This window comes from Triticum urartu, chromosome 1, assembly GCF_003073215.2.
Source record: "Triticum urartu cultivar G1812 chromosome 1, Tu2.1, whole genome shotgun sequence".
Lineage (NCBI taxonomy): Eukaryota > Viridiplantae > Streptophyta > Magnoliopsida > Poales > Poaceae > Triticum > Triticum urartu.
The window spans coordinates 576577368-576721546 of NC_053022.1; the positions used below are offsets into that span (position 1 = coordinate 576577368).

General features: G+C 45.6%; 3 protein-coding genes and 1 long non-coding RNA gene across 5 annotated transcripts in view; 2 read left to right on the forward strand and 2 right to left on the reverse strand.

Annotated features, from left to right (window-relative positions):
* The first annotated feature begins 43006 nt into the window (after positions 1-43006).
* LOC125533229 lies at positions 43007-57152 on the forward strand. Its single transcript, XM_048696952.1, has 7 exons — positions 43007-43644; positions 43878-44426; positions 44988-45112; positions 56215-56384; positions 56464-56506; positions 56632-56768; positions 56851-57152. Exons 2-7 carry the CDS (start codon positions 44409-44411, stop codon positions 57150-57152), a joined length of 795 nt encoding a protein of 264 aa, XP_048552909.1. The 5' UTR covers positions 43007-43644; positions 43878-44408.
* Positions 57153-59404: 2252 nt separating this feature from the next.
* On the reverse strand, positions 59405-118238 carry LOC125532166. 2 transcript variants are annotated; one of them, XM_048696323.1, is made up of 3 exons: positions 118011-118237; positions 59898-60049; positions 59405-59811 (listed from the first exon to the last, which is right to left on the reverse strand). In XM_048696323.1, exons 1-3 carry the CDS (start codon positions 118128-118130, stop codon positions 59637-59639), a joined length of 447 nt encoding a protein of 148 aa, XP_048552280.1. In that variant the 5' UTR covers positions 118131-118237; the 3' UTR covers positions 59405-59636. The 2 variants fall into 2 exon arrangements, with proteins under 2 accessions (XP_048552280.1, XP_048552274.1); XM_048696317.1 differs by lacking the exons at positions 59405-59811; positions 59898-60049 and adding exons at positions 115756-116167; positions 116254-116405 and having other exon boundaries at positions 118011-118238.
* A 19464-nt stretch (positions 118239-137702) lies between these two features.
* LOC125540475 lies at positions 137703-139098 on the reverse strand. Its single transcript, XR_007297327.1, has 3 exons — positions 138691-139098; positions 138529-138608; positions 137703-138333 (listed from the first exon to the last, which is right to left on the reverse strand). It is a non-coding gene; the product is annotated as an uncharacterized LOC125540475 (long non-coding RNA).
* Positions 139099-142191: 3093 nt separating this feature from the next.
* The window catches only part of LOC125532177, a 2783-nt gene continuing 795 nt past the window's right edge, over positions 142192-144179 (forward strand). The window contains exons 1-4 of the mRNA XM_048696331.1: positions 142192-142437; positions 143323-143391; positions 143473-143585; positions 143653-143716. Coding sequence (XP_048552288.1) covers positions 142318-142437; positions 143323-143391; positions 143473-143585; positions 143653-143716 — 366 coding nt within the window. The 5' untranslated portion in view covers positions 142192-142317. The remainder of the gene's footprint in view (positions 142438-143322; positions 143392-143472; positions 143586-143652; positions 143717-144179) is intronic.

Sequence of the window (144179 nt, forward strand, 5' to 3'; positions counted from 1 at the left end):
TATAAATCAATCCAAAGCTTAAGAAAGATGTTTGCTGCTTCTGTTTTAAGAAGTATAGCAAGTGATCATTCGTTCTCACAATTTTCTCGAGGAGATGCTGGTGGTGCTCTTAGGATTCTCATCTCATTTGATTTTGTGTTTATTCTGCACCTAATGGAAAAAATCATGAAGATCACTGATGTGTTGTGTGTAAGACTGCAAACTAAATCTTTGGATATTTTGAATGCTTTGGATTGTGTGTCCAACACAAAGGTGCTGCTTGATGACTTGAGAGAAAATGGTTGGGAATCTCTTTTTGAAGAGGTTAATTCTTTTTGCCTGAAGCACGAGATTGATATTCCGGATTTTAATCGCAAGTATGCACCTTTTCCCAACTCTGTACTTATGATTATGTTACATATTTATTACCTAGTGAAACTAATTCTTATGTATATTATTATTAGGTATGTTGATGTGACCAAATCTAGAAACAAGCATGACAACACCACAACACTCCATCACTACAAAATGGATGTATTTAATGTTGCCATAGACCAACAATTGACAGAGTTAGATGGCCGTTTCAGTCTTCAAGCGACAGAGCTTTTAAGCCTTTGTGCATCATTGGATCCAAGACGTGACACATTTGATAGATCAAGAATATGCACGCTAGTTGAAAAATTATATCCTGCAGATTTTTATTCTCAAGAAAGAGCTCAGTTGGAGTGTCAGCTACCACATTTTCAACTTGACACATGCAACCATCAAGAACTGAAAATTTACCATCACTTGCAGCTTTGGCACATGGTCTGGTCAAAACAGGTAAATAATCTATGTATCCAATGGTCGGCAGGTTATTACGATTAGTAATAACTCTCCCCGTGTCGACTGCAACAGCAGAGAGAGCATTTTCAGCTATGAAACTTGCCAATACTCGTCTTCGAAGTACAATGGGTGATGATTTTCTTCGACATTGTATGATAATCTACATCGAGAAGGATATAGCGTCAAAGTTTAGTTCTGATGAAATTATAGACATATTTGATCTTCTTGGTTGTCGCAAAGCCGATTTCAAACTAATAGAGATGTAACTTCTTTGCATTGTTTGATTGACCGTATGGTCTGTACCGAACCATGAAAAATTAGTATCATCTTTGCAATGCTAGATTTTTTTTGCTTGTGTCTTGCCAGTTGCCCCCCCCCCAACCTCAAATCCTGGCTCCGCCCCTCTGTGCAGCAATGAGGATAATCCTCAAGTTACGGACCCAGTAAGTGTAGTTGCTACCATCATCTTTCAACTTAGCTTTCTCTAGGAACGCATTAAAATTCAACGGAACAACAGCACGGGCCATCTATCTACAACAACATAGACATGCAAAATACTATCAGGTACTAAGTTCATGATAAAATTAAAGTTCAATTAATCAAATTACATAAGAACTCCCACTTAGATAAACATCTCTCTAATCATCTAAGTGATCACGTGATCCATATCAACTAAACCATGTCTGATCATCACGTGAGATGGAGTAGTTTTCAGTGGTGAACATCACTATGTTGATCATATCTACTATATGATTCACGCTCGACCTTTCGGTCTCAGTGTTCCGACGCCATATCTGCATATGCTAGGCTCGTCAAGTTTAACCCGAGTATTCCACATGTCCAAAACTGGCTTGCACCCGTTGTATGTGAACGTAGAGCTTATCACACCTGATCATCACGTGGTGTCTCGGCACGACGAACTGTAGAAACGGTGCATACTCAGGGAGAACACTTATACCTTGAAATTTAGTGAGAGATCATCTTATAATGCTACCGCCGAACTAAGCAAAATAAGATGCATAAAGGATAAACATCACATGCAATCAATATATGTGATATGATATGGCCATCATCAACTTGTGCCTTTGATCTCCATCTCCAAAGCACCGTCATGATAACCATCGTCACCGGCTTGACACCTTGATCTCCATCGAAGCATCATTGTCGTCTCGCCAACTATTGCTTCTACGACTACCGCTACCGCTTAGTGATAAAGTAAAGCAATTACATAGCGATTGCATTTCATACAATAAAGCGACAACCATATGGCTCCTGCCAGTTGCCGATAACTGTGTCACAAAACATGATCATCTCATACAATAAAATTTAGCATCATGTCTTGACCATATCACATCACAACATGCCCTGCAAAAACAAGTTAGACACCATCTACTTTGTTGTTGCAAGTTTTACGTGGCTGATATGGGCTGAGCAAGAACCGTTCTTACCTACGCATTAAAAACCACAACGCGGTATGGTGATTTGTTTTTGATCTTCAGAAAGAACCCTGTTCATTGAATCTGATTCAACTAAAGTTGGAGAAACTGACACCCACCAGCCACCTGTGTCCGAAGCATGTCGGTAGAACCAGCCTCGCGCACGCGTACGCGTAATGTCGGTCTGGGCTGCTTCATCGAACAATACCGCCGAATCAAGAATCAACTAGTGACGGTAAGCAATATGTATATACCCACGCCCACAACTCATTTGTGTTCTACTCGTGCATATAACATCTACGCATAAACCTGGCTTGGATGCCACTGTTGGGAAACGTAGTAATTAAAAAAAATCATACGCACACGCAAGATCATGGTGATGCAAAGAAACGAGAGGGAAGAGTGTTGTCTACGTACCCTCGTAGACCGTAAACGGAAGCGTTATGACAACGCAGTTGATGTAGTCATATGTCTTCCCGATCGACCGATCCGAGCACCGAAGGTACGGCACCTTCGTGATCTGCACACGTTCGGCTCGGTGACGTCCCACAAACTCACGATCAAGTAGAGCTTCGTCAGCACGACGGCATGATGACGGTGATGATGTTGCTACCGGAACAGGGCTTCGCCTAAGCACCGCTACGATATGACCGAGGTGGATTCTGGTGGAGGGGGCACCGCACACGGCTTGCAACAATCAACTTGTGTGTTCTAGGGTACCCCCTGCCCCGGTATATAAAGGAGCAAGGGGGGAGGCCGGCCGGCCCTAGTGGCACCCAAGGAGAGGAGGAATCCTCCTCCTAGTAGGACTAGGATTCATCCTTTACTAGTCCTACTAGGAAGGAGGAAGGGGGAAGGAAAGAGAGGGAGAGGGAGAGGGAAAGAGGGGTCACGCCCCCTCCCCTAGTCCTATTCGGACTCCCCTTGGGGGGCACCTCCTGGGCTGCTGCCCTCTCTCTCCCCTAAGGCCCAATACTTCCCCGGGGGGTTCCGGTAACCCCTCCGACACTCCGGTTTTCTCCGAAATCACCCGGAACACTTCCGGTGTCCGAATATAGCCGTCCAATGTATCGATCTTTACGTCTCGACCATTTTGAGACTCCTCGTCATGTCCGTGATCATATCCGGGACTCCGAACTACCTTCTGTACATCAAAACAGATAAACTCATAATACCGGTCGTCACCAAACGTTAAGCGTGCGGACCCTACGGGTTCGAGAACTATATAGACATGACCGAGACTCATCTCCAGTCAATAACCAATAGCGGAACCTGGGTGCTCATATTGGTTCCTACATATTCTACGAAGATCTTTATCGGTCAAACTGCATAACAACATACGTTGTTCCCTTTGTCATCGGTATGTTACTTGCCCGATATTCGATCGTCGGTATCTCAATACCTAGTTCAATATCATTACAGGCAAGTCTCTTTACTCGTTCTGTAATGCTACATCCCGTAACTAACTCATTAGCTACATTGCTTGCAAGGCGTATTGTGATGTATATTACCGAGAGGACCCAGAGATACCTCTCCGACAATCGGAGTGACAAATCCTAATCTTGATCCATGCCAACTCAACAAACACCATCGGAGACACCTGTAGAGCACCTTTATAATCACCCGGTTACGTTGTGACGTTTGGTAGCACACAAAGTGTTCCTTCGGTATTCGGGAGTTGCATGATCTCATAGTCATAGGAACATGTATAGTTATGGAGAAAGCAATAGCAACAAACTAAATGATCATCGTGCTAAGCTAACGGATGGGTCAAGTCAATCACATCATTCTCTAATGATGTGATCCCGTTAATCAAATGACAACTCACGTCTATGGTTAGGAAACATAACCATCATTGATTCAACGAGCTAGTCAAGTAGAGGCAAACTAATGCCGAACGTGTTCTCCGCACCCTCAATGAGAGTGTTCGTGCTTTGCTCTTTCATGCACACAGGCCCGCCCATTTTTGGCCGGATGCTCTCGCCACCGCCACTCACCTTCTTAACATCCGGCCTTGCAAACCACGGTGGAGCTATACACCTCATCATCTTCTGTTCGGGTCTCCTCCATCCTATGATGATCTTCACGTCATTGGTTGCTTGTGTTACCCCAACATCACCGCTACTGCGCCACATAAACTTGCACCGCAGTCTCTCGCTTGTGTCTTCCTTGGCTATCAACCCAACACCAAAGGATTTCGCTACTTCAACCCGGTCTCTCGTCGTGTGTTCGTCTCACGGCATGTTTACTTTGATGAGGCTGTTTTTCCCTTTCATCAGGTTTCACCGATGGCAGCCCCGTCCTCGGACGCTCCCACCCGGCGGTCTCGGGGAGCCCTTTCGCTTCCCTCGCCGCGCCCGCATGGCACTTCAGTGGGCCCTTCGGGTCTCTCGATGGGACCTCCCTTTGCCGGCTTAGGCGGAGCCGGCCTCGCCTCGGCAGGTTTCCGCACCAGCACCTGCTGGCCCACTGGCACCTCCCTCTGCAGCCTCAGGAGGTCTCTCAGTTGGTTCCTCGGCTGCCTCTCCTGTCGCGACCCCGCCCACGTTGGTTGCGGCCCTGCCCGCCCCAACATTAGTTGCGGCCTCGCCCGCCGACTCGGCGTCCTCGCCACCCGCGGCCTCGCCCGCGGCACTGTTGCCGTCGCCTGCGGCCTCCCCCGCGGTTCCACCCGCGGACCCGTTCGCGGCCTTCTCGCCGTCCTCGCCACCTGGGGCCTCGCCCACGGTCATGACACCGTCATCAGCGGTCTCGTCTACGGCCTTGACCGCCGCCTCATCGCCCGCGGTTGCTTCTGCGGCCCCTTCATCGCCAGAGGTTGCGGCTCCTCCTCGACGTCGAGCTCGGCCCCCGCCTCCGCCGCCTCATCACTCTATGGTGATGCGCGCCAAAGACGAGATCCATCAACCGAACCCTCGCTATCATAACCTCAGCGTCACGATCATCTTTCCCATACCGCGCTTGGTGCGCTCTGCATTGAGTGATCCGCATTGGCTCGCAGCTATGCGTTCTGAGTATGATGCTCTCGTCACCAACCGGACTTGGACGTTTGTCCCTCGTCCCCTGGTGCTAACATCATCACCGGCGAGTGGGTATTCCGGCATAAATTTCTGTGGGATGGCTCTTTGGACAGGTACAAGGCTCATTGGGTTGTTTGCGGTTTTGCACAACGTGCCGGTGTTGACTTCTCGGAGACCTTCTCCCCGGTCGTCAAACCCGCCACGATTCGTGTTGTTCTTCAGCTCGCTGCATCTCGTCACTGGCTTGTTCATCAGCTCGACATCAACAACGCCATCCTTTATGGTCATCTCTAGGAGCGTCTCCTCTGTCAGCAGCCTACTGGTTTTGTTGATCCCACTCGGCCTGGTGATGTCTGCTTGCTATTACAGTCTCTATATGGTCTGAAATAGGCGCCTCGTGCTTGGTATCAATGCATTGCAGCATTCCTCATTGCTCTTGGGTTTCGCAGCACCACCTCCGACATTTGTGCTTCATCGAGCTGATCATGTATGCTATCGCTATCTGTGCGAGCTGATCATGTCGCCATGCTTCTTTTGCATGTTGAAGATATTGTCATCACCGCCTCTCGCGCGGATCTACTTCGCGACATCATTGGCTGTCTTGGTTCTGAGTTTCGGCTGAAGGACTTGGGCGCATTGCACTTCTTCCTCGGCATTAATGTGAGACGTGATGCCTCCGGATTTTTTCTTCATCAAGGACAGTATGCTCTTGATCTCTTGGATCGTGCTGGTATGACCGACTGCAAGCCTGCTGCTACTCCTGCCGAGGCCAAGCCGAAGCTCTCTGCTACTGCCGGGCAGCCTGCCACTGATGCCGCTCTCTACCGCAGTATTGTTGGTGCTCTTCAGTACCTCACGCTCACCAGACCCGACATTCAGTTTGCGGCGCAGTAAGTTTGCTTGCATATGCACTCGCCCCGTGATGTTCACTGGTCTCTGGTCAAGCGCATTCTTCGGTACATTCGCGGCACACCGACCTTTGGACTTCGTCTTCGCGCATGCGCCTCCACCGAGTTGTTTGCTTACACTGATGCGGATTGGGCCGGTTGTCCTGACACTCGACGATCCACGTCGGGATATTGTGTCTTCTTCGGTGACTCTCTCATCTCATGGTCCTCTAAGCGGCAGCCCACCGTCTCCCGCTCGAGTGCTGAGGCTGAGTACCGTGCCATTGCCAACGTTGTTGCCGAGACATGTTGGCTTCGTCAACTACTTGGCGAACTTCGGATTTCAGTCCCGAAAGCTACGGTGGTTTTTTGTGATAATGTTTTGGCTACCTATCTCGCGGCCAATCCGGTGCAGCACAAGCGCACCAAGCACATTGAACTTGATGTTCACTTTTTCTGCGAGAAGGTTTAGTTGGGTCAGCTTCGTGTTCTTCATGTACCGACCACCCAGCAGTTCGCTGACATTATGTCCAAGGGGCTTCCAACCGCTGCATTTCAGGAGTTCCGTTCCAGTCTTTGCATCGCCGATGCCGACGCTTCGACTGCGCGGGGGGGGGGGGGGGGGGGGTGATGAATGTGACATATTTGTATTGCTATTCCTATCTTCTCTAGCCTTATATAGTTGACTCCTAGAGATATGGTAGGATTAGTTTCCTTGTCACGTAAGACATCCTGCGTATATATTGTAACCGACTCCATGGAATACAATGAGTTGCATCCTACATCTTTCTACACTGCCTTGCTCTCCATCGCCGCCGGCATTTTCGACAAAGGCGGAAAGAGAGTTGGGGATGACCAGCAGGAGGAACCACGGGAAGAGCGGGTCGCAGACAGCAACCTTGATGAACGCCGTGCAGCCGGCAGGGCGCAGCGCGGTCGAGGAAGACGCGGCCGTCGCGGCGGTCGTGGACGAGCCAGGTACGCACCGGCGGCTGGAGGAAGGCGATCAAAGGAGATGTATAGGGTCATGGAGGAGATATGCATGGCGAGATAAGCGGCTAATTCAGGCACTGCATGCCGGCGAGGCGTTGCCGGCGTCGACGTAGTTCGCCGTGACGATACTCCTCGATTCGAGTATGCAGTTACGCCGCACCGAGTTATGAGTTTTTACAAAAATGACTATTAGTTGTTTTTTTTCTAAAAACTGGCTTTTTTGGGTTTTTACATAACTCATTTATACGTATCCACGTTTTAGACGTATAACCCGAACAAGGTTTTAGGTTGTTAAAACTGATATCACATTTTTAGGAATCTATTCCCTCTGTCCCATAATGTAATAACGTTTTTGACACTAGAGATAGTAGTTTTCTATAATCCTCATATCCAAACAATGCATGCACTCCTCGAAATTAAAAAAGGACATAATGATGTCATCTGAAGTTATGCATGCGTCGCACGCACTATGCATGTTACCCTGGAATAATATACACTGTGCAACTGACTTGAAACAGAGTGAATGGCTTATCTATATGAATCAGTCACAAGGCAAATGAAGAAAATGACAAAAAGTCTAAATCTAAACAGAGAAAAAAAAGAAGAAGCATGAAAAAAAGGAGACAACAGTCGCACCTTACCTTACCGTGCCGGCCCATCAGCGGAACCGCTTTTATTTTTTTTAGGGGTGAGCGGAACCGCTTTTATTTTTTTTATTTTTTCCATTAATGAACCGCTTTTATTAATAATCGTGATAAACTCTGCTACCTCCTCCCGGGCGGATTGTGATATTTAATACGGCGCAGCGCAGGCCGTCGCTTCCTCCCTGAGCGCCAAGAACCCTAGCCGCACCAACAATCACAAGACAAGATCCGTTGTTGCCGTTGACCGAAGATGGCAATGGCGGCTCTCAGATGCAGGGCTGGTCCAATATATTTTTGGGCCCGGGGCGATGTAAAATAATTGTTTTTCATATTAAACTTTTATACTTATTTTAAACTAAGTATATCATATTACAATTGTAATTAATGTTTTTTATTACTTAGCCACATAAAATGTTTTCAAATAACATTTATATTATTATTTGGTATGCATCTGTAATGTATATAATTGAAAATTTTAATTTTACAAAATGAAAAATTTATGATGTACCAAAACTTTTCTTTATTGTTAAGACAATCTTTCATATTTATTTTTCTAATATTGCATAAACGGTGTAGTGTATACACATTTGCATATACATGTGTGTGTTCATATATCTTTTCATGTTATATTGAATATTATGATAGAGATTTATAAATTATAGACATACCAACAAATATTTTTATAGCAATTTCTAGTGTATATTAGGTGGTCATATTCATGGAAACTTCTAGGGCATAGAAAATGTGGCCTGCATGATAGGTTCAGTAATTCGAAGAACCAAAAATGTTGTTGATTATACTTTTACGCATGATTTGATTACCTAATGTGCTCGTCCAGATTCACTTGGTTTAGTTTGGTGCAAATGAGATGCCTAGGCGTTTATCAAATTAAAATTTGTGCATTGGTTTAAACATTGAAATCGATATATCATAATTTTCATTATGATACTAAGACATGCATTGTAAAAGAGACTAATGTATTTGAACTCAACTCCGCAGTCGGATTGGTTTGCCTAAGCGTGGTATAACTTATCAGTATGTGGTGTGAACTTATGCTTATGCTAATTGAGGCTCTATTTTATCCATTGAATAATATTCCAGATGTAATGTATACTCTTTTTTTGGAGAGATCTCGCAAGCTTTATTGATTCAGAGACATGTTCATAGGTATAATAGTTAGGTTATGAGGATTGCCCAACCACACATCTCTACCTATGCCTAGATTATATGCATACTTTGCGAGATTGTGAGCCTCCAAATTGAAGTTTCTACACTAAAAAATAAACTTGCAAGAAGAAAAAACAGAACTACAAGCTATTATTTCATGTGTGATTGCTGCGTTCGGTCCACTTGTTCCCCAGTTGATGTCATTAACTACTCCTTCGCAATCGGAAGCCAGAACCACATCATGAACATCCAGATCTTCTGCCAAAGCTAGTCCCTCTCTGCAAGAAAAGGTTTCTAAGACCGTTGGATCAATGACACCTTCGTAGAACACTGCCAAAGACCCCAGGTAGTTGCCATTCTCATCTCGACATAGTGCAGCCACAGCTTTGCCCTTCTGCTCCGAGCTACTGCTCCATCAACGTTCACTTTGACAGTGTCGGTTCCCGAAGCGAGCCAGCGTTGAGTCCTGGCCGCCCGTGCTGACATGCTCACCGTCATGTTCACCTTAGGAATATGTTGCAAGTCCGCAAGGAAGTTGTTCACAAAAGAAATAGTTTGGTGCGGCGCTTGAAAGATTGCCTCATACACAGCTTTTCGCCAAGCATACCAAATCGCTCAAAGTGTGACAACCATTGTTGTAAACTTGGAGTGATCCATCCTGCTGTATAATTCAAACAGCCATCTCTTTGCACTTGGTTCTTCTAGTTCTGCCATCGCTAGCTAGCAGTACATCTGCATCCAATAGTGCCCACACACACCTCGACATCGTATAGGAGATCAAAGCGTGCCGCCACGAGTCTTGGCATCCACACAAAGGACATGTGCCCTGGGTTGCCATATTCCTGTGGTGTAACACATCCGTGGTATGCAGCAAATGCCGTGCCAAACGCCAGATGAATAGTTTGATCTTCGAGAGTATAGGTATATTCCAAAGTGCCGACCAGGCTTTTCCTTCCTCCTGGCTGCAGATGATCCCGATCTGCCCTCTAGCCACTCCTCTCGCTACAGTTTTGTGCTTACCAAAAATCTTACTAGTGTAAGTTTTAGTTGGGCCCCTCCCCTCTTGGGGCCCGGGGCGGTCGCCCCTTTTGCCCGGCCTATGGGCCGGCCCTATGTGGCCGCCCCCCGGCCTAGCCCCGCTGCTCCCGGCTTGGGCCGCCCGAATCTCACCCAGGTGGTAATTCGATCTCGAAATCCCTAGTTATCCAGTCTTCTTGTTTTAATAAATAATATGCATCTGTGCCAAAGGGCATCTTTGATGGCAACCAGCAAAAAGACCTCCCGCATCCGCCCGTGCCCAGTCCGTGGACATGGATATGGAAGGTCGCTATCTAACGCTAGTCGTCTATATTTCAAACTATTTTTCAACAAATTAAATAAAATTCATGCAAACACGCCCGGATTTCATACAAACACAACGGATTTAATTACTTTCGAACAAAAAAAAGACCCGCCCCGCATTGTAGATGACACGCTGCTCCATGACGAAATTTGGGTTCGTCGCGATCATGACCGCCAGGGCCTCCTCACTCGTGCGCTCGCCGTAGATCTGGCCCTTCGCCAGCCTATGTTGCTCCAGGAGGAATAGCGCTACAACGAGACAAAGGCGCTGGCACAGGCTGCACGTTTGTAATGGCGTCGTTGAACAACGACTGTGTCTGCTCCATGGTAAAGCCAGCGTGCACAGGAGGCTTGGGAGCAGGGGCGGAGTCATCGGAACCCGTCTCCATTGTGGTGTCATTGTCGTCGCAGACCTCGGGCGAGCTGGCCGGCAAGTCGGCCTCGGTCCGCCTGGCACGACAGTTGTGCCAGGCGGCAGCAAGGGCGGCCACCGTGTGCTTTATCTCCAACGATATACTGTCTCACAATGCTTTCACGCTGGCGGTCATAGCAGATGCAGTGCAAGGGAGGAGGATGTGGAGGGGATGATGTTGTGGTGTGGAGTTAGTCAGGTGTGGCCGCCTTTAAATAGTGGATTCCGGTGAGGCCAGACGTCCGTTGCATCAATGCGCTGTGCCGGAGTGGGTTTCTCGGCAGTGAGGCTGCTTAATGGTGGCAGACGGACGGACAGCAGCAGACGGATGAACAACAACATTGAACGGGCGCGGTAGGCATCCGTCCCGTCCCGTCCAGCACGTGTCTCCAGCATTGAATAGAAGCTGACACCGGCGGGCAGCGCACTCGGCCGGCGCCTCGCTTCAATGGCGGAAGCAGTGAGAGGTCGCGTCCGTCCTAAGCCGTCTTCAATGTTGAACGACGCGCTCTACAGCGGCATGAATGCGGACAGTTGACGCCTGGTGGGAGCGCGCTCAGGAGTGGGGTGGGTTTTTTGGTGGGCCAGGACGATTAGAAAACGGGCTTGGGATCGGTCCGAGCAACCCTTCTCACGTTTGTCTCTGGTTTGTGAAAGTAATCGTGTTCAAACCGCTGCACCGACCAATACAAATAGGCGTTGAATGGCTTCTACGGTCCGGACAGCACGGCCTAAACGGTTGCGGGAGGTTTACGGATCCGCCTTAAAGACGCCCTAACTAACTAACTACACAAATGCTGCAGGCCTTTTCATCGCACGGGAAAGAAGAAGCCGGGAGGGAGGTCCTGGAGCAGATCCAAGAGAAGAAGAAGAAGCTGTACGACCTCATCCTGCGCCACGGCTATAAGCGCAACGACAGCTCCATGTGCTACGCAAACGTCCAGCTCATGCATCATCTCTCCGCGCACATCAAACCTAGGCCCGAAAGCATCGCGTGGTACATATTTTCTTCCAACATACACCCTTTTTTATTAATTTATCTTTAATATTTCTATTATTAAATAGATGAATTAATAAATGTTTGTTGCATCTCACCTGGATGATATTTAGGCGTTACCTTCGGAAAGTACATAGCTTCTATATTCTGTGGATGTGCTTAAGCCCTGGCGTAAGCGCCTACGCAATCTGGAATATCTATAAAGCGGGGGGCAGCGGAAAGAACTTGGGTGCTGTTCAACAGGGAGGAGATGAGTTGAGGAAGAAGAATTGCATCGGTCAGGGGGAAGAAGTAGTTGTTTGCTGAAGGTGAAGAACTCAAGATTGTCAATGGACTGATGGAGGTGTTGAATATTGGCTGTGAAGTTGTCGGATAATCGGTTGGTAGTGATGTCTTGGAGAATTGGCCGGTCGCCTGAGGTTCCAAAGTCTTGTGGAGAATCGGCCTGAGGAATAGTAGCCCTGTCCGTTTCCTGTGACTGTTCTCTGACGTTGTTTGATGATGCTTAACTGATATTCCCTCCGTTCGGAATTAGTTGTCTCTGAAATGGATGTATCTAGACGGTTGTTTTGTGAGATTTGCTTGTCCATTTGGTTGTTGTGGTCTCTGCATCAATTTTTTTAGTGTAATAGAAATATTTATATGATTTATATTATATCAGTATAGTATGTAAATAAAATATAAGAAGGTACAAAACAAACAAACTTTTTATTTTCACTTACATTGAGCCAACTAAGTTCTCAATGAACATTAGAGCCGATATCATTACTTCAAAACCCTGTCAAAGTAATCCATCGAAAAAAACACTTACCACTCTACAATTTGTAAGGCTGCTTTTACCATTGTAAAAGATCACTTTTGTTGAAGAAGCTATTTGAGCTATATCTGTAATATGGAAGTTCGACAATGTCTTCACTTGTCCGTCTAACGGTGCCCTCACCGACTGGGCCATGAATGAGTAATGCCTCTGGACGATATGTCTGCCATGCAGGTTTCTTTCGCATCAGTGAGCGATTTATTAGCTCGCCCCATGATAGCATATTGTTGATCTGATCCTTGTAAACCTCTCCAAAATCATGACTGGGTGCACCTACAATGCATTGGATGGTTCGTCCTGCCTGATAGGAAACAAGTAGATAATTAAAAAGTAAATTCTCAACTGGATGGCATCTCCACTCTGCTTTTGATGCGTTCCTACATCATAGTTTGGCATTCTGTATAATCCTAGATTGTCATGAAGGGTTGCACATATCCGTCCAGGTTACTCGGTGTTACAATTTGACGCTGAGTGCCAACATTTGCGAAAGCTCTGTATAAGTACATGATTGGTTTTGTCTTCAGAATTGGAGACAAATAAAAATTTACCACTCTAGAAAAGATGACTTCGGTTGGAGAAGCTACTTGGATCTATCTATAATCGACCTGATGGGGAAAAGGTTGATAATAAGACTTTTAAGAGGAGGTTGATGTTTCATTAAAGTAAAGACAACTAAGCAAAAGATCAGATATATGCATGATATTACCAAGAAATGTTGGGTTTCTCCTTAATCAGAAACGCACAAAGATTGCTGCTAGGTGAGAGTAGCTGCAGGTCTGCAATCCGATACGGCTGGATTGGGACACGCATTATTATACTGTCATACTGACCGATGATTAAATGTTTGTCGCTTGCAAGCAAAGCAAGCATAACACTAGTGTAGCTCTCCATCATAGTGAGTGGAAATATGTGCTTTGGGAAAGATTTCTTTTTCATGAAATCATGATTGTCAGCCTACGGGTAAGGACGGGCGCAAAGGTGGCTCGCATCTCGGCTTCGCGCCCGACAGCGATATCACCAACTTGGCCATGAGCGAGTATCGCCTCCATGACGATATGACCACCATGCAGGCACCTTTCGACCGATTTATTAGCTTGCTTCGAGTAAAATGCACAGAATCACCACTTGTTTCATAGCTCTCAGAAAACTACCACTTTACAAAACGTGACACTGTACACCACAACGAAATTTTGACAGTGGCAAAACACAGAGAACTGAATAATGAACCCGTTTTGACGTGGCCAATCACGCGCTGGCTATGGTTGTGCTAAGCAGGTAATAATTGATGAGCTTATTGTTTATTGAAGCATTAGTGTTAACTGAATGTGGTACTATTAACTGAATTTTCTTGTGTTAATTGAATGTGCTAGTGTTAACTCAATGTGCTCGTGTTTACTGAATGTGGTCTTGTTAAACTGAATCTGCTACTGTCAACTGAATGTGCTTGTGTTAATTGAATTAGGTACTATGTTAGCTGATTTTACTTGTGTTAATTGAATGTGGTACTGTTAAACAGAATCTGCCACTGTTAATTAAATATGCTACTGTTAACTGAATTTGCTTGTGTTGAATGTGCCAGTGCTTACTGGATGTGTTGATGTTTACTGAATATGTTGGTGTTTACTGAATTTGATATTGTTAACTGAATTGCTATTGTTAACTTAATTTAATAGTGTTAGCAGTGATTTGCTATTGTTAACTGAATTGCTGCTGACTTAATTTGATAGTGTTAGTAGTGATTTTCTATTGTTAACTGAATTGCTGCTGACTTAATTTGATAGTGTTAGTAGTGATTTTCTATTGTTAACTGAATTGCTACTTTCAACTGTATCGTAGTTTGAACTGAATTTGGTAGTTTTAACTACAGTTACTGCTGACAACTGAATTTGCATGGAGGTATTGACAGTGGAATGATTCGGTGGGTTGATGGTCACTGGCTTGTCATATTTCAGAGGTGCCTAACAAAATTGTGGGAGATGTTTCGTGACCAGAACTATGGCAGGGTGATGGATAGGCAGGCTTACAACAAACAAATAGCCAAACTAGAGAAGCAAAATGAATTCCTGGCCAAGAAATTCAGTGACATGGTTGAGGAAATTGGCCAGCTTTTTGATTGGCAAGATGGAAACGTGCAGAATATGGAACATGAGAATGCAGCAAGGCATGTTGAAGATGTCAAGACAAAGCTTGTAGAGTTAGAGGAGGAGTGCAAACTGGAGCTGAAGATGGAGAAGATGGGGCTAGCCAAGGAGCAGAGGTGCATCCTAATTTCTCATGCAGCTATAATCGAGAACACTAGGAAGGCCATGAAGGAGGTGTTGGAAATATGCCCTAGAGGCAATAATAAATTAGTTATTATTATATTTCCTTGTTCATGATAATCGTTTATTATCCATGCTATAATTGTATTGATAGGAAACTCAGATACATGTGTGGATACATAGACAACACCATGTCCCTAGTAAGCCTCTAATTGACTAGCTCGTTGATCAATAGATGGTTACGGTTTCCTGACCATGGACATTGGATGTCGTTGATAACGGGATCACATCATTAGGAGAATGATGTGATGGACAAGACCCAATCCTAAGCATAGCACTAGATCGTATAGTTCGTATGCTGAAGCTTTTCTAATGTCAAGTATCATTTCCTTAGACCATGAGATTGTGCAACTCCCGGATACCGTAGGAGTGCTTTGGGTGTGCCAAACGTCACAACGTAACTGGGTGGCTATAAAGGTACACTACGGGTATCTCCGAAAGTGTCTGTTGGGTTGGCACAAATCAAGACTGGGATTTGTCACTCCGTGTAAACGGAGAGGTATCTCTGGGCCCACTCGGTAGGACATCATCATAATGTGCACAGTGTGATCAAGGAGTTGATCACGGGATGATGTGTTACGGAACGAGTAAAGAGACTTGCCGGTAACGAGATTGAACAAGGTATCAGGATACCGACGATCGAATCTCGGGCAAGTATCGTACCGCTAGACAAAGGGAATTGAATACGGGATTGATTAAGTCCTTGACATCGTGGTTCATCCGATGAGATCATCGTGGAACATGTGGGAGCCAACATGGGTATCCAGATCCCGCTGTTGGTTATTGACCGGAGAACGTCTCGGTCATGTCTGCATGTCTCCCGAACCCGTAGGGTCTACACACTTAAGGTTCGATGACGCTAGGGTTATAAAGGAAGCTTGTATGTGGTTACCGAATGTTGTTCGGAGTCTCGGATGAGATCCCGGACGTCACGAGGAGTTCCGGAATGGTCCGGAGGTAAAGATTTATATATGGGAAGTCCTGTTTTGGTCACCGGAAGAGTTTCGGGGTTTATCGGTAACGTACCGGGACCACCGGGAGGGTCCCGGGGGTCCACAAAGTGGGGACACCTGCCCCGGGGGGGGCACATGGGCTGTAGGGAGTGTTCCTTGGCCTACATGGGCCAAGGGCACCAGCCCCACTAAGGCCCATGCGCCTAAGAGGTGGAAAGGGGGCAAACCCTAGGGGATATGGGCCTTAGGGCCCATATTGGTGCGCCTCCCTCTCCTCTCCCCCTCTTGGCCGCCACCCTTGATCCCCATCTAGGGCTGCCGCCCCCCCTAGGGGTGGGAACCCTAGAAGGGGCGCAGCCCCTCCCCTTCCCTATATATATGAGGCCTAGGGCTGCCCATAACACACGTGATTCGATCTCTCGTTGGTGCAGCCCTGCATCTCTCTCTCCCTCCTCTTCTGTGGTGCTTGGCGAAGCCCTGCAGGATTGCCATGCTCCTCCACCACCACCACGCCGTTGTGCTGCTGTTGGATGGAGTCTTCCTCAACCTCTCCCTCTCTCCTTGCTGGATCAAGGCGTGGGAGACGTCACTGGGCTGTACGTGTGTTGAACGCGGAGGTGCCGTGCGTTCGGCACTTGGTCATCGGTGATTTGAATCACGACGAGTACGACTCCATCAACCCCGTTCACTTGAACGCTTCCGCTTAGCGACCTACAAGGGTATGTAGATGCACTCTCCTTCCCCTCATTGCTAGTCTCTCCATAGATAGATCTTGGTGACACGTAGGAAAAATTTTGAATTTTTGCTACGTTCCCCAACAGTGGCATCATGAGCTAGGTCTATGTATAGTTTCTATGCACGAGTAGAACACAAAGTAGTTGTGGGCGTTGATTCTGTTCAATATGCTTGCCGTTACTAGTCTTATCTTGATTCGGCGGCATCGTGGGATGAAGCGGCCCGGACCGACCTTACACGTACTCTTACGTGAGACTGGTTCCACCGACGAACATGCACTAGTTGCATAAGGTGGCTAGCGGGTGTCTGTCTCTCCCACTTTAGTCGGATCGGATTCGATGAAAAGGGTCCTTATGAAGGGTAAATAGCAATTGGCATATCACGTTGTGGTTTTGCGTAGGTAAGAAACGTTCTTGCTAGAAACCCATAGCAGCCACGTAAAACATGCAAACAACAATTAGAGGACGTCTAACTTGTTTTTGCAGGGTATGCTATGTGATGTGATATGGCCAAAGGATGTGATGAATGATATATGTGATGTATGAGATTGATCATGTTCTTGTAATAGGAATCACGACTTGCATGTCGATGAGTATGACAACCGGCAGGAGCCATAGGAGTTGTCTTTATTTATTTATGACCTGCGTGTCAACTTAAACGTCATGTAATTACTTTACTTTATTGCTAACCGTTAGCTGTAGTAGTAGAAGTAATAGATGACGTGACAACTTCATGGAGACACGATGATGGAGATCATGATGATGGAGATCATGGTGTCATGCCGGTGACGATGATGATCATGGAGCCCCAAGATGGAGATCAAAGGAGCTATATGATATTGGCCATATCATGTCACTATTATTTGATTGCATGTGATGTTTATCATGTTTATACATCTTATTTGCTTAGAACGACGGTAGTAAATAAGATGATCCCTCATTAAAATTTCAAGAAGTGTTCTCCCCTAACTGTGCACCGTTCCTAAAGTTCGTCGTTTCTAAGCACGCCGTGATGATCGGGTGTGATGGATCCTTACGTTCACATACAACGGGTGTTGACGAGCCTAGCATGTACAGACATGGCCTCGGAACACATGCAAAACACTTAGGGTTAACTTGACGAGCCTAGCATGTACAGACATGGCCTCGGAACACAGAAGACCGAAAGGTCGAGCATGAGTCGTATAGAAGATACGATCAACATGAAGATGTTCACCGACGTTGGCTAGTCCGTCTCACGTGATGATCGGACACGGCCTAGTTGACTCGGATCATGTAATCACTTAGATGACTAGAGGGATGTCTATCTGAGTGGGAGTTCACAAGATGAACTTAAATTATCCTGAACATAGTCAAAAGGATTTTGCAAATTATGTCGTAGCTCGCGCTTTAGTTCTACTGTTTAGATATGTTCCTAGAGAAAAATTAGTTGAAAGTTGAAAGTAGCAATTATGCGGACTAGGTCCGTAAACTGAGGATTGTCCTCACTACTTCATAGAAGGCTTATGTCCATAATGCACCGCTCAGTGTGCTGAACCTCGAACGTCGTCTGTGGATGTTGCGAACATCTGACATAACACGTTTTGATAACTACGTAATAGTTCTGTTAAATGGTTTAGGATTTAGGCACCAAAGATGTTTTTGAAATGTCGCGAAACATATGAGATGTTTCGAGGGCTGAAATTGGGATTTCAGGCTCGTGCCCACGTCAAGAGGTATAAGACCTCCGACGATTTTCTTAGCCTGCAAACTAAGGGAGAAAAGCTCAATTGTTGAACTTGTGCTCAGATTGTCTGAGTACAACAATCATTTGAATCGAGTGGGAGTTAATCTTCCAGATGAGACAGTGATGTTTTTCCAAAGTCATTGCCACCAAGCTGCTAGAGCTTCGTGATGAACTATGATATATCAGGGACATATATGATGATCCTTGAGATATTCGCGATGTTTGACACCACGAAGTAGAAATCAAGAAGGAGCATCAATTGTTGATGGTTGGTGAAACCACTAGTTTCAAGAAGGGCAAGGGAACAAAGGAATACTTCATGAAACGGCAATTCAGCTGCTGCTCTAGTGAAGAAACCCAAGGTTGAACCCAAACCCGAGACTAAGTGCTTCTGTAATAAGGGGAACAACCACTGGAGCAGAATTACCCTAGATACTTGGTAGATTAGAAGGCTGGCAAGGTCGATAGAAGTATATTGGATATACATTGTGTTGATGTGTACTTTACTAGTACTCCTAGTAGCACCAGGGTATTAGATACCGGTTCGGTTGCTAAGTGTTAGTAACTCGAAATAAAAGCTACGGAATAAACGGAGACTAGCTAAAGGTGAGCTGACGATATGTGTTGAAGTGTTTCCAATGTTGATATGATCAAGCGTTGCACGCTCCCTCTACCATCGAGATTGGTGTTTGCGTTGAGCTTAGACATGATTGGATTATGTCTATCGCAATACGGTTATTCATTTAAGAAGAATAACGGTTACTCTGTTTATTTGAATAATACCTTCAATGGTCTTACACCTAAAATGAATGGTTTATTGAATCTCGATCGTAGTGATACACATGTTCATGCCAAAAGATAGTAATGATAGTACCACCTACTTGTGGCACAGCCACGTAAGTCATATCGGTATAAAACGCATGAAGAAGCCCCATGTTGATGGATCTTTGGACTCACTCATTTTGAAAAGTTTGAGACATGCGAACCATGTCTATTGGTGTGTATGCATGAAGAAACTCCATGCAAATGGACCGTTTGGACTCACTTGATTTTGAATCACTTGAGACATGCAAATCATACCACATGGGCAAGATGACTGAAAGCCTCGGTTTCAGTAAAATGGAACTAGAAAGCAACTTGTTGGAAGTAATACATTTTGATGTGTGCAGTCCAATGAGTGCTGAGGCATGTAGTGGATATCGTTATGTTCTTACTTCACAGATGATTTGAGTAGATGTTGAGTATATTTACTTGATGAATCACGAGTCTGAATTATTGAAAGGTTCAAGTAATTTCAGGGTGAAGTTGAAAGATCGTCGTGACAAGAGGATAAAATATCTATGATATGATCATAGAGATGAATATCTGAATTACGAGTTTGGCACAGAATTAAGACATTGTGGAAATTGTTTCACAACTAATACAGCCTGGAACACCATAGTGTGATGGTGTGTCCGAACATCATAACTGCACCCTATTGGATATGATGCATACCATGATGTCTCTTATCGAATTACCACGATAGTTTATGGGTTAGGCATTAAAGACAACCACATTCACTTTAAATAGGGCACCACGTAATTCTGATGAGATGACACCGTATGAACTATGGTTTAGAGAAACCTAAGCTGTCATTTCTTAAAGGTTTGGGGCTGCAACGCTTATGTGAAAAAGTTTCAGGCTGATAAGCTCGAACCCAAAGCGGATAAATGCATCTTCATAGGACACCCAAAATAGTTGGGTATACCTCCTGTCTCAGATCCGAAAGCAATAAGGGATTGTTTCTAGAATCGGGTCCTTTCTCGAGAAAAAGTTTCTCTCGAAAGAATTGAGTGGGAGGATGGTGGAGACTTGATGAGGTTATTGAACCGTCACTTCAACTGGTGTATAGCAGGGCACAAAGAGTTGTTCCTGTGGCACCTACACCAATTGAAGTGGAAGCTTATGATATTGATCATGAGACTTCGGATCAAGTCACTCCCAAACCTCGTGGGATGACAAGGATGCGTACTACTTCAGAGTGGTACGTAATCCTGTCTTGGAAATCATGTTGCTAGACAACAATGAACCTACGAGCTATGGAGAAGCGATGGTGGGCCTAGATTCCGATAAATGGCTTGAGGCCATATAATCCGAGAGAGGATCCATGTATGAAAAACAAAGTGTAGACTTTGGAAGAACTACTTGATGGTCGTAAGGCTGTTGAGTGTAGATGGATTTTTAAAAGGAAGACGGACAATGATGGTAAATGTCACCATTAAGAAAGCTCGACTTGTCGTTAAGATGTTTTCTGACAAGTTCAAGGAGTTGACTACGGTGAGATTTTCTCACTCGTAGCGATGCTAAGAGTCTGTTGGAATTATATTAGCGATTACTGCATTATTTATGAAATCTTGCAGATAGGATGTCAAAACATTGTTTCCTCGACGATTTTCTTGAGGAAAGGTTGTATGTGATACAACCGGAAGGTTTTGTCAATCCTGAAAGATGCTAATAAGTATGCAAAGCTCCAACAATCCTTCTAAGGACTGGAGTAAGCATCTCGGAGTTGGAATGTATGCTTTGATGATGATCAAAGATTTTGGGTGTACACAAAGTTTATGAGAAACTTGTATTTCCAAAAGGGTGAGTGGGAGCACTATAGAATTTCTGATGAATATATGTTGTTGACATATTGTTGATCAGAAATGACGTAGAATTTCTGGGAAGCATATAGGGTTATTTGGAAAGTGTTTTCAATGGAGAGCCTGGATTAAGCTACTTGAACATTGAACATCAAGATCTATAAGGATAGATCAAAACGCTTAATGGTACTTTCAAATGAGCACATACTTTTACATGATCTTGAAGGTGTTCAAGATGGATCAGTCAAAGAAGGAGTTCTTGCCTGAGTTGTAAGGTATGAAGTTAAGACTTAAAGCTCGACCACGGCAGAATAGAGAGATAGGACGAAGGTCGTCCCCTATGCTTAAGACGTAGGCTCTACAGTATGCTATGCTGTGTACCGCACCTGAAGTGTGCCTTGCCATGAGTCAGTCAAGGGGTACAAGAGTGATCCAAGAACGGATCACAGGACAGTGGTCAAAGTTATCCTTAGTAACTAGTGGACTAAGGAATTTTCTCGATTATGGAGGTGGGAAAAGAGTTCGTCGTAAAGGGTTACGTCGATGCAAGCTTAACAACTATCTGGATAGCTCTGAGTAGAGATACCGGATACGTATAATGGAGCAACAATTTAGAATAGCTCCAAGTAGAACAGTTATTTGGAATAGCTCCAAATAGAGCGTGGTAGCTACATCTAGGAGATGACATAAAGATTTGTAAAGAACACACGGATCTGAAAGGTTCAGACCCGTTGACTAAAACCTCTCTCACAAGCAACATGATCAAACCCAGAACTCATTGAGTGTTGATCACATAGTGATGTGAACTAGATTATTGACTCTAGTAAACTCTTTGGATGTTAGTCACATGGGGATGCGACCTTGAGTGTTAATCACATATCGATGTGAACTAGATTATTGACTCTAGTGCAAGTGGGAGACTGTTGGAAATATGCCCTAGAGGCAATAATAAATTGATTATTATTATATTTCCTTGTTCATGATAATCGTTTATTATCCATGCTATAATTGTATTGATAGGAAACTCAGATACATGTGTGGATACATAGACAACACCATGTCCCTAGTAAGCCTCTAGTTGACTAGCTCGTTGATCAATAGATGGTTACGGTTTCCTGACCATGGACATTGGATGTCGTTGATAACGGGATCACATCATTAGGAGAATGATGTGATGGACAAGACCCAATCCTAAGCATAGCACTAGATCGTATAGTTCGTATGCTGAAGCTTTTCTAATGTCAAGTATCATTTCCTTAGACCATGAGATTGTGCAACTCCCGGATACCGTAGGAGTGCTTTGGGTGTGCCAAACGTCACAACGTAACTGGGTGGCTATAAAGGTACACTACAGGTATCTCCGAAAGTGTCTGTTGGGTTGGCACAAATCAAGACTGGGATTTGTCACTCCGTGTAAACGGAGAGGTATCTCTGGGCCCACTCGGTAGGACATCATCATAATGTGCACAATGTGATCAAGGAGTTGATCACGGGATGATGTGTTACGGAACGAGTAAAGAGACTTGCCGGTAACGAGATTGAACAAGGTATCGGGATACCGACGATCGAATCTCGGGCAAGTATCGTACCGCTAGACAAAGGGAATTGTATACGGGATTGATTAAGTCCTTGACATCGTGGTTCATCCGATGAGATCATCGTGGAACATGTGGGAGCCAACATGGGTATCCAGATCCCGCTGTTGGTTATTGACCGGAGAACGTCTCGGTCATGTCTGCATGTCTCCCGAACCCGTAGGGTCTACACACTTAAGGTTCGATGACGCTAGGGTTATAAAGGAAGTTTGTATGTGGTTACCGAATGTTGTTCGGAGTCCCGGATGAGATCCCGGACGTCACGAGGAGTTCCGGAATGGTCCGGAGGTAAAGATTTATATATGGGAAGTCCTGTTTTGGTCACCGGAAGAGTTTCGGGGTTTATCGGTAACGTACCGGGACCACCGGGAGGGTCCCGGGGGTCCACCAAGTGGGGCCACCTGCCCGGGGGGCACATGGGCTGTAGGGAGTGTTCCTTGGCCTACATGGGCCAAGGGCACCAGCCCCACTAAGGCCCATGCGCCTAAAGGTGGAAAGGGGGCAAACCCTAAGGGATATGGGCCTTAAGGCCCATATTGGTGCGCCTCCCTCTCCTCTCCCCCTCTTGGCCGCCATCCTTGATCCCCATCTAGGGCTGCCGCCCCCCTAGGGGTGGGAACCCTAGAGGGGGCGCAGCCCCTCCCCTTCCCTATATATATGAGGCCTAGGGCTGCCCATAACACACGTTCGATCTCTCGTTGGTGCAGCCCTGCATCTCTCTCTCCCTCCTCTTCTGTGGTGCTTGGCGAAGCCCTGCAGGATTGCCACGCTCCTCCACCACCACCACGCCGTTGTGCTGCTGCTGGATGGAGTCTTCCTCAACCTCTCCCTCTCTCCTTGCTGGATCAAGGCGTGGGAGACGTCACCGGGCTGTACGTGTGTTGAACGCGGAGGTGCCGTGCGTTCGGCACTTGGTCATCGGTGATTTGAATCACGACGAGTACGACTCCATCAACCCCGTTCACTTGAACGCTTCCGCTTAGCGATCTACAAGGGTATGTAGATGCACTCTCCTTCCCCTCGTTGCTAGTCTCTCCATAGATAGATCTTGGTGACACGTAGGAAAATTTTGAATTTCTGCTACGTTCCCCAACAAAGGAGGTCAAGGAGGACAGGGATGTTCTTCAAGAGGAGAAGAAGAACCTTGAGAGTGTGATTGTTCGAATTGCTTAAGGGTAGGCATGATAGCAAGGAGAAGCTTCAGAAGATCAAGTCCATCCTGAAGGAGCGAGGTGGGTGCATGGAGACTAAGTACATATTAGGTTAATATATAATAGGCCATGGAACACCAAGAAGCTGAAGAAGTTGGTGGTATATTTTGTAGATCTACAGATCTTAGGTTGTAATGCCTAATGCAAACAATGTGGTCAGCTGTTATGCTAGCTAGCAAGCAATCATATGGGTCTTTGTTGTGATCCTTTATGGTCCCTACTGTGTTACCTCTATTATGAATCAGTTGTATTAATTGTTTCTTTTTATGCACTTATGCAAGACAGCAAGAGTATGGAACCTGTTATACTCCAGGTGCATGTTATGGGTCTAGGTTGTGTTGTTTGTTTCAATTTGTATATCACAAGTGTTGTGCAATGATGTGCTACTTCTATGTGCATTCTGAGCATGCAACCTATTGTGTTATTTATCATCCATCTTGGAGTACTCTCCATCTTGGCAACCAAGTCTTGTGGTCATCCATCCATCTTGGCAACATCATGATAGATAAGTGGAGTACTCTCCATAAATAGTACACACAAACAATTATCTTGATAGGTAGCATAGTGCATACAACAATAGATAGCACCCAGATTAAACCTGATACATAGTTTATACCGTTGCAACACCAGCAATTTAGATAGTTATCATAGTGCTTAAAACGATTCTCACACATAAGTAGGTATCATAGTGCTTACAACAGCAGGAATAAAAGTAGATAGATAGCATAGTGCATACAACAGCATTAGATTCGACTAAGTCTCAGCCACTAAGCTCGATGACATAGTCTTCATCACAAATTTCCTTGATCTTCTTCAGCTTGCCCTCATGAATTTCTCCAACTCTGGTAAGCTCAGCAATAGCTATCTCCAGCCTCTTCTTCTCCATCTGCAGCCCATCCATCTCATGCATCACCTCAATCTTGTCCTTCATAAGTTGTTTCTTTTCCTTCTTGTGGTCTTGGAGTTCAGCCTTGAGCACACACATCTCCTTCTTGAGTCCCTGGATATCCCTATCCTTCTTTAGCTCATGCAGCTCAGTCCTCGGGTTCCTAGTCAGTTCTCCTTGTGCTTTCTGAATGGCCTTCATATCCTCAATGACATACTACTTCTGGTCCAGCTGCTTCTACAAGCCTTCATTGTCCTTTGACACTATTTTCTTGTAAGTTTGTTGACGATTCTTTTCCACTTGTTGCTTGAGCATTTTTTTTCACTTTAGTAAGAAGGTTCTTGTACTGCAGGGTATCATTATTAACCTCCTCTTCAAGCTTAAAGCACTATTTGTGCATGATCAGCCCCTTCCTTGGTTCTAGCAGCACAACAATCTTCATATCTTATCCAAAGCTTCTGAAGAGCTTTTTTAGTAGCTTTAGGATACTCCATATCAACCCATTAAACATAGCCACAATTGCCAATCTGCAAGGAAAAGAAGTTACTTACAAATGGTGAAATGATTAGGCTAAAGAGAAACATAGTACCTAAGCTACAGAGAAGCACATCAGTTAAGCTTCAGAGAAACAAGAAAGTGTATGTATCAGTTAAGCTTCAGAGGACTTTGATAAGCCTTCGTCGTATCTATAATTTTTGATTGTCCATGCCAATATATACTTTTGGCAACGTTTATATTATTTTGGAGACTAACATATTGATCCAGTGCCCAGTACCAGTTTCTGTTTGTTGCATATTTTTTGTTTCGCATAATATCCATATCAAACAAAGTCCAAACTCGATAAAAATTGACACATCCGTAATAGTTTTAGGACGTCCGGAATATATCATTTCATACATTTAAGACATATGATGAATTTTACTCTATCAATGATGTCAATACAACGATCTTACTCGTATGATACGCAGTTATTGGTGGGGAGGGGAGAATGGAAGGCATAAGACTCACTAGATTGCATGGGAACAATGATACGCCCAAAGAATCAGAGGGGGTCTTGGCTTTCGGGACTTGAGGATGTTTAATCAAGCTCTCCTAGCATGGCAAGCTTGGAGATTGCTAGAAAGACCGGATAGTCTATGTGCGAGATTGATGAAAGCAAAGTACTATCGACGGGGTAACTTACTTGACACCGTATTCCCAGGTAATGTGTCTCTTGTGTGGAGGGGGATAGAACATGGCCTAGAGCTTTTGAAGAAAGGTATGATATGGAGAATTTGCAATGGAAAAATGTAAGGGTGTGGCGGGATCCGTGGATACCGCAAGGTGGGTCACGGCGTCCGTCGACCGAGAGAGGAACTTGCAGGCTCACTAGGGTAGTGCAGTTCCTATTAGCGGATGGGTCCTGGAATGAGGAGAGGCTGAATGAGAACTTCATTGAGGCGGACATTAATGAGATTCTGAAGATAAAGGTGCCGCCAAGACTAACAGAAGATTTTCCGGCATGGCATCCAGAAAAGAATGGTTGTTTTACTGTTCGTAGTGCATACCACCTAGCAGTCTCACATCACATCCAAGAACAAGGTGGCGCTGTGACAAGCACAAGGCTTAATGAGGAGCGACCTGTATGGCGCATGTTTTGGAAAATCAACGTGCCGCAAAAGGTGAAAAATTGTACATGGAAATTGTTATGGGAAGGTTTACCTACACACCAAGTTAAGAAGCATAGGCACTTGGAGATTGTTGACCAGTGCCAACGATGTAGGTGCACTACCGAGGACAGTTTTCATGCCATTGTTGCGTGTCCGGCGGCGAGGGCTGTGTGGGATGCCATGGGTGAGGTTTGGAAGGTCCCAGTGGAGGAGACAATTTTGAACACTGGAGTTGAGTGGTCCCAGGGAGGAAGAACGTACAAGGGTCCGTACAAGGGTCCTCATGATCATATGGAGAAATTGGCAGATAAGGAACGACACTCTGCATGATAAAGTCCTCGCTCCTGTTGAGGCAACACATAAGTTTATGCTCAGTTACATGTCGTCTTTGGAGCAGATTAAGTTGAACGATGGGAGATACTTGGTGAAGGAAAAAGGTCATGCACTATAAGAGGGCGCCATGATCAGAAAACCGCGCATTCATCAGGTGAAGGAGCAAATGCCATGGCCGCCACCACCGGCGGACTGGGTAGCGGTTTCCATGGATGGATCCTTTGGAACATGTGACAATGATGCTGGAGCAGCCATGGTAGTAAGAGATAACAATGGGGGGCATTTACTATCTAGATGCTGGTATATTCCCCATTGTTAGATGCATTTAAAGCTGAACTAGTGGCGGTCAGAGAAGGAGTTAAAGCGGTATTCATGCATATACCTCTTTGTTGTTCATTGTTCAGACTGATTGTGCTGCAGTTGTGAAGGTGCTGAATGAAGCGGGACTTAACAGATTATACATGGGCCATATGATAGAGGAGATTAAGGAGTTGTTAGAAGATATGGAGCATATTCTTACGTGTATTGTCTGTTTGTAGAATAGGGCTGCAGATCGACTAGCTTTTTTGTCGAAAGTGGAGCAACGAACCGAGTTGTGGTTGCAGATCGCCCCAGATGCTCTCATTACCTTACTGGCTACAAATTATAATCCTATTACTTTATATATAAAGCTCCCTTTTCTACCAAAAAAAATACAATACCTTCTAAAAAAAACAATACAATGTATCATTGTTCATACCCAATCTAATTTTTTCTCAAATTGTTTTTTACAGTGTTATCAAAAGGGAAAAAAGGTGCACTAAGAGCAACTCTAATGGGGCGACCCAAACGGACGGCGATTTCGTTCGTTTTTTGTCCGTTTGAGTCGGCCGCCCGCCCGGCGTCCGCCCTATTTTTGATATGGGTCGGCAGCGCGCCCAACGCGCCGACCCCTATGTGCCGACGTGGCCGGCTGGCCGACCAATTTTACATTGATTTGCATTCAAACATATTGCCAAATAACATAGTTTACCGAATAAAAATATTATAGTTTTACAAGCCGAATACAAATAAAAATGTTTCACATAGTTTTGGAAACAAGTAAAAGAACATACATCTATTAGTTGCCAACATGAGCCCACATATGCTCAACCAAATCATTTTGCAGTTGCACGTGAGTTTCCCAAGCACGCATGTCTTGATGTAATTGGGTGAACTGTTCAAACGTGTCGCTCCTCCATGCTCAGGCACAACATTCTCACTCTGAAACTAAAACCCTTGATCGTACGGACGTTCCGGGCGCTCGTCTTCTACAATCATATTGTGCATGATCACACAAGCAGTTATCACCTCCCACAGTTTCTGCGTGCTCCAGATATTAGTAGGATACCGAACGATGCCCCATCGAGATTGCAAAACACCCAAGGCACGCTCAACATCTTTCCTAGCACTCTCTTGTTCTTGGGCGAATCTTTTCCTCTTCTCTCCGACAGGGTTGGGTATTGTCTTGACAATAGTGGTCCACTGAGGATAGATACCGTCACCCAGGCACTACTAGAAAAAGGGCTATAGATGGGATTGACACTAATGGCGCACCAGACAAGCGGTGCGCCATTAGTATATACTAATGGCGCACCACCTTCTGATACGCCATTAGAGTTGAAACTACTAATGGCGCACCTGGCCCAGGGTGCGCCATTAGTATCAAAAAAAATTGAACTAGTGCGCCTGTCCAAACATACTAATGGCGCATCCAGACACAGTGCGCCATTACTAGTTGTAACTAGTAATGGCGCACCTGTCGGAAAGTGCGCCACTAATGTTGTTTTTTTATTATATTTTTTATTCCTTTTTTTGCAAAACTACTAATGGCGCATTGGTCCACCGTGCGCCATTACTAGTTTAAACTAGTAATGGCGCACTGTGGGACAGTGCGCCATTAGTATGTTCTTTTTTGCAAAACTACTAATGGCGTACCACCAGAAGATGTGCCATTAGTAACTTGGATTACTAATGGCGCATTTAGAGTTGGTGCGCCATTAGTAAGTGGGCAGCAACAAGATATTTTGGACAGCCTCTCCTACCCACACTCACTTTCTCCCCACTTCATTCTCTCCACCTCCTCCTTGTCTCGGTGCCTCCTCTTTTTCACCTCATTTCCACCATAGATTTATTCAAATTAAGTGGTTAAATTACCTTGTTTTGATAGGTAAGTAAGGGGGGAAGCTATATTTACGTTGTTCTCCCTACAACAATGTGCACATGCACTTTTTATGGCCTAGCTAGATCTATGTATGTTCGTGGTGTTGCATATGTTTGTGGTGTTGCATATGTGTTTGTGTTTGGAGGTGTACCGGTATTTGAAATGCGATAGTTGCCAATATTTTGCCGGAATGTTGATTCATTTCCGTTTCGGCGAGAATTTTGGCATTAAGCATTCTTTTTGGTCCTATTTTTAGGGAAAGTCATGCCAAATTTTTCTTGGTTCTAAAATATCGTTTTGCTCTACCCCGCGGGCGACCATGGTCCGCACGATAACCGAAGGCATCGTGAATAGGTTTTTGAGGTCCGCGAAGGCCGAGATGCTTCAAAAGAACGAGACGGAGATAAGATGTCCGTGTCGAAGATGCAAGCTGAAGAGCCTTATTGCGGACCCGGATTCTGGGCAGGTGCGGGACCACCTGCTCTTGCGTGGTTTCATGGATGGCTATCGGTGGCAAGGTGATGAAGATGACTACGAAGTCGTCCATGGGGGGCGGGCAAGAAATGAGGAAGGGCAGCAAGACAACCACCGCGGCTCGGGCGGGCGAGAAGACGAAGAATCCCCAGGAGATGATCACGACGGTGATGCTGTACACAGTCATCATGTAGAAGATGCAGGACATGATGATGAGGAAGATGCCGGAGCAGACGACGGGCATGATCATGAAGATGATGACGCCGGCGGAGCAGACGACGCTGGACCATCGATGGGCTGGGTGCAGGACCCTCATATTCAAGAGCTGTTTCTCAAGCAGACGGATAACGCAAGAGCTGCCGCCCGAGAGAAAGCCAAGATGGATCAACTTGAGTTAGACGCGGTTACTCCATTGTATGAAGGATGCAGGCCCGAGGATACCCGCCTGAAAGTAACGCTCATGGCTCTGGAGATGAAGGTAAAACACAAAATGACCGACGCATGCTTCGACGAGAACATGTCATTCTGGCACGAACGTCTTCCCAAGGGGAACAAGTGCCCAACCAGTTTGGAGGAGGCGAAGAAAATCGTGTGTCCTCTGGATTTACCGCACTTGAAATACCATGTGTGCATGAACAATTGCATCATTTATCGAGATGAGCACGCGGAGTCTACCATATGTCAGGTCTGCGGCGTCACTCGATACAAGAAGAGGAAGAAAACTCCTCGAAAAGTGGTGTGGTACTTTCCGATCACTCCTCGTCTGCAGCGGTATTTCGCGGACCCTAAGGTAGCAAAGCTCCTGTGTTGGCACGCGGATAGGGAGGAGAAGAAGCGAGAAGATGACGTAAATGATCCGAAGATAGATAAAAAAGACAAGATGCTGAGTCACCCTAAGGATGCGAGCCAATGGCAAGCGTTGAACTTCGAAGACCCAGAATTTGGGAACGATCCAAGGAACATCGTGCTGGGCGCGAGCACCGATGGAGTCAATCCGTTTGGCAGCCAGAGAAGCACACATAGCACCTGGCCTGTGTTTGTGTGGATGTACAACCTTCCCCCCTGGTTGTGCATGAAGAGGAAGTACATTCACATGAGTATGCTAATTGAAGGACCGAAACAACCAGGGAACGACATCAATCTGTATCTGGGGCTGCTGAAAGAGGAGCTTGACACGCTGTGGAAAACGCCAGCCAATACGTGGGATGCCGCAGAGATAGAATATTTCCCTATGAGAGCCGCGCTGCTCACGACGGTGCACGACTATCTCGGTTACGGATATGTCGCGGGGCAGGTGGTCCACAGATTTTCTGGATGCGTCAGGTGCATGGATGACACAACGTATCGCCAGCTAGATAGAGATCCCGGGTCTTCGAAAACCGTGTTCATGGGACATCGAAGGTGGCTTCGCGACGATGACCTGTGGAGAAAACGCAAGGATCTGTTCGATGGTGAAACCAAATCCCGAGGACGCCCACGTACGAGGAGCGGCGAGGAAATAGACGAGTTGTTGAAAAATTGGAAAGACTGCCCACTGCCGGCAAAGAAGCAAAAGGCGCCAGAGCCGGGAAAGAAGCGAAAGGCGCCAGAGCCGCTACTGAAGGTATGGAAAACGAGGTCTATTTTCTGGGACTTGCCGTACTGGAAGATCCACCGTGTGCCTCACAGCCTTGATGTAATGCATATCACGAAGAACGTGTGCGAGAGTCTGCTTGGTACCCTGCTCAACATGCCAGAGAGGACCAAAGATGGGCCGAAAGCAAGGGCAGACTTGAAATCAATGGGCATCAGGCAGGAGCTTCACGCTATATATGATGATGATGATGAGGCGAAGCAGGACACGGAAAGTCGTCGCAAAGGCAAAAAGGCCAAGAAGACCGGAAATGACTACCCTCCCGCGTGCTTCACTCTAAGTCAGGAGGAGATCGAGCAGTTTTTCACCTGCCTCGTAGGAGTAAAACTTCCTTATGGTTACGCGGGGAAGATAAGCAGATACCTAGACCCAGCGAAGCTGAAGTTCAGCAGGATGAAGTCTCACGACTGTCACGTGCTGATGACGCAGATACTTCCAGTTGCAATCCGTGGGATCATGGACGCGCACGTCCGTGAAACCCTATTTGGCCTATGCAACTTTTCCGACGTCATCTCTCGGAAGTCTGTTGGCGTGAGGCAACTCAGAAGGCTACAGGAAGAGATCGTGATGATACTATGCGAGCTTGAGATGTACTTCCCACCCGCATTCTTCGACGTTATGGTGCATCTGCTGGTCCATATCATGGACGATATCATCCAACTCGGGCCGACGTTCCTGCACAGCATGATGCCGTTCGAAAGGATGAATGGTGTTATCAAAGGATACATTCGCAACATGTCACGTCCAGAGGGAAGCATAGCCAGGGGCTTTCTGACCGAAGAGTGCATCTCCTACTGCACGAATTATCTAGGCATCGAGAACCCCGTTGGTCTGCCCGTCAACAGGCACCTCGGCAGGCTCGCTGGATGGGGTCACCATGAGGGTCGCCGCGAAATGCATGTCGACTTCGAGAGTCGACTCGCCGACTTTGAAAGAGCAAACCTAGTCGCGCTACAACACATAGACATGGTCGATCCTTGGGTGGTAGAGCACAAAACCTTTATTAAGAAGACGTACAATGACCGAGGCCAACAGAGGACGGACGGAGATATACTCAAAGAGCACAACTCATGTTTCACGCATTGGTTCAAGCAGAAGCTTCTGTCGTACCCTTTACATGAGGATTCTTCCGCGGAAGAATAACTCATATTCGCCTTTTCACAGGGCGCCGAGCACAACCTGATGACCTATGAGGCGTACGATATCAACGGCTACACATTCTACACCGAGGCCAAGGACATGAAGAGCGATGGTTATCAGAACTCCGGGGTAACGATGGAATCCTACACCGGTAACGACAAGGACAGATACTACGGAAGGATCGAGGAGATCTGGGAGCTGAGCTACGCTGGAGAGAAGGTCCCGATGTTCCGTGTTAGATGGGCGAAGAGCGTCCTAAAAGAAGACCGGTATTTCACCACCATGGTTATACCCGAAGCCAAATCCAAGACCGCGGGCGCAAACGTCACCGCGAAAAATGAGCCATGGGTACTGGCTTCCCAAGTGGACCAATGCTTCTTCATTACCGACCCGTCAAAGCCCAGTCGTGTTGTCGTGAGGAGAGGCAAAAGGAAGATCATCGGAATGGATGGAGTAGCCAATGAGCAAGACTTCGACAAGTATGGCGACCCGAGGATCGAACATGACGACGATGATGAAGTAGCAGCATACACCACAAGAAGAAGCAGGACCACCCTACCTAAAGGACGTCCGTTCCACAGAAGAACTCCATTTGCGAAAAAGAAGGGCAAGAAGATTGTGAACAGATAGCTAGCTAAGATCGATTTTATTTAAATTGTAGCCTTCATTTCTCGATTGTATTTCATGGGCACTTTTTGAACTATCATGAATATTTTTAAATTTCATGGACACTCGATCTCGATCCCCCTCCATCTCGATCGCTATCCCACCTCGCCAGATCCGGTCCCCCTCGCCGCCGAGCACCCCCCGGTCCATCGGCCGCCGCCGCCGATCCCCCGCACCCTCGATTCCCCTACTCAACCGCCGCCGCCGACCCCCCGCACCCCTCCCCTACTCAAGCGCCGCCGCCGACCCCCCGCACCCCGCGCACCCTCCCCCGCTCCACCGGTATTACTGTTTGATGATATTTTTTAAAAAATTATTACTGTCTTATAAAAAATATTACTGTTGCAGTAGCCATCTTATAAAAAAAATTATTACTGTCTTATAAAAAATTTATTACTGTCTTATAAAACAAGTTTGAACATATTTAAACACAAATACTAATGGCGCACCGGGGTGAGGTGCGCCATTAGTATGGATGTACTTATGGCGCACCAGGGTGAGGTGCGCCATTAGTATGGATGTACTAATGGCGCACCAGGGTGAGGTGCGCCATTAGTATGGATGTACTTATGGCGCACCGAGGGGTGGTGCGCCATTAGTATTGTGCCGCCCCCATCCATATTTCCACCCCGGCCCAAACCTAGCCCCTCTCACTCCCTCGCCCTCGCCCTCGATCCCCTTCCCCTCTCCTCTCCCGACGCCGCTGCCCTGCCGCCTCGACGCTGCCCTGCCGCCTCGACGCTGCCCCGACGCCGCCTCGACCCCGCCGCGACGTCTCCAACCACCGCCGCCTGAGGCCCCGACGTCGGCGCCGCTCTCCCCGTCGCCCCACCTCGTTGGACGCCATCGCCCCGCCGCCCTCGTCGCCGGCGGCCCGGATGCCGCCCCGTCCACACCACCGTCGCCGGAGCACCACCACCACCCGGACCTCGTCGCCTCCTCCCCTGCGTCGTCGTCGTCCCCGACATCCTCCCCGCGCCCCACTGCCCTATCCCTACGGCCACCGTGAGCTCCCCCTCCTCCTCTCCCCCTCTCCCCCTCGCGCGCACGCGCTTACGTCGTTTAGCACATTAGGGTAATGCACCCCCATCCTCCCTCCCTCCTCCGGATATGTTCTTCTTAGTTATCTGAATCTATTCAAGTCTGAAACTGTTAGTGTGAGGTGTCTGCAACTGTTGCAATCTTGTTGATAAGTAAAAGATGATCTGAAATTGAAACCCCAAATCACATGATTCACAATTAGATGATCTGAATCTATTAAGCAGTTTTAGACAATGGTATGATTTTTGAGTTGGACCGACCAGGAGAGATTGTTCATGATTAGTATATCCCCAAGTTCAACTATTGCTAACTTCCTAGCTATAGTTCTTGATACATACTTAGAATTGGTCCACTGATTATCTAGGTTTGATGCACGTATTTGTCCCAAGGTTGTCGATGGTTTTCACCAATTGATTGTGTGTTTGCATTGCCTGCTCGTGCATTTTACTTTAAATCTGAGCATCCAAGTACTTATATTTACTACAATAGATCTAAATCCAGTAATGTCATGTGTGATCAAGTCAATTCAGTTTACCTTATACCTTATTGATTGAGCACTTACTAGGTAATTTTAGCTTAAAATACTAGGTAATTGCCATCCGGATGTGAAGTGCATAACTAGTATATCCCCAAGTGCATCTGGTGCTAGCTTCCTAGTTATAGTTCTTGTTACAGACAGAGAGTTGGTCCACAAGTTATGTAGTTTTTAGGAAAATGCTAGTAATTTGTGCTTTCATATCCTAGTTATGTAGTTTTTAGGCAAATGCTAGTAACTTGTGCTTTCATATCTCTGTATTGGTTCGTGCTGCTGTTGTAGTTCTTGAATTTGTTCGGTTACCTCCTGGTAGGTTAGATGCAGGTGATTAGTTTCCCTAGTTTAGGGTTTTCTCAGTGTATCAGATTTAATGAGTCAGCTCTGCTTTATTCCTGTGTCTATATGGTTTTCTAGTGCCTTTCACTGGATGTTTTTAAGTGTAATCCCCATGTGTTTTTAGCCCTGTATTGGTTCAGTAGGTGTTTCCTTTATTTTGTCAGTGTTAGATCATCTCACTGAATTTGTGTGTACAAGCCCTGCAGTGCAGATGTATTTTAGTGTAAGCTCAGCAACTTTTGATGAATTTTCAGTGTAATATACCCCAGAATTATAGTGCAATTTATCCCATATTTTGAGTGTATTTGTCAGTGTAATATACCCTAGAATTACAGTGTAATTTAGCCCATATTTTCAGTGTAATCTCCATGATTAAATTTTCTGGTTGCAGTGCAGTTCTTGTTATATATTTCTGGTTGTTAGACTGTTCAGCTATGCAGAGTGAAATACAAGTTCAGCATGCCGATAATGATTTTGGCAGCAGTGTGAGGCAGCAGTGTGCGGCACAATTCCTTCATTGGATAATGATTTTGCAGGTACCCCGAGAGTTTGCCGGAATGTCGATTAATTTCCGTTCCGGCAAATTCGAGTACTCCATATGTCCTATTTTCAGCAAAGGTCATGCTGAAATTTTCCGTGAATTTTAGCATGACTTTGCTAAAAATAGGACATATGGGGTACTTGTGACTAATGCATGGGCCGGGGTATCTTAGTAGTTAATTGAGTAGGATCAAGTGCCCCGGCGTACTTGTGACTAATGCATGGCTTTTAGGGTGCCTCGGTGTCGATAAAAACTGAAATGATGAAAGCATAGGCTTTTAGGGTGCCTCAGCGTCGAAAACCCTTAATGATAAAAGCTTAGCTTTTAGGATGCCTCGGTGTCGACAAACCCTAAATGATGAGACCATGATCTTGTTCCTTGACAATAACCAACTTTTTGACCAAACTTTGTTCCTATTTAGAGAGAAACATGGCCGACAACGATGAGGCCGGGGGTTCGGGCGGCAAGGCATTCTGGCAGCTGTCCCAGGAGATGGAGGAACAACCTCACTTGTATGAGGACACCGCCTTCCCCATCGATCCTGAGACCACTGATGGTACCGCCGAGGATGACCCCACTGATGCCACCACTGATGGTGCCGCCGAGGATGCCACCACTGATGATGGCGGCGCACGCACAATTGGCAGCCAACCGAAGAGGCAACGGAAGGACCGGCGCCCGACCGTGCTCCGCACCCTCAAGGAGGAAGTTACTGAAGTGGACTCCGACGGGAATCCAACGGCGCCCGAACGAATAGTCAAGGGGTACTCGCTTCAGCTTGGGTGCATTCTCCGGAGCACCGTCTTGATCAACACCGAGAACCTGAGGCATCCTGACCGAGGGAATTTGCGCAACCTCCTCTTCACGAAGCTACACGAACGATACAAGTTCCCCGCTGAATTTAAAAACACAAGCCTCAAAGGGAATAAAGTGAATAGTGCTGCCCTCACGAAGATGAGCACGGCCCTGTCTACTTGGAAAAGCAATGTGAAGAGAATGATCGAGAAAGGTGAGAGTTATGAGAAGATCAAGGAGAAAAATCCTTCGATCACCGAAGATGACTACAACGACTTCAAGATCAATTGCTCGAGCACCGCAAACTCCGAATCAAGTAAGTGGGGGAAAGAAATGCGGGAGCTGAACTTAGGGGAACACACACTCAGTCCCGGCGGTTACAGAGTGGCGGAGCCTATATGGGACAAGGAGGAGGCGGTCCGTGCCGAGCAAGGCCTACCGCCCCTCTTCGATAAATACGGTGACAAGCAGACCAGGAACTTTGTCAGGGCCCGGTACAAGAAGGACCCGAAAACAAAGGAGCTTACCACGGATCCGAAGACCAGCGCGCTTGAGCTTGTTCTGGTAAGGAATACACCCCCGCGTAATTAGCTCCATATAGTTGCATTCTAATTAATGAAGCCAAATTTCTAAATGGTTCACATTCCTTCCGCAGGCGACTGAAAGCAATAGCGCGGGGTCGACTAAGAGCAACCCTTGGGACACCACTCTAAATAGGGCGTTGAATGTAATGAAGAATAAGGATAAGCTCAGTAAGCCGACGTCAGCTGGTCGTGTGGCCGACAAAGGCTTGTCAACAAAATGGTCGTCATACTATAACACTGGTGGGCGAAAGGAGAAAAAGACCAGCTCGGAAAGCCAGGCGCGCGAGGTTCAAGAACTCAAGGCACAGGTGACGTGGATTCCGGAGATTGTCCAAGAGCAAGTGCAACAACAACTCGGAGCGACGATCACCGCCATTGTGCCTACCTTGATCCAGGGGTTGAGTGCGTGGATTGCGGGCGGCCAACAGGGGCCGCCCCCGATTCCTAGCTTCACGGCCAGCAACTCGCAGAACGCGATGGCGGGGCCATTGGTGTCTCCGGCGGAGGCGGCATTGGTGTCTCCGACGCCGGCACGGGAGCTTAATGCACCCGGGTGTACGCCGGCCGGCACCTCTGCAGCAAGCGGCCCCTCCGTCAACTGCACGCCCGCCGTTGGCGGTGCCTCGACATTAGCCGAGCTCGACGCCATCATCATGGTAACTAATTAAGCCTCCCTCGGCTGAGGACTTCATCTCCTTGCCTTTGACTGGGCATCCCTGACGCCCTACATGTTTTCGCAGGGCGCCGCCGACGTTCCGTGCACTCTCCTGCACTTCGTGAACAACGAGTTGGTCGATGTCGCCAAGGGCAAAATCGTTCAACCGGGCAACCCCTTATTCCACGGTACCCAGATGCCACCCAACTTGTTTAGGGTTCAACTGGTTCGGGTGCTGCCAGGCTGCGACGAGTTGTTACCTCTGATTCGACCCGTCGGGGCCGACGATGATGACGTGATGACCCTCAGCGCCTGCCTGAGCTGGCCCCTACTTTGGCCGAAGAGCCAGATTCGTTTGGGGGCGGGGGGACACCACCCCAAAGACAACACCGCCAGTCGTGCCGGCGCCAAGTCGGCCCCATGGCAAGACCGCCGCAACGGTGCCGGACATCCCTATGCCACTGGATCCAAACATGCATATGGCACAGGATCAGAACGACGACGACGACGATACATTTGCCAACGTCGATCAGTACTTTGCCGATCATGGGTACGGTGGCGACTTCATGGGGCCTCCTTCTCAAGAACCCAACCCAACAAAAGACGTGCGCGATCTAGCTGGTACCGCGGAGAAGCCAAGTTGCAACAGGCATCGTCTGCCGTTCAGCTCTCAGGAGACGCCTCCAGCTGCCGACTTCACCGAGCCTCAGATAGGCGAGGTGCGAAATATTATCAGCCCCAACACACTCAGGAAGGCGGTCTGTGAGCAGAACTCGGTCCCATTACAGGAGAAGAAGAAGGCACGCAAAAGAAAGACTAACAAGGGTGCGGGCCAGCCGGCACCGAGTACGATCCGTGCTCAGGACGGGCCACCTTCACCTAAGGATTTAATGAGGAGGCTGCATGTGGCGGATAGGCCGATGCTACCGAGAAATATGCTCGATGCTGCAACCGGTGCTATGCGGAGTCTGCATGACAGTGTTCTTTCTTTGGAGAAGCGGCGTCTCAGAGAGAAGGATGTGGCATACCCGGTTTTCGCGGCCAAGGTGCCAGAGGGCAAGGGCTTTGTGGATAACTCCATCGGGGGTACGATCGTCCTGCGATTTGATGACATCCACGCTATGTTGAACCTTAATCCGCTGCGCTACACCTTCGTTCGGCTATTTTCACTGAGTATGGAGATGCGGATCATTCGCGACAAGACCCCGGACATCGTGATAGTCGACCCTTCTACATGCGTGCCAAGATTTTGGGCAGCGCTGGGGACCGGCAAGTCGCAAGTTCTTACCTCGAAGGCGTCATTCTGGCAAACCAAGATAAGGATAACTTCCTCGTGCCTTACTTTCCCGAGTAAGTCCTCCCCTCAACTGCCCCGTAACATATGAATTCTTAGATTTCCATCGTTTTTCTTTTAACATTCCGTGTTTTCTGCAGTGACACACATTGCACGCTCATCCTCCTAAGCCCCAAATATTCCATGGCCACGTATTTCGACCCGGACCGTCAGTCGAACGTAGACTACACAAATGTCAAGAAGGTTCTTGATGATGTTCTCCCCGGCTACGCCAAATCTGGAGGCACCTTCACCAGGCCTATTCGTAAGTACGGCAAGCACGTGTTCTCCCACAATACGACGTTCTGCTGCGTCAAGCAGCCGCCTGGCGGTCAGAAGGGTGCCTACTACGCCATCCATCACATGCGGGCGATCGTACGGGACCAGCATCAACTTCTGCTACCGAGTAAACTCAAAGATTGGGCCGCGAGCGTGTCGGCAATCCAGGACGCGGACATCAGACAAGAATTCTTTCGCATCCAGTCGGAGTTTGCGGAAATCATCCATCAAGATGTCCTTCGTACCTCGGGGCAGTTCTACCTCAGAAATCAATCGTCCAACAGTGACATCGACACAATGCTACAAATGCAGGCTGACAACGACCGTTATTTCATGACTCCCACGATAGACGGCGGCTTCATCCATGCTCCGGTCCCTTGAGTCGAGTCGAAAGCAGTGATGCTGTGTCTAGTTCTGAAACATCGATTGGCTCATGTTGTAATTAAACTTTAATGAACTTGTAGTATGTCTCTTTGGTTTCGAGAGTCGTTCAACTTAGATGTAATCGATGCTATTAATGTCTTGCTTTTCTCTTCCGATCGTTCTGTTGCATACTTATATATTGGTTATGTATTTTCTGTGAATTGGTACTAACGTTTCGTTTGGCTACTGCATAGCGATGCCGTCGTATGTCGTGTACAAGGGTAAGGTTCCCGGAGTCTACGACGACTGGGAGGAGTGTCGGAGACAGGTTCACCGATTCAGCGGTAACAGTTACAAAGGGTACACCACTAGGGCCGAGGCCGAATCTAGATACGACCGCTATCTAGCGGGAGAGGGGAGGGAGCGCTGGAGGAACCGGATGAAGACGAGTTTCATCGTGATGATGCTCATCGTGATGACCGCAGCTCTCTTCAATGTGATGGTAGTTTAGATGATCGATATCGACTTGTAATGTGAAGACAAGCTCGCTACTCGCGGTCTCGAGACTTGTAATATAATGTTCTATCTTTCTTCGGTCTTTTCAATTCGGAGACTAATATGATGAATTGTATTCGGAGACTAATATAATGAATTGTATTCAGAGACTAATCTTCTATTGTATTCGATGAATCTGTTGTTGATGTGTGTTGTCTATATTTTGTCCAATTATACATTTTGTAACCTGTGCAAAAAACAGAAAATTAAAAAAAACCTAATATTCATACTAATGGCGCATCACATCGCAGTGCGCCATTAGTATGCCAAAGGATACTAATGGCGCATCATTAAACAGCGCGCCATTAGTATGCCGAAGTTAATAATGGCGCATCTTGTTGTTGTGCGCCATTAGTATGCCAAAGCACCTGGGTATACATGGCCCCCTGGGAGGCATAGTAATGGCGCATTGTTGTATATACTAATGGCGCATCTGAGGTGCGCCATTAGTATACCAGATACTAATGGCGCGCCAGTGGTACTAATGGCGCGCCAGTGGTACTAATGGCGCGCCAGTGGTGCGCCATTAGTAAGATATACTAATGGCGCACCACTAATGTGCCATTAATGGCCAAATTAGGTGCGCCATTAGTAGGCCTTTTCCTAGTAGTGAGGTAGTATCCTTTGTCGTAGTTGTGGCCGTTGACAGTAAAGTTCACCGGTGGGCTGTTGCCTTCGGCAAGCCTAGCAAACACCAGCGAGCGTTGAAGCACGTTGATATCATTATGTGATCTAGCCATGTAAAAGAAAGAGTGCCAGACCCAGAGATCTTGAGACGCTACGGCCTCTAGTATGACAGTGCAAGCCCTGACATGGCCCTTATACTGCGCTTGCCAAGTAGAAGGGCAGTTCTTCCACTCCCAATGCATGCAGTCTATACTGTCAAACATCCCTGAGAAACCCCTACTGGCATTCATCGCCAACAAACGGGTTGTATCTTCAGCTGTCGGCTCTCTCAAGTACTCAGGGCCAAACACAGCAATAACAGCCTTGCAGAACTTATACAGGGACTCTAGGCATGTAGACTCGCTCATACGGACGTACTCGTCAATGAGATCACCGGGCACTCCGTATGCAAGCATTCGGATGGCGGCAGGGCATTTCTGATAACAGGAGAAACCAATCTTGCCGACGGCATCCTCTTTGCACTCAAAATAGTCATCATAGCCGACCACCCCCTCTCTAATACGATTGAAAAGATGCCTACTCATACGGAAACGGCGGCGGAATTTTTTATGTTTGAACAACGGGTTTGTTATATCAAAGTAGTCCTTCCAAAGAAGGAAATGCCCGCTCTCTCGGTTGCGATTCAACGCCGGAAGGTGGCCCTGAGTGGAGCCATGGAACAACGACCGCTGGCTGTTGAGGTGGTGATGGACCAACACGGCAGTCAATATCTCCTCCTCATCGTCGGACGACGAATCGTCAGAGTTGCAAAGGAAATTGTGGAAAAAGAACTCGTCGGCGGAGTCTATTTTGTACCTTGGCAAACCGCCGAACAGCTTGCGGGCGTATAATGTATAAATATCTTTTGCATGAAAGTTTGTGGTGTGATCATACGTGTAACTATTCATGAATCTTAAATGTTTCAGCCGGCTTGGACCAACGAGTTGCTAGAAAGTGCCTTTTTTAGTTGGCAATTTTAAATTTTTTTGCTTCAAACTTCAACATTTTAGAAAATACCTAGAAAATCGTATATGTGCCCAGTAAAGATCTGGGGAAGTTCCAACCGATTTGGACCAGTGGTTTGTGAGAATTTTGCTTCCTTTTCTAGTTCATTCTTGCCCTCTTAACATACTGCTAAACTGCAGTGAGCCACTTCGTTTATTTATCAAGGCACCAAACAGTATAACAAATTATTTATCGAGGTATTACACAGTATAAAAAAAGTGACTACTAGGATTCAGTAAATTCTATCTTCAGTATAGTACTTTTCTTCATACACTAATACTATTGTTAAAAAAATTAAGACCAATGCTGATGACCGATGCCTCTGAAAAGTTCCCCCGTGGTGTTTTCTGTATGAAGTTGTCTGTCACAATATCCACACTCCGGTTCTCTTCATTCTCTATCACCGCAAGCCAATTTTACAGAGGGCTATGCAAATTTAAAACATGAAGGATATTTGAGATTCAGTATCATACTTTCACTATGTCAGACCTAACCTGACCTCACCTCATCTCCCAGCTGACAGTTAAAATATCCAAAGCCTGAAAAATGTAGTAGCACTAGAAGATTAAGAGTACTAGTAGAATGCCCGTGCGTTGTCACGGGCTTCTGAAATATTTTTCTAAAGTTATGTAAAGATATTTCACAGGTAGAAACCATATGTAGAGACAATGTAACATGGTCACAAGTGCATAATAATTGAAGTTCACTTCACTTGTAATGTAAAGTGATCACAAAATGGAAAATTAACAATAAGTACAAACATAATCTGTCGGCATGATAAAAAAAACGAGTGAATTAGGCAATATGACGAAGGAAAGATCTATAACAACATTGAAAAAAATACCTTGCGCGGTAACATTTAAATTGGCATCCTTTTTTGATTTTTTATGAGATAACACCGCTTCCACATCATTATATTGTAAAAAATTTGATGAAGCCCCATTTTAGTGACGTCACTTCGGAACCCTTGTCGATGGATTCTTTTTGTGCATCTCCAAATTCCATATCTATGTCTCCTATATTCTGAAAAAAATACATAAAGAATACACCTTTTGTATTATCATGTATAACATACATACAAAGATTAGCTATATGCACCTCTTCTCATAGTGTTTCAGTTAGGTCAGTCATCGTTACATCAGTGTGTATGTCAGAACCCATCACTTTTTATCTCTGATGAAAAAAACATATATAATATATATAATAAAAATAAAAGTGAAACTAACACAACTATTTTATTTTGTAAAATAGAAAACCCGTTTTTCATATTATAAAAAAAGATGTTGCATTTATCTCGGAGAAAACAACCAACTATAATGTTCATATATAAATAAGCAGTCATCTGAAATTTCTTGAATCATTTTAGTTTATTTATATAGGCTAAGGAAAATTGTCCGACGAAAGATAAAAGCATGCAAGCAATCCAACACAAACCAAGTATATTCGGTTTCTTCTCTCAAAATTGTGTTTTTGTGTGATACTTTGAATATATCTAATAAGTATAAAAATATATTTTTTGTATGCTCCATGTTTAATTAATATATGTATACACTTTAATACATATGTTTTTGTATGCCCAAATCAGCTACCAACACGGCCCAACCAGCACCCAATCTACCTCCTAAAAAACCAAAAAAAAAAAAAAACAGCACCCAACCTCTCCTTCCCCGCACGACCCAAGCCCAACCAGCACCTATCTACTACCTCCCCTGATCCCCTCACTCTCTCCACTCCCAGACTCCCAGTCCACTCACGATGGCAGATCTCGGCGAGTCACCCACCCCACCGCCTCCGCTCTCGCCCCCACAGCCGGCGACCTCGTCTCGCACCGCCACCCCATCTCATCCCCTCCCCAACTCCCCTCCACTCATCCGACGGCGGCTAGAGACGCACACAACCGGCGACCAACATCACACAAAGGTCGCCACAGCCGGCGGTGGAAGGACAGTCTTCTCCCGCCGCTAGCCGCAGCCTCCGCCTCGCCCTGATCTTCGGCCTCCTCGACCGCCGCTCGCTCTCGTGGGAAGCACCTCGCCGCCTCCCTGCCCATGCCGTCTTCGCCGACTGCCCTGCTCGCGCCGACCTCGCGAATCTCGCGGCCGCGCTTGGCAGTGCTCGACTTGTCCTCGCCGCCGCCAGCGGCGACGGGTCCTTCCCGTGCCTCTACCGCCTCGTGGCCGAGTCCTCCTCTCCCCAAATCGACACCCGCCCTTTGTCGAGCCTGCCGTGCCAGCGACATGAGCAGGATGGTGGCCGTCGAGGCTTCGGATGCGGTCGACGCAGATGAGAACAGTTCATAGAGCCGTACCAGGTATAGCTACTCTTCCTCTTCAATCAATAGCAGGCAATTCTGTGTGTGGAGGTTGCAGCTCACACGGGTTTGTGGAGGTGTTGGCTCCAGTATTTACCAGGGATGTTTGTAGATGTGTTGGCATATGAACCAATACATAAATTGATTGATTGATTGCTTAGCACAATGCTGATTAGACTAAATAATTAGTTGATTGAATTATTTGCATCTGACATGTTGCACACATATATCAGGCAGAACAAGCTGTTCCACGCATGGGGTCTGATTTAAATATTTTCGGAGATGCATAATATGCCAAACACTTCTAAAGGTGCCTCGTCCATGGGCGCATGATAGTGGAAAAACATCTGTAAATTGTGCAGGATCCTATAGAGCAAATGGGCATCATCGACGTGCAGTACACGCTCTCGTAGGCAGATAAGTAACCTCGGACAACTTATTTTGTGAAGACCGGTGGTTCATGGTCTGAAAGTTTTGTTTTTCTCTCTAAATTTTGTACTTAGATAATCCTTTAAATGCTTTTTACTGCTTGATCACATAATACATGTCCGTGCAAGAAAGGAGTTGTTAACTGAAACAATAATGTTAATTTTTGTTGTTAGCTGAAACAATAATGTTAATTTTTGTTAACTACAAACTGTCTTGGACATTGGTTTTTTCAAATTAACTCCGTGTTGAACTGGTTCTTCTTGTTGTGTGCTGCAGCCCAGCAATCTGTTCATGCCAAATGATTGAGTCCTGGTGAGGTTCATTGCTGGACATGCATGGTCTCCGCAGGCAAGGTATTCGAAGCTGCCCTTTGGTCGCTTTTGTTTTATTTCCAAAGAGCTGCAAAACCTCAAAAGGAAATTTTTGTATTGATGTGATTAGCAAGTGTATTTAACAATGCATATATGTACGCGAGTTATGTGTAGTGCTGAATCTGATGTGGCTGAACTATCTTCAATTTATGAAGACCTATTTTCCTTTTTAGCATTTTGTACGAACAATATACTTATAATCAGTGTGGAGTTTATTGTAATTTTAGTTGTTCTCTCATAAGTAGAGGCATGCTTTACTGCATTTATGACCACAATCTTCAATTGCCTGACCCCAACAACAAAACTCATGATAGCTACAATGTATTTGTTTTGTGTATTTTGGATTTGTTCCTCTATGGCTACATTATCACAGCTTTCTCCTTACATTTAAAGATGAATCTAAAAGATGTGACTCCCTTAGAGTAGCTTAATGATAAATTATTTCCTCCCCCTCCCTCTTTGTCGGAAAATGCTGGTACCGTCTTCTACTTTATGTAGTCAAGAAGAAAACCCATTTTCACTTAATTTGGTTACTCTATTCAGGAACACATAAAAGTTAATTCAGCGTGTTATCAGAAACTCATGAGCATGAAAGAGAAATTTGGATCATGTTCGAACATGGGTAGAGAGCAGATCGAGGAGAACTTGAAGATTAAAGGCAATGAAAGGTATGTGCCTATAACCATCATATTTTTATGTTGAATATTCGCTAGCTGGTATGTGCTGATTTCGGACGAAGTAAAGCCTGACATCATTGGTCAGTGAGGTATAACGAAAATAATCATTCTGGTGAAAGTACATGCAAGATAATAAAGAACTTCTCCTTCTTAGGAGCATGCATAGTTTGAATTAATCTTTCAAACTGATTAGGAAGTAGAGATAGTATATACTTTATATCTCAGGGAATGCAAGAGAAGTACTTGCGCGGCAACGAAGGAAGACTTTCTAATTACAGGGCAAAGTACTCTATAGTGGTATTTCCAGATTAAAAGTTTAGCGGTGCTAATTTCGGTATCTACATAGAACAAAGCCTATAATAGAAAAGCGTCAATGGATTTAAGATGCGGGAGGATTCTGGATAGTTGACCTCACCGGAAATAGAGGCGCTGGGTTGTGCTCGACGCAGATACGATAGTAAGATATCAAATAAATCACAATTTTATATTCATTTACTTATTATCATGGGATTCGATGCCACATTATAATTAACGTATCTGCATGTATATTTTTAACATCGAAATACAGATTGGTCGTCAAGTGGCTCAGGCTGTAGGGTGTAGGCATCGACGTACAAAGATCACGACAATAAGTAAACATACAGTCTGCATTGGGGCCGCATCATAAATATATTTCTCTAATGTAGAACACTTAGTGGAGTCTAGTTTTACAAGAACGAAGTGACCAAGGCAGTGTGCAATATTTGTGCAGAAAAACATAGCGAAGAGGTTTAGATGTAGTAGATCATTGATCGGAGGGGAAGCATATATCTTCCTTCCATACTCCGTGCATGTTTCCATTACAAATCCTTGCTAATAAAAGGACAAGCATATATTTTCCTTCCATACTCCACTGGGCAAATAAATATACGCCGGATCATATATCTATTATATATGTTTCCCTTTCCCGATCGGAAGAAGCATAATTTAACATTCCTTATAAACAAATCCGATTAAGTGAATATTAATGGCCACACTGGGAAACCCATTGAACGTATGGTAGGCCGGACCGGGAGATTGGACACTATAACGTTTTGGAAGGTGGCCCATATCCTTCCGTAATTACAATATTCCATAAAAAAAACTACAGGAAAATATGGAATAAAATTATTTTGGTCGCATGCTCCACTCGGCAAATGTATCAAAGCCGGATCATATATTTCCTAATTTATGTCTCCTTTCCAAACTTTGCCTCCAGATATATAGAAAGAAACAATTAATTTATTTCCCAAATATGAAATTGCCCGTGCGTTGCAACGGGTACATAAATATTTTATATTTAATCGATGTGATTTATTTAGCATGGTTTTCGCATTGTGCTACAGAACCGAAATAAGAGATGCGAGATCACAATTTGTCAAATGAGTACAGTCAACTGTCATTTTTCTTTTTTCAGCTATGACACAAAGCAACGTCCAATCTTTCAATTCACATTTCAACTATATTGGCAATATAGCTATATTTCTAGTGGTTACAATAACAATAGTGCACTGAAGTGCACCATAGAGTCATACCACACGCATCAATTCACAAGCAACTGATTTGAAGATGTGAAAGTAAAAAAAAGGAAAATCTAGTATACCTTTGGCACCCGCAAAAGAATAAGTAGAACTTTGGATCAAAAAAGTACATCGGAAGGTCTTGTTAGTTGCAACTCTTGCACAAGAGTACTCTTTATGCAAGCCAAAAATATATTGGCAGCGTGTGCTTATCTAATAGATCAAGGGCAAGCAAAAGCAATCGTTCCCAGATGCCCTGAATCTTCCTCGGCAAAGACCTTGCATTGCAAGTTGTTGCAGTAGAGAATCACCATGTATGCTGCCGCCTACACGCCCCTGCAGCAGCAAATAATGCACACCGGCTCAATGTAGGGAGTTGCAAAGAGAAAGCGAGCTGCCGCTCTACTCACATCCAGTAATAAGTATGTTCTTTTTAAGTAGAAGGGATGAGATTAATTAGATTTTTCACTTTTGTATATTGGCACCTTGAATTCCAGTGGTTCTTGCACTTATTTTTTCCGGGCTGCACTATCATGTTCACATACCGACATGTACATACTGTTCTTTCATAGTACATGCCATGTATACAATGTTCACATGCAAACAGAGCTACAAAAATATATTAGTACATGAACCACAGTGATAGCTCATGTACCATCGGAAGCAACAGAGCTACAGAAATATATTAGTAGATGTCCTCTGGTTTGATATTTTGAAGGCACGAACAGAAAGAAGCGCACCTGATATGCTATAAAATGTACATTTCGTGGCAGAATAATAGGTGGTTATAAATTGTGGTACTGTCCAGGTTCCAACAATTCATTAAAACTCTTATTTATCTGCAAGATACACGCAATAGGAAAAACAACTGACAGAATATGGCACAATGAAAGGAAAATAATACTACTGGAAATATTTGTGAGATCATGAAGATGTCAACACGCATCCATCCGTTTACTTGTGCCAAACCTGCAACTAAGTAGTTAGAAACACATCATGTCTGTTTAGATATGTATTGAAAAGCCAGGATTATAAAATTCAAATAAGGGGCAAATAAGAGACTATATACAGGACAAAAATAAATAACATTGACTGTGCCTGCTTTGGGGCCGCATCATAAATATTTCTCTAATGTAGAACACTCCAGTGAATTTTACAACAACGGAGTGACCCATGCAGTGTGCAATACTTATGTAGGAAAACAAAGCCTAGTTTAGATGTAGTAAATGATTGATTACAAAACAACAAAAGAATAATATACATAAGCAATCCGGCAAAAGGAGAAATAATGTCACATACAGGAAAAATTGGCAACTTGCAAAGTCACAAATCCGAGGCAATATTATTAATATTTGACTTGTTGAATAAACATAATAAAGTTCAGTTGCTAACATTGAAAGATAAATATTTGCATGTGAGTTGTCACATTTTCCAAAGTCGCACGGCCATTTAAACTTATTCGCAAGTACGCAGGCTATCATTTTATTATTTATTTGAAGTACATATGCAAAAAATAACTTCACAACCTACACAATTTCCCTCCTGCTACAGCACCAATCAGAATTATATAGTGCTGACCTAGCGGATGATTTCATAGGATAATAAGGTCGTCCATAAACTTACATTCAAACATACTATCAAAATACCAAAATAATAACAACAGATATGTTAAATTGCCGTAATACAAAAGATTCATTGCATGTTCCAGGTCTTTATCCTGCCAATCATTATATCTGAATCACATAGTAAGCATGAACAAGTACGCTTGTAGAATATCTTTAACTGCGAATTTCAAAATATCAAAATAGAAATATATATGTAAATAGACGAATTAAGGTTCATATTGACCATCGCAAGAGTAAATGCTCTGTCAGTACTAAACCTGCCAGTCTATTAAGACCAAACTTCAGCCTGTAAGAACTTCCTTGTAGACGATGTTCTTCATTGAGGTCAGTAAGGACACAGTCGTTCTTTTTCGCTTCTTTGGATTGTCCTTTAGCTTGTTGGCCTTCTCCTCCGGCTTCTCATTCTGAATGAGTATCTTTATGTTTCTCTTCGCAGTGGCTCGAGACAAAGCAACATATAGCTGACCATGAGAGAACACAGGATTGGGTAGATAGACACCAACAATCGGGATGGTCTGCCCTTGAGCCTTGTTAATGGTCATAGCAAAGCTAAGCCTTATTGGAAATTGCTTTCTCTTAAACTTGAACGGAAACATGTCGTTTTCAGATGGGCAGAGAGGTATTCGAGGAAGGAAGACCCTCCTGCCAGCATGTTGTCCAATCACGATTTCTGCATCAATGGTGTTCCTCTCAAAACCTCTTACAACAAGCCTAGTGCCGTTACACAGTCCATTAGCTGGATCAATGTTCCTTAGAAGTATGACAGGGCAGTTCAGCTTTAGCTTGAGTGCATGCGGAGGAAGACCATTAGGAGTCAATCCATTCAGAAACTCCTGAGCGTAGTAGCCATATGGGTCGTCCTCCGCACTGTCAAAGCTATGGTATATTACTTCATCTCCATGAAAACGCTCTATCATGCGGATGTTTATCTTGTCGACATTGTCATTTGTCGTGGAAAGGATTGCTCGAGATGTCATGTAATTAGAATCAGACATGTTGTCATCTAGACTCGGAAACACGTGGTCAATAAGTTTTTCCAGGTCGTCAACCTCGCCTGTAGACGGCAGACAAATATCTTCAGGGAGTAGTATGTTGCCTTGATTATCTACATCCTCAGTGCCATTGCCGACCCTTAGCAAGTAATCTGCGAACCACGTGTCGTTATGAGCCCTCATGTTGGTGATGAGCCGAAGCTGCCGCATACCCTTCCACAGATGAGAACTTCGCAGGGTTGCATCAATTATCTGGCCCCGCGACCCCCTTCTAACGACCGGAAGCACCTGCCTAAAGTCCCCGCCAAAAACAACAGTCTTTTCTCCAAAGGGTCGGTCACGTATTCCCATGATGTCGCGCATGCTATTGTCCAATGCCTCGACCGCTTGTCACTTCGTCATGCTGGCCTCGTCCCATATTATCAATGAGGCCATCCTTAGAAGCTTGGCGGTCCCACTCTGCTTGGTGAAGCTGCACGAGGATCCATCATCGCAACTCAATGGAATCTTGAACCTCGAGTGGGCAGTCCTGCCGCCAGGCATGATAGAAGCGGCGACACCCGACGTCGCGGTAGCGATACCAATCTTGCCCTCGCTCCTCACCTTTGCAAGCATCGCCCTGTATAGGAAGGTCTTACCTGTACCTCCAGGCCCATCAACAAAGAATACACCACCATCACCGCGTTCAACAGCCGTTAATATCTCGTCGAATGCGACCCTCTGTTCCAAGTTCAGGGAAGATGCCAACTTAGTGTCATCCATGTCGAACTCAACTGTTGATTCCTCGACGACCTCTCTTGCCTCGCCCTCTGTTGGGTCAAACGCATCATCTATGCATGGAAGAGCGAAATCTACAATGTCTTTACCCATGGACTGCAACATACCCCTAATGTCTAGCAACACCATCTGCTCCACCTCGTCAGGGGACGTGCGTGATCGACGATAGTCATCTGACATAGGCTCGAGGTGCCTATCCCATAAACCACGCACGTCGCCTGGCTCGCAGTGCACCAAGATGGTTGCGAAGAGCCTCCTAAGAGAACATGGCATCGCCCACTGCTCAGCCTCAGTAAGACAGTCGTCCAGCGTGTTGTCTGCCTCGATGAGTCCCAACCTTTCAGAAGCCTCTCTAAAGCTCCCACATAGCACGCCGTCCACGGTGAGCAAGTCGTCAAAGGATGTTTTGCCCGTAACATGGTTTAGCAACACACGCAGATAGTATCTCGGTCCCCCTCGGCAGGATTGGCAGACACGATGCGACCTATTTGAAAACGTTCGACCCACGGCTTCCAAAACTTCTTTTTCTTCTGCCACGTGAAGCTTCCGGGGAAATCCTTGTACAATATATTTCTAGCCCGAGGGTGTTCCTGGTTAGCCTTGAAATACTCTGTTAACATGGATTTTGAATTATTTTCTGAGGCGACAACATTTTTCAAGTCAGCCTGGGCATTGAATGCGACCCTGTGCATATTCGTGAGATGAAGAGGCAACTGCAATACAGGAGGGTAGTTGGCGCAAAGTCGAAAGCCAAATATCCTCCACATAGCCTCCGGAGGGGTGATCCACCTTGCGTCAACGTATCTCTTGATCTCATCAATGTTACCATCGGCGTCGGGCTGGTCGATGCTGAAAGAAGCCTTATCATGGCCCTTGTAAATGTACTTGTAAAGATATTTTACGGCCTTTATGCTCGAGCAGACCTCAACGTTGATGTGGCAATTGAACATCCGCAGAAGGTATGGGTTATAAGGGACAACCCATCTGTTATCTAACATCTTCCCTCGGACCTTAGCACGCCTTCCATCGTCTCTACGTCGATAAACTGGGTACGAGTCCTTCCCCTGTGTTGTGTTTTCATTGAACGACCGCGGGTATCTGCATTTGCATTTGTTTTCTTGCATGCAAACATTCTTCGGGTTTAGAGCACCGCACGGTCCGTGCATCATATGTTTTACCACCATTGCATACAATTTCGGATACTTCTGCTTGTCTGGGAGCTCTGCGGAAATGAGTCGGTCATACTGCTCAGGGACGATAAGTTTATATGTTGAGTCCATGATCAACAGAAAATGTGCGTGTGGGAGGCCCCTTTTTTGAAACTCGACAACATATACATATGCGATAACAACACCCAGGATGTGCTTCTTGAACAACATGTCCTTCATAGCCTCTAGTTTGCCAAAGAACACGCGAGCCACAATATCAGGTCGGTCTTGCGCCGTCTGACCAGGCAGCAACTCATTCGTTATCTCTTCCCATTTTGGATTGCAAGTCATGGTCAAGAAGATGTCAGGCTTCCCGTATGTATGTACAATTGCCATGGAATCCATATGCCTCTTCTTCATGTCGCGGTCGCCACCAGGGTATGTTCCAGGGAGAACTATTCTTACCCCAACAGCGCTTGCTCGTGTCTCCCCCGATGTGATCGCATCAACAACCCCTTTATACAAGTCAGCACGAATCTGCGTCTGGTTCTTCCTGTACCACCTTAACCGACAACTTTCAATCTTGACGTACATGTCGACGGCCCATTGCTGCAACAGGCGTGCTCCACAGAGTATGGGATTAAAGATCGCAGGCCGTGTCTGCAGCATGTAACAGTAGTAGTCTCTTGACAGAGACGCACAACCTGCTGTTGCCCTCTGCACATCATTGAGTACCATCAAAATGAGGATATAATCGACAAATAAAATAATATTTCTAGCAAAATGGGACACAGACGGGATACCTGCATCCTCATCATCATCATGGACCAGTTGAGGATTTAGTACAACCTCCCAAGGAACATCATGTTTAGGTAGCTTCGGATGCCAACCTAGTTCCCCCTTGGATAGAATAGTGGATAAGACAAAGGGTCATATGCTCCGGAGGTCACACGTATACTGTGCCTTTCGTTGTTGTTACCACAAAGTGTTATCCTCCGGTCAAACCTTTTAGCTATGTCATTGCCCTCAACCCAAATTGCAGCGACCTCAGATGACAACGGTCTGTTATATTTTCTTTGGTCAAGCCTTTTATCGGTGTTTAGGTCTATCCTGTAATCATCCAGGTTGTCCTTGTGTGCACCCAAACTCCTAAATTGCTGGGAGTACGGGTTTTCTTTGAGTATGTCTACTAACTTCTTCACGACATCCTGGTCTAGTTTCTTGGTGGCCTTACGATGAGTGATGGTTGGGTCATCATCAAAGAAGTACAACTGCAGATGCTCAGGACGGGAGCTAGGCCCGAACGAATGCACATTATGGTAGATGGTGCCGTGTGCCTGGAATGTGCACCCCAGACTTCATGTTTGTGTAGTTCTCATCAAGGCTGACGCCAAGGGTTGTGAAGGCGAAATGCCCGTTGAAGAAGCGTATGTTCTGCCGAAAATGTATAGAGTCTGCATCCATGCTTGACCATAGCCTCATCAGCTCTAGGATTGGCTCGGGTTGTTTAAGTTCGATCTGGCCACTGCGACAGCAGAAACCATCAGTCTCAGACACAAACTTTTTGGCCTTGCAGTGTTTGCAGTTTGCGTCGAGCTTCAGGATGTGAGTGGTGTCTGGGATGTTTGTGTAGACAAAGTCTAATGGATCATCCTTGGAAGGTATAGCAGACGACATGATCGCTTCCTCGTCATCCTCCAAGGTGTCATTATCGGATCCTACGTGAATTTGTTGAAACATGATGTTCGAAACATTATTAAATACGAACTATAATAATGTAAAAGATGCACGAACTCAAAGTTTATAGCTAAGAATACCTTCCCCGCGAAACATGTAGTACTCCTCATCCATAAAGTCGGATGGTGTCGTCTCATCGCCCATGATGCAGTCTCGGAACCCATCAATGTCGTCTGCATTATGTACCAGACGATTGTGACAATAGACAGCGTCATGTCAGATGATGGTTGGTGAGAATGAGCACAAATATGTGACAATAGAATTATCATACCATTGGTATCGCCAATGAAATTCTGCATGATCGTCAGAGGCTCACCATCAGATGAATCATCTATGGACGCCAGAGAGAGGGGTTTTGTCTGGGATAAGCTTGCTAGGTCTGGACGTGGGAGTGCGAGGGATTCTTTGCACGGGGTCTTTTTTTGGAAGCATAAACTGCCTTTCTTTTTGCACTTAACTCCCGCTTCGCTTTGCTGCATGCCCTCCATTCTCGCAGCGTGCTGTTTTTTTCTTCAAGATCGATAGTTCCGTGCTCTAGATGTTTCCGATATGCTGCTCGCCTCCGCGCGTTTGATTGCTCCATTTGATCATGAGTTAAGTTAGTTATGCGCTGCTTACCACGCTGCTTCCTAGGTAGTTGGTTATCATGAATGACATCTCCTGTGATTGTAGTGGTATGAGGCAAGACCGCATCATCTTGTGACAATGACATATAGGTGGACCTAGTTGGGTCGGCTGGTTATACAACAGTATAAAACGCTAATTAGTACCACATTATTTGGTAATTGATACAAAAGGTACCAGCAGATTATGTAGGTCATTTCATCTGACTCCTTACGTTTATTTTTCATAAGGTCTTAATGTCTATTCAAAAGTCATATGAGCGATAGGTGGAACACTGAGTTTATAAAGCTTCTTTAGCATGCTTACTTATTAAAAATATGTAGACAAAAACATTAGGAATATATATACTATCAAAAGGGAGCTGAATCAAAAATCATTCTAACCTGAACTTGTAAGGGCAGGAAGGTTATCATCTTTGTGCATCACGGTAGCTCACCCTAGAGCCTTGATCTGGGTATTTTTGTCCACAACAAGCTTAGACTCAGCTTGTACCCCATTAGTGATATCACCGAGAGCGCTCCGTGTCACATTTTGCACACCTGCATTATTGTTGCAGATGTCATACTCAATGATTCTCAGATAATAATCATAATGTTATCAACAGAGGGAGTATAATCAATAGACGTCGGACTGTAATATAGAAATAGTCGTACCAGACATGTCAACGGATTTCATATTTTGATGGAGATGACCGCCGGCGGCGTCATCATGCTTTTTTCGAGAACCATCTATCAACGGAGCTTTCATGTGTTCCTTGTTAATGTCAGCATTTTCCTTGTTCTTAAGATACGTTGCCCGCCTCCGCGCATTAATTAGGTCCCTCTTGTCACCTAGTAATAGATGCATGAAGGTGTGAGAGTAGTGAATGCAGCAATGTACAGTGTCTTGATTTAAAATCATCCAATCATACCAGGTATTGAAAGGTCAGGTTGACTTCCATGCTGTATTTTTTCTGCTTCCTCTTCTTTTTTCCTCCGATAAGCAGCTCGCCTCTGGGCGTTTATCTGCTCCCTTTTTTCATCAGACAAGATAATTTTCTTAGAAGGTTTGGAGACACTCACTACAGATCCTGTAGTAATGTGCTTGGATGCTGAACCGGATTGGGTTAAAACTTGAGGAGTTCCATTGATGTTTACAGGATTTCCTCCATATATATGAGTCACATCTAGAGTTTCTGGAACAAACCCAAAGCAAAATGATAATGTTCATAGTATTTATAATGAACATCTGCAACACAACCTCTAAAAGATAGATACGGTTCACAACGGTAGACGAATCTTGTAGTACCGTTTACACGTTGTGCTAAGGCTGCGGCACACTCTTCAGTGAGACAACCGAGAGACACAAACATTGACGAGGTTGCCGGGTTGCCTGCTTGATGTAAAAATAACCGATAGTGGTCATAACGGGTAAGATTAGTGCTATCCGAAGAGTAGAGAGTACTCATTATGTTTTATACTAGCCTGAGTTCAGTTCGTAAGGCCGCGGTACACGTGTGATATCAATATCAGTGCTTTTAGGAGCAACAACAAATCCGGTCTGTTCAGTGATGGACTGATCTGAAATTGGTTCATAAAAGTAAATAGACGATCTTGTAATAGATTCAGCAAGTTGTGAGGGTAGTCAAAGCAGGAATGCACATTGTTTTCATTATAAACAAAACAATCATACCAGAAATTGAAAGGTAAGCTTGACTTTCATGCTCAAGTTTCTTTGCTTCCTCCTCTTTTTTCCGGCGATAAGTAGCTCGCCTCTTGGCGTTTATCTGCTCCCTTTTTTCATCAGATAAGATACCTTTTTTAGGTTGTTTGGTGACGTTGTCAAATGATCCTGTAGTCATGTGCTCGGATGTTGAAACGGTTTGGGATAAAACTTGAGCAGTTGACATAGTGTACAGGTGTATTCCTCCATCAATCGGAGACACATCAAGAACATCTGGAACAAAACAAAAGCAAAATGATATTTTTCTTATGCTGTTCTTGAACATATGCAACACGATCTCTATAAGAATGATATTGTTATTATGCTGTTCTTTTTGCCGGTTCTCATTTTCAATATGTTTTTTGCTCACGTGAGATCAAATCGGGAGGCTGCTGATCACATGTGATATCACAATCACTGGGTTGGGGAACGACCGGGTCCGCGGTCTGTTCAGGTATGGAGTGGCCTGGAGCATGGTTCATACAAGTTACCGAGATTGAAGTCAAGAACATAAGATAATAAAATGACGAGTACTATATCCGCACAGCCTCATACCTGGACTAATAGGGTGATTATCAACAACGTTTGTCCCAGCCGTCTGATATCCTACACCTTCAGTACCCACAAGTTCATTATCCGGAAGAATCGGTTGTCCAGATGGTTCAAGTGTCGGCCCATCTGAGTGTCATTCATACAAGTAAGCGAGATAAATTCGATAAATAATTAGTATTAAATCATGGGAAAAATTTTAGTCAAAGATTTACCTCTAGGGACACCTGACGATGTTGTATGTTCCGCAGATTTGCTTTGTGGATTCCCCATACATACCTACACGCAAAGATTTCATCATATTAACAATTGGTTGTGAACTGAAGTTATCTACCATCATATTAATCAGGTCTGATTTTCTTCCTGCTTAGCTGTCATAATATCCATTTTTGATGAATTTAGTGATGTTGAGGATCTCTATAGCTCATTCCCTATGGAGAAGGTTGAAGCACTCGAAGACATGGTTTCATTTGTTCCTTCCATTCTTATCAACGTGAGCTGTGTCGTGTTAATAGAATCGACTGGGGCAAACTTTCTCATGTTTTTCCCCACTCATACTGCTACTCTGCTATGTAGGTGCATACCATTTCTCTAACATGTTATTATGGGTAATTATATATTTCTCAACATCGCTTCTTGTTTGGTTGCCAGGGTGTTGCTGCTGTTTCCACTACTGCAGTTTTGAGCATTCCAAGTAAGCACTTGCAACCATCTCAAATATGCATTTTCTTTACTGCTGTTTGGCCTACCATGCTCCAGCAAATATTGAGTAAATTAAGTAATGAGCGATTATTGAGTATAAAATTGCAATACGTACAGCACAAGTTGGATCTTGGGCGCGTCCAGGAGGGGATCACCAGGGGATTTACAGTCTACTGAAGAGATCACACAGCAGATCGCTTCGCGTCTCCTGAAGCGATCCCACGGCAGTTCACCGCCTCCTGAGACGATTTTTTGTATGGCCTTCAGTATGTAATATTAAGTACAAAATAATGTGTATGAACTTGCATTACGTTGAGAACCTGTGGGTGGTCACAGGGTGGCGCCGTCGGATCGGGGTCGTGATCGCCGGCGAACACGACACGCGGGATCGCGTCCCCGTTTCCTCGCCCGATTCAACAGCAGTCAGCCGCCTCCTGCAACCGCGACGGCGAAGGAATGGATCGGCGCGGCGCAGGGATGGATCTACCGCGGCGCGGCGCAGGATGGATCCGCCGCGGCGCGGTCCAGGGATGGATCCGCCGCGGAATGGGCGTAGGGTTGGATCGGGCGTGCGATCGGGCGGCGTCGGAGATCGATCTGCTGTTTCGGGCAGGGGCGGAGATAGATCAGCTGCGTGAACGAGGGAGCGAAACCAGCGGTTTTTGATGTAGCGGGTTTTTTCGTTCGAGGGTAGTGCACAGGTCGTACGACGACGAAAAAAATCGGTGGTGGGAGTATGACGAAAATAAACCAGCGAAAAAAAACCGTGTGGACTATTCACCAACTGCTCCATTAGGAGTAGAGATTATTTGTTCAGACATCGAGAGGGAAGGACCTCCCAGTTTTGATTGCCATTGTACTCCCGAAGATGCTTGCACAGTGATGCTCTCTATGGGCTGCGGAAAAGATATGGCTTTCTCCAAGATGACAAGAAAGGCAATGTGAGCATTTGAATAACCTGGTGGGTGTAACTAATCATTCCTTTTGATGGCTGTAATCATTCCTTCTGATGGCTGTAACCAATCAATGTTGGCCTGCTAAACTAGGATGACCATACAAGAGGTCAGAAAAGAGTATCATCATTCAATCAAGATTGGTTCATACATGGCTTTGACTGGATTCAAAGTTACATGCAGGCATCTTGTGACACTCCTGATCTTAAGAAAAAGGGGTTTCCCCCGCTTTATATTATAAAGCAACAAGCCAACAACCACTTACATCCAAAGCAACGATACAAACGCACACCACACATACCCAAGGTGAGATACAAGGAAGCCGGGCAACGAAACACACCCTCAAGATGTGCAAAACAAGGAACCGCTTAGCGCCGAAGGAGACCACCAAGAGCAATCGTCCGGGAGGGTGTGTGACGAACCACGCCGGACTGAGGGCTCCAAGACGATGCCTCCAAGAAGGGTACGACCACGGAATGTCGCCACCGTCCGGTCCAAGGATCAAGTTTTCACCCGAAGCGAGACGAACGAGAAGGAGCACCACGACGGAGCCTACAAAAAGGAACACGACATCCGCGAACGCCGCCACCGTCGGCCAGTGCACGAACTGGACAGGTGATGAACCCCAGTGCTTCAACCCCTTCGTCGCATCCCCGATCCGCCAACCACTCGCAGCCATGCCGCCCAAGCAGCCATGCCTGCGCGTCCGCAACCGAGACGCGCAGTCCGCCCATGACATACGTGCCTCCCACCGCCAGGACCGCCACCCTGCCACCAGACCACCGCGACAGCCACCAAAGAGCACACCTTTGGCCAGATCTATGCCCCCAGCCGACTCCGAAGCCACCGGCGAACACCTTGCCACGAGAGGAACCGTGACCATATGCCGGTCCGGGGGAAGGGGGAGGTGACGGAGCAGCCCAAGGCCAAGATCGGCGACGGGGCACACAGAAGCGCCCCCGTCCACCAGCCCGCCCCCCCCCCCCCCCGAAACCATGTTCGCCCCCTAAGCAACAGGCCCGGACCAGCCGGGGCGCACCTGTCGCCGCTGCACGACAAAGAAGGGGAAGGGGAACTAGATCGGCCACCGCCACGCCCAAGGGAAGCCGGTAGGGGGGTCTCCCCGTGCCAAGCGCCGCCGTCTCGCCGCAAAGGGCCGGGCTGAACGGGGACGCTCACCGCCACCGCTGCCGCGCCGCCCCCCTCCCCCACCCGAGCCACAGAGAGAGGGCCGCCCGCGACCTGGTCGAACTCGACCCGCAGCGCCAGAGTCGACGCCAGGGCGCTGCAGGGCAGCAGCCGCCGCCGACACCACCCACCAGTCTGCACCTCCTCCTTGCCGCCTGTCACGCCGCCGCCACGCCACCATCGCAGGCCCACGCCGGAGAGCCGCTGCGCCGCCACGCCCGGCAACGAGCACCGCGTCCCGGCCCGAGAGATCCAACCTGCGCCGTTCCCCCCGCGCGAGGAGACAAGAGGACCTCGCCGCCGCCGGCGACGATCGGGCTTTGCCCACTCGGGCCCCCTGGCAAAGGCGAGGGAGGGGGAGAGGAGGAGGAGGGGTGGGCGGGCGGTGGCGCTAGGTTTAGCCTCGCGGACGCTCGCGGGAGGAAGGGAAAAGCTCGCGCGAACCAGACTCGGAAATCCACACTCCTGATCTTCATTCCCTCTAAAGATTAATGGTACATGAAACTGTACTGCTAAGTCACAAAAATGGAATTATCTTGACACACTGGGGCAGTTAGAGAGCAATCATGTCTTACTGTTACAGAACACAACAGAGTAACCAAATAGTCATCATAGGTTACATTGAAAGGATGCTAAACCCTTTCCACACAAGCACGTTTTCAGCTCTGCATAAGACAAATGAAATACAGTGTGAGCAAATAGCTCCCACATCCTTACACAAACAAACTACTTGCCAAGAGACACCCAAATGACATCAACATAGTACTATACCAATTGAGCCAACATTCTCACTGATAACTCAGTCTTAACATATAAGATAGCACTTTTCACCAAGCATCACAGTTAGTTCAGCCTTACCATAACATTCTCACTATAACTCAGTCTTAACATATAATTTAGTCTAACAAAGCCGCAGTGTCCAAACAGAGCAATGGCAACTACATAAAGTGCCGGGGTTAGTCGCTATGCAACTAGCTGTCCTCAAAGTTCTACATTGGGCATCAACGCGGCCATCCTCTTGTTAAAATCATCCTTCTCAGCTGGCGTCATCTCCTTCTTGCCATCAGGCGCATCCAACATAGACATGTAGCCATAAAGGAATGCTGGGCTATACATCATGACTAAATGGTAGCACTTTGCCCTGCGATAGAAGCGCCTGCAGGGCAGTACAAGAGAGATTAGAGCCCTTGTAAACCAAGACTGTAACAGGCATATAGAACAATACCGGGCTCAAGATCATACCAGACGGGGTCCTCAGGTTTAGGCTCCACATGGGATGAGAGGTGCTTGATCAGGCTCTTCTGGTTTCCTATCTTGTCCCTGTTTTCGGACATCATGCGGTAGAGCTCCTCTTTGACCTGCTGGATCTCAGCCGAATGAGTTGCGGCCGCCTTCTGCATTGTTATTGACAGAGCAAGACAGGGAGAAACCACATTAACCCAAATCAGGAACAGATCAATATCGAAGTTTATCTCAGAAGTAGAGCAGGTATATATGCTTTATGACAGCAGTAGCACTCAAAAAGATTCCAAGAGGCGTGCAATCAATCAATTGGCAAACAATGCAACGATAATGTCATTCAGCACTTGAGTCTGACAGCATGCACTAGCACCCAGCTAAATTCAGTCAAGCATGCAAGTAAATTAAGACCAGCAGCATATCAAGCGAATTCTCAACCCAGGACTATTATGCCCCTCTTTCAGATTCAGATTGTAGCATTTGGTAAACGAGAAGGAAAAGCTTAGGTTGCTAATTAAACATGCAGAGTACAATGGAATTTACAAAAGAGGTTAGGAAGTCAGATAGATTAGGGGAGACCCTGAACTTAAGTTGATTTATAAATCCTCCTTAATCAAAGCAGCCCACCCTTCCAATGTAGGAGTCACACCATCAAAGTATTTCCAGTTTGGCAGTAGCAGCATTGCTCATCATCTCAGGTAGACCCCTTTGTGGTATCCCAGGTAATATGAATATGAATGGTATTCCAACAAGAAGCACTGAATGTGCAAGCAAATAATAGGTGTATGGTGGTTTCTTCCACGTCATCATCACACAAGCAGGCAAGAAAGATCCTCTCAAATATCAAAGCGCCTCCTCTTAAGCATATTCCTAGTGTTAACCAAGCGAAAACCTTTTGTTTCATGATGCACTTGGATTTCCATATGCTAGTCGGAACAAGGGAGGGTTGTATTTGCCTGAATCAGATTCCATAGTACTTATTTGGCATGTATTGAACATCCCCCGAACATAAGATCCAATCATCAGGACTCCAAGGTCCGATCCGCACACTGATCAATTTGATTTGGAGGTCCTGAAGCTCTTCATGAGCCTCCAAGGATAGAGGCAGGTGAAAGTTGTGCAGATGGTCTTGAGGTTCCATGAATTGCTGGACTGGGAGATACTCCTGAAGAGCAAAAGAGAAGAGGTGCTCATATTGGTCCATCAGCAAGCCATCTTGTTCCCAAGCATCCTTCCAGAATAGAACAGTGTCACCGGCATGCACAGGCCAGCAGGGGAGAATCCGCATTACTAGGGTTAGGGTTCCTACGATGGGAGCAAACAAGGGGCGAAAATATGGCAAATCGGGAGGAAACCGGTCTATGGCCGCCGTCCGTTCGGACGTTGAGGGGGGGGGGGGGGGGGGGGGGGGGGGGGGGCTTACCGTGCTGTGGAAAAGGCGAGAGGTGGTGGGCTGGTTCTGATGCGCCGCCGCGGGGGCCAGCGATGGCCGGAGGGCGCGGCCGCCGATCCGCTGGCAGGTGGTCCGGAGCGCGGTCGCCGCCATGGAGATGAATTGCTTCCGCCGCCGGCACAAATCAAGACTCGATAGAGGAGAGGAAACAAGAAGATGGCTCCACGCAGATTTTACTTTCTTTTTAGCAAAACCTGTTTTACTTTATGGCAGCTGCTACAAATCATCCGGTTAATCTTAGAAAAAAAAGCAACCACCTCTACAGCCATGCGATACAACCTTGCGTGATTATCTGTCTTCCTATCCTACTTTTGCACTACTCAGCACGCAATAGGCAACACCCCGTACCCTTCTTCTCACATCACAAACTCTTCCACTCGCCTCGCACCAGCAAGCGTCCAACACGTTCGCCACCATTGTAGAGTACGTCTTCAAGCAAGCATTCTCAGAACAGTGGATGGGCGCGTGCCGTCGAAGCAAAGCATCGTCGACTGTCGTCAAAGCACACCTTATTGTCGTGGCCGTGGAAGCACGCCTCGCAGCATCGCCCTTGTTGTCGACGATGTCGTCATCGCAACACGTCTCATCATCATGGCCGTTGAAGCACAAGCAGCAGCATTGTCGCTGCTGTCGATGCCGTTGAAGCATGCCTTGTCGTCATGGCCGTCGCAGCGTTACCGCGGCCCGTTGAAGCATGTGTTGCAGGGTTGTCGCGTCCGTTGATCCCATTGAAGCACGCCTTGTCATCGTGGCCGTCGAAGCGTCGCCACGGCCATTGATACACGCGTCGTAGCATTGCATCGTTGAAGAACGCATTGTCGTCATGGCCGTCGAAGCGTAGCCACGGCCATTGAAGCAAGAGTCGCAGCATTGCCGTGTCCGTCAATGTAGTTGAAGCACGCCTTGTCATCATGGCCATCGAAGCGGCGCCGTGGCCGTTGAAGCATGCGTCCCGGCATTGTCGCGTCCGGCGATGCCGTCGATGCACACCTCATGGTCATGGTCGTCGAAGCATCACCGCGGCCATTAAAGCATGGGTCGTCCATCAATATCGTTGAAGCACGCCTTGTCATTGTGGCCATCGAAGCGTCGCCATGTGATGCTCCATTGCAGCCCCTGTGATGCTCTGACGGCCCGAGATACTCCATTGCAGCACCATTGATGTTCCGACGGCCCAACGATGCTCAATTACAGCACTGCTGATGCTCCGGTGGCCCGACAAATAATATGCTCCCGCAGCCCGGCCATGCTTCAACTCTCGCCCACCTCGCTTACTGCTCAGCATCGTCACAATCAGCAATAAGCTCGCCCACCACGCGTCCCATTCAGGCACTGGTCGGAGCGTTGCAACGGCGACCCGTCCGACCCACCCCTGGCTTAGCAGCAGGCCACCGGCTGTGGCAGCAGGTGCTAGTCAGCGCTTGCAGCAGCAATCACTTAAGATTTACCTCTTATCATCGTCCAGATTTTTCTTAGCAACTGTACACAAGTGGCTTGTTGAAACCCATGTTGAGATTTGCGAATGATCCATAAGTAGATTCTTCATCATCCATTATTCAGTCTCCGGAAGGAGAGAACACAAACCACAACAAAGATAAAAATGTTGTAGTACTTCTAAAACTATCCAACAACAGCAGTACAACAAACCAGATAAAAGACATAGTGTCTCTGCATTGGCGACTATTCCCTCTGTTTCATAATGTAGTGCACACATGCGTGATCTCCAACCCCAATCTCCCCTGACCAAAACACTCCCGACGATCCCCTCTGACCCACAGTCGCTGTGCCGTTGAGTCCCCTCCGCTCTACGAGCGCCGCTTGTCAAGCCCCTGATTTTGTACCGAAACCTAGCATTTCAGCTCGATTTGGGTGAGGTGTGTGGAATACCTGCGTTGGCAGAGCGTCGTCGTCGTCGCGTGCACCTCCACTTCTCGTTGTCGCCGTGGCTCACCGATGCGTCACCTCTCGCATCAGCTACTACGTGAGTAGTGCTTGCATTTGACCACCCCTGCTTCGATGTCCTTGAGATGCCAGGCGGTTGAGCGTGACCCAGTCGAACCTGGCCTGTGCTGCTGTCCAAGCGGGAGTGTGAGAAACGCCAGCACCGCACGATCAAACTCGATAGGACGGCTCGCGGGGAAGTTTGCACCACCCAAAATCAGTCGGTTGAAATAAAAAGTTTTCCTTAGGAAAAATAGCAGATGCTAGTAATCGCGTGGGTACGTCATGGGAAGTTATGCATGCGTCGCCGCCTCGCCGGCGCTATGCATGTCACCCTGGAATAATATCCACTGTGCAACCAACTTGAAAAAAAGCGAATGACTTATTTATATGAACCAGTCACAAGGCAAAGGAAAAAGTCTAAATCTAAACAGAAAAAAAAGGAAAACAAGAAGCATGAAAAAAAGAGAGAAAATAGTCACACCTTACCGTGCCGGCCCATCAGCGGAACCGCTTTTATTAATAAATTGTGGTAAACTCTACTACCTACTCCCAGACAGATTGTGGTATTTAATACGGCGCAGGCCGTCGCTTCCTCCGTGAGGGCCAAGAACCCTAACCGCACCAACAATCAATCACAAGACAAGATCCGTAGTTGCCGTTGACCGAAGATGGCGATGGCGGCTCTCCGATGCGCCGCCGGAAGGAGGCTCTCCGGTGGCGGCCGCCTTCTACCGCCGGTGCTCAGCCGGCCTAGCCCCGCCGCTCCCGGCTTGGGCCGCCCGAATCTCACCCAGGTGGTAATTCGATCTCGAAATCCCTAGTTATCCAGTCTTCTTTTTTTAATAGATAATACACATCTGTGCGTTTTTAATGGCACCCCGCAAAAAAACCTCATGTATTCATCCGTGAACAGGGAACCAGTCCGTGGACCCATCTAACACTAGTCGCATATATTTCAAACTATTTTTCAACAAACCGGATGAAATTCATGCAAACATGTCCGAATTTATACAAACATGTCGGATTTCATACAAACACGGCGGATTTAACTTTAGAACACAAAAAAAAGACCCGCCCCAAATTATAGATGGCACGCTGCTCTGCGATGAAATTTGGGTTCACCGCGGCCATGGCCTCCTCACTCACACGCTCGTCATAGATCTGGCCTTCCGCCAGCCGGTGTTGCTCCAGGAGGAACAACGGTACAACGAAACGCCGACAAAGGCGTTGGCGTAGGCTGCACCTTTGCAATGGCGGCGTTGAACAACGCATGCGCCTGTTCCATGGTGAAGTCGGGGCGGAGACATCGGAGCCTGTCTCCATCATGGTGTCGTCGTCATCATAGACCTCGGGCGAGCTGGCCGGCAAGTCAGCCTCGATCCGCCTGGCATGGCGGATATGCCAGGTGGCGACAAGGGCGGCCACATTTGTCTTCAGTTTGCAAAAGAAATCGCGTCCAATCCGCTTCACGGACCGATACAAATCAGCGTTGAATGACTTCTGTGGTCCAAACAGCACGGTTCAAACAGCTGCGGAAGATTTACGGGTCCCATTAGAGATGCCCTAACTAACTACACAAATGCTGCAGGCCTTCTCGTCGCACGGGAAACAAGAAGCCGGGAGGGAGGTCCTGGAGCAGATCCAAGAGAAGAAGGAGAAGCTGTACGACCTCATCCTGCGCCACGGCTATAAGCGCAACGACGGCTCCATGTGCTACGCAAACGTCCAGCTCATGCATCATCTCTCCGCGCACATCAAACCTAGGCCCGAAAGCATCGCGTGGTACATATTTTCTTCCAACATACGCCCTTTTTATTAATTTATCTTTAATATTTCTATTATTAAATAGATGAATTAATAAATGTTTGTTGCATCTCACCTGGATGATATTTAGGTGTTACCTTCGGAAAGTACATAGCTTCTATATTCTATGGATGTGCTTAAGCCCTGGCGTAAGCGCCTACGCAATCTGGAATATCTATAAAGCGGGGGGCAGCGGAAAGAACTTGGGTGCTGTTCAACAGGGAGGAGATGAGTTGAGGAAGAAGAATTGCATCGGTCAGGGGGAAGAAGTAGTTGTTTGCTGAAGGTGAAGAACTCAAGATTGTCAATGGACTGATGGAGGTGTTGAATATTGGCTGTGAAGTTGTCGGATAATCGGTTGGTAGTGATGTCTTGGAGAATTGCCGGTCGCCTGAGGTTCCAAAGTCTTGTGGAGAATCGGCCTGAGGAATAGTAGCCCTGTCCGTTCCTGTGACTGTGCTCTGACGTTGTTTGATGATGCTTAACTGATATATTGGTTATTTTGTGAGATTTGCTTGTCCATATGGTTGTTGTGGTCTCTGCATCAATTTTTTTAGTGTAATAGAAATATTTATATGATGTATATTATATCAGTATAGTATGTAAATAAAATATAAGAAGGTACAAAACAAACAAACTTTTTATTTTCACTTACATTGAGCCAACTAAGTTCTCAGTGCACATTAGAGCCGATATCATTACTTCAAAACCCTGTCAAAGTAATCGGTAGAAATAAAAAATTGACCACTCTACAATTTGTAAGGCTGCTTTTACCATTGTAAAAGATCGCTTTGGTTGAAGAAGCTACTTGAGCTATATCTGTAATATGGAAGTTGGACAATGTCTTCACTTGTCCGTCCAACGGTGAGGGCACCGACTGGGCTATGAACGAGTAACGCCTCATGGCCAAGTAGGCTTCTTTCGCATCAGCGAGCGATTTATTAGCTTGCCCCATGATAGCATATTGTTGATCTGATCCTTGTGAACCTCTCCAAAATCATGACTGGGTGCACCTACAGTGCATTGGATGGTTCGTCGGGAAACAAGCAGATAATTAAAAAGTAAATGGTCGCCCTCCCGCGGGGCGACTTGGGCGCTAACCCTAGCCGCTCCCGAACTCGCCCTCCCCCACTGCCGCCGGCAAGCGCTGCCAGGCAAAGCCCGCGTGGCAGCGGCGGCGGCGGGCCTATCGGTTTCACCCTCTTGTGCAGCTCGGGTGGTGCGGGGCACTTGTGTCTGCAGGGGGTGATGGGTACAGCACGGCGAGCTGGCGGAGCACGCGAGCTCGGGGAGGGGTGCGGCAACGGGCGCGCGCGTGGCTCGAGGAAGCGCGGATCTTGGCATGACTAGCTGGCACCGATGGAGGCGACGGGCGCGGGAGGGCTCATGAGGCGCACGGCGCGCGGGGGCGCTCATCTTCAGGGGAGCGTGGCCAGCGGTGGTTGCAACATGACGTGGTGGCCAGATCCGAGGAGTCGCATGCGGATGGTGTTCTGGCGTTACTCCTGCGCGGATCTGCGGCATGTCGGGCGCGAGAGGCGCGCGCGGGGCTCCGGAATGCTTGGATCTGGCGTGTAGGAGGCGTGCTGTGCGGGTGGACTCCAAGCACCGCGGGTCTGGGCGTGATGGCGCGTGGTGACAGCGGCCGGTTCACGAGCGGAGGCGATGCTGGAGCAGAGGGGCTCCGGTCGCGGTTTGGATGCGGGGTGCAGGACCCGTTCTGGTCTCTGCAGGCCCGTCGTCGCGGAGGCTTGGTGGTGGCCCTGCACAGCGATGACGTACTTGCTATGTGTGGGGTGCGCGGTCCAGTGGAGGTACAGGTCATCTTTGGCCTGCTGCGTGGGAGTGGCTGCCCCGGGTGAATGCATGGCCGGTGCTGGTCAGCCGGGGGCGATGGCGCATGTGGGCATCGCTATCCTCCTTGGAGGCGTCGTCGGGAATCTCACAGCCAGATCTTCCGGATCAAGTACTTCGGGTGAAAACCCAGATCCTGCTGCAGGGTCGGGCGGTGGCGTTGTCTTTAACGTTGTTCCCCTTTTTAGGGCGCCGTCTTGAAGACTTTGATTCTTGTGGTGCTTCCTACGACTGGACGTGCACGGTGGCTTCTATGGCAATGAGGGCGGTAGTGAGCAATGTCGGAGGCGTGGCCCTAGTCGTGGTAGTCTCTTCTTCTCTGGCGTGTCCGTGGGAGTGCCGCGACTGTTTGTTGTTGTGAAGTCGAAGCCACGGTGGGGTACCAGTAGTATATGATGACACGTGACAGGTGGTTCATTTGGTGATCCTCCGTGACGCCACCCCTGCCCAGTTTCCTTAGTCGTTCACCATCGGAGTCGGAGCTGCGTTCCCTAGTATAGACTAGATGGTAAGTGCAGCTTGCCGCACTCCCGCACCCCTGCCGGGTGCGGTCACATACAACCTGACACGGTAGGTCACGCTTCAAATTCAATAGGTCGGCATGTCAAGAAACTGAGAATGGCTTCATAGATAACATAATTGTGTCCAATAGATGGCATCCATCCACAATGGACCAAAAGGCAGTGCAATCAGTTACACCAAAGGCTTAGCAGCATTTTGATTCGAAAAGTAAACCAACACGATGAGTCATCACAAATTAAATACGGTACTTCAGTAATGATATAGACAAAGGGATCCATAAGGCCCGTGCAATATAAAGAACCTAAGTAGTTGCCATGTAACCTAATATTTGATAGCTTTGTCGGGCCGTCCCGCTGCTCAGCTCTTTCTTGACATGATATATGAACCTGTCACAATTATACAATTTAACCAATGAAATCATAGGAAGCATTTGCATAATAGTATGAGTCTGATGATAATTATAAGCCGTTATAATGAAAGAACCGCCAGCTAATACTACGCCACGTCTGTGTGTTACTCGAGAAAGTGAAAATTCCATGTCCATGTGAATCACTTGCTGGTAGACCAGATCCTTGACCTGGAGAGTGCACCAAGCGAGTACCTTTGATTGGCTCTTCTTTGATAGCTCTGCAGCGTCCAGATCTTTCAGCACGTCCTCGGCGTCGTAGGTGACTGACTTGAATTTGGTGAGCTACCGCCCAACAACTTCCCCATCTCTTCCTCCTTAGCGCAGCCTATCATCCGCATCGTGTAAACGGCTTCCAGATCTTGCATATTTTCCACCATGGCATCAACATCGTCTTTAAACCTGCACAGCCGGGCGGCCTCCTCCGTGGCGAGTTCAACAAGCTTGTTCGCCATTTGTTTCCCCATGGTGCTAGCATATGCCTTGATGCATCCTGGTTGGAGATCCTTTTCCTGAGCGATCAAACAATGTCGTACGACCTGCTAAAAAACAACATCGCTTGGTTATTACTGGTCATATAATGTTCCTATCAATTGAAGCAAACTAAACATGAGTTAACCTTAGTAAAGGTTATGAATAGTGAGTGAAAGCCGGTGCCCCCCCCCCCCCCCCCCCGAGTCTTCTTCTGGTTGCCTTGACAAATTGTGTCCAGTTAGTGGTGATAGTTGCCCTTTCGTATTTGCCTTCTATTAAAGTAACATGATCTTGCACACATCCACATGGGGTTCTAATTGGCATTTGCTCAGAGAAGTGTTGTAGCGAGGGAGCAGACTGTAGATATATGGTGCGGGTAAGCAAAGCACATGAAGGCATATGACAAAGTTTAAATTAATTCACACCATTCTTTTTCCAGGAGTGGTGAATGTGATGTTCATTTGACAGACATAAAACTGAAGGGCGGGTACTCTTGAACCAACCGTCTACTTTATCCAAAGGAGAGTCACATATATCATTCCTAGAAAAGTGTAGATGCACATCATCATTTGCTGGTGAGTATTTATATTGCAGAAAATTATAATCAGAGGCATCTATGTTCATGTCCCAAACCAAAAACACGTGCCTTTGAAAATCCTAGGATCTGTTCAGGGTAATATGACTTTTAGGAAAATATACAATACATCTAAATGTATCCAGAAGAGAGAGAGATGGGGAGAAGGGAGACGGATCGACAAACCTAGATGAACAGGCTTGGGTTGAGCAGAGGCGAGGCATGAGGTTAAACCGCTCATAGGGGAGGAAGTGGCAAATGGGTCGTGCATTCATGGGCCAAAACTTATCTGCCATTCTTACTAATTCCAAAACGTTACATCTCCGATTTCAGTAAGGCTGGCAGAAAAAAGAAACAGACATAGACAAACTATCAGAGGGAGCCTTTAAAAATATATTAGAGGGAGCAGTCCGTACCAACACATGCTAACTTAATTGATTTTCAGATATATTAAATAAATCGATCTTGCCGATAATGAGGATACATTGACTCTTCAGAAAGACAAGAATGGAGCACTTGCAAAGTATGTACTTATAAGAACTGAGTGATATTTAGTAGTCGATAATGATTGTTGTCTTAAAGCAAAAATGACTATAGAGGTGTAGTTCTTCTAAAAATGGAGCACTTGCAAAGCATGTACATAGATTGATAGTAGTAGCTAATGATCATTGTCACAAACAATGGCATGAACAGCCGAGTCAACGAAGCAACAGACTACCAGGAGGTACAAACCACTTAAACTTGAACTTTTATACTTAAACCAGGGGATAAAAAAAGGCAAGTTGCTCCAACAAAAAATTCATTCTGAAACTACATGGATGCCAACATAGAAAACAGAGAACGGTAGAAGATAATCACCTGCAATAAAGATAGTCCAAGGAAGCAGCAGGCCCAGCACCAGACAACAGCGACAATAATGTTCCGCGGCAAGTTTAGCAGAAACGGTTCTAGAAAGCACGGACAAATCCTAACAACACCCTTGTGCATCTCAAAAGAACAATCCTAAATAAGCAGCATCACCACACATGACCAACAGTAACAACTTAGATGCCAAGATCATACCAAGAACCATACATTGGAACATAAAAAGTCATGGCCTAATGATCATACATGGACTACCTTTTATTGGATTTTCATGGTTCAAGGCTTGAATAGAAATCTACAACCTGTCTCACCATCATGACACATCATAACCAGCAAACAAAAGGGCCGCTAAAATATCCTATACATACACAGGCCATATGTTTTCTTGACAGAGCAACAGCCAAACAGATCGAAGCCACAACCATCTACTCATATGACAAAGAATAATCACACATAACATCTAAAACCATACATGAACTAACGACCAGGAAGAAATGATAGGATCTAAAAAGATTATATTTGATTTCCACCATTGTGTTGATAGAATTAGCGCAAATCATGGTATAGTGTTTTTGGAAACATTTCAAAACAATAAAAAAGAACAGATGCAAGCTTTGTTCCACTCAACCCATGTAACCAGGACAATAAGCTTTATCCTTGATTTGTGAAGAGAAGGAAAAATCATCCGCCGCCAAAACAATAATTCATCCAAAGCAGAACAAAAGAAAACAAAAAAAGCAAAACAATTCTGTGCCATTATGCTTAAAAAATGACAAACAATACCATATATGTGCCAGTTTGACAGAAAATGGAAGAGAACAATTTAAAATTAATTATGTTTATCACCAAAGGCAGAAGGTAATCGATAAACCAAAACGTGCCTAAAGCACAACACTAATGTCAGGTATCAGCAGGCAATAGCAGCCCTACTACATTGCAAAGAAGTAAATTGTAGACCCTGATTGTTTTCTTTTAACTATAGAAGAAAAAGATATATGTCTACATATACATGTGCGGATGAAGTATAAATCAGTCGAGGCGGGCTAGGGTTTGTTCGATAACCGAGCGAATAGGGCAAAAGAAGCATTCACCCTGAATAAATCAGGTCAGAATGTAACATTCTCTGTAATACTGCAGTAAGCATCACTGAAAAATTGAAAGCAGGAAATATATAAATATATACATGCATACGAACCTGCTATAAACCAAGCTGATGCCAGCATGGCTATCTGTTAACTTTACATCATTCTAGAAAATAGATCAATATTGCCAGTTTTAGAGAACAATAGCTTTATCATCAATGCACTGTATAATGCTTCTATCATACCAATGCCCATAGCCCATGACTAAATCACAACTCCCCAAGCAATGTTATATGCATCACTCTTAGTAGCTGCCTCACAAGAAACAGTTAAGCTTTGTTTGCTTTGTGTAAAACAGAAAGATATCATATATAATCTCGAGCATTTGATCACATATAAGCCATGGAAAGAAATTAGTGAAATTCAAAACAATAAATTTAGGGATCACAGGAAACAGCCATCAATTGTAGTGACCAAACTCGAGATTATTGTAATGAATACCAATTAGAAACGATGGGATATTGAGAGAAAATTAGTTAGGTCTGCACATCTACACAGGTCAAGCAAATCACATCTGAATAAAAATTCTCCAGAGTTCATATAAAGGACAGGGAAGCTACCCGAACTTTCTAATGTACTAATAATCATCTAATACAAATAAACAATGCAGAAAACCCTCTTTTACGTGAACCATACAGAATAGTTAGAGATGGATTGTGACAGTACGTAGAGAACAAATTACCGGCAGTGAAGATTAGGGGTTTGCCTGGAATCCCTACATTGCAGAAGGAGTGAGCAGGGTTGTCCGTTGAGCTTGTCAGGATCTCTTTGCACCCCCGTTGAACACCCATGAGGCAGACGGACCATCGAAGACTCCCTGCCAAATATGAATGTTGATTGACCGAATGTGGTGGCATATAGATAATCACTTGAAAGGGGTTGCGACGGTTTACCTCTTGATTTGGGATGGAATGGTGAGGAAAAAGGAGAGTGGGGGAGACAAGAGAGAAACGAAGGAGTTGTTACCTGTCGATAAGGGGTAGGCTTGTGTTTCTCCTCACCACAGATGGTACTCAGGCCACCAGCAGCACACCGTTGAGGCCACTGTCCCCGATCTTTGCCCATGGATGTGCCCCCACCCCCCCCCCCCCCCCCGCTCCATTGCAAACTCGTGCCTAAGCTTCCCCTGAACTGAGGAACAATGAGTTAAAGCACGGCACCAACAAACTGGTTGTCAGCTAAGAGGTACGCATGGAAGCAATTGAATCGGTGGGGCGTCGTGTCAAACTGAATCAGTCGATCTGGCTGCTGCTAGGAAACGACTGAACCGGTGGGAGAAGGCTGCGGAGGCCGAGCCGGTCCCTCTCCATCATCAAGAACGCCATTCCCTGCAGAAACATCACTTAATCACTAAACTCGCTGTGTTCCCAGTCACTTGGTCACTTAAAAGTCAGAAAGTGATTTTCATGACGTATGGGTTATTTAGCATAGGTCAATCATGTTCCATCATCAACATAGTTCAGATGGAAATCTATTGCCTTTCTTTGACAACTGATTTAGGAAAATTGAGTGTGACGAGAAAATGAGATAATGAGAAATTAGAGACCACAATCGCATTCAAGCAGAACAAAACATTAATCTGGCGTTATAACATATGTGCATCCTATAACAGTAAGAGACCAAGGGAAGGTTGTGTCCAACTTAATGGTATGCCCTGCTCCACCACACATACGGGTAATTAATATTTTGAACATAGGGATTTTCATTTTGTTAGTCAAGGCAGCAGCGAAATCCCGGGACAATAAAAAAATCTGCAACCTGAATGCATAATGTTTCATATCCCACAAATTGAATGAGATAATGCAAAGAAATAAAGTCATAATCAGGCCATCCATGAAGTTAAATAGGCAAATAGAGTATATAGCAATAATCTTGGTAAAAGAAGTCACCTCTAAAACTTCTTAGCATCCGCAAGCTCATAGGCCAAACTGCACATTAGAAAAGGTACTTGCTTGAATAGCATAGTAGACATAGACAAAAGAACCACATAAACAAATACTCCCATCAAGCAGTCATACTTTCCAATCATCATTTGTTGGAGCTAAAAAAATTAGAAAAAAGAAATTATCTGAAATGCATAAAAAAGTCTTCCCCTGTCAGCATGCTTATATTATCATTGAACACCTTGTAGGCATAGACTAAAGAACCACTTAAGAAAATATGTGAATGCCTGGGGATTAAATTCCGCAAACCACTACAGCCCAGAATACGAAGAAACAAAAGTACTATCCATCTCCCTGTCTGCCTCTACTTATAATAACAAAAAAAGGTGGCATCAGATCCAAAGAAACTACACTGCATTCTTTGTTCTTCACAAATCCATCTTCCTCCCCTCTCTCAGCGGCAGTGGCACACCACAGACGACCAGCGGCTAAGCACCACCAAGGCACCAAGGGGGGCACCATGGGAAGGCGCGGGAAGGGGGTCTCACCTCGGCTCGACGTCCTCGCCGGTCGCTGTTGAATCGTCTTCCGGTGCTGCCTGGCACTCCTGCGGACGATGGAGACGGTGACGACGAGCTCCGCCGGGCAAAGCAGCTGCGTGAGCGGTAGCCTCCACTCCTCCCGGGATGGGGACACGTGAGCTCGCACGGGGAGCAGCGACCTGAGCGGCAGCTGCAGCCCTCCAGGCGATGCAGGAGAAGAAGGAAAGACAGGGGCGGCGAGAGGGATCCAGTGGGGAGGAGGAGATGTGGTGGCGGCGCGGGAGGGCGAGGGGCACGGCTGGGCGTGGCTAGGAGTGGCGGCTAGGGTTCTGACTCAATCGGGCGCCCTCCTCGCCCCTATGCGAAACGCGACCACCCACAGGTCGCCACGCACGGACACGCACGTGAATTTCCACAAATGCCTTTGGCGGGATAGGGAAATTTCAGGCGGTAGCACGACGTTTTGACTGCAGAAAGACTGCACCGGGCACACCCCCATTACATGTCAATGACATAAGCAGCCCACCCCGGCTAGGCCCTGCCTGTCATAGAGATTGAGGGTGGTAGAACAGGGGTAAAATTTCAGACACTATTCATTGCTAGTCACATCAGTTCGATCCAACGGCCAGGATTGATCCATCAAAAAATCCGACGGCTGGGATACGTTTGGACACACAATCCGACGGTCCAGAGGGCAAGTGCCCTGAGAAGGCTCCATACAAGACTCCAATTTAACAATGGGATTGTATGGAGTGTTGTGCTGCAGCTTTTAGGAGTGCTATTTTTCTTTTTGTCTTTGATATTCGGATCCTCTGGTCCTAGGACCTTCATCATTTTGTTGTTTTCCGTTGCTTCCTACTATTATCAATGAATGCTAGCAATGATGGATCTTTAAAGAAAATTAAAAGGTAAATTCTCAACTGGATGGCATCTCCACTCTGCTTTTGATGTGGTCCTGCATCATAGGAAGAGTGACACACTATTCCGTAGACTAGTTTCGCGTTCTGTATGATCCCAGATTGTCATGAGAGGGTGGCACATATCCGGCATGGATGACAGGTTACTCGGTGTTACAATTTGACGCTGAGTGCCAACATTAGCGAAAGCTCTTTATGTACATGATTGGTTTTGTCTTCAGAATTGGAGACAAATAAAAATTTACCACTCTAGAAAAGATCACTTCGGTTGGAGAAGCTACTTGGATATATCTATAATCGACCTGATGGGGAAAAGGTTGATAAGAATTTTTAGAGGAGGTTGATGTTTCATTAAAGTAAAGACAACTAAGCAAAAAATTAGATATATGCATGATTGCCAAGAAATGTTGCGTTTCTCCTTAATCAGAAACGCACAAAGATTGCTACTAGGTGAGAGTAGCTGCAGGTCTAGTATGCGATTGAAATTTCTATTGCCAGAGTAGTCTTTCCAACTCCACTAATTCCAGCTATCATGACTCCTTTCTTTTGCAACTCCGCGTTGCTACTTTGAGACCGATGATTAAATTTTTGTCTCTTGCAAGCAAGCACAACACTAGTGTAGCTCCGTCACAATGGCTGATACATCTCCAATGTATCTATAATTTTTTATTATTCCATGCTATTATATTATCTGTTTTGGATGTTTAATGGGTTTTATTATGTACTTTTATATTATTTTTGGAACTAACCTATTAACCGAAGGTCCAGTGCAAATTGTTGTTTTTTTGTCTATTTCAGTGTTTCGCAGAAAAAGAATATTAAACGGAATCCAAACGGAATGAAACCTTCGCGAGGATCGTTTTTGGAACAAACACAATCCAGGAGACTTGGAGTGGACGTCAAGGAAGCAACAAGGCGGCCACGAGGTAGGAGGGTGCGCCCAAGGGGGTAGGCGTGCCCCCCACCCTCGTGGGCCCCTCGTGGCTCCACCGACATACTTCTTTCGCCTATATATACTCATATACCCTGAAAACATCCGAGAGCACCACGAAACCCTATTTCCACCGCCGCAACCTTCTGTTTTCATGAGATCCCATCTTGGGGCCTTTTCTGGCGCTCCGCCGGAGGGGGAATCGATCAGGGAGGGCTTCTACATCAACATCATAGCCTCTTCGATGATGTGTGAGTAGTTTATCACAGACCTTTGGGTCCATAGTTATTAGATAGATGGCTTCTTCTCTCTCTTTGGATCTCAATACAAAGTTCTCCTCGATCTTCTTGGAGATCTATTCGATGTAATTCTTTTTCGGTGTGTTTGTCGAGATCCGATGAATTGTGGGTTTATGATCAAGATTATCTATGAACAATATTTGATTCTTCTCTGAATTCTTATATGCATGATTTAAATATCTTTGCAAGTCTCTTCGAATTATCAGTTTGGTTTGGCCTACTAGATTGATCTTTCTTGCAATAGAAGAAGTGCTTAGCTTTGGATTCAATCTTGCGGTGTCCTTTCCCAGTGATAGCAGGGGCAGCAAGGCACGTATTGTATTGTTGCCATCGAGGATAAAAAGATGGGGTTTATATCATATTGCTTGAGTTTATCCCTCTACATCATGTCACCTTGCCTAATTGAAAGTGCAACTATCCCTAGGTGGTTTTGGTAATTCATAACAACATATAGCTCATTGAGCTAATGCTATTCCAAGATGATTATTTCAGGAAAGCTCAATGATTGGCATGGCATGAATGTTGAAAGTGGATCCCTCAAAATACTAAGGACAAAGGATTGGCTCTAGCTCATATGCTCAAGACTCTTCATTTTACATTTTAGTGATCCAAGATCACATTGAGTCCATAGGAAAATCCAATACTATCGAGGAGGGATGAGGTGTTGCTTAATGAGCCTCTTGCTTCATGTGCTTAATGATATGCTCCAAAATCCTCAGCTACTTTCCCATGTCCACATTTGACCTAAACCCAAAGCCAAACTCGGCCCTACCGATTCTTTCAACCCGGCGCCACCGAGTTTCACTTGTCATAGCCATTGCCAAACCCTAAGCAAATCGGTTCTACCGAAAGGGATGTCGGTCTCACCGAGATGGGATTGCAATCTCTCTGTTTCCTTTTCGTAACTTCTCGGTCTCACCGAAAGAGCGGATCGGTCCCACCGAGATTGCAATGTAAACTCTCTGTTTCCTTTTCGTAACACTTCGGTCTCACCGAAAGAGCGAATCGGTCCCACTGAGTTTGCCTGACCAACTCTCTGGTTAGCTTATTACCAAAATCGGTCTCACCGAGTTTGTGTAATCGGTCTCACCGAGATTACGTTATGCCCTAACCCTAACCATATCGGTCCTACTGAGTTGCATGTCAGTCCCACCGAAAATCTCTAACGGTCACTAGGTTTACTATTTCGGTCCGACCGAGTTTGTTGATTCGGTCCCACCGAGATTGGTAAATTGTGTGTAACGGTTGGATTTTGTGTGGAGGCTATATATACCCCTCCACCTCCTCTTCACTCGTTGAGAGAGCCATCAGAACACATCTACACTTCCAACTCATATGTTCTGAGAGAGAACCACCTACTCATGTGTTGAGGCCAAGATATTCCATTCCTACCATATGTATCTTGATCTCTAGCCTTTCCCAAGTTGCTTTCCACTCAAATCTTCTTTCCACCAAATCCAAATCTTGTGAGAGAGAGTTGAGTGTTGGGGAGACTATCATTTGAAGCACAAGAGCAAGGAGTTCATCATCAACACACCATTTGTTACTTCTTGGAGAGTGGTGTCTCCTAGATTGGCTAGGTGTCAGTTGGGAGCCTCCGACAAGATTGTGGAGTTGAACCAAGGAGTTTGTAAGGGCAAGGAGATCGCCTACTTCGTGAAGATCTACCGCTAGTGAGGCAAGTCCTTCGTGGGCGATGGCCATGGTGGGATAGACAAGGTTGCTTCTTCGTGGACCCTTCGTGGGTGGAGCCCTCCGTGGACTCACGCAACCGTTACCCTTTGTGGGTTGAAGTCTCCATCAACGTGGATGTAGGATAGCACCACCTATCCGAACCACGGGAAAAACATCCGTGTCTCCAATTGCGTTTGAATTCTCCAAACCCTTCCCTTTACATTCTTGCAAGTTGCATGCTTTACTTTCCGCTGCCAATATACTCTTTGCATGCTTGCTTGAATTGTGTGATGATTGCTTGACTTGTCCTAAAATAGCTAAAATCTGCCAAGAACTAAAATTGGGAAAAGGTTAACTTTTTATTTGGTCAAGTAGTCTAATCACCCCCCCTCTAGACATAATTTCGATCCTACACTAATGCGTTACTCTGTTCTTATGAACTTAATACTCTAGATACATGCTGGATAGCGGTCGATGTGTGGAGTAATAGTAGTAGATGCAGAATCATTTCGGTCTACTTGTCACGGACGTGATGCCTATATACATGATCATGCCTAGATATTCTCATAACTATGCGCTTTTCTATCAATTGCTCGACAGTAATTTGTTCACCCGTCGTAGAATTTGCTATCTTGAGAGAAGCCACTAGTGAAACCTATGGCCCCCGGGTCTATCTTCCATCATATTATTTTCCTATCAATTTGCTATTTCTGCCGCCGTTTATTTTGCAATCTTTACTTTCCAATCTATATAAAAAAATACCAAAAATATTTATCTTATTATTTTGGTCAGATCTCACTTTTGCAAGTGGCCATGAAGGGATTGACAACCCCTTTATCGCGTTGGTTGCAAGGTTCTTGATTGTTTGTGCAGGTAATAGGGACTTGCGTGTAGTCTCCTACTGGATTGATACCTTGGTTCTCAAAAACTGAGGGAAATACTTACGCTACTTTGTTACATCACCCTTTCCTCTTTAAGGGAAAACCAAGGCATGTTCAAGAGGTAGCACGGGCAAGGACAGGCACAAAGGTGGCTCGCATCTCGGCTGCGCGGCCGACAGCGAGATCACCAACTTGGCCATGAGTGAGTATCGCCTCCATGACGATATGACCACCATGCAGGTACCTTTCGACCGATTTATTAGCTTGTTGAGTGAAATGCACAGAACCACCACTTTAGCGTCATAACTCTCGAAAAACTATCACTTTACAAAATATGACACTTTGCACCGCAACGAAATTTTGACAGTGGCAAAAAACACAAAACTGAATAATAAACTTGTTTTGGCGTAGCCAATCACGCACTTGCCGACAGCTGTGACAGCGTCGTGCTAACGGCCATAGGGACCGAGCCGGTCAGTCCGTTCCCTAAAGGGAAACAGTGACGTTCCCATCCTCTCCTATCGCTCACTCTCGTGCCACTCTGCCTCACTCCCGTCTACGCCGCCGCCGCCACAATGGCCTCTTGGAGAGATCTGGAAGGAGGAGGAGCAGACCTACACCGGCATGCACGTGGATGTGTGGGTATGTATACATGCTTTCGGTTAGGGTTTGGCAAGTATAACTTGCAGAATGTGTCATTTTTAGATCCTCCCTTCTCTGCCTCTCGTTTGTGAATTGCCTAAGGCACCTTTTCAGTGCAGGAGAATCCTATTACTACTTTGATTCTTCCTTCTGTGGCATAGTGTCTGATCCAGAGATCAAATGCAAGCTTCACCAGTTAGGGGCAAGAAATGTGTTGCATTTGATGGCATAAACATATGTAGAAGATTCTATGGTTGTGCTAAGCAGGAAATAATTGATGAGCTTATTGTTTACTAAAGCATTAGTGTTAGCATTAGTGTTAACTGGATGTGGTACTGTTAACTAAATTTTCTTGTGTTAATTGAATGTGCTAGTGTTAACTAAATGTGCTGGTGTTTACTGAATGTGGCACTGTTAAACTGAATCTGCTACTATCAACAGATTGTGCTTGTGTTAATTAAATGTGGTACTATGTTAACTGAATTTGCTTGTGTTAATTGAATGTGGTACTGTTAAACTGAATCTACCACTGTTAATTGGATTTGCTTTTGTTGAATGTGTTGGTGCTTACTGAATGTGCTAGTACTAACTGAATGTGCTGGTATTAACTGAATGTGCTGGTGTTTACTGAATTAGATATTGTTAACTGAGCTAGTACTATTAACTTAATTTGATAGTGTTAGCAGTGATTTGCTATTGTTAATTGAATTGCTATTGTTAACTTAATTTGATACTGTTAGTAGTGATTTGCTATTGTTAACTGAATTAGCAGTGGAGGGAGGGGGTGCTTACCATGCTGTGAAAGAGGCGAGAGGTGGTGGGCTGGTTCTGATGCGCCGCCGCCGGGGCCAGCGATGGCCGGAGGGCGCGGTCGCCGATCCGCTGGCAGGTGGTCCGAGTGCGGTCGCCGCCATGGAGATGAATTGCTTCCGCCGCCGGCGCAAATCAAGACTCGATAGAGGAGAGGAAACAAGACGATGGCTCCACGCCGATTTTACTTTTTTTAGCAAAACCCGTTTTACTCTACAAACCATCCGGTTAATCTTAGAAAAAGATCAACCGCCTCTACAACCATCCGATACAACCTTGCGTGACCCTCTGATTATCTCAGTCTTCCTATCCTACTTTTGCACTACTCAGCACGCAATAGGCAACACCCCATACCCTTCTTCTCACATTACAAACTCTTCCACTCGCCTCGAACCAGCAAGCGTCCAACACGTTCGCCACCATTGTAGAGTTCGTCTTCAAGCAAGCCTTCTCAGAACAGCGGATGGGCGCCTGCCGCCGAAGCAAGCATTGTCAACTGTTGTCGAAGCACACCTCATTGTCGTGGCCGTGGAAGCACGCCTCGCAGCATCGCCCATGTTGTTGATGATGTCGTTGTTGCAACATGTCTCATCGTCATGGCCATTGAAGCACAAGCAGCAACATTGTCGATGCCGTTGGAGCATGCCTTGTCGTCATGGCCGTCGCGGCCCGTTGAAGCATGTGTTGCAGGGTTGTCGTGTCCGTTGATCCCATTGAAGCACGCCTTGTCATCATGGCCGTCGAAGCGTCGCCACGGCCATTGATACACGCGTCGCAGCATTGCATCGTTGAAGCACGCCTTGTCGTCGTGGCCGTCGAAGCGTCGCCGTGGCCGTTGAAGCAAGAGTCGCAGCATTTCCGTGTCCGTCAATGTAGTTGAAGCACGCCTTGTCATCATGGCCATCGAAGCGGCGCCGCGGCCGTTGAAGCATGCGTCGCAGCATTGTCGCGTCCGGCGATGCCGTCGATGCACACCTCATGGTCATGGCCGCCGAAGCATCCCCGCGGCCATTGAAGCATGGGTCGTCCATCAATATCGTTGAAGCACGCCTTGTCATTGTGTCCATCGAAGCGTCGCCATGTGATGCCCCTGTGATGCTCCGATGGCCCGAGATACTCCATTGCAGCACCATTGATGTTCCGACGGGCCAACGATGCTCAATCACAGCACTGCTGATGCTCTGATGGCCCGGCGATGTTCCGGTGGCCCGACAAATAATCCATTGCAGCACCGTTGATGCTCCAGCAGCCCGGCCATGCTTCAAATCTCGCCCACCTCGCTTACTGCTCAGCATCGTCACAATCAGCAATAAGCTCGCCCACCACGCGTCCCATTCAGGCACTAGTCGGAGCGTTGCAACGGCGGCCCGTCCGACCCACCCCTGGCTTAGCAGCAGGCCACCAGCTGTGGCAGCAGGTGCTAGTCAGCGCTTGCAGTAGCAATCACTTAAGATTTACCTCTTATCGTCGTCCAGATTTTTCTTAGCAATTGTACACAAGTGGCTTGTTGAAACCCATGTTGAGATTTGCGAATGATCCATAAGTAGATTCTTCATCATCCATTATTCAGGCTCTGGAAGGAGAGAACACAAACCACAACAGAGATAAAAATGTTGTACTTCTAAAACTATCCAACAACAGCAGTACTGTCGGAAATATGCCCTAGAGGCTAGTTATTATTATATATTTCATTGTTCATGATAATCGTTTATTATCCATGCTAGAATTGTATTGATAGGAAACTCAGATACATGTGTGGATACATAGACAACACCATGTCCCTAGTAAGCCTCTAATTGACTAGCTCGTTGATCAATAAATGGTTACGGTTTCCTGACCATGCACATTGGATGTCGTTGATAACGGGATCACATCATTAGGAGAATGATGTGATGGACAAGACCCAATCCTAAGCCTAGCACAAAGATCGTGTAGTTCGTATGCTAAAGCTTTTCTAATGTCAAGTATCATTTCCTTAGACCATGAGATTGTGCAACTCCCGGATATCGTAGGAATGCTTTGGGTGTGCCAAACGTCACAACGTAACTGGGTGGCTATAAAGATACACTACAGGTATCTCCGAAAGTGTCTGTTGGGTTGGCACAAATCGAGACTGGGATTTGTCACTCCGTGTAAATGGAGAGGCATCTCTGGGCCCACTCGGTAGGACATCATCATAATGTGCACAATGTGACCAAGGAGTTGATCACGGGATGATGTGTTATGGAACGAGTAAAGATACTTGCCGGTAACGAGATTGAACAAGGTATCGGGATACCGACGATCGAATCTCGGGCAAGTATCATACCGATGGACAAAGGGAATTGTATACGGGATTGATTGAATCCTTGACATCGTGGTTCATCCGATGAGATCATCGTGGATCATGTGGGAGCCAACATGGGTATCCAGATCCCGTTGTTGGTTATTGACCGGAGAGTTGTCTCGGCCATGTCTGCATGACTCCTGAGCCCGTAGGGTCTACACACTTAAGGTTCGATGACGCTGGGGTTATAGGGAATAGATGTATGTGGTTACCGAATGTTGTTCGGAGTCCCGGATGAGATCCCGGACGTCACGAGGAGTTCCGGAATGGTCCGGAGGTAAAGATTTATATATGGGAAATCATCATACGGTCACCGGAATAATTCGGGGGTTACCGGTATTGTACCGGGACCACCGGAGGGGTTCCGGGGGTCCACCGGGAGGGTCCACCTGCCCCGGAGGGCCCTATGGGCTGTATGTGGAGAGGGACTAGCCCCTTAGTGGGCTGGGCGCCTCCCCCCTAGGGCCCATGCGCCTAGGGTTTGGGGGAACCCTAAAGGGGGGGCGCCCCTTGCCTTGGGGGGCAAGGCAACCCCCCTTGGCCGCCGCCCCCTCCTCAGATTGGATCTGAGGGGGCCGGCCCCCCTCTCCCTTGCCCCTATATATATGTGGGGGGTGGGAGGGCAGCCGCACCCAAGTCTTGGCGCAGCCCTCCCCCTATCCCAAGTCCTCCTCTTCTCCCGCGGTGCTTGGCGAAGCCCTGCAGGATTGCCACGCTCCTCCTTCACCACCATGCCGTCGTGCTGCTGCTGGATGGAGTCTTCCCCAACCTCTCCTTCTCCCCTTGCTGGATCAAGGCGTAGGAGACATCACCGGGCTGTACATGTGTTGAACGCGGAGGTGCCGTCCGTTCGGCACTAGGATCATCGGTGATTTGGATCACGACGAGTACGACTCCATCAACCCCGTTCACTTGAACGCTTCCGCTTAGCGATCTACAAGGGTATGTAGATGCACTCTCCTTCCCCTCGTTGCTAGATTACTCCATAGGTTGATCTTGGTGATGCGTAGAAAATTTTTAATTTCTGCTACAATCCCCAACAGTGGCATCATGAGCTAGGTCTATGCGTAGTTTCTATGCACGAGTAGAACACAAAGCAGTTGTGGGCGTCGATATTGTCAATTTACTTGCCGTTACTAGTCTTATCTTGATTCGGCGGCATCGTGGGATGAAGCGTCCCGGACCGACCTTACACGTACTCTTACGTGAGACTGGTTCCACCGACTGACATGCACTAGTTGCATAAGGTGGCTAGCGGGTGTCTGTCTCTCCCACTTTAGTCGGATCGGATTCGATGAAAAGGGTCCTTATGAAGGGTAAATAGAAATTGGCATATCACGTTGTGGTTTTCGCGTAGGTAAGAAACGTTCTTACTAGAAACCTATAGCAGCCACGTAAAAACTTACAACAACAATTAGAGGACGTCTAACTTGTTTTTGCAGCATATGCCGTGTGATGTGATATGGCCAAAAGGATGTGATGTATGAGATTGATCATGTTCTTGTAATAGGAAGCACGACTTGCATGTCGATGAGTATGACAACCGGCAGGAGCCATAGGAGTTGTCTTGATTTATTTATGACCTGCGTGTCAACATAAACATCATGTAATTACTTTACTTTATTGCTAAAGCGTTAGCCATAGTAGTAGAAGTAATAGATGATGAGACAACTTCAAGAAGACACGATGATGGAGATCATGGTGTCATGCCGGTGACAACGATGATCATGGAGCCCCGAAGATGGAGATCAAAAGGAGCAAAATGATATTGGCCATATCATGTCACTATTTGATTGCATGTGATGTTTATCATGTTTTACATCTTATTTGCTTAGAACGACGGTAGCTTAAATAAGATGATCCCTCACTAAAATTTCAAGAAAAGTGTTCCCCCTAACTGTGCATCGTTGCGAAGGTTCGTCATTTCGAAGCACCACGTGATGATCGGGTGTGATAGATTCTAACGTTCGAATACAACGGGTGTAATACACTTAGGTTGACTTGACGAGCCTAGCATGTACAGACATGGCCTCGGAACACGGAAGACCGAAAGGTCGAGCATGAGTCGTATAGAAGATACGATCAACATGAAGATGTTCACCGATGTTGACTAGTCCGTCTCACGTGATGATCGGACACGGCCTAGTTGACTCGAATCATGTTTCACTTAGATGACTAGAGGGATGTTTATCTGAGTGGGAGTTCATTAGATGAACTCAATTATCATGAACATAGTCTGAATTGTCTTCGCAAATATGTTGTAGATAAATAGCTCACGTTGTAGCTCCCTGTTTCAATACGTTCCTAGAGAAAGATTAAGTTGAAAGATATTGTAAGCAATGATGCGGAGTAGGTCCATAGTCCGAGGAGTGTCCTCACTGCTACACAGAAGACTTACGTCTTTGATGCACCGCTCGATGTGCAAACCCCTACAACGTCGTCTGTGGATGTTGTGAACACCTGACAGACACATCCTGATGACTACTTGATAGTTTAGTGCACCATACTTTACGGCTTAGAATCGGGATTCCAATGACGTTTTGAACGCCATAGAACGTATGAGATGTTCCAAGAGCTGAAATTGGGATTTCAGGCTCATGCCCGTGTTGAGAGGTGTGAGACCTCTGACATGTTCTTTTGCCAACAAGATGGAGGAGAATAGCTCAACTAGTGAGCATGTGCTCAGAATGTCTCGGTGCTACAATCACTTAAATCAAGTGGGAGTTAAACTTCCAGATAAGATAGTGATTGATAGAGTTCTCTAGACACTATCACTAAGCTACTAGATCTTCGTGATGAACTATGACATACAAGGGATGGAGTTGATCCCGGAGCTGTTCACGGTGCTTAAGACCGCAAAAGGTAGAAATCAAGCAGGAGCATCAAGTGTTGATGGTTTAACAAGACCACTGGTTTCAAGAAGGGCAAGGGCTAGAAGGGAAACTTCATATGGATGGAAAACCAGTTGCCGCTCAAGTGAAGGAACCCGAGGTTGAACCCAAACCCGAGACTAAGTGCTTCTATTGTAAGGGGAACGGTCACTGGTAGCGGAATTACCCCAAATTCATGGTAGATAAGAAGGCTGGAAACTTCAACAAAGTATATACGTGTTATTAATGTGTACCTCACTAGTACTCCTGGTAGCACATGGGTATTGGATACCGGTTCAGTTACTATTATTGGTGACTTGAAGCAAAAGCTACGAGTAAACGGAGACTGGCTGAGGGCAAGGTGACGATGTGTGTTGGAAGTGTTTCCAAAGTTGATGAGATCACCATCGCACGCTCCATCTGCCTTCGGGATTAGTATTGAACCTAGATAATTGTTATCAGGTGTCTACGTTGAGCATGAATATGATTTGATCATGTTCATTGCAATACGGTCATTCATTTAAGTTAGAGAATAATGGTTATTCTGTTTACATGAATGATACCTTTCATGGTCATGCACCCTATGTGTATGGTTCATTGAATCTCGGTCGTGGTGATACGCATGTTCACGCCAAAAGATGTAGAGTTAATAATGATAGTACCATTTTCTTGTGGCACTACCGCTTAGGTCATATTGGCGTAAGATGCATGAAGAAACTCCATATTGATGGATGTTTGGAGTCACTTGATTTTGAATCGCTTGACACATGCGAGCCATGCCTCATGGGCAGGATGACTAAGACCCCGTTTTCAGGTACAATGAAACGGGCAAGTGACTTGTTGGAAATCATACATGCTGATGCGTGTGATCCAATGAGAATTGAAGCGTGCAGTGGATATCGCTATTTTCTCATCTTCACTGACGATTTGAGTAGATATAGGTATATTTACTTAATGAAGCACAAGTTTGAAACGTTTAAAAAGTTCAAGCGATTTCAGAGTGAAGTTAAGAATCATCATAACAAAGAAGATCATGTTCCTACGATCTGATCAAAAGGGGATTTTCTGAGTTATGAGTTTGGCAATCACTTAAGACATTGTGGAATTGTTTCGCAGTTGAAGCCACCTGGAACACCACAAGGTAATGGTGTGTCCGGACGTTGTAATCGAACCCTATGAGATATGGTGCGATCTATGATGTCTCTTACCAATCTACCGTTTTCATTTTGAGGTTATGCGTTAGAGACAGCTGCATTCACTTTAGATAGGACACCATCTAAGTCTGTTGAGACGACGTCGTAAGAATATGGTTTGGCAAGAAACCAAAGTTGTCGTTTCTTAATGTTTGGGGCTGCGATGCTTAAGGCTTCAGCCGGAGAAGCTCGAACCCAAAGCGGACAAACACATCTTCATAGGATACCCAAGGTGACATAGGGTATACCTTCTATCTCAGATCCGAGGGCAAATTGTTTGTCGCTAAGAACGGGTCCTTTCTCGAGAAGGAGTTTCTCTAGAAAGAATTGAGTGGGAGGAAGATAGAACTTAATGAAGTTTTCAAACCTTTATTTCAACCAGAGAGTAATGCAACACAGAAAGATGTTTCTATGGCACCTACGTCTGTTGAATAGGAAGTTAATGATAGTGATCATGAAGCTTCGGATCAAGTTGCTATCGAACCTCGTAGGTCGACAAGGATATGTACTACTCCTGAGTGGTACGGTAATCCTGTCTTAGATATCATGTTGTTAGACAACAATGAACCTACGAGCTATGGAGAAGCAATGGTGGGCCCGTATTCCGACAAATGGTTAGAAGCCATGAAATCCGAGATAGGATCCATGTATGGACTTTGGTGGACTTGCCCGTTGATCGGCAAGCCATTGAGATAAATGGATCTTTAAGAAGAAGACGGACGTGGGCAGTAATGTTACCGTCTATGAAGCTCGACTTGTGGGAAAGAAACTTTTCAGAAGTTCAAGGAGTTGACTACGATGAGAATTTCTCACCCGTAGCGATGCTTAAGTTCGTCGGAATCATGATAGCATTAGCTGTATTTTTCGATTATGAAATCTTACAGATGGATATCAAAACAAGTTTTCTTACCAGTTTTCGTAAGAAAAGGTTGTATGTGATACAATAAAAGGTTTTGTCGATCCTAAGGATGCTAAAAGGTATGCAGGCTCCAGCGATCCTTCTATGGATTAGAGCAAGCATCTCGGAGGCGGAATATATGCTTTGATGGAGTGATCAAAGCTTTTAGGTTTATACAATGTTTGCTAGAAACTTGTATTTACAAGAAAGTGAGTGGGAGCACTACAATATTTCTGATAAGTATATGTGGATGACATATTGTTGATCCGAAATAATGTAGAATTTCTGGAAAGCATAAACGGTTGTTTGAAGAGTATTTTTCAAAGGAAGACCTGGATAAAGCTGCTTACATATTGGGCATCAAGATCTATAGAGATAGATCAAGACGCCTGATGGTACTTTCAAAGAACGCACACCTTGACATGTTTTTGAAGGAGTTCAAAATAGATCAGTCAAAGAAGGGGTTCTTACCTGAGTTGTAAGGTGTGAAGTTGAGTAAGACTCAAAGCTTGACCACGGCAGAAGAAAGAGAAAGGACGAAGGTCGTCCCCTATGCTTTTGTCATAGGCTCTATACGGTATGCCATGCTGAAGTACCACACCTGATGTGTGCCTTGCCACATGTCTGGCAAGAGGGTACAAAGGTGATCTAGGAGTAGATCACCAGATAGCGGTCAAAATTATCCTTAGAGGAATAAGGAAATGTTTCTCGGTTATGGAGGTGATAAAGAGTTCGACGTAAAGAGTTACGTCGATGCAAGCTTAACACCTATCCGGATAGCTCTGAGTAGAGATACAGGATGCGTATAATGGAGCAAAAATTTGGAATAGCTCCAAGTGGAATGTGGCAGCAGCATCTACGATATAAAGTTTTGCGAAATACATAGGGATCTGAATATGGAAAGACCCGTTGACTACAACCTCTCTCACAAGCATAACATGATCAAACCCAGAACTCTTTGAGTGTTTATCACATAGTGATGTGAACTAGATCATTGAGTCTAGTAGACTCTTGGATGTTGGTCACATGGCGATGTGACCTATGAGTGTTAATCACATGGCGATGTGAACTAGGTTATTGACTCTAGTGCAAGTGGGAGACTGTTGGAAATATGCCCTAGAGGCAATAATAAATTAGTTATTATTATATATTTCATTGTTCATGATAATCGTTTATTATCCATGCTAGAATTGTATTGATAGGAAACTCAGATACATGTGTGGATACATAGACAACACCATGTCCCTAGTAAGCCTCTAGTTGACTAGCTCGTTGATCAATAGATGGTTACGGTTTCCTAACCATGGACATTGGATGTCGTTGATAACGGGATCACATCATTAGGAGAATGATGTGATGGACAAGACCCAATCCTAAGCCTAGCACAAAGATCGTGTAGTTCGTATGCTAAAGCTTTTCTAATGTCAAGTATCATTTCCTTAGACCATGAGATTGTGCAACTCCTGGATACCGTAGGAATGCTTTGGGTGTGCCAAACGTCACAACGTAACTGGGTGGCTATAAAGGTACACTACAGGTATCTCCGAAAGTGTCTGTTAGGTTGGCACGAATCGAGACTGGGATTTGTCACTCTGTGTAAACGGAGAGGTATCTCTGGGCCCACTCGGTAGGACATCATCATAATGTGCACAATGTGACCAAGGAGTTGATCACGGGATGATGTGTTACGGAACGAGTAAAGAGACTTGCCGGTAACGAGATTGAACAAGGTATCGGGATACCGACGATCGAATCTCGGGCAAGTATCATACCGATGGACAAAGGGAATTGTATACGGGATTGATTGAATCCTTGACATCGTGGTTCATCCGATGAGATCATCGTGGAGCATGTGGTAGCTAACATGGGTATCCAGATCCCGCTGTTGGTTATTGATCGGAGAGTTGTCTCGGCCATGTCTGCATGACTCCCGAGCCCGTAGGGTCTACACACTTAAGGTTCGATGACGCTAGGGTTATAGGGAATAGATGTACGTGGTTACCGAATGTTGTTCGGAGTCCCGGATGAGATCCCGGACGTCACGAGGAGTTCCGGAATGGTCCAGAGGTAAAGATTTATATATGGGAAATCAGCATACGGTCACCGGAATAATTCGGGGGTTACCGATATTGTACCGGGACCACCGGAGGGATTCCGGGGGTCCACCGGGAGGGTCCACCTGCCCCGGAGGGCCCTATGGGCTGTATGTGGAGAGGGACTAGCCCCTTAGTGGGCTGGGCGCCTCCCCCCTAGGGCCCATGCGCCTAGGGTTTGGGGGAACCCTAAAGGGGGGGCGCCCCTTGCCTTGGGGGGCAAGGCAACCCCCCTTGGCCGCCGCCCCCTCCTCAGATTGGATCTGAGGGGGCCGGCCCCCCTCTCCCTTGCCCCTATATATATGTGGGGGTGGGAGGGCAGCTGCACCCAAGTCTTGGCGCAGCCCTCCCCCTATCCCAAGTCCTCCTCTTCTCCCGCGGTGCTTGGCGAAGCCCTGCAGGATTGCCACGCTCCTCCTTCACCACCATGCCGTCGTGCTGCTGCTGGATGGAGTCTTCCCCAACCTCTCCTTCTCCCCTTGCTGGATCAAGGCGTAGGAGACGTCACCGGGCTGTACGTGTGTTGAACGCGGAGGTGCCGTCCGTTCGGCACTAGGATCATCGGTGATTTGGATCACGACGAGTACGACTCCATCAACCCCGTTCACTTGAACGCTTCTGCTTAGCGATCTACAAGGGTATGTAGATGCACTCTCCTTCCCCTCGTTGCTAGATTACTCCATAGATTGATCTTGGTGATGCGTAGAAAATTTTAAATTTCTGCTACGATCCCCAACAAGTACAACAAACCGGATAAAAGACACATTGTGTCTGCATTGGCGACTACTTGGTAAAAAACCACATTTGCTAGATAAAAACCCCTACCCCTACATTTGCACACCAGCAATATAAAACAAAAGAAACACAACACCCCCGGATATAAACCCCACTGCATGCATATAATTCATTAACCACTGATAACAAAGGCATGCAACTGCTGCTGAGAAAGTAAAGTACAACTATCCTAGAATACAATGGCTACTAGCAGGCATCTGCACGTACTACTACTTCTGCAGTAGAAAAGGATGCAACAGAAGTCAAAAAAGGTTGAAGTAAACTACAACTATCCTACTCACCTGGTGAATATTGTGCAGATATTATCTGCCAGAGCATGAATATTGTGTTCGTCTGTCAGAGATATCAATGGTACTTCATAGTTCAGATAGCGCGCACGAAGACGACCAACGACTAACAAGATTAATTAGCAACGGAGAGAAGATTCAGCTCTGTTGGGCTGATGAAGCAATCAATCAATGACTATAAATAGGAAAAAGTTTGGCTGATGAAAGAATCACAATCACGAGTATAACATTCTCCAGCACTAATGAAGCATTGTACAAAAGGAGCCCTACTGGCCAAACAAAGCTACTAATGAAGTACTATCACATTATCCAGCACACCATGCACTTAATCAGAAGCCTCATTTTGACAAAGGGAATCCTAAAAAAGTGAAGAAGAAAAACAGTAGGGTATATGCTGCAATGAAACACCACTCTCGGTAGGGTAAAAAATCAAGCCCGTGCCTGGAAAAAAAAGCACATCCCCGTCTGCGCTGCAAAGAGTAAATTGCAAAAAACCACCACATTTGGGACATCGATTGCAGAAAACCACATAATCTCTAATTTTGTGCAAAAATCACCGCGCTTCTAGTAAACTTTTTGCAAATTGCACTGATCAGGCGATTTTATCCTGATTGATCACTTTCTGACAAGTGGGGCCAGATTGTAAGGAGATGATTTGGTAAAAAATTGACATACACCTCCCTGAATTTCACAAAGACACCCTTATTCAAAAAATGAAAAAGCAATCAGCCCCCCTCCCACCCCCGTTGCCTTCCTCCTCTGAGTGGTGGTTGGCTACGGCAAGGCGGCCTCCGGCGGGACGGCCTCCCTCCTCCCTGGCCTTGCTCGTGGGCGGGGCGGCCTCCCTCCTCCCTGGTTGTGCTGTCGGAGCTCCGACGCCCGACGAGTGCTCCGCCCTGCGCGCCGCTGTGTGCTGATGCTCGGCACCGCAGCTCCCGCCGGTGCTACTCCGGGCTGCCATGCAGCAGGACGCCGCGAACGAGGCCGCGTGCTGCTCCGGGCGGCCGCGGCCATTTTCTTCCTTTGCCTTGTGTCTAGTTCATATAAATAAGCCATTCACTAATTTTCAAGTCGGTTGCACAGTGGATATTATTTCCAGGGTGACATGCATAGCGCCGGCGACGCATGCATAACTTCCGATGACATCATCATGTCCTTTTCCAATTTCGGGGAGTGCACGTGCCCACGCGATTACTTGCATCTGCTCTTTTTCTAAGGAAAACCCTTTATTTCAACCGACTGATTTTGGCTGGCGCAAACCTCCCCGCGAGCTGTCCGATGGAGTTTGATCGTGTGGTGCTGGCATTTCTCACGCGCCCGCTTGGACAACATCATGGGCCAGGTTTGATTGGGTTGCGCTCAACCGCCTGACATCTCAAGGACATCGAAGCAGGGGTGGTCAGGTCCAAGTGCTACTCAGGCAGTAACTGATGCGAGAGGAGACGCAACAATGAGCAGCCGGAGCGACGAGCCATGGCGACGACGAGAAGTGGAGGTGCACGCAGCGACGACTAAGAGAATCGACGACGACGCTCCATCGGCGCAGGTATTCCACACACCTCCCCCAAATTGAGCTGAAATGCTAGGTCTCACGGGCTTGACTAGCGGTGCTCGCAGAGAGGTGGGGACTCGACGACGCAACGATTGTGGGTCAGAGGGGATCATCGGGAGCGTTTATGTCAGGGGCGATTGGGGGTTGGGGATCACACATGTGTAGCGGATTCCATTTGTTTTAGAGCAGCGAGAAAAAAAAGGGAAACAAGAAGCATGAAAAAAAAGAGAAAACAATCGCACCTTACCTGGCTGGCCCATCAGCGGAACCGCTTTTATTAAGGGAAACGTTGCGAGCCGGCAGACCTTCGGCCGGCTCGCTCACCATGCTGACTCCAACGCCCACGAAAACAAACCCCAGCGTAAGACATGTGTACATGGTGGACCTCACACAACCGCCCCCACTCCTATCCTTATCCTTTCCCTGGCCTTTCCTTTTGGCTTTTCTTCAACCTCCAGCCGCGGCATCCTCTGCTCTCCAGAACCACGATTTTCTCTCCTCCATGCTGATCACCAACCACCACAAGCTCCCCTCACTGGCGGCCATTTTGTTGTCGCAGAACCAGCAACTACTGGCGGGGGAGAGGGGGGCTGCTCTGGAGATGCTGGAGCCAGAGTCCACGCGTGCTGCAACCAGCACGACCGGCGGTGAAGACGACGAGCTCCGATGCTGCAACTAGAGATTTTTATTGCAGGAACCAGACGGCAGAAAAGTTGCAACCACTTTTGGCAGGTGTTGGAACTGGATGACGTCGAGTTCGTTTTTGCTGGAACTGGCAAAATAAATTGCTGGAACCGGCAAGATATTTTGCTGCATAGGCAGGTGAGAGTTCATGGCTTACGGCTCCACCGTTGAAGCTTTTTTCATTGTCGGATGAAGCTTTTTTCGTCGCCAGATGAAGCTTTTTTGTCACCGGTTGTAACTTTCCTTTGGTTGTTCATAGTCACCCGTCGTATGAGTTGACACTTTTTCATAGCCGGTTGAAGCTTTTTCCGTCAGCGATTGTAGCTTTTTCCGTTGTCGGTTGCAGCACTGGGCATCTCTCCGGCGCTTGATTTTTTTTGTTGCAAGCGGGGGATGAGCGCCAGCGAGCACACCGGTGAGCACGCCGGTGAGCTCTGGTCGTCGCCGCCGGAGCTAAAACGGTTGCCACGGAAGCTACAACCGCAGGGGTGGGCTGTTGCATGGGTGAAGCCGGTGACGAGGACGGTCGCCGAGGGCTGGGACCGGCGAAGACGGCCGGCAAGGGCGGCGAGGGCGGCGACGAGAGACGAGGAGGGCAGGCGAGGGGGTGGCGACGAGGAAGAACACACGCGACCGGCGAGACGCGGTTCCTTTTCTCGTACGCGCTCGCGAGAAGAAGGAGACGATCTGAGCTAGCACGATCTGGTTGGATAAAGATCCAATGGCTCAGGACGGACCGATCTGACAGCTAGGGTGCGACCGGCCGAAACGTTCGGCCGGCGCACCGGCGCCCAACATCGCCCTTTTATTAATAATCGGGATTTCTCGATCTTCCCTATGATCCGGTCAACATTCCTGTAAACATTTTGCAACAGAGTTAATAAAAAGCGTGTGTTTGCCTAAAAAAAATTAATAATCAGGATTTTATTTTTGAGACAAATTAATAATCGTGATAAACTCTACTACCTCCTCCCCAGGAAAGATGAGTTTGGGTCGTGCCTAGTAGCACCTGGGCGGATTGTCATATTTAATATGGCGCAGCGCAGGCCGTCGCTTCCTCCCTGAGGGCCAAGAACCCTAGCCGACTAGCCGCACCAACAATCACAAGACAAAGATTCGTAGTTGCCGTTGACCGAAGATGGCGATGGCGGCTCTCCGATGCGCCGCCGGAAGGAGGCTCGCAGGTGGCGGCCGCCTTCTACCGCCAGTGCTCAGCCGGCCTAGCCCCGCTGCTCCCGGCTTGGGCCGCCCCAATCTCACCCAGGTGGTAATTCGATCTCGAAATCCCTAATTATCCAGTCTTCTTGTTTTAATAAATAATATACATCTGTGCCAAAAGGGCGTCTTTGACGGCAACCAGCAAAAAAACCTCCTGCATCCGTCCGTGCCCAGTCCGTGGACATGGATATGGAAGGTCGCTATCTAACGCTAGTCGTCTATATTTCAAACTATTTTTCAACAAATTAAATGAAATTCATGCAAACACACCCGGATTTCATACAAACACAACGGATTTAATTACTTTCGAACAAAAAAAAAGACCCGCCCCGCATTGTAGATGACACGCTGCTCCGTAACGAAATTTGGGTTCGTCGCGACCATGACCGGCACGGCCTCCTCACTCGTGCGCTCGCCGTAGATCTGGCCCTTCGCCAGCCTATGTTGCTCCAGGAGGAATAGCGCTACAAGGAGACAAAGGCGCTGGCACAGGCTGCACGTTTGCAATGGCGTCGTTGAACAACGACTGTGTCTGCTCCATGGTAAAGCCAGCGTGCACATGAGGCGTGGGAGCAGGGGCGGAGTCGTCGGAACCCGTCTCCATTGTGGTGTCATTGTCGTCGGAGACCTCGGGCGAGCTGGCCGGCAAGTCGGCCTCGATCCGCTAGGCGGCAGCAAGGGCGGCCACCGTGTGCTTTATCTCCAACGACATACTGTCTCACAATGCTTTCACGCTGGCGGTCATAGCAGATGCAGCGCAAGGGAGGAGGATGTGGAGGGGATGATGTTGTGGTGTGGAGTTAGTCAGGTGTGGCCGCCTTTAAATAGTGGATTCCGGTGAGGCCAGACGTCCGTTACATCAATGCACTGTGCCGGAGTGGGTTTCTCGGCAGCGAGGCTGCTTAATGGTGGCAGACGGACGGACAGCAGCAGACGGATGAACAACAACATTGAACGGGCGCGGTAGGCATCCGTCCCGTCCCGTCCAGCACATGTCTCCGGCATTGAATAGAAGCTGACACCGGAGACTCGTCGCGGGCAGCGCACTCGGCCAGCGCCTCGCTTCAATGGCGGAAGTAGTGAGAGGTCGCGTCCGTCCTAAGCCGTCTTCAATGTTGAACGACGCGCTCTACAGCAGCATGAATGCGGACAGTTGACGCCTGGTGGGAGCGCGCTCAGGAGTGGGGTGGGCTTTTTGGTGGGCCATGACGATTAGAAAACGGGCTTGGGATCGGTCCGAGCAACCCTTCTCACGTTTGTCTCTGGTTTGTGAAAGTAGTCGTGTTCAAACCGCTCCACCGACCAATACAAATAGGCGTTGAATGGCTTCTACGGTCCGGACAACATGGCCTAAACGGTTGCGGGAGGTTTACGGATCCGCCTTAAAGATGCCCTAACTAACTAACTACACAAATGCTGCAAGCCTTTTCATCACACGGGAAAGAAGAAGCCGGGAGGGAGGTCCTGGAGCAGATCCAAGAGAAGAAGGAGAAGCTGTACGACCTCATCCTGCGCCACGGCTATAAGCGCAATGACGGCTCCATGTGCTACGCAAACGTCCAGCTCATGCATCATCTCTCCGCGCACATCAAACCTAGGCCCGAAAGCATCGCGTGGTACATATTTTCTTCCAACATACACCCTTTTTTATTAATTTATCTTTAATATTTCTATTATTAAATAGATGAATTAATAAATGTTTGTTGCATCTCACCTGGATGATATTTAGGCGTTACCTTCGGAAAGTACATAGCTTCTATATTCTGTGGATGTGCTTAAGCCCTGGCGTAAGCGCCTACGCAATCTGGAATATCTAAAGCGGGGGGGGGGCAGCGGAAAGAACTTGGGTGCTGTTCTACAGGGAGGAGATGAGTTGAGGAAGAAGAATTGCATCGGTCAGGGGGAAGAAGTAGTTGCCTGCTGAAGGTGAAGAACTCAAGATTGTCAATGGACTGATGGAGGTGTTGAATATTGGCTGTGAAGTTGTCGGATAATCGGTTGGTAGTGATGTCTTGGAGAATTGGCCGGTCGCCTGAGGTTCCAAAGTCTTGTGGAGAATCGGCCTGAGGAATAGTAACCCTGTCCGTTTCCTGTGACTGTTCTCTGACGTTGTTTGATGATGCTTAACTGATACTCCCTCCGTTCGGAATTAGTTGTTACAAAAATGGATGTATCTAGACGTATTTTAGTTCTAGATACATCCATTTCAGAGACAAGTAATTCCGAACGGAGGAAGTATATTGGTTGTTTTGTGAGATTTGCTTGTCCATTTGGTTGTTGTGGTCTCTGCATCAATTTTTTTAGTGTAATAGAAATATTTATATGATGTATATTATATCAGTATAGTATGTAAATAAAATATAAGAAGGTACAAAACAAACAAACTTTTTATTTTCACTTACATTGAGCCAACTAAGTTCTCAATGAACATTAGAGCCGATATCATTACTTCAAAACCCTGTCAAAGTAATCCATCGAAAAAAAAACACTTACCACTCTACAATTTGTAAGGCTGCTTTTACCATTGTAAAAGATCACTTTTGTTGAAGAAGCTATTTGAGCTATATCTGTAATATGGAAGTTGGACAATGTCTTCACTTGTCCGTCTAACGGTGCCCTCACCGACTGGGCCATGAATGAGTAATGCCTCTGGACGATATGTCTGCCATGCAGGTTTCTTTTGCATCAGTGAGCGATTTATTAGCTCGCCCCATGATAGCATATTGTTGATCTGATCCTTGTAAACCTCTCCAAAATCATGACTGGGTGCACCTACAATGCATTGGATGGTTCATCCTGCCTGATAGGAAACAAGTAGATAATTAAAAAGTAAATTCTCAACTGGATGGCATCTCCACTCTGCTTTTGATGCGTTCCTACATTATAGTTTGGCGTTCTGTATAATCCTAGATTGTCATGAAGGGTTGCACATATCCGTCCAGGTTACTCGGTGTTACAATTTGACGCTGAGTGCCAACATTAGCGAAAGCTCTGTATAAGTACATGATTGGTTTTGTCTTCAGAATTGGAGACAAATAAAAATTTACCACTCTAGAAAAGATGACTTCGGTTGGAGAAGCTACTTGGATCTATCTATAATCGACCTGATGGGGAAAAGGTTGATAACAAGACTTTTAAGAGGAGGTTGATGTTTCATTAAAGTAAAGACAACTAAGCAAAAGATCAGATATATGCATGATATTACCAAGAAATGTTGGGTTTCTCCTTAATCAGAAACACAAAAAGATTGCTGCTAGGTGAGAGTAGCTGCAGGTCTGCAATCCGATACGGCTGGATTGGGACGCGCATTATTACACTGTCATACTGACTGATGATTAAATGTTTGTCGCTTGCAAGCAAAGCAAGCATAACACTAGTGTAGCTCTCCATCACAGTGAGTGAAAATATGTGCTTCGGGAAAGATTTCTTTTTCATGAAATCATGATTTTCAGCCTACGGGTAAGGACGGGCGCAAAGGTGGCTCGCATCTCGGCTTCGCGCCCGACAGCGATATCACCAACTTGGCCAATCACGCGCTGGCTATGGTTGTGCTAAGCAGGTAATAATTGATGAGCTTATTGTTTACTGAAGCATTAGTGTTAACTGAATGTGGTACTGTTAACTGAATTTGCTTGTGTTAATTGAATGTGCTAGTGTTAACTCAATGTGCTCATGTTTACTGAATGTGGTCTTGTTAAACTGAATCTGCTACTATCAACTGAATGTGCTTGTGTTAATTGAATTAGGTACTATGTTAGCTGAATTTACTTGTGTTAATTGAATGTGGTACTGTTAAACAGAATCTGCCACGGTTAATTAAATATGCTACTGTTAACTGAATTTGCTTGTGTTGAATGTGCCAGTGCTTACTGGATGTGTTGATATTTACTGAATATGTTGGTGTTTACTGAATTTGATATTGTTAACTGAATTGCTATTGTTAACTTAATTTAATAGTGTTAGCAGTGATTTGCTATTGTTAACTGAATTGCTGCTGACTTAATTTGATAGTGTTAGTAGTGATTTTCTATTATTAACTGAATTGCTACTTTCAACTGTATCGTAGTTTGAACTGAATTTGGTAGTTTTAACTACAGTTACTGCTGACAACTGAATTTGCATGGAGGTATTGACAGTGGAGTGATTCGGTGGGTTGATGGTCACTGGCTTGTCATATTTCAGAGGTGCCTAACAAAATTGTGGGAGATGTTTCGTGACCAGAACTATGGCAGGGTGATGGATAGGCAGGCTTACAACAAACAAATAGCCAAACTAGAGAAGCAAAATGAATTCCTGGCCAAGAAATTCAGTGACATGGTTGAGGAAGTTGGCCAGCTTTTTGATTGGCAAGATGGAAACGTGCAGAATATGGAACATGAGAATGCAGCAAGGCATGTTGAAGATGTCAAGACAAAGCTTGTAGAGTTAGAGGAGGAGTGCAAACTGGAGCTGAAGATGGAGAAGATGGGGCTGGCCAAGGAGCAGAGGTGCATCCTAATTTCTCATCCAGCTATAATCGAGAACACTAGGAAGGCCATGAAGGAGGTCAAGGAGGACAGGGATGTTCTTCAAGAGGAGAAGAAGAACCTTGAGAGTGTGATTGTTCGAATTGCTTAAGGGTAGGCATGATAGCAAGGAGAAGCTTCAGAAGATCAAGTCCATCCTGAAGGAGCGAGGTGGGTGCATGGAGACTAAGTACATATTAGGTTAATATATAATAGGCCATGGAACACCAAGAAGCTGAAGAAGTTGGTGGTATATTTTGTAGATCTACAGATCTTAGGTTGTAATGCCTAATGCAAACAATGTGGTCAGCTGTTATGCTAGCTAGCAAGCAATCATATGGGTCTTTGTTGTGATCCTTTATGGTCCCTACTGTGTTACCTCTATTATGAATCAGTTGTATTAATTGTTTCTTTTTATGCACTTATGCAAGACAGCAAGAGTATGGAACCTGTTATACTCCAGGTGCATGTTATGGGTCTAGGTTGTGTTGTTTGTTTCAATTTGTATATCACAAGTGTTGTGCAATGATGTGCTACTTCTATGTGCATTCTGAGCATGCAACCTATTGTGTTATTTATCATCCATCTTGGAGTACTCTCCATCTTGGCAACCAAGTCTTGTGGTCATCCATCCATCTTGGCAACATCATGATAGATAAGTGGAGTACTCTCCATAAATAGTACACACAAACAATTATCTTGATAGGTAGCATAGTGCATACAACAATAGATAGCACCCAGATTAAACCTGATACATAGTTTATACCGTTGCAACACCAGCAATTTAGATAGTTATCATAGTGCTTAAAACGATTCTCACACACAAGTAGGTATCATAGTGCTTACAACAGCAGGAACAAAAGTAGATATATAGCATAGTGCATACAACAGCATTAGATTCGACTAAGTCTCAGCCACTAAGCTCGATGACATAGTCTTCATCACAAATCTCCTTGATCTTCTTCAGCTTGCCCTCATGAATTTCTCCAACTCTGGTAAGCTCAGCAATAGCTATCTCCAGCCTCTTCTTCTCCATCTGCAGCCCATCCATCTCATGCATCACCTCAATCTTGTCCTTCATAAGTTGTTTCTTTTCCTTCTTGTGGTCTTGGAGTTCAGCCTTGAGCACACACATATCCTTCTTGAGTCCCTGGATATCCCTATCCTTCTTTAGCTCATGCAGCTCAGTCCTCGGGTTCCTGGTTAGTTCTCCTTGTGCTTTCTGAATGGCCTTCATATCCTTAATGACATACTACATCTGGTCCGGCTGCTTCTACAAGCCTTCATTGTCCTTTGACACTATTTTCTTGTAAGTTTGTTGACGATTATTTTCCACTTGTTGCTTGAGCATTTTTTTTACTTCAGTAAGAAGGTTCTTGTACTGCAGGGTATCATTATTAACCTCCTCTTCAAGCTTAAAGCACTATTTGTGCATGATCAGCCCCTTCCTTGGTTCTAGCAGCACAACAATCTTCATATCTTGTCCAAAGCTTCTGAAGAGCTTTTTTAGTAGCTTTAGGATACTCCATATCAACCCATTAAACATAGCCACAATTGCCAATCTGCAAGGAAAAGAAGTTACTTACAAATGGTGAAATGATTAAGCTAAAGAGAAACATAGTACCTAAGCTACAGAGAAGCACATCAGTTAAGCTTCAGAGAAACAAGAAAGTGTATGTATCAGTTAAGCTTCAGAGGACTTTGATACGCCTTCGTCATATCTATAATTTTTGATTGTCCATGCCAATATATACTTTTGGCAACATTTATATTATTTTGGGGACTAACATATTGATCCAGTGCCCAGTGCCAGTTCCTGTTTGTTGCATATTTTTTGTTTCGCATAATATCCATATCAAACAAAGTCCAAACTCGATAAAAATTGACACATCCGTAATATTTTTAGGACGTCCCGAATATATCATTTCATACATTTAAGACATATGATTAATTTTACTCTATCAATAATGGCAATACAATGATCTTACTCGTATGATACGCAGTTATTGGTGGGGAGTGGAGAATGGAAGGCATAAGACTCACTAGATTGCATGGGGAAAATGATACGCCCAAATAATCAGAGGGGGTCTTGGCTTTCGGGACATGAGGATGTTTAATCAAGCTCTCCTAGCATGGCAAGCTTGGAGATTGCTAGAAAGACCGGATAGTCTATGTGCGAGATTGATGAAAGCAAAGTACTATCGACGGGGTAACTTACTGGACACCGTATTCCCAGGTAATGTGTCTCTTGTGTGGAGGGGGATAGAACATGGCCTAGAGCTTTTGAAGAAAGGTATGATATGGAGAATTTGCAATGGAAAAATGTAAGGGTGTGGCAGGATCCGTGGATACCGCAAGGTGGGTCACGGCGTCCCTCGACCGAGAGAGGAACTTGCAGGCTCACTAGGGTAGAGCAGTTCCTAGTAGCGGATGGGTCCTGGAATGAGGAGAGGCTGAATGAGAACTTCATTGAGGCGGACATTAACGAGATTCTGAAAATAAAGGTGCCGCCAAGACTAACAGAAGATTTTCTGGCATGGCATCCAGAAAAGAATGGTTGTTTTACTGTTCGTAGTGCATACCACCTAGCAGTCTCACATCACATCCAAGAACAAGGTGGCGCTATGACAAGCACAAGGCTTAATGGGGAGCGACCTGTATGGCGCATGTTTTGGAAAATCAACGTGCCACAAAAGGTGAAAAATTGTGCATGGAAATTGTTATGGGAAGGTTTACCTACACACCAAGTTAAGAAGCATAGGCACTTGGAGATTGTTGACCAGTGCCAACGATGTGGGTGCACTACCGAGGACAGTTTTCATGCCATTGTTGCGTGTCCGGTGGCGAGGGATGTGTGGGATGCCATGGGTGAGGTTTGGAAGGTCCCAGCGGAGGAGACAATTTTGAACACTCACTGGTAGAAAAAGGGCCTATAGTCCCGGTTCGTAAGGGCCTTTAGTCTCGGTTCCTGAACCGGGACTAAAGTGTCGGTACTAATGCCCCGACCCTTTAGTCCCGGTTCAATCCAGAACCGGGACTGATGGGCCTCCATGTGGGCAGTGCGCAGAGCCCAGGCAGGAGACCCTTTGGTCCCGGTTGGTGGCACCAACCGGGACCAATAGGCATCCACGCGTCAGCATTTCTGTGGCTGGGGGTTTTGTTTTTTTTAGAAGGGGGGGGGTTTGGGGGTTTTGAGGGGTTAATTTAGGTGTTTCATATATTGTGTTAGGTAGCTATAATTAATAGAGAGAAGTGTCCTCTCTTATGTCCGTGCTTGGTCGACGCTACGTACTATACATACGTATAGAGAGGACTAGACATGCTAGCTAGCTAGTAAGCAAACGAAGGAAACAGAAGATCGTCATGAACATATATGCATACAGAGAGAAGTGATATCGACCACCTCTCCTTCTCCGAGAGATTGGTCGAACAACAAGTTCTCATATATCTATCCGACACTACCGGCTACATATATACAATAATTATCTCTTACAAATATAATCATACGGACTCATGGTTCACATAGTATTCTCCGTCTTCAGCGATCACGTGGTCAAGAAAGAATGCCGCCAATTCCTCTCGAATTGCTCGCATGCGAGCTGGTGCTAGGAGTTCATCCCGCTTCCGAAACATCTAATTTGAAGAAGGGGGTCAATACATATATATATATATATATATGAATGAATGAAACTCAACACAGATGATGGTAATAAAATAAAATTGTGAATGTTGTTATTTACGTACTTCATATTGTTCGTCAGAGTACCCGCCCCGCTCACAGGTCGTGTGGCGGATGGACTCGCAGACGTAGTATCCACAGAAATCATTCCCTTGTTCCTGCCACAACCACTTTACAAGAAATAGAGGTCAATCAAACTGATAAGCAAGAATGCTAAATGGTATTGATGAAACTAGCGCTTGAATCACTAGCTAGGAGATGCGCGGAACATGCTACTATAGTACTTACTTTCGGGTGTCTAAATTCCAGCTCCTTCGGCAGTCCTGGAACTTTTTTGGTGAATTTTCTCCAAACCCTGCCGGACAAAGAAAACAATTACTTGATATCAGGAAATGAACAAAGTTGCTGATATGGTGGATAATGATCGATTTAACTTACTTCTTGAGGATTTCAGTCATGTCCGCATACTCCTGGGGATCTTTTCGTTTAGAGTCCAAGACAGTTACTACTCCCCACTCAAGCCTAATCTCTAGGAGAATATAGTGGTACCTACGCACGCATGCATAACTCATCAATTACATTACTATAACCTGGACTAATATATAAGGGAAACCGAATATGCACAAGACAGTAACACTCACTTGAAGTTGTAAGGAAAGAGTATTATATCTTTGTTTTCATTTTTTTTTGAATGATCGTAGCAAGTTGGCCTCGGTATCTTCAGGACGATGTTCAACCTCAGTTGCATCTATGAGATATGTGTTAACGAACCCAATATCACCGATTTGTCTTTTCTTCAATTCGGCGATCTTCAATCTGCATAATATAGTGAGGATAATTATAAATACATGCAATGAAAGAGATGAGCTATATAGAGAGACTTAATGACAGAAGTAGTAGTACTTACAGACAGTAGCAGGTGACCGTTGTTTTATCGAGGGCCAATTGATTGAAAAACTGATAGAACTCAAATGGAATAGGCAACAGTTCAATTCCAACGAGGTCATGCTCCAGTTTAACTCTCGCATACAAAGTACTCCTCCCCTCATACTCTCTGCAGATTTTCAAGTACCAATCATGTAATCTTCGCATCATCGTTGTTAAAGATTTTTCATCTTTGACGAGAGGCTTCCCGTACTCGTATCTGTGTATCTGCACCTCCATGGGATCATAATGTACATCGTCGGGCAGGTAATCGTCAACATTGCAATAACCGGGCACCATCCTCGGATCGACGATGTCGCTAGGCACCTTGAGCGGGGGGCACGATTGCTTCGCTTGTTCGCCGAGCTGGGCAATTTGTTTCCCAGCTGCTCGTCGTTCTTTCAGCCTTTGATCACTGACTGTACTTCCCGACCGCTCCGCTTCGGCCCATGTCTTTGCAATAATGCGCTCATAGTTGCCTTTCGGTGGAGACTTGGGTGGTTCTGCCCTTGAATTCTGGTGTCTCATTATTTTCGACAAACTTATTCAGCTCTTTCTTCCACCTCCTGAATAGTTCTGCCATCCTCTTAAGAGCAAAAGACTTGATTAATTTCTCTTTAACTGGGTTCTCTGGATTATCCTCTGGCGGTAGGGTGAAATTTGACTTCAGCTCAGTCCAAAGATCATTTTTCTGCATATCATTGACATAAGACACCTCAGGGTCTTCTGTAGCCGGCTTAAACCATTGCTGGATGCTTATCGGGATCTTGTCCCTAACTAGAACCCCGCACTGAGCAACAAATGCGCTCTTTGTCTGGAGGGGTTCAATCGGTTGGCCGTCGGGCGCGATTGCTATGATTTCAAACTTTTCATCTGAGCTCAACTTTTTCTTCGGGCCTCGTCTCTTTACCGAAGTTGTGCTCGATCCGGAGGGCTAGAAAAAAGAACAAAGACTTAATTAATATGTGTACATACCAAAACAATAAATGCATCAATCGGCTAGTCAGCACAGGCTTAACTAATATATATACCTGGCCGGACTCGGTTCGGTCACCGGAGCCATCATCACGGTCTCCTTCTTGCACCGGCATTGGGTCACCGGAGCCGTCCTCATGTTCTTCTTCTTGCACCGGCATTAGGTCACCATAGCCAGCTTGTTCACCCTCTCCTTCCAGACCATCGGTTTCGTTGAGAAAAAACGAGACGGCATCACTTCCTTCTGCGATTATGTCCCTCAACAACGCTTCTTTTGCTTCGTCTAGGGAGGTGTCCATAGTTTCTACAAATATTTACAACATGGCAATTATTATTCAAACATGACAGATGGATATATTAGTGCCAAACGTAGAACTAGCTACCTAATCATAGTAAGCTATCAGGAGGGGGTATATATCGACAACGACGACACTACATCTATGTCCCTCGACGACCCTCGTTCCCGATAAAAAAAGAAGAGGAAGAAGATGTACTCCTCTTTTTTTTTCTTCTTCCTCTTCTTTTTTTATCCTCTTCTTCCTCTCATGTTCGAGAGGATCGCCGAGGGGTCGGGAGGTTGCCTAGTGTCAAAGGATTCAACAAAACCATGTCTTCATCATTAGGCGAAAGTAACATGTGCATGATGGTACGAAGCTCTTCAAAGTTGTTCTGGAATGGAGTCCCAGATAGGATAATTCACTTTTTGGTACAAAGTTCAGCAAGAGCCTTCCGAATATCGCTATTTGGAAGGCCTTTGCTGAATTCGTACCAAAAGGTGGATTATCCTATCCGGGACTCCATTCCAGAACAACTTTGCAGAACTTCGTACCAACATGCCCTGGTTACTTCCGGCTAATGATGAAGGCATGGATTTCTTCAATACTTTGACACTAGGAAACCTCTCTCGACCCCTCGGCGATCCTCGACCCCTCGAACCCTCGACGACCCTGGAACCCTCGACCCCTAGACGACCCTCTTCTTCCTCTCATTTTCGAGAGGATTGCCGAGGGGTCGGGAGGTTGCGTAGTGTCAAAGGATTCAACAAAACCATGTCTTCATCATTAGGCGAAAGTAACATGTGCATGATGGTACGAAGCTCTTCAAAGTTGTTCTGGAACGGAGTCCCAGATAGGATAATTTGCTTTTTGGTACAAAGTTCAGCAAGAGCCTTCTGAATATCTCTATTTGGAAGGCCTTTGCTGAATTCGTACCAAAAGGCGGATTATTCTATCCGGGACTCCATTCCAGAACAACTTTGTAGAACTTCGTACCAACATGCCCTGGTTACTTCCGGCTAATGATGAAGGCATGGATTTCTTCAATACTTTGACACTAGGAAACCTCTCTCAACCCCTCGGCGATCCTCGACCCCTCGAACCCTCGACGACCCTGGAACCCTCGACCCCTAGACGACCCTCTTCTTCCTCTCATGTTCGAGAGGATCGCCGAGGGGTCGGGAGGTTGCCTAGTGTCAAAGGATTCAACAAAACCATGTCTTCATCATTAGGCGAAAGTAACATGTGCATGATGGTACGAAGCTCTTCAAAGTTGTTCTGGAACGGAGTCCTGGATAGGATAATTCGCTTTTTGGTACAAAGTTCAGCAAGAGCCTTCCAAATATTGCTATTTGGAAGGCCTTTGCTGAATTCGTACCAAAAGGCGGATTATTCTATCTGGGACTCCATTCCAGAACAACTTTGCAGAACTTCGTACCAACATGCCCTGGTTACTTCCGGCTAATGATGAAGGCATGGATTTCTTCAATACTTTGACACTAGGAAACCTCTCTCGACCCCTCGGCGATCCTCGACCCCTCGAACCCTCGACGACCCTGGAACCCTCGACCCCTAGACGACCCTCTTCTTCCTCTCATTTTCGAGAGGATTGCCGAGGGGTCGGGAGGTTGCGTAGTGTCAAAGGATTCAACAAAACCATGTCTTCATCATTAGGCGAAAGTAACATGTGCATGATGGTACGAAGCTCTTCAAAGTTGTTCTGGAACGGAGTCCTGGATAGGATAATTCGCTTTTTGGTACAAAGTTCAGCAAGAGCCTTCCAAATATTGCTATTTGGAAGGCCTTTGCTGAATTCGTACCAAAAGGCGGATTATTCTATCTGGGACTCCATTCCAGAACAACTTTGCAGAACTTCGTACCAACATGTCCTGGTTACTTCCGGCTAATGATGAAGGCATGGATTTCTTCAATACTTTGACACTAGGAAACCTCTCTTGACCCCTCGGCGATCCTCGACCCCTCGAACCCCCGATAAAAATTAAGAAGAAGAAGAAGAAAAAAGAGGAGAAGAAGAAAGGAATAGCTAGAGGAGAAGAAGAACTGACAAAGTCTTCTCCTCTATTCCTTCTTCTTCTCCTCTCTTTTTTCTTCTTCTTCCTCTTTTTTTCCTTTTCTTTTTTTTCTCCTCTTCTTCCTCTTCTCTTCTTCTCCTTCTTCGGGTAAGCCCTAGTTTCCCGACCCTCGACCGCTCGACGACACTCTCGACATGCCCTCGTTCCCGATAAAAAAAGAAGAGGAAGAATAAGAATAAAAAGAGGAGAAGAAAGAATAGAGGAGAAGAAGTTCTTCTCCTCTATTCTTTCTTCTCCTCTTTTTATTCTTATTCTTCCTCTTCATTTTTTCCTCTTCTTCCTCTCCTCTTCTTCTCTCTCTTCCCCGCCTCTCTCATGAATGTTTGCCGTCCCCCCCCCTCGACCCCTCGACGACCCTCGTTCCCGATAAAAAAAGAAGAGGAAGAAGAAGAAGAAGAAAAAAGAAGAGAAGAAAGAATAGAGGAGAAGAACTTCTTCTCCTTTATTCTTTCTTCTCCTCTTTTTATTCTTCTCCCTCTTCTTCTCCCTCTTCTTCCCCTTCTTCCCCGCCTCTCTCATGAATGTCCGACGTTCTTGACCCTCGACCCCCTATACTAGTTCTCGACCCTCGACCCCCTAAACTAGTTCTCGACCCTCGACCCCCTAAATATCCATATATGAACAAAAATTTCTACAAATGAAAATAACCTAAAAAAATCATATGATCATCTATGAACAAAAAAAACATCATTTGATCATCTATCATCTATGAACAAAAAAATCATCATTTGATCATCTATCATCTATGAACAAAAATATTCCTAGATACATAAAAAATTTCTAAAAATGAAAATAACCTAAAAAAATCATATATATTTAGCAAATTCTAGCCACATACATCACATACACATATACATTATAGCCACATACACATATACATCACATATGAACAAAAAAATAAACTAATAAAAATAAAAAAACATATTGCAACATATGAAAAAAAACATGGTGGCGTCGGCAGGGCAGAGGGGCATGGCGGCAGGTGCTCACAGAGGGGAGCGGCACCGGCGTCGGGGCAGATGGCGTCGAGGGCGGCGGCGACGGCGTTGGGGCGACGCGGGGCACGGGCGGTGACGGGGCGACGATGACGGGCGCGGGCGACGGCGACGAGGAGCAGGGCGTCGGGGCAGATGGCGTCGAGGGCGGCGGCGACGGCGTCGGGGCGACGCGGGGCGCGGGCGGCGACGGGGCGACGACGACGAGGAGCAAGGCGTCGGGGCAGAGGGTGGCGTCGGCGGCGGGGAGTTGAGGAACTGAATGAAAATTTTGACAAGTGTTGTATATATAGCCAGGCCTTTGGTCCCGGTTGGTGGCACTAATCGGGACTAATGCACCCCTTTAGTCCCGGTTGGTGCCACGAACCGGGACCAAAGGCCTCTTTTCAGCAGCCCAAAGGGCGGGAAGCGGCGGCCTTTGGTCCCGGTTGGTGGCACAACCGGGACTAAAGGGGGGCATTGGTCATGGTTGGTGCCACGAACCGTGACCAATGCACCATTTAGTCCCGGTTGGTGTCACCAACCGGGACCAATGGCCTTGTGCTGCCCCGCGCCCAAAAGTTTAGTACCACCTCGCTAGTTGACAGCGCCCAACACCTGTTTATAAGCTCTGCTGCCTCCTCCCTCTCGAACTCCTCTGAACTGCAGGCCTATGGGCCTAATCTGACACTGCTTTGCCTGTGGACCTATTGGGCCTTCTGCGGGCCTGAATTCTGGCCCATGTTGGGTTTCTAGTCGTATTCAGGCCGTGGTGGCCCAATAGGTGGCAATTTTTTTTAATTTTTTTCCAGTTTTTTGTTTTGTTTTTTGCATTATTTATTTCCTTTTGTTTTTTGCTTTATTTTTTAATTCTTTTTGCTTTTAGGTCAGAAAAATTATAAACTTTCTGTTAGTGCCATTACTTTTCAAATTTGAATAGTTAAAATTTGAATTCTTTGAAATTTGTGTGAATCACAAGTTTGTGATTAACTTTACTATAAAAATATTTTTTCCAGTTTTTTTGTTTTGTTTTTTGCATTATTTATTTTCTTTTGTTTTTTGCTTTATTTTTTAATTCTTTTTGCTTTTAGTTTTAGAAAAAAATTATAAACTTTCTGTTATTGCCATTAGTTTTCAAATTTGAAAACACTTTTTTTTTGTTTTCTTTGTTGCTTTATTTATTTTATTTTGTTTCTACTTACAACAAAATACTTATTGTTGCTATTTTTATTTTTTTTCCAATTTTTTGTTTTGTTTTCTGCATTATTTATTTTCTTTTGTTTTTTGCTTTATTTTTTAATTCTTTTTGCTTTTAGTTTTAGAAAAATTATAAACTATCTGTTAGTGCCATTTTTTCAAATTTGAAAACACTTTTTTTGTTTTTCGTTTTCTTTGTTTCTTTATTTATTTTATTTTGTTTCTACTTACAACAAAATACTTATTGTTGCTATTTTTATTTTTTTTCCAGTTTTTTTGTTTTGTTTTTTGCATTATTTATTTCCTTTTGTTTTTGCTTTATTTTTTTAATTGTTTTTGATTTTAGGTCAGCAAAATTATAAACTTTTTGTTAGTGCCATTAGTTTTAGAAAAATTATAAACTTTCTGTTAGTGCCATTAGTTTTCAAATTTGAATAGTTAAAATTTGAATTCTTTGAAAATTGTTTGAATCACAAGTTTGTGATTAACTTACTAAAAAAATGAGAGTAGATGAAAGTTGAAAGTTTTTGTTAGTGCCATTAGTTTTAGAAAGTTGAAAGTTGAAAGTTAAAAGTTGGCATGGGCCAGGGACTAATGGTCATGGTATTACGAGGGCCGAACCATAAGACATGAAAGCATTTCAAATGAACTCTGAAAAAGTTGAAAGTTGGGATGGTATCATAATTTCACCCACATAGCATGTGCATGTACAAAACGGACAATGGTAGCATGTTCGTGTGTTGCAAAGTTGCGGGAGAAAGTCTTCACTTTTTCTTCGCTTGTGTCATTTGCTTATTGCGCCGTAACCATGGATAATCTTCATTGTTTATCAGGATGCTTGGGTCAGCCTTGACATTGAAGGGAGGAATTTCATGAAACTTTTCATAATCTTCAGACATGTCTGTCTTGCCGTCCACTCCCAGGATGTCCCTTTTTCCTGAAAGAACTATGTGGCGCTTTGGCTCATCGTATGATGTATTCGCTTCCTTATCTTTTCTTTTTCTCGGTTTGGTAGACATGTCCTTCACATAGATAACCTGTGCAACATCATTGGCTAGGACGAACGGTTCGTCAGTGTACCCAAGATTTTTCAGATCCACTGTTGTCATTCCGTACTGTGGGTCTACCTGTACCCCGCCGCCTAACAGATTGACCCATTTGCACTTAAACAAAGGGACCTTAAAATCAGGTCCGTAGTCAAGTTCCCATATGTCCACTATGTAACCATAATATGTATCCTTTCCGCTCTCGGTTGCTGCATCAAAGCGGACACCGCTGTTTTGGTTGGTGCTCTTTTGATCTTGGGCGATCGTGTAAAATGTATTCCCATTTATCTCGTATCCTTTGTAAGTCAATACAGTCAAAGATGGTCCCCTGGACAACAAGTACAACTCATCAGAAACAGTGTTGTCACCTCTAAGACGTGTTTCCAACCAACTGCTGAAAGTCCTGATGTGTTGACATATAATCCAGTCGTCGCACTGCTCTGAGTGTTTGGAGCGCAGACTGTTCTTGTGTTCATCGACATACGGGGTCACCAAGGTAGAGTTCTGTAGAACTGTGTAGTGTGCTTGAGACCAAGAATATCCGTCCCTGCATATTATTGAGTCTCTTCCAAGAGTGCCTTTTCCAGTCAGTCTCCCCTCATACCACGATTTAGGGAGACCTATCTTGTTAAGGCCAGGAATGAAGTCAACACAAAACCCGATAACATCCTCTGTTTGATGGCCCATGGAGATGCTTCCTTCTGGCCTAGCACGGTTACGGACATATTTCTTTAGGACTCCCATGAACCTCTCAAAGGGGAACATATTGTGTAGAAATACGGGCCCCAGGATGACAATCTCGTCGACTAGATGAACTAGGACGTGCGTCATGATATTGAAGAAGGATGGTGGGAACACCAGCTCGAAACTGACAAGACATTGCGCCACATCACTCCTTAGCCTCGGTTCTCACTGTGCCATCGCATCAACTTGGCATGCTCTTCATTTTTGAACAGACGTTTCAACCGTGGTATTATAGGAGCATACCACATCACCTTCGCAGGAACCCTCTTCCTGGGGGGCTCGCCGTCAACATCACCAGGGTCATCTCGTCTGATCTTATACCGCAATGCACCGCATACCGGGCATGCGTTCAGATCCTTGTATGCACCGCGGTAGAGGATGCAGTCATTAGGGCATGCATGTATCTTCTCCACCTCCAATCCTAGAGGGCATACGACCTTCTTTGTTGCGTATGTACTGTCGGGCAATTCGTTATCCTTTGGAAGCTTCTTCTTCAATATTTTCAGTAGCTTCTCAAATCCTTTGTCAGCCACAGCATTCTCTGCCTTCCACTGCAGCAATTCCAGTACGGTACCGAGCTTTGTGTTGCCATCTTCGCAATTGGGGTATAACCCTTTTTTGTGATCCTCTAACATGCGATCGAACTTCAGCTTCTCCTTTTGACTAATGCATTGCGTCCTTGCATCGACAATGACCCGGCGGAGATCATCATCATCGGGCACATCGTCTGGTTCCTCTTGATCTTCAGCAGCTTCACCCGTGGCAGCATCATTGGGCACATCGTCTGGTTCCTTTTGATCTTCACCAGCTCCCCCCGTTGCAGCATCACCGTATTCAGGGGGCACATAGTTGTCATCGTACTCTTCTTCTTCGCCGTCTTCCATCATAACCCCTATTTCTCCGTGCCTCATCCAAACATTATAGTGTGGCATGAAACCCTTGTAAAGCAGGTGGGAGTGAAGGATTTTCCGGTTAGAGTAAGACCTCGTATTCCCACATTCAGTGCATGGACAACACATAAAACCATTCTGCTTGTTTGCCTCAGCCGCATCGAGAAACTCATGCACGCCCTTAATGTACTCGCGGGTGTGTCTGTCACCATACATCCATTGCCGGTTCATCTGCGTGCATTATATATAATTAAGTGTCCAAATTAATAGAAGTTCATCATCACATTAAAACCAAAGTGCATACATAGTTCTCATCTAACAACATATAGCTCTCCAGAGCATCTAATTAATTAAACCATACATTGAAACTATGTAAAACATTTCAATGCGAAAACAAATGCGATCATAATCGCAACCAAGGTAACAATTGATCCAACGGCATAATGATACCAAGCCTCGGTATGAATGGCATATTTTCTAATCTTTCTAATCTTCAAGCGCATTGCATCCATCTTGATCTTGTGATCATCGACGACATCCGCAACATGCAACTCCAATATCATCTTCTCCTCCTCAATTTTTTTTTATTTTTTTCCTTCAACAAATTGTTTTCTTCTTCAACTAAATTTAACCTCTCGACAATAGGGACGGTTGGCATTTCCGATTCACATACATCCTAGATAAATAAAATCTATGTCACGTTGGTCGGCATAATTTTCATAAACAATAAATGAACCAATAGTTATAAAGATAATATACATACCACATCCGAATCATAGACAGGACGAGGGCCGACGGGGGCGGATACCAAAACCATCGCACTATATAAGATGCAATAATAAATGTAAGAAAATGATACAAGTACCTATCTAAACATACAAGTAAGAATATTTTTCCTTTCAGAAAGAAGATAAGAACAAGAGGCTCACCACGGTGGTGTCGGTGATGAGATCGGCGCGGGTGATCGACGGCGATGAAGACGGGGACGGGGCGTGACGGACCGCTAAATCTAGACAAATCTCGAAGAAAATGGAGCTTGGAGGTCGAGCTTCGAGAGGAGAAAGCTTAAGTAGTGTGGCTCGGGCATTCCATCGAACACCTCATGTGCATAGGAGGTGAGCTAGAGCACCACAAAGCCCTCTCCCCCTCGGCCAGAAAAAACAGAGCACTGTGCTCTGCTCTTGCGCGAGGGAGTATATATAGGCACCTCATTGGTCCCGGTTGGTGGCATGAACCGGGACTAAAGGGGAGCCTTTGGTCCCGGTTCAAGCCACCAACCGGGACCAATGGTGGTGGGCCAGGAGCGAGGCCCATTGGTCCCGGTTCGTCCCACCAACCGGGACCAAAAGGTCCAGATGAACCGGGACCAATGGCCCACGTGGCCCGGCCGGCCCCCTGGGCTCACGAACCGGGACCAATGCCCACATTGGTCCCAGTTCTAGACTGAACCGGGACTAATGGGCTGACCCGGCCTGGACCAAAGCCCTGTTTTCTACTAGTGACTGGAGTTAAGTGGTTGTTCGACCTGCTTGTTACTCTCAGGGAGGAAGAACGTACAAGGGTCCTCATGATCATATGGAGAAATTGGTAGATAAGGAACGACACTCTGCATGATAAAGTCCTGGCTCCTGTTGAGGCAACACATAAGTTTATGCTCAGTTACATGTCGTCTTTGGAGCAGATTAAGTTGAACGATGGGAGAGACTTGGTGAAGGGAAAAGGTCATGCACTATAAGAGGGCACCATGGTCAGAAAACCGCGCATTCATCGGGTGAAGGAGCAAATGCCATGGCCACCACCACCGGCGGGCTGGGTAGCGGTTTCCATGGATGGATCCTTTGTAACATGTGACAATGGTGCTGGAGCAGCCATGGTAGTAAGAGATAACAATGGGGGGCATTTACTATCTAGATGATGGTATATTCCCCATTGTTAGATGCATTTGAAGCTGAACTAGTGGCGGTCAGAGAAGGAGTTAAAGCGGTATTCATGCATATACCTCTTTGTTGTTCATTGTTCAGACTGATTACGCTGCAGTTGTGAAGGTGCTGAATGAAGCGGGACTTAACAGATTATACATGGGCCATATGATAGAGGAGATTAAGGAGTTGTTAGAAGATATGGAGCATATTCTTACGTGTATTGTCTGTGTGTAGAATAGGGCTACATATCGACTAGCTTTTTTGTCGAGAGTGGAGCAACGAACCGAGTTGTGGTTGCTGGTCGCCCCAGATGCTCTCATTACCTTACTGGCTACAAATTGTAATCCTATTACTTTATATATAAAGCTCCCTTTTCTACCAGAAAAAAAATACAATGCCTTCTAAAAAAACAATACAATGTATCATCGTTCATACCCAATCTAAATTTTTCTCAAATTGTTTTTTACAGTGTTATCAGAAGGGAAAAAAAGATGCACTAAGAGCAACTCCAACGGGGCGACCCAAACGGACAGCGATTTCGTCCGCTTTTTGTCCGTTTGAGTCGGCCGCCCGCCCGGCGTCCGTCCTATTTTTGATATGGGTCGGCAGCGTGCCCAACACGCCGACCCGTATGTGCCGGCGTGGCCGGCTGGCCGGCCAATTTTACATTGATTTGCATTCAAACATATTGCCAAATAACATAGTTTACCGAATAAAAATATTATAGTTTTACAAGCCGAATACAAATAAAAATGTTTCACATAGTTTTGGAAACAAGTAAAAGAACATACATCTATTAGTTGCCAACATGAGCCTTCATATGCTCAACCAAATCATTTTGCAGTTGCACGTGAGTTTCCCAAGCACGCATGTCTTGATGTAATTGGGTGAACTGTTCAAACGTGTCGCTCCTCCATGCTTAGGCACAACATTCTCACCCTGAAACTGAAACCCTTGATCGTACGGACGTTCCGGGCGCTCGTCTTCTACAATCATATTGTGCATGACCATACAAGCAGTCATCACCTCCCATAGTTTCTGCGTGCTCCAGGTATTAGTAGGATACCGAACGATGCCCCATCGAGACTGCAAAACACCCAAGGCACGCTCGACATCTTTCCTAGCACTCTCTTGCTCTTGGGCGAATCTCTTCCTCTTCTCTCCGACAGGGTTGGGTATTGTTTTGACAATAGTGGTCCACTGAGGATAGATACCGTCACCCAGGTAGTATCCTTTGTCGTAGTTGTGGCCGTTGACAGTAAAGTTCACCGGTGGGCTGTTGCCTTCGGCAAGCCTAGCAAACACCAGCGAGCGCTGAAGCACGTTGATATCATTATGTGATCCAGCCATGCCAAAGAAAGAGTGCCAGATCCAGAGATCTTGAGACGCCACGGCCTCTAGTATGACAGTGCAAGCCCTGACATGGCCCTTATACTGCGCTTGCCAAGCAGAAGGGCAGTTCTTCCACTCTCAATGCATACAGTCTATACTGTCAAACATCCCTGGGAAACCCCTACTGGCATTCATCGCCAACAAACGGGTTGTATCTTCAGCTGTCGGCTCTCTCAAGTACTCAGGGCCAAACACAGCAATAACAGCCTTGCAGAACTTATACAGGGACTCTAGGCATGTAGACTCGCTCATACGGACGTACTCGTCAATGAGATCACCGGGCACTCCGTATGCAAGCATTTGGATGGCGGCAGTGCATTTCTGATAAGAGAAGAAACCAATCTTGCCGACGGCATCCTCTTTGCACTCAAAATAGTCATCATAGCCGACCACCCCCTCTCTAATACGATTGAAAAGATGCCTACTCATACGGAAACGGCGGCGGAATTTTTTATATTTGAACAACGGGTTTGTTGTATCAAAATAGTCCTTCCAAAGAAGGAAATGCCCGCTCTCTCGGTTGCGATTCAACGCCGGAAGGTGGCCCGGAATGGAGCCATGGAACAACGGCCGCTGGCTGTTGAGGTGGTGATGGACCAACATGGCAGCCAATATCTCCTCATCGTCGGACGACGAATCGTCAGAGTTGCAAAGGAAATTGTGGAAAAAGAACTCGTCGGCGGAGTCCATTTTGTATCTTGGCAAACCGCCGAACAGCTTGCGAGCTTATAGTGTATAAATATCTTTTGCATGAAAGTTTGTGGTGTGATCATACGTGTAACTATTCATGAATCTTAAATGTTTCAGCCGGCTTGGACCAACGAGTTGCTAGAAAGTGCCTTTTTTAGTTGGCAATTTCAATTTTTTTTGCTTCAAACTTCAACATTTTAAAAAATACCTAGAAAATCGTATATGTGCCCAGTAAAGATCTGGGGAAGTTCCAACCGATTTGGACCAGTGGTTTGTGAGAATTTTGCTTCCTTTTCTAGTTCATTCTTGCCAAAAAAAAAATATCCAAGGCCTGAAATGTAGTAGTACTAGAAGATTAAGAGTGTTATTGTGAAGACATCAAGACTAAACGAACTCCCAGTTTTGCTTGTCATTGTACTCGTGAAGATACTCATCGGCTTTGCTCTCTATGGGCTGAGGAAAAGATATGGATTTTTCGAAGATGATGCTTGGGTAGAGCATAGATATGCAACACCATTGGAGATGGCACTAAAGACAGTTACAACCATAGCAGGCTAAGATGAGCATTTGAATAACCTGGTGGGTGTATCTAATGATTCCTTTTGATGGCTGTAAGAAATCAATGTTGGCTTGCTAGACTAGGATGATCATACAAGAGGTCAGAAAAGAGTATCATCATTTAATCAATATTGGTTCATACATTACATGGCTGTGACTGGATTTAAAGTTACATGCAGGCATCTTGTAACACTCCTGATCTTCATTCCCTCTAAAGATTAATGCTACATGAAACTGTACTGCTAAGTCACAAAAACTGAATTATCTTGACACACTGGGGCAGTTAGAGAGCAATCATGCCTTACTGTTACAGAACACAGCAGGGTAGCCAAATAGTCATCACCCTTTCCACACAAGCACGTTTTCAGCTATGCATCAGACAAACGAAATACAGTGTGAGCAAAGAGCTCACACATCCTTAAACAAACAAAGAACCAATCAACTAACTTGCCAAGGGAGACCCAAATAACATCAACATAGTACCATACCACTTGAGCCAATATTCTCACTGATAACTCAGTCTTAACTTTTAAGATAGCACTTCTCACCAAGCATCACAGCTAGTTCAGCCTTACCATAACATACAATCGCACTGAACATGACAGATAATTTAGTCTAACAAAGCCGCAGTGTCCGAACAGAGCAATGGCAAGATGGCAACTACATAAAGTGCTGGGGTTAGTCACTATGCAACTAGCTGTCCTCAAAGTTCTACATTGGGCATCAACGCGGCCATCCTCTTGTTAAAATCATCCTTCTCAGCTGGCGTCATCTCCTTCTTGCCATCAGGCACATCACACATAGACATGTAGCCATAAAGGAATGCTGGGCTATACATCATGACTAAATGGTACCACTTTGCCCTACGATAGAAGCGCCTGCAGGGCAGTTCATGAGAGATCAGAGCCCTTGTAAACCAAGAATGTAACAGGCATATAGAACAATATCGGGCTCAAAATCATACCAGACGGGGTCCTCAGGTTTAGGCTCCACATGGGATGAGAGGTGCTTGATCAGGCCCTTCTGGTTTCCTATCTTCTCCCTGTTTTCAGACATCATGCGGTAGAGCTCTTCTTTGACCTGCTGGATCTCAGCCAAACGAGTTGCGTCCGCCTTCTGCATTGTTATTGACAGAGCAAGACAGGGAGAAACCGCATTAACCCAAATCAGGAACAGATCAATATCGAAGTTTATATCAGAAGTAGAGCAGGTATATATGCTTTATGACAGCAGTAGCACTCAAGAGGCATGCAATCAATCAATTGGCAAACAATGCAATGCTTATGTCATTCAGCACTTGAGTCTGACAGCATGCACTAGCACCAAGCTAAATTCAGTCAAGCATGCAAGTAAATTAAGACCAGCAGCATATCAACTTATCAAGCGAATTCTGAACCCAGGATTATTATGCCCTTCTTTCAGATTCAGATTGTAGCATTTGGTAAACGAGAAGGAAAAGCTAGGTTGCTAATTAAACATGCAGAGTACAATGGAAATTTACAAAAGAGGTTAGGAAGTCAGATAGATCAGGGGAGACCCTGAACTTTAGTTGATTTAAATCCTCCTTAATCAAAGCAGCCCACCCTTCCAATGTAGGAGTCACACCATCCAAGTATTTCCAGTTTGGCAGTAGCAGCATTGCTCATCATCTCAGGTAGACCCCTTGTGGTATCCCAGGTAATATGAATATGGATGGTATCCCAACAAGAGGCACTGAATGCGCAAGCAAAGAATAGGTGTATGGTGGTTTCTTCCACGTCATCATCACACAGCAGGCAAGAAAGATCCTCTCCAATATCAAAGCGCCTCCTCTTAAGCATATTCCTAGTGCTCAGTCTATCCATGAGCCATAACCAAGTGAAAACCTTCTGTTTCATGATTCACTTGGATTTCCATATGCTGGTCAGAACAGGGGAGGGTTGTATTTGCCTGAAGCAGAATCTATCTACAGCACTTATTTGGCCAGTATCGTACATCCCCCCAATATAAGATCCAATCATCAGGACTCCAAGGCTCGAGCCGCGCACTGTTCTTGATTTGGAGGTCCTGAAGCTTTTCCCGAGCCTCCAAGGATAGAGGCAGGTGAAAGTTGTGCAGATGGTCTTGAGGATCCATGAATTGCTGGACTGAGAGAACGTCCGGAAGAGCAAAAGAGAAGAGGTGCTCATATTGGTCCATCAGCAAGCCATCTTGTTCCCAAGCATCCGTCCAGAATAGAACAGTGTCACCGGCATTCACAATACAGGAGGTGATCCCTCTGTATACATCCATGTTTGAGAAAAAAAAAACATCTTTCCAGCAGAAAGATCCACAGGGTTGCATGGCATGAGGAGGGGTGTTTTCATAGTATTTTTGCCAAACCAACATCACCCAAGGCACATCCGTCATTGTGAATAAATTTGTCTATGTATTGTAACGCTTGGTTCTAAATTCTCAAATTTATAACGCCCAGCACCCCTTTGTGTTTGGGAAGGCAACCCAAATTCCAGGCAGCAAGACAGTATTAGCTAGGGATCCTGGAATCTGGCATCCCTATCAACCACCTTACAGAGTATTCAGTTCAACCACATGACAAATTGCAAAAATAGTGACCACCTGAACGTAACCTCGACGGTCACGACTAATTTAGTACCCGCATCCCGTGATGGGGATCAAGAATCCGCAATAGCTAGGGTTAGGGTTCCGACTCCACCGATGCGTGAAGGGGGCGGGGGGGCTTACCGTTGAGTGCAGGAACCGAGAGGGCGTGGGCTGGGGATGCTGCGCCACCGCCGCGGTCAGCGACGGGCGGAGGCCGCGGCCGCCGAGCCGCTTGCACACCGAGCGGACCGCCATCGCCATGAGGGCTTCGCCGAGGTTGCGCCGACTGCAGATCGAGAAAGAAGAGGAAAAAGATACGCTCCGCCCGGTCGCTCGTTTGCTTTCTTTTTTTCTTTTTCTTTTGAGGGGCGGTCGCTCGTTTTCTTTACAAGGCGCTCAGTACCGGGCCGGCCCATGTTCGCCCGCACGCTGTCTCAGAAACATACGCTTCGCCCGGTCGCTAGTTTTTCTTCGGTTTCGTTTTTTGTTTTCCTTTGCTATTATTTTGTTTTCTTCCGTTTTATTTGTTTATTTCATTATTTTTATCCTTTTTATTTTATTCGTTATTTTTTATTTTTATATTTATTTTTATTTTTTTTATTTAGTTTCCTTTGTTTCTTTCCTCGGTTTTACCGATTTTCTTTGGTTTCCTTCGGGTTTTTTCTTCCCTTTTTCACCCCTTTTCCTTTTTATTTTTTCAACACATGTATACATTTTCATAAGCATTGTACATTTTTTTCATATATACTAGGAACAATTTTTAGACACGTTTACCATTTTTCAAATACATGCTTATCAATTTTCTAATATATATTTGGTACACATTGTACATTTCTCGTATACATCTAATACATTTTTTTGATACATGTCTACTTTTTTTCATACCAGCTGTACATTTTCATATACATATAATATTAATTTTTTTATAACCTACATATAACTGAAAGTGAAATGTACATGCAACAAACTTACATTTACATATATCCTCTAGCCATATCTTTCTAGTTTCTACAAGAACAAATAAGTTAGCCTAAAAATACTGCACCATGAAATTTACTTGAACCAAAGGGGTAGATTCCTCAGCATCATCAAAGGGGATTCTAACACGAGTTTATTCCACGCAATTGCTAACGGCAACAGAAGACGCACCCACATTCCTAGATTGATCACTGATTCGGGCAAAATTAACTCCTTGCTAGACCTTACCAAGCATATCTATGAGTTTCATCAGGAACTTATTGGGGTGTCACAAACCAGAAGGGCCGGGCTTGCTATAAACATGTGGGGGCATGTAAAAAGGTGTCTGAGCAAGACAATGAGTTCATCTCCCTTAGTTTCTCGGAAGAAGAAATTGAGATTGCCTAAAGGGCAATGAACACGAACATGGCATCGGGACCTGATGGTTTCCCTGTTGCTTTCTTCAAAACTTGTTGGTCCTGGCTCAAACCTCTCTTAGTATCTATAGTCAACGGGTTTGCTTTAGGGCAGATCGACATCAAGGATTAAATTTGCGATTTTAGCCCTTATCCCCAAAATCCCGGTTGCCGACAAGATCTCGCAGTTCTGCCCCATTGCCCTGATCAATGTTATCTTTCTACCGGTGAAATGCTATGCCTTGCGCCTTGGCCCTATTGCAGAAAAAAAAATGTGGACCACGCCCAAACTGCTTTCCTGAAGGGAAGATTTATCCTGGGAGGGGTTCTTTGCCTTAACGAAGTTATCCACGAGCTCAAAAAGAAAAAAAAATTACCAACCGTTATCCTTAAGCTCGACTTCAAAAAATCCTATGACAGGGTGAGTTGGTCATTCCTGCGAGAAGTGTTACATCGCAAAGGCTTCGAAGCGGGTTTCATTAGTCGTATTTGTCAGTTGGTTGAAGGCCTTCAACCTGGTGGTTGATTCCCTTTCGGCTATGTTAGACAAGGCGAAAACGGTTGAGCACCTGAGAGGGGTGGTGCCTCATCTCATTCCTGGTGGGATCTCTCATCTCCAATACACGGACAACACGGTCCTTCTACTCCAGCCAGACCCTCTTACGCTTTGAAGCTATATCTGGGCTTAAAATCAATTTTGCTAAAAGTAATGTTTACACGTTAGGCCTAGAGGAAGACGAAAGTGAAGTTTATTGAATTCTGAATATGTATTAGGGCCTCGAAGGGCTGTTTATATAAGATACAAAACTTGGGGGCCAAGGATAGTAGAGATAGATTACAACTTGAACTACCAAATATACAAACCGAATATATACTCTAATAGAAAGTGCCAATGTTGGCTAACCTCTTAAACTGTAAGCTTCCAGCATTACCTTTCTCATACCTAGGCCTTCCCTGTGTGCGGCTAGGGCAAGGAGAAAGGAGGACAAGGGAGTCTATGGCATGGGCGGTTGGCCGCACGGGAAAAACGATTGACCGGTATGAGGGCTATAGCGGCGGCCGTGGCTATGTGCATAGCGTCTGTGAGAGGTGGAGATAGTTTTCTTTTACCTAGTGGAGATAGGTTTTGATGGGACGTATAAAAAAGGGACGCCGATAACTGCCACACGTGTGGCATATAGGTGGTATGTGTCGCACGCTCCGTGTGGTATCGACACAGGCCCGCTCGCACGAGCACGTCCGGGCGCACCCCGCCACAGCCCGCACGTTCGGTGTGCGGCGCGATCGCCCGCACGAGCACGTCCGGGTGAGCGACCACGCGGCCCGCACGACCTGTCTCGGTCGTCGCCCCTCCCCGCCTGCGAGCCACACGCCCCGCGTGGCAGTAACCACGCGTCCCGCAGTGATTGCCATGGTCCGGACCTTCTTCCATGTACGTTTAACAGCAGTTGCCATGTTGCTGAACTACAGTTGCCATGTCTGACAACTACAGTTGCCATGGTTGCTCAACTGCAGTTGCCATCTCAGGTCAAGTGCCGGATGCCATTTTTGGGCAACTGCAGCTGTTTCCATGTATGGTCTGGTCTACTAGAGTTGCCATGATTCGAAAACTTTAGGAGTTGCCACCTAGTAACACTAGATAGTTGCCATGTAGCACTGCAAAACATGGCAAAAAACATGTTCGGGTGAAGAGAGAGTTGCCATCTGCTTACAAGCACACTAGGGCAGTTGCCATGTACCCTGCAAAAACACATGGCAACTGATAGATTTTGGTGTGTGGGAGAGGAGACGGGCATGTGGGCTACGGTGGTATCTTTAGGAGTTGCCACCTACTAACACTAGACAGTTGCCATGTAGCGCTACAAAACAGACGTGGCAACAATAACATGTTTGGGTAAAAGAGAGTTGCCATCTGCTTACAATCACAAATAGGGCAGTTGCCATGTAACCTACAAAAAACATGGCAAATGACAACATGGGTGTGGGAGAGTGGGAAAATGGGCAGTCGTGGGAGATGGGGGACAGAAGTCATGCGCGACGTGCGGGCGCGAAGGCAGTTCCACCGCACGCCCCGAGTCGCAACCGCTGACCTCGAAGGGAAAACGGCGTGCGGGCGAACTCCCTCACACGGCACACAAAATCAGCCCTCTCGTGCCAAGATTCGTGCAAAAGGCACTGGATGGCGATCGAGGCGTGTGGGCGAGTTGGCTAACGCCCACACATGTGGACGTTAGTGTTTTCATAAAAAAGTTTGGGGGTCAAGTTTTTTTGTATGGGTAGCAGGCGGACAAAGGAAAACGGGAGGAGGAGGCGAATGAAGCGTGGGAGCGGCTGGAAACGGGGTGTTAGGTATTTGTTAAGTTTTTTTAAATAGTAGAGAGGTTTCGCATTTTTAAAGTACTACTCCCTCCATTCCACAATGTAGTGCGTCTGTACTTCTCGAGATTCAAGTTTGACCGTAAATTTAACCAATGAGACCGGCTGCGGCGGGAACAAAAATTATACCATAAATTCAGTGGTATAAAGTGACTGGATGGCGATCGAGGCGTGTGGGCGAGTTGGCAATATAAAGTGACGTTCTTTTGCATAAGATTTTGTGCATCCAACCATAAAAGCACATGACAGCCTCTGCTTCCCTCTGTGAAGGGCCTATCTTTTATTTTTGTCTTATACCTTACACAAGAGTCAAGGTGATCTTCACTTTTCCTTTTTACACTTTATTCTTTGGCAAGCACTATGTGTTGGAAAGTGAAGGAAATATGCCCTAGAGGCAATAATAAAGTTATTATTTATTTCCTTATATCATGATAAATGTTTATTATTCATGCTAGAATTGTATTAATTGGAAACATAATACATGTGTGAATACATAGACAAACAATGTCACTAGTATGCCTCTACTAGACTAGCTCGTTAATCGAAGATGGTTATGTTTCCTAACCATAGACATGAGTTGTCATTTGATTAACAGGATCACATCATTAGGAGAATGATGTGATTGACATGACCCATTCCGTTAGCTTAGCACCCGATCGTTTAGTATGTTGCTATTGCTTTCTTCATGACTTATACATGTTCCTATGACTATGAGATTATGCAACTCCCGTTTACCGGAGGAACACTTTGTGTGCTACCAAACGTCACAACGTAACTGGGTGATTATAAAGGTGCTCTACAGGTGTCTCCAAAGGTACATGTTGGGTTGGCGTATTTCGAGATTAGGATTTGTCACTCCGATTATCGGAGAGGTATCTCTGGGCCCTCTCGGTAATACACATCACTTAAGCCTTGCAAGCAATGCAACTAATGAGTTAGTTGCGAGATGATGTATTACGGAACGAGTAAAGAGACTTGCCGGTAACGAGATTGAACTAGGTATTGAGATACCGATGATCGAATCTCGGGCAAGTAACATACCGATGACAAAGGGAACAACGTATGTTGTTATGCGGTCTGACCGATAAAGATCTTCGTAGAATATGTGGGAGCCAATATAAGCATCTAGGTTCCGCTATTGGTTATTGACCGGAGACGTGTCTCGGTCATGACTACATTGTTCTCGAACCCGTAGGGTCCGCACGCTTAAAGTTACGATGATAGTTTCATTATGAGTTTATATGTTTTGATGTACCGAAGGTTGTTCGGAGTCCCGGATGTAATCACGGGCATGACGAGGAGTCTCGAAATGGTTGAGACATGAATATTGATATATTGGAAGCCTATGTTTGGATGTCGTAAGTATTCTGGGTGAAATAGTGATTTTACCGGAGTACCGGAGGGGTTACCGGAACCCCCCGAAGGCTATTGGGCCTTATGGGCCCAAGTGGAGGAAGAGGAGAGGCGGGCCAAGGGGCAGCCGCGCGCCCCCCCCCCCCCCCCCCCCCCCCCCCCCCAAGTCCGAATTGGACAAGGAGGGGGGGCGGCGCCACCCCCCCCTTTCCTTTCCCCTCTCTCCTCCTTCCCCCCCAAGTCCTATTCCAACTAGGAAAAAGGAGGGGAGTCCTACTCCCGGTGGGAGTAGGACTCCTCCGGCACGCCTCCTCCTATGGCCGGCCGCACACCCCCTCCCCCCCTTGCTCCTTTATATACGGGGGCAAGGGGGCACCCCATGACACACAAGTTGATCTTCGTGATTGTTCCTTAGCCGTGTGCGGTGCCCCCTTCCACCATATTCCACCTCGGTCATATCGTAGCGGTGCTTAGGCGAAGCCCTGCGACAGTAGAACATCAAGATCGTCACCACGCCGTCGTGCTGATGGAACTCTTCCCCGACACTTTGCTGGATCGGAGTCTAGGGATCGTCATCGAGTTGAACGTGTGCTAGAACTCGGAGGTGCCGTAGTTTCGGTGCTTGATCGGTCGGGCCGTGAAGACGTACGACTACATCAACCGCGTTGTTATAACGCTTCCGCTGTCGGTCTACGAGGGTACGTGGACAACACTCTCCCCTCTCGTTGCTATGCATCACCATGATCTTGCGTGTGTGTAGGAAATTTTTTGAAATTACTACGTTCCTCAACAGTGGCGTCCGAGCCAGGTTTTATGCTGTAGATGTTATATGCACGAGTAGAACACAAGTGAGTTGTGGGCGATATAAGTCATACTGCTTACCAGCATGTCATACTTTGGTTCGGCGGTATTGTTGGATGAAGCGGCCCGGACCGACATTACGCGTACGCTTACGCGAGACTGGTTCTACCGACGTGCTTTGCATACAGGTGGCTGGCGGGTGTCAGTTTCTCCAACTTTAGTTGAACCGAGTGTGGCTACGCCCGGTCCTTGCGAAGGTTAAAACAGCACCAACTTGACAAACTATCGTTGTTGTTTTGACGCGTAGGTAAGAACGGTTCTTACTAAGCCCGTAGCAGCCACGTAAAACTTGCAGCAACAAAGTAGAGGACGTCTAACTTGTTTTTGCAGGGCATGTTGTGATATGATATGGTCAAGACATGATGCTAAATTTTATTGTATGAGATGATCATGTTATGTAACCGAGTTATCAGCAACTGGCAGGAGCCATATGGTTGTCGCTTTATTGTATGCAATGCAATCGCCTTGTAATGCTTTACTTTATCACTAAGCGGTAGCGATAGTCGTAGAAGCATAAGATTGGCGAGACGACAACGATGCTATGATGGAGATCAAGGTGTCGCGCCGGTGACGATGGTGATCATGGAGGTGCTTCGGAGATGGAGATCACAAGCACAAGATGATGATGGCCATATCATATCACTTATATTGATTGCATGTGATGTTTATCTTTTATGCATCTTATCTTGCTTTGATTGACGGTAGCATTATAAGATGATCTCTCACTAAATTTCAAGATAAAAGTGTTCTCCCTGAGTATGCACCGTTGCCAAAGTTCATTGTGCCCAGACCACGTGATGATCCTGTGTGATAAGCTCTACGTCCATCTACAACGGGTGCAAGCCAGTTTTGCACACGCAGAATACTCAGGTTAAACTTGACGAGCCTAGCATATGCAGATATGGCCTTGGAACACTGAGACCGAAAGGTCGAGCGTGAATCATATAGTAGATATGATCAACATAGTGATGTTCACCATTGAAAACTACTCCATTTCACGTGATGATCGGTTATGGTTTAGTTGATTTGGATCACATGATCACTTAGAGGATTAGAGGGATGTCTTTCTAAGTGGGAGTTCTTAAGTAATATGATTAACTGAACTTAAATTTATCATGAACTTAGTACCTGATAGTATTTTACTTGTCTATGTTTGATTGTAGATAGATGGCCCGTGATGTTATTCCGTTAAATTTTAATGCGTTCCTTGAGAAAGCAAAGTTGAAAGATGATGGTAGCAATTACACGGACTGGGTACGTAACTTGAGGATTATCCTCATTGCTGCACGGAAGAATTACGTCCTGGAAGCACCGCTGGGTGTCAGGCCTGCTGCTGGAGCAACACCAGATGTTATGAACGTCTGGCAGAGCAAAGCTGATGACTACTCTATAGTTCAGTGTGCCATGCTTTACGGCTTAGAACCGGGTCTTCAACGACGTTTTGAACGTCATGGAGCATATGAGATGTTCCAGGAGTTGAAGTTAATATTTCAAGCAAATGCCCGGATTGAGAGATATGAAGTCTCCAATAAGTTCTATAGCTGCAAGATGGAGGAGAACAGTTCTGTCAGTGAGCATATACTCAAAATGTCTGGGTATAATAATCACTTGATTCAACTGGGAGTTAATCTTCCGGATGATAGCGTCATTGACAGAATTCTCCAATCACTGCCACCAAGCTACAAGAGCTTCGTGATGAACTATAATATGCAAGGGATGGAAAAGACTATTCCCGAGCTCTTCGCAATGCTGAAAGCTGCGAAGGTAGAAATCAAGAAGGAGCATCAAGTGTTGATGGTCAACAAGACCACTCGTTTTAAGAAAAAGGGCAAAGGGAAGAAGAAGGGGAACTTCAAGAAGAACAGCAAGCAAGTTGCTGCTCATGAGAAGAAACCCAAGTCTGGACCTAAGTCTGAAACTGAGTGCTTCTACTGCAAGCAGACTGGTCACTAGAAGCAGAACTGCCCCAAGTATTTGGCAGAAAGGATGGCAAGGTGAACAAAGGTATATGTGATATACATGTTATTGATGTGTACCTTACCAGAGCTCGCAGTAGCACCTGGGTATTTGATGCTGGTTCTGTTGCTAATATTTGCAACTCGAAACAGGGACTACGGATTAAGCGAACACTGGCGAAGGACGAGGTGACGATGCGCGTGGGAAATGGTTCCAAAGTCGATGTGATCGCGGTCGGCACGCTACCTCTACATCTACCATCGGGATTAGTATTAGACCTAAATAATTGTTATTTGGTGCCAGCGTTGAGCATGAACATTATATTTGGATCTTGTTTGATGCGAGACGGTTATTCATTTAAATCAGAGAATAATGGTTGTTCTATTTATATGAGTAATATCTTTTATGGCCATGCACCCTTGAAGAGTGGTCTATTTTTGATGAATCTCGATAGTAGTGATACACATATTCATAATGTTGAAGCCAAAAGATGCAGAGTTGATAATGATAGTGCAACTTATTTGTGGCACTGCCGTTTAGGTCATATCGGTGTAAAGCGCATGAAGAAACTCCATACTGATGGACTTTTTGAACCACTTGATTATGAATCACTTGGTACTTGTGAACCGTGCCTCATGGGCAAGATGACTAAAACACCGTTCTCCGGCACTATGGAAAGAGCAACAGATTTGTTGGAAATCATACATACAAATGTATGTGGTCCGGTGAATATTGGAGCTCGTGGCGGATATCGTTATTTTCTCACCTTCACAGATGATTTAAACAGATATGGGTATATCTACTTAATGAAGCATAAGTCTGAAACATTTGAAAAGTTCAAAGAATTTCAGAGTGAAGTTGAAAATCATCGTAACAAGAAAATAAAGTTTCTACGATATGATCGTGGAGGAGAATATTTGAGTTACAAGTTTGGTCTACATTTGAAACAATGCGGAATAGTTTCGCAACTCACGCCACCCGGAACACCACAGCGTAATGGTGTGTCCGAACGTCGTAATCGTACTTTGCTTGATATGGTGCGATCTATGATGTCTCTTACAGATTTACCGCTATCGTTTTGGGGTTATGCTTTAGAGACGGCCGCATTCACGTTAAATAGGGCACCATCGAAATCCGTTGAGACGACGCCTTATAAACTATGGTTTGGCAAGAAACCAAAGTTGTCGTTTCTCAAAGTTTGGGGCTGCGATGCTTATGTGAAAAAGCTTCAACCTGATAAGCTCGAACCCAAATCGGAGAAATGTGTCTTCATAGGATACCCAAAGGAGACAGTTGGGTACACCTTCTATCACAGATCCGAAGGCAAGACATTTGTTGCTAAGAATGGATCCTTTCTAGAGAAGGAGTTTTTCTCGAAAGAAGTGAGTGGGAGGAAAGTAGAACTTGATGAGGTAACTGTACCTGCTCCCTTATTGGAAAGTAGTACATCACAGAAATCGGTTTCTGTGACACCTACACCAATTAGTGAGGAAGCTAATGATGATGATCATGAAACTTCAGATCAAGTTACTACTGAACCTCGTAGATCAACCAGAGTAAGATCCGCACCAGAGTGGTACGGTAATCCTGTTCTGGAAGTCATGCTACTAGATCATGATGAACCTACGAACTATGAAGAAGCGATGGTGAGCCCAGATTCCGCAAAATGGCTTGAGGCCATGAAATCTGAGATGGGATCCATGTATGAGAACAAAGTGTGGACTTTGGTTGACTTGCCCAATGATCGGCAAGCAATTGAAAATAAATGGATCTTCAAGAAGACTGACGCTGACGGTAATGTTACTGTCTACAAAGCTCGACTTGTTGCAAAAGGTTTTCGACAAGTTCAAGGGATTGACTATGATGAGACCTTCTCACCCGTAGCGATGCTTAAGTCTGTCCAAATCATGTTAGCAATTCCTGCATTTTATTATTATGAAATTTGGCAGATGGATGTCAAAACTGCATTCCTGAATGGATTTCTGGAAGAAGAGTTGTATATGATGCAACCGGAAGGTTTTGTCGATCCAAAAGGAGCTAACAAAGTGTGCAAGCTCCAGCGATCCATTTATGGACTGGTGCAAGCCTCTCGGAGTTGGAATAAACGCTTTGATAGTGTGATCAAAGCATTTGGTTTTGTACAGACTTTTGGAGAAGCCTGTATTTACAAGAAAGTGAGTGGGAGCTCTGTAGCATTTCTGATATTATATGTGGATGACATATTGCTGATCGGAAATGATATAGTTTTTCAATGAAAGACCTCGGTGAAGCTGCTTACATATTGGGCATTAAGATCTATAGAGATAGATCAAGACGCTTAATTGGACTTTCACAAAGCACATACCTTGACAAAGTTTTGAAGAAGTTCAAAATGGATCAAGCAAAAAAAGGGTTCTTGCCTATGTTACAAGGTGTGAAGTTGAGTAAGACTCAATGCCCGACCACTGCGGAAGATAGAGAGAAGATGAAAGAAGTTCCCTATGCTTCAGCCATAGGCTCTATCATGTATGCAATGCTGTATACCAGACCTGATGTGTGCCTTGCTATAAATTTACCAGGGAGGTACCAAAGTTATCCAGGAGTGGATCACTGGACAGCGGTCAAGAACATCCTGAAATACCAGAAAAGGACTAAGGATATGTTTCTCGTTTATGGAGGTGACAAAGAGCTCATCGTAAATGGTTACGTTGATGCAAGCTTTGACACTGATCTAGACGATTCTAAATCGCAAACCGGATACGTGTTTACATTGAACGGTGGAGCTGTCAGTTGGTGCAGTTCTAAACAAAGCGTCGTGGCGGGATCTACATGTGAAGCGGAGTACATAGCTGCTTCGGAAGCAGCAAACGAAGGAGTCTGGATGAAGGAGTTCATATCCGATCTAGGTGTCATACCTAGTGCATCGGGTCCAATGAAAATCTTTTGTGACAATACTGGTGCAATTGCCTTGGCGAAGGAATCCAGATTTCACAAGAGAACCAAGCACATCAAGAGACGCTTCAATTCCATTCGGGATTTAGTCCAAGTGGGAGACATAGAAAATTGCAAGATACATACGGATCTGAATGTAGCAGACCCGTTGACTAAGCCTCTTCCACGAGCAAAACATGATCAGCACCAAAGCTCCATGGGTGTTAGAATCATTACTATGTAATCTAGATTATTGACTCTAGTGCAAGTGGAAGACTGAAGGAAATATGCCCTAGAGGCAATAATAAAGTTATTATTTATTTCCTTATATCATGATAAATGTTTATTATTCATGCTAGAATTGTATTAACCGGAAACATAAAACATGTGTGAATACATAGACAAACAATATGTCACTAGTATGTCTCTACTAGACTAGCTCGATAATCGAAGATGGTTATGTTTCCTAACCATAGACATGAGTTGTCATTTGATTAACGGAATGATGTGATTGACATGAGCCATTCCGTTAGCTTAGCACCCGATCGTTTAGTATGGTGGCGTTTGGTTCGAGGGCGACGAAGAATTGGCTGGGGATACCCTCAGCCATGTGGTTGGGGATATCCTTGATTCTTGTTTGGTTGTAAGGATTAGAGATTGATGGGATAGCCATCTATTTTTGTTTGGTCGGTTGGATATGAAATAGATGGGCTGTGGTGAAAATCTTTTTTTATTAAAATAAATGATGAGATTACATGCACAGAATCAATATTTGCACAAACTAATTAATTACAATATTGGCACATGTGAAATTGATACACCACGCATGTACAGTTACGTGTACGCGATCACTCTGAGATCCCTCGAAATCACTTGCAGATCTTGCATCGATAAAAAACACCCACGCACAGCGGCACAGGTCAACGCATAGGTGCATCTACCAACATGTGCACGCATCCATCAGGATCAACACACCTACTCATTTTCCCTGCTCCGGGTCGCCGTAAAGCGTCTGTAGCAGTGAGAAGTCAGTAGGAACAAAGATAACAGAGAGGGGAGAGGGACTGCCGCTCATGCCCTCACGTCGCCGGCCTCGAGCACGACCTGGCTTGCCCCACCGCCGCCCCATGGCTGGATCTGCCGCCCAACGCGCCCTAGCCGGCCCTGCCGTGGCTTGCTCCTGGAGGCATCCACCGCCGCTCAAGTCCGGCCACCACTCTCACGCTTGATGAGCCGGCGTCTATGTTGATGCCCTTGCTCTGCTGCATGGCCACCCCGAGCCCCCGATCCAAAATCGCCGCTACAGCCATTGCTATTCATGTTTGAGAGAAACCGTGATTTGGAAGATTGGGGATATTTTCTGTTCGCTCGGGCAGTTTGAGAGGAGAAAAAACGTTTCGCGCGCGTAACAGAGGGCAACACACGCGGGTGGCTGGCCTCATCCGCCAGATTTTCGCGGCTCGCGCCAACCAACTTTTGGAGGAATATTCGGAGGTATCTGGTTATCCTCATCCCCTCCCGCTCTCAAACCAAACGAGTGGCATCCCTAGGAAAATTGGCTATCCTCAGCTCATCCAAGGATATCCAGTGAACCAAACGCCACCTATGTTGCTATTGCTTTCTTCATTACTTATACATGTTCCTATGACTATGAGATTATGCAATTCCCGTTTACCGGAGGAACACTTTGTGTGCTACCAAACGTCACAACGTAACTGGGTGATTATAAAGGTGCTCTATAAGTGTCTCCAAATGTACATGTTGGGTTGGCGTATTTCGAGATTAGGATTTGCCACTCCGATTGTCGGAGAGGTATCTCTGGGCCCTCTCGGTAATACACATCACTTAAGCCTTGCAAGCAATGCAACTAATGAGTTAGTTGCGAGATGATGTATTACGGAACGAGTAAAGAGACTTGCCGGTAACGAGATTGAACTAGGTATTGAGATACCGATGATCGAATCTCGGGCAAGTAACATACCGATGACAAAGGGAACAACGTATGTTGTTATGCGGTCTGACTGATAAAGATCTTCGTAGAATATGTGGGAGCCAATATGAGCATCCAGGTTCCGCTATTGGTTATTGACCGGAGACGTGTCTCGATCATGTCTACATTGTTCTCTAACCCGTAGGGTCCGCATGCTTAAAGTTACGATGACAGTTTCATTATGAGTTTATATGTTTTGATGTACCGAAGGTTGTTCGGAGTCCCGGATGTAATCACGGACATGACGATGAGTCTCGAAATGGTCGAGACATGAAGATTGATATATTGGAAGCCTATGTTTGGATGTCGGAAGTGTTCCGGGTGAAATAGTGATTTTACCGGAGTACCGGAGGGGTTACCGGAACCCCCCGGAGGCTATTGGGCCTTATGGGCCCAAGTGGAGGAAGAGGAGAGGCGGGCCAAGGGACAGCCGCGCGTCCCTCCCCCCCCAAGTCCGAATTGGACAAGGAGGGGGGGCGCCCCCCCCCCCCGCCTTTCCTTTCCCCTCTCTCCTCCTTCTCCCCCCCCAAGTCCTATTCCAACTACGAAAAAGGAGGGGAGTCCTACTCCCGGTGGGAGTAGGACTCCTCCGGCGCGCCTCCTCCTATGGCCGGCCACACCCCCCTTGCTCCTTTATATACGGGGCAAGGGGGCACCCCATGACACACAAGTTGATATTCGTGATTGTTCCTTAGCCATGTGCGGTGCCCCCTTCCACCATATTCCACCTCGGTCATATCGTAGCGGTGCTTAGGCGAAGCCCTGCGACGGTAGAACATCAAGATCGTCACCACACCGTCGTGCTGACGGAACTCTTCCCCGACACTTTGCTGGATCGAAGTCCGGGGATCGTCATCGAGCTGAACGTGTGCTAGAACTCGGAGGTGCCGTAGTTTCGGTGCTTGATCGGTCGGGCCGTGAAGACGTACGACTACATCAACCGCGTTGTTATAACGCTTCCGCTGTCGGTCTACGAGGGTACGTAGACAACACTCTCCCCTCTCGTTGCTATGCATCACCATGATCTTGCGTGTGCGTAGGAATTTTTTTGAAATTACTACGTTCCCCAACAGAAAGATCCTGATATATATATCCAATTGGATGTGGGTTCTCATAAAGCATTATTGTTGACGTTACCCTTGAGGTAAAAGGTTGGGAGGCAAAACTATAAGCCCCTATCTTTCTCTGTGTCCGATTAAAACTTCATACCCATAAGTATTGCATGAGTGTTAGCAATTGTGAAAGACTAAATGATAGTTGAATATGTGGACTTGCTGAAAAGCTCTTATATTGACTCTTTCTGATGTTATGCTAAATTGCAATTGCTTCAATGACTGAGATTGTCGTTTGCTAGTTTTTCAATGAAATTTCTGATTCATACTTGACATTGTGAATAGATTGTTACTTTAGCATAAGAAATCATATGACAATATATGTATATTGCTATTCTAAGAATGATCATGATGCCCTCATGTCCATATTTTATTTTATCGACACATCTATCTCTAAACATGTGGACATATTTTTCGATATCGGCTTCCGCTTGAGGACAAGCGAGGTCTAAGCTTGGGGGAGTTGATACGTCCATTTTGCATCATGCTTTTATATCAATATTTATTGCATTATGGGCTGTTATTACACATTATGCCACAATACTTATGCATTTTCTCTCTTATTTTACAAGGTTTTCATGAAGAGGGAGAATGTCGGTAGCTGGAATTCTGGGCTGGAAAAGAAGCAAATATTAGAGACCTATTCCGCACAACTCCAAAAGTCCTGAAACTCCACGAAAGTCAGTTTTGGAATATATTAAAAATATTGGGCGAAGAAAGCACCAGAGGGGGGCCACCCACCGTCCACGAGGGTGGAGGGCGCGCCCTACCCCCCTGGGCGCGCCCCCCTGCCTCATGGGCCACCTGGAACCCCCCCCCCCCCCCGATGCCCATCTTCTGATATAAGGTGTCTTTTGCCCTGGAAAAAATCAGAAGGAAGCTTTCGGGACGAAGTGCCGCCGTCTCGAGGCGGAACCTTGGCGAAACCAATCTAGGGCTCCGGCGGAGCTGTTCTGCCGGGGAAACATCCCTCCGGGAAGGGGAAATCGTCACCATCGTCATCACCATCGATCCTCTCATCGGGAGGGGGGCAATATCTATCAACATCTTCACCAGCACCATCTCCTCTCAACCCCTAGTTCATCTCTTGTATCCGATCTTTGTCTCAAAACCTCAGATTGGTACCTGTGGGTTGCTAGTAGTGTTGATTACTCCTTGTAGTTGATGCTAGTAATTGGTTTATTCGGTGGAAGATTATATGTTCAGATCCTTTATGCACATCAATACCCCTCTGATTATGAACATAAATATGATTTGTGAGTAGTTACGTTTGTTCCCGAGGACATGGGAGAAGTTTTGTTATAAGTAGTCATGTGAATTTGGTATTCGTTCGATATTTTGATGAGATGTATGTTGTCTTTCCTCTAGTGGTGTTATGTGAACGTCGACTAGATGACACTTCACCACTGTTTGGGCCTAGGGAAAGGCATTGGGAAGTAATAAGTAGATGATGGGTTGCTAGAGTGACAGAAGCTTAAACCTTAGTTTATGCGTTGCTTCGTAAGGGGCTGATTTGGATCCATATGTTTCATGCTATGGTTAGGTTTACCTTAATTCTTCTTTCGTAGTTGCGGATGCTTGCGAGGGGGGTTAATCATAAGTGGGATGCTTGTCCAAGGAAGGGCAGTACCCAAGCACCGGTCCACCCACATATCAAATTATCAAAGTAACGAACGCGAATCATATGAGCATGATGAAAACTAGCTTGACGATAATTCCCATGTGTCCTCGGGAGCGCTTTCCTTTATATAAGAGTTTGTCCAGGCTTGTCCTTTGCTACAAAAAGGATTGGGCCACCTTGCTGCACGTTGTTTACTTTTGTTACTTGTTACCCGTTACAAATTACCTTATCACAAAACTATCTGTTACCGATAATTTCAGTGCCTGCAGAGAATACCTTATGGAAAACTGCTTATCATTTCCTTCTGCTCCTCATTGGGTTCGACACTCTTACTTATCGAAAGGACTACGATAGACCCCCTATACTTGTGGGTCATCAAAGGCCTCCATTAGCAGTAGAGAATCATCTGCAAAAAGCAGGTGACTAACACTAGGAGCTCCTCTGCATATTTTAATTCCTCTAATTAACCTTCTCCTTTCAGCATTGTGCAGCATGGCTGAGAACCCTTCCGCACAAAGTAGAAACGGATATGGGGAAAGTGGATCCGCTTGACGAAGCCCCCTTTGGGGTGTGATTGTTTCGGTTACATCCCCATTCACTTTAATCTTGTATTTGACAGTGGAAATGCACTTAATTATCAAATTCATCCACCCTTCATCGAAACCCAGTCTATGCATCATCTCCTTTAAGAAGGTCCACTTGACACGGTCGTATGCCTTGCTCATGTCTAGTTTTATTGCTACATAACCCACTGAGCCATTTCTTTTCCTCTGCAAGAAGTGTGTTAGTTCATATGCCAGCAGAGTATTATCAGAAATGAGGCGACCAGGCACGAAGGCACTCTGGTTAGGCGAGATTATATCAGGAAGAATTATTTTGAGCCTATTCGTTATTACCTTAGAGACCAGCTTGTATACCACATTACATAGGCTTATTGGTCTCATATCATTAATCTTCACTGGATTGTTATTTTTCGGGATTAACACAATAAGTGTATCATTCCAACCCTCTGGCATGTTTCCTCCCCTCGGAATATGAAGCAGTTGAAAAAAAATAGCAGGCATTCCATCGGGACCCGGGGCTTTAAGGTCACCCATAAAATTTAGTGCTGCTTTAACCTCTTTTTCAGTGTACTCAGCACACAAAACATTGTTCATGCTCTCAGTCACCCTCGGTTGTACAACATGCATAACTTCCTTGATGTTGCTCCCTGTCACCGTGGTGGAGAAAATGTTCGAAAAGTAGTTTGCAATATGTTCCTTCAGTGCATCTTCCCCTTCCGCCCATCTTCCATCATCCCTCTGTAATTTTTTAATTGTGTTTCTCCTTTTCCTTTTAGAGGCAAAGGCATGGAAAAACGACGTATTTTTGTCCCCAGACTGTAGCCACTTTACGTGGGCTCATTGTCTCCAGTGAGTATCCTGCTAGTGTTCAAGTCGGTCCAGTTTCTCTCGAAGAAAATGTTCTCTTGAAACTTGGTCTTGGCTGATGTCGCCCCTTCTCACTTCTTCCAAGTCTTTCTTTAAATTTTTTATTCTTTTCTGAAGATCTCCCAACACATTGGCATCCCAGTTTTTTAAGTCACCTGCAACCTTGCTTAGCATACCTTGAGTAGTAGTGTCCCCTCTTAGCCTTGCTGTGGCCCAGGCATTCTTTACAATGGCCGCACAATCTTCCTCTTGTAGCCATCTTGCTTCGAATCTGAAATTATGTGCTCTTTTCCTGAACCTTTGGGCCCCAACGGATCCATCTATGTGGATAATCACAGGCCTGTGATCTGAACGGCGCGGGTCGCCATTCACCACTTTAAAGTGTGGGAACTTTGTACACCAACTTCTCGAACCTACCACTTTGTCTAGTCTTTCCTTTATGTATCGGCTAGCCTCCCAACTCTGATTGCGCCAGGTGTACTTATCTCCTACATAGCCTAAATCCTTAAGACCACAATCAGCAAGAGCCATTCGGAATCCCTCCATTTGACTTTGTGCTCGAGCTGGCCCTCCCTTCTTCTCATGGTTAAATAATATTTCATTGAAATCGCCTACACATAACCATGGAAGGTTCAATTATTGCTTAAGAATGCGCAGGAGCCTCCAAGTTACTTTCCTTCTATCAGTAGATGGTTCCCCATAAATACATGTGAAGCGCCATTTGAAACCATCTTTTTCTATCACTTACGCATCAATATGATATCTCGAGTAGTTGTGCAACTCCAACCTCATTTCTTTCTTCCAAAACAAAGCTAGTCCTCCACTTTTTCCTTCACAGTCTCTTACCACCATATTGCTCATTCCCAGCATCCACTTGAATTTCTCCATTCTCCTCTCATCCACTTTGGTTTCAGACAAGAAGAGGATGTCGGGGTCCTCCTGCTTCTGGAGGTCCAGAAGCCCCCGGACTGCCGGGCCATTCCCCAGTCCCCGGCAGTTCCAAGCTATTATTTTCATTTTGATTTGCCGGGCTATCCTTGCAGCCCAGCGTTCTCTCCATCTGTTTTTGTATTTCCCTCATTTCCCTCTTGCGTTGCTACCTCGCCATCAACTTCCATTCTAGCTCTCTTTAGTATCTCTGCTTCCAAGTCTACATTCATCACATCAGCATTTCTCTTCTTCAGAATAGTCTCAAAGGGCTCATTTTTTTGTAGCTTCTCCTTCGTTCTTTCACGTCGCTTGAAGGTGCCAAGCTTCAGGATTTTACCTGACCTGATTCCCCTATTGCTTTCCTCATTATGTTCATCTTCCTTCCGCTGGCTCCTCTCCTTTTCTTCCTGGCCAATCTTCAATTCTGATAAGTTAGATTTTGGCATTTCCTTTTCCTGGGACACCAACTCAGAATCTGTAGAATGTGCGGTCTTTTTGCATGGACTAGGTCTCAGGTTTAAATTTGTAATCTCCCTTGACTGCTTGTTTTTCTCAAACACCAACTCCTTGCCTTTTACCCCTCTATTCATATCATCCTTAAGTGGCTTTAGGGGGCTAGTGACTTCTTTCTCTTCTCGTCTTTCTGATTTATCTCCATTCGTTCCTGCCGATATGCTCTTCCTCCAGGATGGACCATCACTCCCTTGTTTACTCCCCTTGCTACCTGCACTATGTGTGGTCCAAAAGTCTCCACGATCACTTGAGCTCCTACTCCGTTCATCACTGGAACTTCCGTTGTACATGATTGCGCGCAGCCAAGGACCAAACTGTCTATCACCTTCTCTTTTAGTCCTAGACGGGCAAGCCCTTTCTGTATGACCAATAATACCACAATTGTAGCAAAAATCTGGGAGATGCTCATACTCAAATAAGACAATTTTCTTCTTCTTATTCTTATTATCTGTATCTTCAACTCCCATCATTTCCTCAGAAACTTGCCCTGCTCCTCTTCTTGTTCTTCTTCTATTTCAATGGTTATAAACCTCATAATAGGGACTATTATGTCCATCTTCACTTTGATTCTCATAAATACTCCCACTGCACTTCCATTATCATCCAAATCAACATCCAAAAATTCACCAATTTGATAACCCACTAGTTCCCCTGTTTCTGTGCTCATCATTCCCATTGGTATGCCATATGCTCTCACCCATATAGGAATCGACTTAAATTCATAGTCATCTATAGTTTTGCTTGGCACAAAATCTTCCATCACCAGTAAATCTTTGTTAAACATCCAGGGTCCACCTCTTATTGATTTGTTCTTGCTCACATCATCATGAAACTGAAACAGGAAGCGATTTCTACCCAGACCCTTGCATTCCACTCTAGAGAAAGGGCACCAAGCACCACTTAACGCTCGTCCTAAATACTCTGCTTTTGCTGGTTTTTCAGACAAGAGCTTACCCACAGCCTGAAGCTTACTCACCTCCGGGGAGCAAGACTGTTTCCTCCGGGGAGAAGAGATGAAGTTGATCTTTGGTCTAAAACCGAAAAAGTTGACCTTGGTTATATTCTAGAATAACACATGATTATATAATGCCTTGGGTTGTACCATTGGAAATATAGGATATCTATCACAGAAGGGAATGCAAAAGGTAACTACATCCTAATCAGAACATTATGTCACAGCCAAAAGACATGCATATTATTGGGGTTCTGTTTCTTTTGGCAATCTCAGAAAGTAATTTGGTAAGATTTATCCATAAACATTAACCGGGCAGCAAAAACAAAAGTCAAGAATGTTCCTTCCGTGCCGGATTAGCTGATTGTCATGGTGTTACCCTATAGACATGAAATACAAAAAGTGTGCAGTGCGACTGAATTTATTCCTAAAAGTATCTTGCCATGAACTGCTCAGTATTGCCTAAAAATGAGTGAATCAATCCGACTGACAATATGATTGATAGCAGAAGCATTCTATGAAATGACCAAATAGCAGTTATTAATAATTAACCTGAAATCATCATGAGAAGACTCTATAGTGGAAATTACTATTCTGAAGGTTATTATTATGCAATCCAAAATTTCTGCAACGAAATGGGGAAGCAACTTTTGACTGAAAAAATGAGCCCGTCTGAACAAATCTGTGTATCAGAAAATTATTATAAGCAGATTTACAGCATCATTTCCATATACAGTCTATCCGCAATCAGATTTTTGTATTTCCTGTCCAAATTTACACACACACACACACACACTTATATTGACACCACACCGAACTTTTCGAGTTTGGACAGCTCAAGCTTTATGATTAAAACATGAAGCAGAGGATGTTGCTACCTGATAGACTACTCAGATTTAATCATAATAGAAAAGATTTGCTGAATTCATATAATTGAATGATTTTCTCTTTCTTAAGCAAATTGACCATGCGGGTTACCTCATCATGAATCCATTTGCTGATTATATAATTAGTGCAATATGAAGGAATCTGAGGCTCATGCAGAAATTTGCAATCACCTCCAGCTTGAGAGATAGTAGTAGAGGACCTGCAGTGAATCCAATGATAAATACCCCATCAGAAAATTATGAATAATTCATTTAACGCTATAGGTTGTATTTATTCAATTCACATAAAAAAATTGTAGATGTACACTCTGATCTTATTTTTCACGATTGTAATCATTTTTTATGTGCGGTGTCACACGGAAGGCCTGTATCACCTTTTAATTTGCACTACTTACTAATAACATGAAAATCGCAAGTTCATATCAACTGGCTTGGTACTTCGTATCCATTGCCTGCACCAACAACCCTTAAGTGTCTGAATCAAAATCAAGAAATCAAATTTAGATGGGGAAAAAGAACAGAAGAGGCGCATTGTGAGGTGTTTTGGCTAAACCTACATGGCCGTCGTGTGTCACGCGTCGTCAGTCTCCGTACAGCACCAGCGGCTTCCACGCTGCTCGCCGGCATCCGCCATCGTTGGAGACAGTGGTGGCTAGGGTTTGTGAGGGAGTTGCTTCAGGCGACCGTGGAGGAGATCAAGGCGATGTACCCCATCTAAGAGGAGGATGAAAGGGATGACAGGGGATAGGGCAAGATGGGGGTGGAGAGGAGAGGAGACGCTGCAGTGGGGATGGAGCCACTGACGACCGAATCAAACCGCGGCCATGGGAGGTGCGTCGATGACGGCCAGTGGAGGATGGCGGCGACGGACGACGGCGGGGCGGCGAGGGATCGGCGGGTGGAGGCGGCGAACGGCCTGGCCCCCTTTTCTCGTTACCCCTGTCTCTCTAGGTGAACGAAGGAAAAAGGAGGTTGAGCGCTGGATAGCGGGCCTGGCGTCCGAAAAAGCAATGCAGAGACCGAGCTCCACATAGCTCTTTATTTTTTTTAAGCAAAAAATACTATTTCCACATATTGAAAAAATCTGAACAAAATTATATACATACATGTGTATTAGTATTATACGCGTATAAAATTTCATGAACATATCTGTTCTCATGTAGTGTATACAAATATGATAAATACACAGATTAAAATTGGCTTTATATTTGTTTTTTTAGGCCAGATATTTCTCTTTTTTGTGTAGCATGCAAATAATTGAATTACATGATGAAACTTTTTACCTACTCGACGAACATGCATATGTATTTGTATTAAAAAATTGATATTTTCTGAAACTTTTAAGTATTAAATATTTTTTGGCAAAACTGGCTCAATGAAGCCCGGCCTCTTTTTTTTTTTGCGGGCAATCAGAGAGCTTTTATTCATATTAAAGCATTCCTAGGACAGTCAGCCATAAGGCTGGTCACTAGGAAGCTAGGGGTTACATCAAGCCAACAGTCGGTCATATTCAAAATGCAAGCATGCTTAGCACAAAGATGCGTCGGTAAGTTTGCTGACCTATTAATATGCTGAATAACAAAAGAAGTAAAGTGATTACTAAGCTCTCCTATTTCTAATAGAATCGGAGCCACAATTGAGCAAGAATTGTGACGAGTGTTCCAGAGTGTCCCTAACTCCATGCAGTCAACTTCCATGATCACATGCGAGAGTCCTCGAAGGGTGGCGAATAAAATTCCATCTCACAGAGAGAAAGCTTCCATGATCAAGGGATCAGAAATCCCCCTATATGGCTTGCACCATGAGCCTAGAAAAGCCGAAGAAGATCGTGCGACACCACCTGCACCGCCCCGTCCCTCAGCAAAATTCAGCGCTCCATCCGTTGTGATTTTCACAGTACCATCATCAGGTGGGCGCCATCATCAGGTGGAGCCCGGCCTCTGCAACGCCGCACTCACCTAGCGTCCAAGTATTCCATGGCTTCGGGCCTTCAGCGGTAAATACCGGGAGCTCCTATAAAAAAATCAGAAAAAGATATCTCCAGGTTTCGAACACACAACCTTCCAGTTCAGGTACGGGTCCACTAGCCACTAGACCTATCATGCAGGTGGTTAACAGCGGCAAAGGCGTAATAAATAATGTCGTCATGCTATTCTATTTCATTGAAATAGTTCATGGATTTTGAAAATTGTTCTTCATTTTGGAAGAAAATTACACAAACCTGGAAAAAGTTCACTGGTTTTCAAAAAAGGTTCATCAAATTTGAAAAAACTTTTGTTGGTTTTGAAAAATGTTCATCAAAATTGAAAAAAAAGTTAATGGATTTTCATTTAATTTTCATCAAACTTGAAAATAGTTCATCGAATTTGAAAAATGTTCATCGAAATTGAAAAAAAGTTAATAATTTTTCAAGAAAAGTTAATCGGATTTGGAAAAAAGTTCATCGGATTTGAAAAAAGTTCATCAAATTTGAAAAAAGTTAATCAAATTTGGAAAAGAGTTCATCGAATTTGAAAAAGGTTCATCGAATTTGAAAAAGAGTTCATCGAATTTGAAAAAAGTTCATCAAATTTGGAAAAGAGTTCATCAGATTTGAAAAAAGTTCATCGGATTTTAAAAGAGTTCATCGAATTTGAAAAAAATTGTCGATTTTTAAGAAAAAGTTCACAAATTTCAAGCAAAAACATCAAACTAGGAAGAAAAAAAAAAGGAAAAAAAAACAAAAAGGAAAAAGGGAAAAAGATAAAAAGGAAAAGAGGTAAGAATAGATAAGAAATAGAGGAAAAAGATGGTAGTTCACAGATCAAAAGTTGCTCGACAGGGAGGTCGCTGGTTCGATCCTCTGCCGGGACACCTTTTTTAGGAGGGAGCTCCTATGCAGCACTGCAGGCGTCCGTTAACAATCCGGCGCCTTTCTGTTTTCATTTTGTAACAATGTGTAATTTGCTATGGAACTTGTAATATGTATGAACTATGTATGATGAACTTGGTATGTATTGGATATCTCACATGCATGTGGAACTTGCCATCTATGTGTTTGATACCTCATATATTTGCTGTGGAATATATAAATATGTTTGTTGTGAAATATAATATATTTGTTGTGAAAATGGTTGGATATAACAAAAAACTGAACAAAAGGAGGCAATGCAGCCTCTTTGCCGTCTGCCACAGACGGCAAAGAAGCCAGGTGGCAGCAAACTGTGCAACCTGGGAGCTGACCCATTTGGCCTGTTTGCCGTCCACCGCAGACAGCAAAGGCTTTGCCTACAGTGGCAGAGGGCAAAGGCGCAGAGGCTTTGCCTACCGTGGCCGACGGCAAAGGCATGACGTGTCTGCTGACGTCAGGAGGCGAACGGCAAAGACTGCCGTTAGGCACCTGACGGACCAACATCCACTTATTTACCGTCTACCTTCTTTGTCGTCCGCCACTGACAGCAAAGAAGCCTTTGCCGTCCGCTGCAAAAAACGGACGACAAAAATGCCGTTTGCCGGTCCTTTCTTTGTCGGGCCTGTTTTCGGTCCACGGCTGACGGCAAAGGCTTTTGCCGTCCGCCATGGCAGACGGCAAAGAAGCTGATTCCTGTAGTGAGAGAGAGAGAGACGAGAGGTCAGGGAGAGGGAGGCGATTGGATTTGTTCGTTTAGCCATCCTGATGAACCGATGCGTTGTTTCGGCCATTGGGTGGGCTAATCACGAGAAGGAGTAGCGGCCCAGTCCAACTTAACGATAGACCCCCAAAATTGTTACCAGAGGAGCGGCCCATCAAAGCTAGCGCTAGTTAGCAGCGAACGAAGCAAGCCTAAGTGTGATTCAGAGTTAATCAGATGATTGAAAATGCCCAGAACCAATGATCGAACTGCTGCCAATGCTGATGGCCGGAGAGGACAAGAAAAGTGCTCAGTTATAATGTATATAAATGAGGGGAGAGGTTTTTTTTTTATGAATTTTTTTTAGGAATAATGAGGGGAGAGTAAGAATGGGAAAACCTTAAAGCCGAGGCGGCCCATAGTAAGGCCCATCGCAGAGGCCCGGTAGGGTACCTGTAATAATAGGCGGCTCCGCGGCGTCTGCGTGCGGCATCCATCCATCGTCTCCTACTCTCCTCTCGCTCTCGCTCTCTCCTACCGCCGGCAGAACCAAAAGGGGGAAGCGCTCGACGAACCATCTCGGCGGCCGATCCCATGGCGTCCGCGGCGTTCCGCACCGCCTGCAAGCGCCTCGGCGGCCGCGCCTTCCGTCCAGCGCTGGCCGCGGCGGCGGCGGCGCAGCAGCCCGCGCCTTCTCGCCTCCTGCACTCCAAGGTGAGGCACCCAGTCCCCCCCCCTCCCCTCTTCACGCAGGCTTCGTCCCGATCAGGCGTAGGATCGTCGGATTCGTGCTCCCCGTCGTTAACCCTAACCCTAATTTTAGATTCGTGCTCCCGATGACGGCCATGGACCTGGGCTACATTGCTAGCGCTGCCGACATCGTTTCGATTCGTTCCGATCTGTCCGTGGCGTTTTCGTATGCCTTTGCCTGGTGATGATGGGATGCGATTTTTTTTTTTGTGTGCGTGTTCAGGCCGTGATGAATGGGTTAAATTGGAGGCTATTGTTGCAAGCTGCCAAGTTGGCCGTATGGACAGCTCAAGTGCTTAACTTTGTTTGCTTATGGAATTTCCTAGCCTTGGTAGAAATATCAGCTCAAGCTTGCTTGCTACTTATTGGTGTATATGCTACATTGTTCAGTACTGGTTTTACTTTACAATGACAACGCTTCTACTACTTTGTGGTGTTTTCACATGTTTCTTCAATTTTATTGATGATGCACACATCTTCATGCTGTGAAATGTAGTAACTGGGATGCATTGCTGTGTGATCCTAATATAACCTGCCTCTGTTCTTGTGTTCCTGGTGCAGCAGCTATTTACAGCTCTTCATATGATTTTGTGTCTCCTGTCTTGGTCTTGTGATTGTTTGAATAATTTCATGGATTGCAAATTTGGCGTAGGGGGGCTCGTTTGGGTATTCTAGCTGTTGGTGCAAGGGTTTATCAATGTATTTATGCATGTCTCTATATGTTGCCGATTGTTATGCCTCGGTTAGTCAATTTTAATCAACTTACTCCAGGCTGCATCGTGGTTTTTCCAGCCAATATGTGTGCGTATGTTATGCAAGACCTTATGCATTTCTGGCCAATTGTTGCAGGGGCTGATAAGGACCTTGAGCAGCAATGTTCCCGCACTGATTGTCCAGAAACCACAGAACTTCAAAAAGGTTTGTTCTAAATCCTTCGTCATGCATCCTTCTCCTGCAGTCTTCCACTGCGTATCAAATCTCTGATGGCTTGTTCGACAGGTCCATCTTGAGGTGTCGGGCAGACTGGTCCCGGTGATAGGGTTAACAGACATGAGCATGTACAAGGTCTCTTTTTGTGCTGACGACCCAGACATTGCAGTAAATGTTGTCAGGTAAGCTTTACAAATTCTCAACTAAGGAGTCGGTCAGATTTTTATGTTCTGTGTGACGTTTTTTCAGGCGTTTCATGAGGGCTCTTCAATCAGACAGACTGGAGGATCTCAAGTCCTACCTTAGTCATGATGTAAGTTGACTGGCTTGAGCATTTCCTCGGTGGTCTATGGATGGTGCTTTAGTGGTTCTCCTACACGGCAGATTGGGCACTGTCCCAGGCAACTTAGCAAAGCATGCTACTCGCCTTAACTGAACCGTTTATTCTGTAGTTGGTAGCGTAGCAGCAAATGTTTACTTCTAACTAGGTTTCAATAGTTGAGATTTTAAAAAAAAATAACATGCTACTCGCCTGAACTGAACCGTTTATGCTGAAAGAAGAACATTAGTGGTTACTTGTATTGTCGCTGTTCTGTAGTTGTAGTATAGCAGCAAAGGTTTATTCTGATATGTCGCTGTTTTCTACTCCCTCCGTTCCTAAATATTTGTCTTTTTAGAGATTTCAAATGGACTACCACATACGGATGTATGTAGACATATTTTGGAGTGTAGATTCACTCATTTTGCTCCGTATGTAGTCACTTGTTGAAATCTCT

Excerpts from the sequence above, each read along its gene's own strand:
- LOC125533229 (XM_048696952.1), top strand. Across the intron at positions 56,385-56,463 it reads TCATACTGCTACTCTGCTAT|GGTGTTGCTGCTGTTTCCAC; the intron begins GTAGGTGCATAC and ends TTTGGTTGCCAG. Across the intron at positions 56,507-56,631 it reads TGCAGTTTTGAGCATTCCAA|CACAAGTTGGATCTTGGGCG; the intron begins GTAAGCACTTGC and ends CAATACGTACAG.
- LOC125532166 (XM_048696323.1), bottom strand. The coding sequence starts at position 118,130 with ATGGCGATGGCGGTCCGCTCGGTGTGCAAGCGGCTCGGCGGCCGCGGC. Across the intron at positions 60,050-118,010 it reads CTCGGTTCCTGCACTCAACG|AAGGCGGCCGCAACTCATTC; the intron begins GTAAGCCCCCCC and ends ATAACAATGCAG. Across the intron at positions 59,812-59,897 it reads AAACCTGAGGACCCCGTCTG|GCGCTTCTATCGCAGGGCAA; the intron begins GTATGATCTTGA and ends ACTGCCCTGCAG.